The 144,179-nt window shown below is 42.5% G+C and overlaps 3 protein-coding genes across 5 annotated transcripts; 1 reads left to right on the forward strand and 2 right to left on the reverse strand.

Annotated features, from left to right (window-relative positions):
• Positions 1 to 26,211: 26,211 nt before the first annotated feature.
• Positions 26,212 to 89,997, reverse strand: NEDD1 (Transducin/WD40 repeat-like superfamily protein). 3 transcript variants are annotated; one of them, XM_087396472.1, is made up of 12 exons: positions 89,534 to 89,997; positions 89,243 to 89,355; positions 65,414 to 65,674; positions 65,057 to 65,161; positions 58,824 to 58,889; positions 58,456 to 58,677; positions 33,797 to 34,384; positions 33,338 to 33,623; positions 32,865 to 33,166; positions 27,887 to 28,075; positions 27,592 to 27,705; positions 26,212 to 27,450 (listed from the first exon to the last, which is right to left on the reverse strand). In XM_087396472.1, exons 1-11 carry the CDS (start codon positions 89,676 to 89,678, stop codon positions 27,598 to 27,600), a joined length of 2,385 nt encoding a protein of 794 aa, XP_087252598.1. In that variant the 5' UTR covers positions 89,679 to 89,997; the 3' UTR covers positions 26,212 to 27,450; positions 27,592 to 27,597. The 3 variants fall into 3 exon arrangements, with proteins under 3 accessions (XP_087252598.1, XP_087252597.1, XP_087252599.1); XM_087396471.1 differs by having other exon boundaries at positions 32,865 to 33,175; XM_087396473.1 differs by lacking the exon at positions 89,534 to 89,997 and having other exon boundaries at positions 32,865 to 33,175; positions 65,414 to 65,619; positions 89,243 to 89,323.
• Positions 89,998 to 127,846: 37,849 nt separating this feature from the next.
• LOC147885986 (uncharacterized) lies at positions 127,847 to 130,899 on the reverse strand. Its single transcript, XM_087396119.1, has 2 exons — positions 128,403 to 130,899; positions 127,847 to 128,150 (listed from the first exon to the last, which is right to left on the reverse strand). The coding sequence occupies exon 1, from the start codon at positions 130,885 to 130,887 to the stop codon at positions 128,566 to 128,568; it is 2,322 nt and encodes a 773-aa protein (XP_087252245.1). The 5' UTR covers positions 130,888 to 130,899; the 3' UTR covers positions 127,847 to 128,150; positions 128,403 to 128,565.
• Positions 130,900 to 132,738: 1,839 nt separating this feature from the next.
• On the forward strand, positions 132,739 to 133,911 carry LOC147885987 (uncharacterized). The gene is made up of 3 exons (XM_087396262.1): positions 132,739 to 133,397; positions 133,494 to 133,691; positions 133,783 to 133,911. Exons 1-3 carry the CDS (start codon positions 133,047 to 133,049, stop codon positions 133,909 to 133,911), a joined length of 678 nt encoding a protein of 225 aa, XP_087252388.1. The 5' UTR covers positions 132,739 to 133,046.
• The last annotated feature ends 10,268 nt before the right edge of the window (positions 133,912 to 144,179 follow it).

A 144,179-nucleotide genomic window follows, 5' to 3' on the forward strand; every position in this document is an offset into this window, starting at 1 on the left:
AGGTCTAAACCAGTACTCGCAGGGTACATCACTTAGTATGGATTGAAGCCGCTCTTGGGATTGCTGGTGGCCAAGGCCATGAATGTCCTTGCTGCATTTGCTTCGAGTGTTGCGCAAGATGGATCACGTCTCCTCATTTCAAAACAAGTGTAGATCGTTACTACAATGCACTACGTCGCTGGCATTCACAAATTTAAGCATGCAGGACACCATATTCAGTTTTGTTGCAAGGCACTTTGGAGTCCGTCATAAATTAGGGCTCGCTCTTTGGTAAATACACCTACTATCCAAGGAGTTCGACAGCGAGTAATTGGTGATGATTTTGCTGGAGGTTTTATCGGGTGTGCATTGGTTTATTACATCTATGGAGGTTGTTGACACCTCCAAATTGTTGGAGTCTTCTACAATCCTCTAGAAAGCATGGGCCAAGAAGACCAAGTACGTGACCATCACTAAAGGTCTCTAATCCGTGCCACAAAAAGCAACAAGCTCCTATCTCGATCAGATTACCAAAACGAGACTGATCGGCTCCCATACCAGGTGACATACAAAAAGAGCACTCTTTGCATGAGCAGTCTTTGCGCCATTCGTGCATCCAAAATTTCAATCGTTCTCTCTTACGGCCGTTGTTAGAGACACGTTTCTTTTGTGAAGAAGTGCTTGAAAATATCTTGACGGTGGAGCAAACGTTTTCTGACGATGGATCATTAGGCTCGGGAGACTCTATGGACACTAGTAGTGCGAAATTTGAGAAAGGTCTCTCTTCTCACGGTATTTCGTTCCTCTCTTGAAATCTCTCTCAAACCTCTATACGTGCTCGCATAACTGTGGCAATCTTAAACCTCTCAAATATCTGGTCTGCAAGTCTGAGGATTGTCCCTACCAGAACTAGTTATGAGTGTATCACTCTTAATGTCACGCTCCACAATTCGTTCTTTCATCTTTTCACTTTTCAGGTCTTCTTTTCTACCTTCGCTTTCTATTGATGAACAATAATTTGTGATTACGTCTAAAAGCTAGAAGGTTTCGCTTCTCGTATGTCTATTTTGTAGTGTGGGTAGGACACATAGTAATTACAAATATAGATTTAAGACAACAAAGTCAAGACAGACACTTGAATTATCCTCACACATTTCATATTGAAACTTTCCAACAAGTTCAAACGTGGGCATACAAGATGGGAAAAGCTATTGCAACATTGATGGCAATTCTCCAAAACCAATGGGAGAAAACTTCGCTCCATACGATGGATGTGAACCTGGAGGAATGAATGTTGGTGTAAGCAGCAGTGCCGTGAACCTGGCCCCTCTACCAGTCCTATTGATAGCATCACTATCTGAGTTTATTTCACATCAATTTGCTTTTGAAGGGAGAGTGCTTGCTAAATATGGTACCTTTAAAGCAAAAGATGTGCGGTACCATGTGCACATGTATGCGTATAGACCTTACGGATTTTGCATGTTCAGAAACTATTACATTGCATGTCCCCCATGCGCATGTGCTTGACTTCAAAGATGTATTTAAGGTCGATGAATTCTACAAGATTGAAGGCCCTACTATTAGCAAGTGAGGCACAGGCGAGGGCGGCACATCCTCTTTCTCCCTTCGTGTAGATGCAACCACAACAGTTCTGAAGGGAGAGCCATTTGAGGGCAATATTTCTTTTGTTCTAGATACAGTCATACACTACTATGCGCCATGGGCAGAATGTGAGAGCACTATTCACCTCTATCATTAACACACTTGCGTTTGTCATTGTGAAAGTTGATCTGGACGGGTCACCTACTGACCAAATCATTGTGGCCGACGACCCAAACCTTGAAGACCGAGCTACGGTAATCGCAACTTGCAACCATAAATATCAACATAGCAGTACGTTTGGAAATTGCGCTAAACTAAATGCTTTCTTGCAACTACACTAGTTGTCTTTCGTAGCGGATAGGAGGCATACCCTTGTGCAGTTGGTGGATGAGTTTGTTGACAAGGGCATTGTGATCTACGTTGTGAAGAATATTTCTTACATGCGTGCGAGGCATGCATTGGGTGTTTTTTATTTTACCATCTTGGGAGCAGTTCCTGAGGGCAGTCTTCGAACCTCTTTGCATGACGCATTTATATGCCAGGTCTCTCAAATGGGATATGGGAAAAAGGTACAACACAGGAAACCAACACTGCATCCCCTTTTTTTAATAACCCTAAATCTAAACAAACTTATAATGCCCTCTTATAGGTGCATGGTGTTCTACACATTGTGAGTCTGAACGGGGTCTGAACGACCCCTTGATCGAGCACCAGTACGAGGCATGTGGGGGAGTCTGTGTCAGTCGTGATCCTCTTCACCCCTATTGTTATAGTTGTGACAGCATCTAGAGTGTCACACAGATTCCTTCCTTGAAGGGGTACGTGGTATTGCGCGATGCGAGCCAGCTAGCTATACAAGTGCGTGGCCCTCATGTGGACGATGTTTTGGAGCTTCGTTGCCCATTCCTTGAATTCCACAACCACAGCATCATGGCCACATGCTCCATGCTGCTGGAGAAGAGGCCAACAGGAGAATTTACTATCAACAGTTCTGTCTTTGTGACATCTTTCATGAAGGCTGTCTAGTTTGGATACTATCTCATTGTACAGACTTTGAGTTCCTATCGCAATATCTCTTTTGGAGACAGCTTTGTTTTCTGGTGTAGTTTGCAGTTTCCATTGCACCATCATGAGCTCCATGATTATAAATACTCTACTTAATAAAAAACTTTGTACAAACCTTTTTTTATTGAGTGATGACCTTGTTTGCGCTCTTTCAAAGCATGCACCTTCCTCAAGCACATGCTCTTGTGTTTTGACAACTACAAAATCATGCATTTGCTTCTACTCACCCCATGGGCTTCAAAATCGTTCCTCTCTTTATTTTTGGCTATTCACACAACCATGTTAAGCAATCTACCCACCACAATGTTCCTTGTTAACCCATAAAACTCAAAACCTACAACCAGGGGGTGGCTACACTTCTTTTGACGTGGATAAACTTTTGTGCCAACACCCATTTCATGCAACTAGCACGAAGCTGGGCAACACTCTCCTGTGCTCCATTTCCTCCCAACATCTTCCTCTCCTAGCCTTCTTCACTTCGGTGAGCGTTTATGCTCTTCCAAACCCTTTGCCTTCCTCGGGCACATGCTCTTGCGCTTTCACAACTACAAAGTCATGCATCCACTTTGGTTTGCTCCATGTATTTCAAAATCATACTTCCCTTTGTTATCGGCTATTTGTAGGACCATGTTAAGCAATTTTCCATAAGCACAACACCATCTTCCTTGGTATCCCATTGTCCCAAACGCTCTACGCTGGTTTTGTTCCTAATGACTTCCTTGCCAACGTTCGCCCCACGAACCTGGAAAGACGTTGCTTGGCAATCTCTTGTGCTCCTTTTTCTCCCAGCCTCTACCTCTCTTCAATGTCCTTTGCTTATTGTGCATACTGCAATGCTCTCGCATTGACACAGATAGCTTTGTTGGTAACTGCATTCATGATTGCGAACACACAATGACCACCTACAATACATGCCATGCACATGCATCTGCATCATGACTACGAACTACTGAAATCAACCTGGCGAGTACTCTGCTGCTACCCATTTCGCTGCAGCCTCTACTCCAGGTTTACTTAGTATCTCACGCGCAAATGTTGCAACGTTCGATTGCTTTTGCAACGTTCGATTGCTTTTGATTAGTTGCACCCCCTCCACGATTTTAGCAACATTCAGATAAGCATAGAGACGTCCTGCTTCAAGTGACGAATCCTACCTCCACAATGGATTTAGCTGTTCAATTGGCCTCATTTAATGTAACCCACAACAAAGATTTCCAGAACGCGCATCCAAAAAATACGGACCTAATTTTATGCTTGCTGGCACTCTATCCTGGGTATAGTTACAGCATGATGTTCACTATGCTCCAACAAAGTACTGCCAATGTTGGAACCAACCACGAGGGAGCTGACGAGGCGGATCCGACAGAACAACATTCAATTGGCAATTGCACAGCCACCCGGCTATGGTTTACAATTGCCTTCACGGTTTGCATCAAATGTTTCAACATTCTGTTTCGATCCTGCTTTTTGATGGCTACACTCTTACAAAAATCCTAGATTTTGGAGCACCAGATCAAGCGCAAGCACAATTTGTACTGGTAGACGAAACAAGCTTACCAGGCACTATTTCACCACTGTCAAACAAAAGACCAAAAAGAACATACAATCTTTGGAAAAGCGAAGAGGAGACAAGCTTGCACTCTCTACTGTAAGACAACAAGGCCATGACAATGAGAGCCGTAGCTGGTCTATACATAGAGAAACACCCTATGACGTCGCACAACGTCACAACGATATGCAACAAAATCTACAAGGCGAAAGCAACAGCTTTGCGGTCCAACATTGCAACCGAGACAGAGTACATGTTGAAGGGTGAACATGTTCCAGGGCTTCATGCAACCAACACGCCAACAGAGGAAAATCATGGTAGTAAACCTTCTGCAACAAAATCATTGAAACGGAAAAGGTCATTTAAGACTGCACGCAAAAAATGTTTTGCTAAGGTAAACGACACGCCCGGTTTTTCATGCTCCACTGCGGTTGTTTGACTTTCAAAATGAAACTAAGGAAAACAACAACAACAGACATGCTACCACCAGCACGAGGTTCCCAGGGAAGCGTTGAGCCAGCCGGGGGAGTAATGTATGTGTACTCGTTGTGTCACGGCCAAATTCGTTCGGGCAAGCGGCCAAAATTTTCAAGGAAAAACATGCCACCGTCCTTAAAAATACGGGCGCCCTGAACAAAATCAAGGAGCGTTTGATATCTATAAGAATACCGTTTGCACAAATCAGACTCACATATGAAGGGCAGCTAGGCCTCCACGGCAGTATCATAAATGTTTTTGCTGATGTCGACAGAGCGCAAAAGTCCTACCACGCTTGGTTAATGATATTGCAACAGCAACAGTTGCCATCAAGCGGTGCTTGCATTACGACCACAACTACATAAGCCGGCTAGTGCGACCCACTTTAACAATGCGCTCTCTCAAAGAAATGATGGCAACCCCCTTATACATGAAAAACGAAATTAAAATAAACCAGCAATGGGTTGACAACATCGAATTCGCAGAAGAAGAGCCCGAGGAGGCAGTGGAGCATGAGAACGAACATAGGCAGCATAATGAAGTTGCCACGGATACATTGGTCCATGATGGTATTTACGCAAGACAACGGGTAATCGACTTTGAAAGAAAATCTATAGTCATGGCACCTTCTGAGGGTTTTTCACTGCTCAGCCTTTTCAAAGACCAGGATTGCAAAGAGCTGGCTTTCCCAACAATTTTCTTTGGCCAATCACGTCTTTACCCGTACCAGCTATCAGGACATAGTGAAGTGGGAACTTCGAAATGAGGATCAGAAGTTTGCATACTCTATCAACAATCTATTCTTCAAAACCATGAAATTATTAGTGCGACAAGTGCTTTCCTCTACATGGGTGCGTTTGTGGAAAGGGCAACTACAAGGATGCAAAATCAAAGCCAGGGCAGCTGTGCTAGACACAAACATCGAAAAGTTGTTACAATCAAAAATTGGCTTCCGTGACTTCATATGCTTAAGAACGTCGGCCGATTATAAGCACCACTTGAAGCGCAACGTTTTTGCAATGGTCAGACAACTAGGGCCTCCTACCTTCTTCATCACACTCTTCGCAACAGAAAAACGGTGGCAACCACTGGTGCAATGTTTGAAAGAACTCGGGTAGCAAGCAAAACAACTATGCCTGACACTGGACAATGAAAATCCAACCTAGAAAGACCTGTATACAACCAACCAAGAAATTATTGATGTTGAGGTAGCTCACGTTTAGACTATGCCCGCGTACCCAATGGCGTCTACAAGCAGCAACAACAACTCCCTTGCAACTACACATAGTGATGGCCCAAGGGCTTCTACAGAAAAGTTTAACCTAAAAAATGAGAACCTAAAAAATGAGATGGACTTTGGCAAGAGAAAATAAAACCACCACACGCTACAACAAGGAAGAGACAAACCAATTACAAATGAGACCTACTTTGAGGGCCTGAGGAAAATGAATCATGATCAGAGACTTATATTTGATGATATTGTGTTGCAAAAAAGAACAAGCCATCCAGTGCTAGTGTACCTATTCATTTTCGGGAATGCAGGTGCAAGGAAGACATTCGTTGCAGTAATGATAGCAGAGGCTTTGCGTTGGCACTATTCGCACAACAAAACAACTAACATCGAGCTACCAAGTGTGCTTTTGTTAGCGTACACAAGGAAGGCAGCCAAGGCAATTGATGGTAGCACTCTGCATGCATGGGGGATTCGCTAGTAGTAATAAGGAGATGTCACCTACGTGCAATAAATATATGAAAATTCCCCTTAGCTACCCCCTATTTACGAGACCTTACCTTATAAAATTTACCTTCTTTCCCTTATATAACCCCCCTACCTTACACTCACGTGGTACCATACGATAAACCCTAGTGGAAACCCCAGGTTTGCATGCAGCACTCCACCTCCCATTACTAACCAAAAACTACACGAGCCTCTCAACAGAGAAACTACAAACACTATCCATGCAATACCAAGACATCAAGGCTATCCTAGTGGATGAGATATCTTTGGTGGGACTGAACACTTTTTTGGCGGCGGCAAACTTGCGAATGACTGGATCTTCTCCGAACAAACAACAACATCCATGATGAGCTCAATGTGGAGGTCAAACGTTTGGTACTACAAGCTTAACCTACCTATGTGACAGTAAGAAAACTCTTTCCTGGACATACTCAAAAAAATACAAAAAGCAGAACAAACGGATGAGAACATTGCAGAGTTGAACAAAACGCACTACAAAGCATTGCCATACAAAAAGAGTATTCTGCACTTGTTCTACACAAACTCATCAAAGAACAAACACAACGAAAAAGTCTTCAAGAGGCTTCTCGGACAACCGCACACTTTTGCAGCAGTGAGCTACACCAAGCACAGTACATGCAGTAAAACAATAGTAATCCTAGATGACCCAAGGAAAACATGCGGGCTACCTAAAACAATACACTTGAAACTAGGCATGATTGTTGAAATTTGCTATGGAAACCTGAACATCACCAATGGTATTGTCAACAATGGTGCGGATGATATTTTCAGGCTCCAACAGCCAGGGAAAAGCCTTCTTGAGTCTGGATTGACCACAAGAGACAAAACAGGTGCCAGGACATGCTACAAAAAACATAAACTGTACAATGCTAGAATAAAACCAGAATGAACCCCAGTGTTTCGACTCACTCGTGAATTCCAAGTCGGGAACAACCACCTTAATGCTATTCCCCATACAGGCCACCGCAGTTAAAAGAACAATACACCGCTCCCAAGGCTTGACCATGGACGCACTAGCATTTGATCCTGCAGGAGTCAGGATGCATGAACTGGTCTACACAGCAGTGTCGAGAGTCCACGAGCCAAAAAATCTCTACTTTCTATCCAGGTTAGAAAAAAAAACAAATAAAAGTTGATAGTATTGTTCAGCAAGAAATAGCAAGACTCTGAGAACATTGGAACTAGGCATTCACATAGAAGGACTTCGCACAAACAGATCAACAACTGAAAACAATGCAAATCTTGAACACATGCTCGCTGCAACTTCACAAGCATGACATTATGGCATCGCAGAGCATCCTGCAAGCAACCATTCTGTGCTTCAAAGAAACATGCACAAACATATATGAGGCAACAACACTATCAGGATTCCAAAACACAAACACGTCAATGGGTCTAGGTCTAGCCACATACTACAAAGACGAGCTCAAACTCTTGGAAAAAAAGGCCTGGAAGAAGATCGTAGCAAATGCCTACTCACCATATTCGAAACATCATCAAACAATAAGTTGGCCATTATTAACACGTACAAATCACCAAGAACCAAAATTTCTACACTAGCACATACCATCAAAAGTACGTTTCAAGGCAGCCGCTAGGGACAACAATGTTCATTGTGGATGACTTCAATATTGACCACAACTCAGAGAAATCCCAAACAATAACACTAAAAAACCTAATGCAGTCATACCATATGAGACAGCTCATCACAACACCAACAACCATACATGGAAGAACCATAGACCGTGTATGGATGAACTCCGATGAAGACTCGATGAACACAGGAAGTAATTACATCTAGTGGTTAGAGCACTCATTGCTGTACACAACATTATGAACATAGGCATGCCCCACTTCCACCACAACAACAACAACAGCAACAAAAAGGGGCAGGCCCACTAAAGATACTTCAACTTGTTTTTTTGAGTGAAGGTTATTTGTATCTATGTTACAATAGGCAATCTTCACAAAGGAAACATGTCACTACAACATGAAAAGATGATAATATATGAGAAAGAATGCAAGGTAATCCAAATCACAAGTGCATGCATGTGTGCACACATGCACCCCCCCACACATGTGCGCACACGCACACACGCACACAATAATTCTGATTAGCAAATGTATCTCACATTTTCCAACTATGAATTATTCTTTTATGTAGTCCCGTGAAGTCTCCCCTTTACACTCTCTTTTTAACCACCCCACACACCAAGCACACTAATCCTCCCATACCTCCTCTAATCCCTTCTCAACCCATGCACGCATTCGCTCCTTACTCCACATGTGACTTAAACTTCACTTGTGACTTAAACTTTTTTAAATTATCTAAGAATCCATATGGTTGTCTATATTCCTTGGTAAATCCATAACAAGTTAGGGAAAGCATGCATTACCTGTCTACCCAAACGTAACTATGATGTTCTAACACCTAGTTGTTTGGATGCTAGCAAGTAACTGGTTTCTCACCTTGGAACCTAGACTACATAAGGATTCAACATCTTTTTTTAATATTATGTTTGTCAAACTCAATATTATTACAAATTCCTAATTTTGGTGGAAAGTTTTGCAAACTCTAGTTGTTGCATTTTCAACATAGATGTCTCAAATATTTTTTCCCTATGTTTCCATTTTTTTAATTTTTATCGAATTGATGGAATTAACTATATGGCTCAATTATTGATGGGGCTTTTTAATCTAAACACACACTTTGATTTCCCAACTAGCCTTTGGGCTAGTTCCATACAGTTAAGTTACATCCATTGTATAGTTCTTTAGCATGGATAATCCCTACTCTTTTTGTGATCTGTCTTATTTTCAACTAACTTTTCTATCTATTTTGTAGAAGTGGTTTACGCATTTACTATTGGCATCATTTTTTCATTTTGACACTTATCATACAGATCCACTTTTATTCACTTATTATTAGTAGGTGGGGAGTAAGTTCAACATGGTGGGTTTACTCCCCACCATGTGGTCTTACACTCTAGGTTGGGGATGGGCCCCACACACACACACACACACACACAATAATTTTGATTAGTAAATGTATCTCACAAACACATACATTTATTTCTTTACACACACACACAAACACACACATATACTTTCCCAACTATGAATTATTCTTTTATGTACCCTCCGTGAAATCTCCCCTTTACACTCTCTTTTTAACCACCCCACACACCAAGCACACTAATCCTCCCATACCTCCTATAATCCCTTCTCAACCCATGCACTCATTCGCTCCATACTCCACTCATGACTTAAACTTCAATTGTGACAAACGTTTTTTATATGGTTGTCTATATTCCTAGGTAAAGCGATAACAAGCCGGGGCAAATAGGCATTACCTATCTACCCAAACATAACTATGATGTTCTAACACCTAGTTTGTTTGGATGGTGGCAACTAAGTGGACCCTGACCTCCAAACGTGGACTACTTGAGGATTCGATATTTTTTTTCAATATTGTGTTTGTCAAACTCAATATTATTATAAATTCTTAATTTTGGAAATTTTTGCAAACTCTAGTTACTGCATTTTTCAACTTAGATGTCTCGAATATTTTTTCCTTAAGTATGTTTCCCTTTTTTTACTTTTTATCCAATTAATGGAATTAATTGGGCTCAATCATTGATGCATGTGTGTGCGTGCATGCACACACACACACACACATGAAGGCACACATGCATGTTGTACCCACCCCCAAACTTGCACGCACATCTGTGCAATTCTCTCTCTCTCTCTCTCTCTCTCTATATATATATATATATATATATATATATAGAGAGAGAGAGAGAGAGAGAGAGAGAGAGCATTGTTGCATTGCCTTGTTATAGTCTCTATGTGTTTGGTTGCAAGTGTAAGTCACTCTACAACACCATTAAAGTGCTATTATGCTGCTTTTTGTTGACTCAGTGAGTTGGCCCTATGTGTGTGTTATAGCTATGTGTGAGTTCTCTATGTGTGTGTGTTGCTATTGTCTAAGTGTATGTGAATTTGTTGTGTGGTGCTTGCTTTGGTGGTTGTGCATGTTCTTTAGACATTCCTCATGTAGGCTCTACATGGCATTGTGTATGTACAATCAACCGCGACTTTATACTGCCCATCCTTATCCTCAATGGGCATTCTAAAGGATGTAATCCATGTACCTAGCATGGAGATACAAAGATGCACAATTGATATCATAAGAAATGCAGATTTGAAGTGCCATTAGTTGACAAATAAAGTCAAGAACTGTATAACTACCAAGAGACAAGCATGTCGTAGAAGAAAGAGAACTATATCTATTGTTCTTCATTACAATTGTTGATCATAATGTTATTCATGTGTTCCAATTATATTTTGTAAAAATCACTTTTCCATTCGAGCTAGATACATTTATAGAAATGCCATGCCAACATGTCTACTTAGAACTAGAATCTATGAGTGCATGTGTGAAAATGCCAACACTTTTACTAATATGATGGGAAGAGCAATTTTCCAAGAAGAGAGGTATGCTATGAAGAATGATAAGGAGGTCATTTAGTGACCAAGGGTTGGAGGAAAAACTCACAATAAACAAAAGACCTAGGAGGATTGTCTAAGATTATTGTGCACATTTCCAATCCTCTATAGATCCTATCAGTGAAGAACCAAAACAAATTGCACACATGGCTCGATTGAGTGCAATCTAGTGGAATCTCTATGTAATAGGAGCAAGAAATGAGTGCATGGGTTTGAATAAGCATGTGAGGAACTAGAGAATTGGGTGAATAAGCATGTGAGGAACCAATGAGACTTGGGTGAATGGATGAGTAGATAAGAATCACAATTCATATTTTCATATAAGTAGACACACAATGGGGAGTGTGTGGTATGAAATGAGATCCTTCATTGTAGCTAGATCATATGCTCTCCCACGTTTTGTTTTCTTGAGCTTCTACTCATTCTTGAGCTTCCATCACATAGTTGAGCACTCTCCATCATTTTTAACATGGTATCAAAGGTACATGGTATCAGAGCTATAGTGGCTTCTCCCTTTTCTTGATCTTTCCATTTCTAGTGATGCTCCTACATTTTATTAAGGGATTGGAAGTTTTGCCATTCAAAGGTTGTTGAACACAGCCATTTCTTAACATGGAAAGAGGAGGCTTGGTTCTTAAATGTTGTTGAGTTCATGAAGCTACCACGACATTTGCCAAGAGTCTTGTTCCTAAGCTGGTCATCATTTCTCCTTCACAGGTGAAATAGCAAGAATCATGATTGGTCAAGGTGATGAGAATAACATCAGTTGTCGTTATATATTATTGTGTACTACATAAGGGAGTTTCAGAAGAATATCTAATTTACATAGATCTTACATGCCCCTATTATATTTATGTTCTTTCCAATGGCATATGATGGATGGCATTTAAGGATTTGTAACACTAATGTTGCAAATTATATTCATTAATCATCATTGATAAATATCCAATGCATTACTCAAAGAGAATATTATGCATATCAGTTACAAGTACTCTGTGACACAAACGTGTGCTTGGCTACGGGGTGGAAGACTAAATGGTTGATGTGTATTGTAGTGTGGAAGAATCTCAATTACAATGGATTCAGAAAAACAAGAAGAATCTTCTTACTGAGCTATACTCTGGCTTAGTTGACATGGTGGCGATGTAACAAATGATAATATTGTTGGGCAACACCATATTAGAGAATTTGGGGAAATCCTAATACTTTGGGTATTCTCTTTTCAATCTGATTTTTGTTATATCTTGCGTACCAAAACTTCAAAGTTGGCGGATTTGGGAATTTTCTTTTCAATCTGGTTTTTGTTATATCTTGCATACCAAAGTTCAAAGTTGGCAGAGTGTGTTCCTTTAGAATCTACTCTTCAAGAGCTTTCCAATGAGATGTCACATGAGGGGGCTTTGAAAAAATCTTGAAAGGGTTCACCATGATCTTTGCAAAGTGGCACTTGGGATTTTCCCAAATTCCCTAATTTGATCTAATCAGTAGTAGAATAATGTTACCTTCAAGTTTCATTGGATGTCCAAGACAAATGTATCAGCTTTATCAAGATGCTAAGGCATGTGCAATCCAAAATGGAAAGATGTATGTGACAATTTGCTGGGAATGATAGAGCAAATTTAACATGCGGAGCATAGAGATATAATGAAAGAAATCATATAGGGTAATCTTTTTGGTAAAGTGATTGGTTGTGTCTCAATTATTGAGTTTCAAAAGAGAGGTTTACCTCATTCCCACACATTGCTTATATTAGATGGTCCTCATAAGCCACAAACAATCAATCAATATGACAAGTTGGTTTGTGCAAAATTTCCCAATAAGGAAGTGTTTTATTCTTTATATAATGTCATCTCTCAATGCAATATCCAGTGGCCATGTGGACCATTCAACCCAAACATTGTTTGTATGCAAGAAGGGTACTGTATAATAAAGTATCCGCATAAGAAACTAATGTGGATAATAGTGGATACCCTGTTTACGTACAACAAGATGATGGTAAAAATGTAACTATAAAGAACCAAAAATTTGATAATAGATGGTTTGTTCCCTACAATCCATATTTATCACTTAAATGTAATGCTCATATTTATGTGGAAATATATTCTACCATATCAGCAGCAGTCAAATATCTTTACAAGTACATATACCAAGGGCACGATCAGGTTAAATTGAGATTTTCAAATGTGAATAACCATGGTGTTGAAGCAACTAGGTAGTTTATCGATGAAATTGAAATTTACTTGGATTTATGTTAGGCCTCTGCCCCTGAGGCATGTTGGAGAATATATGAGTTTGATTTACATAATGAGAAACTACATGTTCAAATATTATAGGTGCATGTTGGTGGTGGTCAAACAGTTATACTTAAAGATGATGACAATATTGTGGATATCGTGCAAGTAGAGAACTCAAGGAAAATGACTTTAATAGAATTGTTTACCTGCTACAACTCACGTTATCCAGAAGCCAATGATACATTGTACATTCACTTTCCATTGAAATGGGTATGGAACCAAGAAAAAATGTGGACCAAAAGGAAAAAAGGAAACACAATAGGCCAAATATATTTTGTAGCTCCTTCTACTGGTGAGTGGTTTTATCTTCAACTTCTACTCACAATTTACAAAAGGATGCAAGTCATTTTAAGATCTACACACAATAATCACACTATCTATCCTACATTTAAAGCTACATGCATTGCTAGAGGCATATCGGAAGATGATTCACAATGGATTTCTTGCTTGGAGGATGTTGCTGTCATGCAAAATCCCTTTCAGATGAGATGCCTTTTTGTCATATTATTGGTGTTTTGTGACCCTTCCAATCCAAGGTTACTATGGGATAAATTTCATGACCAAATGATAGAAGATCTACAATAACAATTATGGCTGATTCATATACTGGCATTGAAATTATGGCTAAGACTCAAGATCTGTTACACATACAAGGACTACTTCAAGAGAAAGGCAAATGCTTGGGTGACTTTAATGGAATGCATCAGCTTGATGAGAAAGAGATCTTCATGGTTCAGCAAATTATTTTTTGAAGAAAAAGCTTTTGATCCAATCAAACAAGAAGATATTTCACAATCCATGGAATCATCTTTAACAACTACCCAAATATTTGCTTTTAACACTATAACACAAGTAGTTATGCACAATGAAGGTGGGATTTTCTTTATAGATGGAGCTGTGGATTAGGAAAAGCATATTTGTATAACTACTTGGTTGCTCATATGTGAGCTAAATGATATGTTGCACTTGCTACCGGATCATCACGCATAGCTTCCCTATTACTAGCAAATGGGCATACCACTCATAGCAGGTCTAAGATACATCTAAATCTGAATGATACTTCAACATGCAAAATTTCGATACACTGTGATCTTGCTGAGCTCTTAAGACAATGTAAACTTAACATTTCGGATGAAGCTCCAATGTCTCACCATCATGACTTTGAAGCGTTGGACATGCTTTTATAGGATCTTCTCTATAACAATAAAGCATTCAAAGGAAAAGTAATTCTTTTGGGGGGGCAACTTTCGACAAATATTGCCAGTTGTTGAGAAGCGAAGTTGCAAGGATATTGTTGATGCTACACTGTGCAGATATTACATATGGCAAGCTATCGTGGTTCAACAATTGGTTGGCAATATGGGTATGACAACAGATCTCTCAAGTGAATTTACACAGCGGCAGCTAATGGACATTAGAAATGGGATAAATTGTAATCATGATACTCCAACATAGAAATTACCATCCAATGTGTCATCATCATCCTTTTGAAGCTTTACAAGGTTAATAATTTTTTTTCCATATATTTTTTAACTCAATAAAATATATTTGTTTTAATTTATAATTCAAAATTTCTACATACAAAGATATTATTATTTCTTATCTAAAAACTACTTATTTCAAGGGTAGAGAAAGCCACTTCTTTTGCAACAAAAATATTAATCTCTACAAAGGGTTTTTATTCAAACGTAGGAATAATATCAGAAGCAACATTCATTGTGGGAATGAGAGATATCATGAAGATTCCAGTTATATGTCATTCTCATGAATATTTTTAAATGCGTTTATTCTTATTTATATAAAATGACTTGCCTTCATTAATTACAACACCACTTTCATGGTCACTTGATTCGCCTTATTTCTCTATCAACAAGGCAGTTGATGCCTATAAATATGGGTAAAAATTCTATCTAATTTCATAATATTGAATATCAACATACCAAATTAAACATGTATTCATATTTTCCTCAATCATATTGCAAATACATGTTTTGATTTAATCTTGAATTTATTAAATTCGGGCATTTACCACAATCAGATATGTTCACATTACACCTCTATGAGGATTCCACAAAGATGTATGGAATCTCTGTCCCTAATATATCTATGTATTTTGAAAAGATACTACTTCATCTAGCACAAATGCAGACTTTACCACATGGAGAGTATCATATTTGGGACTTTGTGTTCCAAATGGATGGATAATACATACTAAAATAATTTCAAATTCCAATGGGAATTGCATTGATTTTTTCAAGCCAGTGTCAGAAGCAACATTCGCTAAGGGAATGCCATGGATAAAAATAATGAAGATTTGAGTTATAACTTTTTTTCATGAATATTTTTATACATAATATTCTTATTTGTATATGATAACTTACCTGCATTGTGTACAACACCACCTTTATGGTCATCACCTGATCCACCTTATTTCTCTATCAACAAAGCAGTAGATGCCTATAAATATGGGTAAAAATTCCTTGCTTTTAACATTATCTAATCTCATAATCAACTCACTTCTTCTCATTTATAGTTGGTAATATTGCATATCAATATATCAAATTAAACACATATTCATATTTTCCTCAGTCATTTTGTAAATACATGTTTGATTTGATCTTTGATTTATTGAATTCGAGCATTTACCACAATCAGATATATTCAGATTACATCTCTATGAGGATTCCATAGAGATGTATGATATCTCTGTCCCAAGGTGTCTATCTATTTTTGAATGATACCACTTCATTAGCATCAATGCGAATTTAAGTACCCGAAGAGTATCATATTTGGGACTATGCATTTCAGATGGATGTATACTACATAGTAAAAGTGTGTCAAATTGGTATTGCATTGATTTCTTCACACTGCACATTGAGACATCTTAGACTGCAACTTACAAAGTTGTTATCTTGAAAATGATACATTTTTTTGCAACTATTAATGTTCCTTACCACATGAAAAACCCCCAATTGCATTTCAATTAATTTATTTGCATTCATGCTATTCCAGACAAGAACGAAACATTGTATAGGCTTCTTTTCAAACTATCTCACTTTCTAAGGAGGATAATAGGGGACCTTCATCCAATCCACATTCAACCCTTCCAAGCAATACCACATGGGTAGCATAACAATAGCTCTTATGTCTGCCACTTAAGTGAATCTAAGACTCTATGATCCCTAGATCTAGGACGGAAACAAAAAAGGGGGGTAGAACAAGGGTGATGGAAAAAAAGGGGCATCCCACAACAATGCGTGGATTAAGTATTAGTATACACAAATACCTGAACAAGAAACTAACGTCTTTTTTGTAGTCCTAGAAGGAAATCCTCGTGAATGTGAATGTGCTCCTGGTGAAACCTCAATGATACCACGATTGGCCTATGTACCATTTTCTTTGGTTGACTTTTGAACCTTCCTTTTAGTAACTTCTAGGGCTAGGGCACTCAATTTCCTAAAACTAGAAGGGTCGATGGAACTTCTTGGGAATAATATCCCCTTTTCTTACTTGTACTAACTCTATGTAAGATATTAACTTGTCCTTTCGATCCCTTTTTGGCTACATTTTACCCATTTATTGCATGTTGTCCATTTGCAAAGGGTTGTTCGTCTACGAAGGAGATGAGGAATATCTGAATTAATGAATAAGGTTTTCCATTTACTTTTTTTATAGTTAAAAGTGTCCAAGGATGTTACAACAATAGTGTTTATCATTCTCACAATCAAGATATTGATCTAGTTTTAAGAGCCAAATCTCTCATTCGAAAGCAACACATGCTCTTCCACATAACATCGACCAGACATAGTAAACTCTTAACACAGTCACCTACATACATACATAATATATGTATAACACACTCACCTACATATATACATAATATATGTATAACACACTCACCTACATATAATATACATAAACTTTTGGAGAGAAAATTGACACCTTTATGCCCACACTTTGTGTGTGAATGCATATGCGTATACACACTTTTTTTTTTTAGTGAAATCCATTTTTCATTATATTACAAGAAACAATCCCAGAGAAAGGGATAGCCAAGTACAAGCATTAAAAGATGTCATCATATAACAAGAAGGCAAGATAATCTAAATCTCACACATGTGGACAATCATAAAATGAATTGATGTAAAGATGCCCAAAAGAACTAATATTTATCCAAAGATGGTGCACTAAAGATTCGTTGGTTCCATAGTGCCCAATACCAAACTTAATAGAAGAAGATTGTATCATTGTCTTTGTGGATGAAATCCAACATCCAAAATTGCTTGTCAAAGCAAGCACTAGGAAAAGAGCATGAAGCCTTCACTGTAGATGTAACAAGAAATCATTGAGGGCAATGTTAAAACAAGTGAGACATAAACTCCTGCAAGGACAAACATCATTTACAAGTGACAGGAGCTATATGACAACGAGCCAAAACCTATCAAAAATGGAGAACTCCAAGTAAAACTCTCCATAGGAGGTACTTTTGCCTAAGAGGGAGTTTAGAAGCCTAAATGTGTTGCAATCTTTGACCCCACCACTAAAGGAGCAGTTCATAGATCAAAAGCAATCGACATGAGGAGAAATCCAAGGTGGAGGTAGTAAAGCCTTATACACTGATGCAACTATGATATCAACCAAGGATAGTGTACAGCGAACATGATCATGGGTTGGAGATCCCAATGTTCGAGGTAGTCAATAATCTCAAGACATGGTATGGGCCAAAAATCATGCAGCATGCACACGCACGCACACGCACACACAAATAAAATTGAGAGAAGCTAACTTGTCCTTTCTCTTGGTGCATGTTGTTGGATACAATGGAATGCTAAGAGACAACCTAGTGTGAGCTCAAAGGACAACACAAACACTCATGTTATCATAGTCCAAATCACAATAGCTCGTGTTATCATAGTCCAAATCACAAAAATGGCAACTCTCATATTATTGAACTTTTTAATTAAAGAGGAAATTTATGAGTGCATGCAAGCAACCCCTTCATGATTTAGCCATCACCAACTTAGGAATAATGCACTTCTCGTTATATTTGCATTGAAAATCAAATCATGATGCATCGTGTATTAAGTCTGATGTCCATCATCCTATTCAATAATATTTCTCTTCTCAAAAGATACAAAAAGTATTTCACTTCATATCACATCCCATCCGTTCTTTTTAAAAACATACTACATGTTCCTTTGAAAAGAATGAAGGCCCAAACGATCAACCAACAACTCACAATCTAGCAAACTGGTCAAACACATCAATTCTCCTTCGATACTTGCAATCATCTCACGCTAATACCAACTCTTACAATCTGGACCTACGGTACCAACCATGATTATAACTCTATTGAACCAAAGGCGTGATTTTTAAGCCTCCATCTAAAGCTTGCCAACAGATTGTAGAGCACTTGGAGTTCATCCTTGCCAACAGATTGTAGAGCACTTGGAGCTCATCCTTGCCAACAGATTGCAGAGCTCATCCTTGCCAACAGAACACTTGGAGCTCATCCTTCGTCTAGAGCTTGCCAACAGATTGTAGAGCACTTGGAGCTCATCCTTGAGATATGACCCTCGACATATGATTTCATAGCCCATTAAATTGGAGGTTGGGATCTATAATAATAAGGCTCTGCATATAGAAATCACCACACACCCACAATCACATAAAGGTCATGGGTAAAGATCATGGTTTGACATACCCGAATTGGCAAATGTGTCTCAAATCACAAATAATCCTCCACAAGATAGGCATTGAACTAGCTTGAAATCCTTAATCATCCTATAGCTAGGATCCACTATCTAAGTATTGATAATGACATCCACAAGCAAAGTCCCACATGCTAACATATAGCCTCATGCTCAGATTAATATGACGTCCCACTTCTTGAGCTGCATAAAACATGAGATTATCTACACTTAGCCCTTAGGCCTTCCACCCTTGGGGCTTAGAATCTCCCATAATCCTAGGGCTAGCTACTAACTCAAGGTGAACTAGAGATGTAACAAGCACCTCAATCCATAACCTTTTGAACAACCTAAACACTAATAATGTGGGACCTTCTGCAAATATTAATTTAGTAATTTATACAGGCCAGCGTGGAGCCTACCAAGAAGTTGTTTGCTACCTCGACTAGTAAGATCTCTTACTCAATTGTTGCAACTTTTCCCTTGACTCCTAGCACAAAGACATAACACCAAATGAAGACCATCTCAAATCTACAAGAGCGCATCTATTACCTACAGCTTGAAGTTTGAGAGCTCAAGCTTCCGATTACAACTCTAAAAAGGAGGGTTCATGATATGGAGGGTAATGGAAAGCAAGAAGTCATCCATGAGGCAATACAAAAATGTAATGCAGCTCCACGACACCACAATTGGTTTCTAAAGTGCAAGACATGGTCAACTCTCAAGTGAAATCTATGAAGCAAGAGATGATTTGCTGATGTGAATAGCAAAGTGAGCAAAGTTGATCTTTACAAGGAATTGAAAGAGCAAGAGTCTAGGGTGAATAATAGAATGATCTTACCCATTGGGGGTTTGAAAGATGGATGCCATCATGATGATGAAGAGAAAGACTGACTATATAATCATATGCCGTAAGAGGAAATACTGCAAGTTGAATGGGACGAGAACAATACAAGCAAAATCTGACTCAAGCACCAGTCTACTTTAGAGGAAGGGCAGCAAGAGTTAAGATCTTGAGACAAACATGATAAAGGAAATGAGAGAGAGGGAGAGAGAGAGAGGAGTGCACACGATATAGCTACCTGTACACTAAGTGTATTGACAATGAACATGAAGATATACATGTGAACCCCTTAGGGTTAAGATTAGGGTTTGCCCCTATGCCCTATGTGGATAGTGCAATTTACACTATCTTTAACACCCCCTCTTAAATTGCACTAGGTAAGTAGAGGGTGCATGTACAAGACCTTTTTGTGGATTTTGTTTGGTGTGTATGCTAGCATCCAAAACTGAAAAGAAATCAGAGTAGTATGTGCATATGTCAGCACAGTGACTACGAAGCAGAAGCATGTACAATGAGTACAACTTACGATCCTGTACATATCATGGATTTCCCCCTCTTAAGTTGTGGGTCATCCTTCGCCTTTGGGAATAAAACCCAGAAGATAGGCCGAAAGGAAGAGGAAGGAAATATGGAGAAAGTCAAGTCCACCTGGATCAAAGACTAGTCAATCAAAAGATGACTGTGTGAATGTCTGCATGTATGGCTGCGTATTGAACATGTCATGAGTCATCGTGGACTGTGCACCTGCTCTGAAGAAGAGGCATCCGGATGTGAGGCTAGTCGATGTAGCTATGGAGAAACAATCCGGTAGGTTGTGACATATAAGGTTGTCACCAACCTAAAAGAACTGACAGCAATGTGTGAGGTATACTGTAGTAGAAGTATAATCTCTATTGAATGATGCGGGGTCAAAGAAGACTACATAGTCGATGTGGATAGAGTGATCCAGGGGCTGAAAATCTCGGGCTGAGGGTGCAGGTATGATACACCACTCTGCTGATGACTTGGCTTGGTGGAGTTGGATCTCCTCTATGGAGATGCTAGTGTATAGCTAGACTACACGTTGATGCGATAAATGCAGCAAATGAATTTTATCTTGATTCATTTCAAGTGTTGGGTATGCTACAAAGGATCAGGAGGTGGTTTCGATGATGAGGATTGAATGTTGCTGAGCTGTGGAAAACTCAGAATGCAAATTTGAGGTGCTCACTACGTAGAGCACGAGCTGGCAATCATTTTTGCTTTTTGGATCACCTCTGAATTCCCCTTGGATCAAAAGTTATGGCTCCCGGAAGGATGGCCAAATTTTGATCCAAGGAGGGGGTCCAAATTGATGATCTGGCCTATGGTGATGTGGCAGACTGAGAGTCACATGTAGAATACAACTGTGCCTATAAAGAGGCAACTGTGCCTGGCTGGCACTCTGTGCTGAGGTGGCACATGGGTGACTGCTGCTGAGGTGTCCCATGCTGATGTGGCAGGCTGACATGTCACTGCTGATTGGGCAACTGAGGACTGTGCATGATGACATGGCACCTGTGGATAAGACTACCATGTGGCATAAAAGTAACTGCCCCTCCTCACTCATGGTTAATTGAACCAAACCATGGTTAACTCTGACCACTGTTCAAACCCAGGGTCACAAGGACCTAACCCACGTTGAACCTTACATGCCACGTGGCAATCTTACATAATCTACCACATGGCAGGTGGGCCGGAATCACGAAGATGCCAACAAAATCTTTGTAAGATTCTGCCAATGGACCAATGTCCGTCAGCTTCTCCGTTGAGAGGAGCCACCGAGCGTAGGTCGTTTTTGTTGCAGAGCATGGCGTTGAAGTCGTTGGAGCACCAAGCTACAAGCTGTGTCGATTAAATGAGCTAGGGAGCCGAGGAAGCTGGGCTGTAGAGCCGTATGAGAAGTTACTAAAGCATGGTCGCCGTGTCATTTGGGTCTGTTGAGCGCTGTTGTAGTCGCCCTCGCATCACTCTCGTTGTTGGAAGCGGCTCTTAGAATTTGCTAGAGAGTCGACTGGTGGGCTGCTTTGCATGGGTGCTCAGTCTGTTTATTGGAGAAGCTTGGCAGTGCTGCGGCTGTAGAAGCTCGGTTGGTGGGTCATAGGAGCTGTGCTTGGCTACTTCTTGTCGCCTGTGAGGCTTAGTTGACTGTGGAGACTAGCCTTTGGAGTAGACCGGGGCTCGCTAGAGCTTGAAGGCCATAGTGGCGCTTGGAGTAGCCCGTGAGCAGGAGGATGGAGAGTCGTTGGGGCTGGAGGCGAGCTGTTGAAGCTTGAATGGGCAAAGGCGCTTGAGCAATTGAGCATGGAAGTAGTTGCGCTACTTGCTGGTCGTCTTTGGAAGGCTTTGAAGCTCACTGGTTGTGAGAGATCTCTGCTGCGCTCTACTAGTTGTAGCTAAAACACAGGACCAGAGAACCTTGAACCAGAACCTTTCTCTCTCACAAAACCTTACAAATCTCTCAAAGAAATCTACGAAGTTTCAGAACACCATAACTTGACCTCCATAAAGCGGAATGGAGCGATTTTAGATCCGAAACGGAGAGGAGAAGGGGCTCTACAATGAGAGCTAGCTGAGAGATGAAGATGCCTCATGAAAGAGGGCTTGTTGCCTTGACGGAACAAGGGCTTGTGCCTTGACGGAGCAAGGGCTTGACTCTCTCTTGACGGAAATCTCTCTCAATGGAAGATGCCTCACGCAAGGAGGGCTTGACACTCATGAAGGGAGTGGAGCACCATTGGCTCTGATACCATGATAACGGAAATGAGAGAGAGGGAGAGAGAGAGAGAGGAGTGCACACGATATAGCTACCTCTACACTAAAGTGTATTGACAATGAACATGAAGATATACATGTGAACCCCTTAGGGTTAGGGTTAGGGTTTATCCCTATGCCCTATGTGGATAGTGCAATTTACACTATCTTTAACAAAACATGTAAGTTGAAGGGCACAAAGATTTTGATATCTAGGGAGCTCTTGCCGACCTAACTCAAACAAAGAAATAGTGAACTCACCAAAGTAAAGGAAGCACACAAAGCAAGCAAATGGGCAGTTTATCAAGATGAGTAAGCACTAATTAGGGATTTAAAATCTAAACCCAAAGACTGTTAGTCCAAGCTTTGTGCACTCCCCTGATCCTCTCTGGTTTTCTAGATGTAGTCAATCACTTTTTGAAGGTTGTACTTTGTCTCATAGAGCCGTGAGGTCTTCTACAGACGTTAATCTCTCTCTCTCTCTCTCTCTCTCTCTCTCTCTCTCTCTCTCTCATCCTCACGACTCGATCTGCACATGTCCCAAATGGGAAGATGCCCCAAAACCCCTAGTTTGATGATGAGTGTAGAGAGGTGAGAGTCCACCTCACTCGTGAGCGAGCACTGGGACATTTGACTTCACTAAAAGCATAGCGAATTTCACACTGAATGACACCACGTAAGAAGCAGGCTTTCCTCATACATAGTATGGATGAGGTGATCGGATCCTCTCGTGAAGGAGATCCTACTTTGGGATGGGGGGCTCTTGCCGGAGGGGAAGTTGCCCATCCCCATCACAAATCCAACAATCTGGCATACATATCCATGCTCTCTATGATGTCCGAGTCAGCAAGCACCACCCGATATGTCCTCTATGCTTGCAGACCCACTACGACACTTGTTTACTACACAGAATGTACGAGTTGCCCTTCTCCGGCTCCAAACCAGAGATCACCAAAACATGAGGGACTACGCACTGAGCACAAGGAGGTCTTGACCCCGATCATAACACAATTTTTCAACAAAGCCGTATGCCATGGCGGCTTCTCGCCTACTTAGAGCACCACCACCATAGTACCAATACACAAGGCACGTGATCCCATGGACAATAAGAAGTATTGCACTCTTATGATTGGCCACACTCTAGCTAAGATATATGGGTCGGTACTAAAGAGGGAGATCAACAACCACACAGAGGGCCACAGGCAACGGGCTCTTGGCAGGCAAGTTTTCAAATACAGCACTCCACCCTGGACCACATTTTCACCTTGAGGGCTATTATTGAGGAGGCGAAGTCCAAGGCATCAAAAAGTATAAAATTGCCTCGCAGACTTTCGTAAGTCATTTGATATTGTTCCAAGTCCGTCAGAGGGAAGGTATGTGCCACAAGAGGCCTATCAGATTGGGTCGAGAGCACTATCGGAGTGAAACAAGGATGCCCCCTCTCACCGACTCTCTTCGAGTTCTATATCGATGAGATCACTTCCTTTGTAGATCGCCTAGGTGGAGAGGGATCACTTCTGACTGACCTGATGGTGTAGATACGATTGTACGCAGATGACATCGTCCTCATTATCCTCAAAAGAGGGATTGCAAAAACCTCCCGAGATTCTAGAGATGTTCTGCAAAGAGAGAGACTTAACAGTAAACGTTGGGAAAACCAAGGTTATGATCTTCAACACCTCGCAAGCAATGTCCCGTCACCATAGCTTCACATACCGAGACAAGCCAATGGAGATAGTACAATCTTACACATATTTGAGGGTAGTGTTCATCGGACCAAGTTTCACAATGACCCATGTAGGTACAACATGACTCACCCGGGTGCTCTGGCAGGCACACTTCCAAGCCCTCTGACAAAAGGTTGGCTTTTTGAAAAGCTGATGAGACTGATTGTCTAGGAGAGTGATATTTCAGCAACAGAGTGGAAGAGATTTGAGAGGCTACAAGTGATTATGGGATCCAAGATGATTCGAAGCAAGCCCTCAATCCCCCGTCAGATTATACGGGAAGAGTTCGCCATGATCCCTCTCCAGGTTGATGCCATCTTTCAAACAATGACTTTACTCCACAGAGTCTGGGCTTACCCTAGTGGAGATTAATGATGAGGCTAGCATTGCAGCCTTCGAGGTGACCAACTGAGAGCGGTGTTGATACAACATGGCACGCACGAGTATCCAGATAATTTGATAGTACGGTTGAACCTACTCCAACTTTATACTTCTAGGGCTTGGGAGGAGAAGAGTTCCCCTCCAAGATCCAGTTCTATCATGAGCACTTCATGATGGTCTCAGAGCATGGTCTCGTCATCAGACCTCAACACCTCGAGGACAAGAGAGTCTCACATGCATAGAGATTGCCATCAGTCAATTGTGAGTCTCGTCACATCAACTACGAATTGAGGCAGGGAGAGGGAGAGCTGCAAGCATACCCAGAGAGCGGAGGATCTATGCAGTATTCCGAATGGAGGAGATCAAGATCGAGAAGCACTTTCTATGTGTCTACCCAGTCTACTATGAGATTCGAGGGCGATATCATTGCCTCTTCCAAGAGGGACACGGCTTTGGTCCACTTATACGGCTGATCCATTTTCCCGATCAGGTTTGTGTTAGGATCTATATGATTGAGATGCGACAACAGAGAGACATATTGATGTGACAAATCAAAGAGCAACAGATATTTATGCCACAAGTCACCGAGATTGATAGAGCACATACACTTGTTACAGATTTCTATGCATCTGAGCCAACTGCTGTTGAGGCTGAGAGGAGCTTGATGAGATGAGAGCATCATGGATTAGCAAGGGGGTCCCCGCCATGATGCTTCCAAACGAGAGACACGCACTCCACAGGTGAAACGCAAAGGGACCAAAGCACACACGATTGAGGTCCAATCTATTTCAGCCCTCCTCAAAGGTTGCCGTAAGAGACGAGGCGTCACCCTTGACATAGCCCATCGGATACAAAGATCGAGGAGACTACCCCCTCCACCGCATCAAGAGACAGCTTGACAGATTGATATGAGAGCTCCTCACATCTCATCTGAGAGTGACCAGGGTACCTGGATGTATGGAACCTAGGCATGTAGCTTTGAGCACCTGATACTCTTCTGATATTTTGCTTTTGCTACTCTACTATTTTGTTCACTAGCTTCAGCCCTTAGTGGCTTGTATGAGTTACCTTTTGGTTTTGCATTTTGTCTCATAAGCCTGTGAGGACTCCTACAGACGTTAATACATCTTCCTTTCTTTCTCTCTCCACAAAAAGAAAAAAAAAACCACCTTTAAAGTCAAGCTCCATCATGTAAACGACCATCACTCTATTCTTAAGCAGCTGTCCAATTTTCAATACACTGAATATATCTGCACAAACCATTTTCTAAAATCAGCTAAATTTCAGACCCACCCTTTCTCCACTCTTCAAGAAATAATCCCTCTAAGATCTTTCTTCTTCCCTCATTATTTGTATAACTGACGATTTGCATTTCCTTTTTTGCGGAACAAAGGGTTATATTAACCAAAAAAAGAAAACAGCGTTTAAGCCTAGAGCTTTCCTTTTTCCTCCTAAAACACATCCTTAAAGCTATTTCCAATTCTCTATGCCTGTCACCCACCACACCCAACTTCTGATAAATCCTCCAGTTATGATATTTCCAAATGTGCATTTTGTCACTGTAAAAAGGAGTACTATTTGCATTTCCTTGAAATAAAAGGATCCTATATGTTCTGCAATACATATTTGCTCATGATACAACTTTAAAAGGTAAATGACAGTAATATTCCCGTGTCCTGCCTTCATCCAATAAAGGAATCCTATATGTTCTGCACTACATATTTGCTCATGATACAACTTTAAAAGGTAAATGACAATAATATTCCCATGTCTCCCTTCACTCCAATATTGTCCTAATGATTCGTTCAGTAGATACTAGATGCAACTTTATCCTTTTCCCAATCCAAAGATTCACATTCTGATCCCTTTTTTTGCCACTTGTTTCAATCCTCTATAAAGACATACACAGGATTGACACAATTTTTCAAGCTCTGGATATTGAAATTTTCCTGTTCTGATTATATCACTATGGTAATGATGATCACGCTAATAATGCCATAAACTTTTTGGAATCAAATCCCAGGACTTCCAGGGCTATCAGAGGTAAGAACCTCCCAATAAGAGTACTTGTGTTATCAAACAAGCACAAACACCCTCCATTCCAAAGGGAAATAGGGAGGTTGTTGGTCACTAATGAAGTGACTGTAGTCAGTTTGCTGTTAGACCAGATTCTAAAAAAGAGCATACTATACTTTGTGCATCTGAGGCAGCAGCTGGTCTGTCTTGACCCCTGGTACTGCAGTAAAGAAACACTGCAATGTAGCAGAAAAGATGATGCACCCAATCTTCTTGTTAAATAAACGCTAATATATGCGGTCGTACAAATTTGTTTTGCCAGTAGATAGCATTGTCTTTCCATGAGCCTTGCATTTTACAACTTATTTGTCATTTTTGTCTCATGCTTCCCATCCTCTTAGCCACTGATTTCAACTCACTGTAACAAAAGTAGAGCACAAGGGTAATTCCAAACTTTTTGGACTCCGATCTCAACAGTTCCCATATCAAGGAAATCCTAAGGAACTCATAAATCCAACTACTGAATATGGCAGATTGAGAAGGCCAGTAGGGAGCAGTTTGACTTCTCCAGACCTTCTACTTGGTTAGATTGTATATGAAATGTACATCTTCCGCATCTCCCCCAAGAATCAAGCAAGATATTATTCTACAAGTGAACGATTTTGTGAACCTGACGGTTTAAGAAAACTTCACTGCAATAAAACTGTGATCCAATGGTTGAATGTGTGTTCCCGCGTCCCTTGAATAATAACAGGAAATATTTTGTCACGATAATAACCGCTGACCCTGGAAAAGATGCCGGAACAATGAATCTCTACACATTCTTTGTACAGAATGATACATGCAACTGCTCAAATAGACAGCTCGAAAAGACAACTTAATGTCCTACCAAACACAGAATAAGAACAAGAAAGATCAAGTTGCAACCTTTTTCTAAAAAAGATTGCGGAGCTGCTGGTTTTCCCTCCTTAACACCTGTATTTCTTCCATCAGTTCTGCCTGCTTTGCCAAAAACGCATCCATCATGGCTGCCATCTCTGACTGCACATCAGCCACAGAGAATAAATAAAACTCTTCCATGTCAAACGCCTCAATCAAGAAGAACATTCCCTTCTAGTTGAAAAATGGAGTCAGCACATCCCCTTTACCAAACTTCAGGGAGCTCCTCAGAAACAATAAGCTAAATGCTCAGAATGCACTGATCATGCATACGCCACCTCACCTGCTGAATATGAAACTGTCGTAAAAGCTCCAAATGGAGATTCTGCACATCCTCATGTATTGCCTTTTGTACAGCCCCTAGGCTTTCTTCTAAAGTTCGCTGCACTAATTGAAGGGCAAAGGAAGGTGGTCCTTGAGGATGTGGCTCTTGTTGAGGGGAGCTTCTTTGTGTAGCAAGGTGGAAATGACCCTGTCAAAAAGTTATATGTCCAAGCTTGAATATCAATTGTTATAGAAAAGGATGATGTATGAAGTGAAATACAAACTACAACCACCGTGCCACATGACAAACACAATTGGGTACACTTCTCGTGAAGCGTAAAACACATGTCCTTACAGAAATCTCCTCGACGCAACATTTTTCTTTAGTGTCATAGTGCACAGTCATGAAATAATTCATACAATTCATTATCAAAGCATAAACCACAATTCATAATCTGTACACCTCACACACATACATAATGAAAGCATGAAACACATGTTATAAAGATATCCTCAACACAACATTGATAATCTTAGTGCCATAGTGTACAGTCATATATACCAATCATATATGCAGAATCATATATACCAATCAATGCCTGTTTTCCCATAGCAGATGCTGACCTTTCCTGGCCACTAATGCATTTCTCTACTTCATCTGTGTATCTCTTGATTCATCCATGCATAATCCCGACGAAATCAGCCGAGTAAATCCTCCCAATCTACTTTGCCATGTCCTACCTATCAACCCCTCTTCTGTTTCCATTTACAAATCAAGTTCATAATGTCTCTCTGTGCCTTGTGACCTGGTGATATTATGTGACCTCATAAAATGGTTTATGCCTCTCCTCATCTAAATAATGAAAAGGGTCAAGCATCTCTGATTTGATATCTAAACTAGTGAAACATGTCATTAAAACCATCTGAAAAATGACAATGGAAACTCTGTACAAACCGACCATACCAACATCTCTCAATCTTGTCTTGGACGAGTGAAGGAAAGATGACAATGCTAACACTTGGGGTCTATAGTTGTCCATCCACTGGAGCCTCTTTAGCATGGAACATTGCATCCTACTGCAAAAGTGATGCCTTACACACTCCATGCATGATCTGTTGCAGATTCAAGAGCTTACTAAGAACGATATTTAACACTTGATAACAAGTCCAAGAGCTTTCTATAGATGATATGGAAGACTTAAGGTTGCTCTATATTGCCCTAGTCTTAGGCATTATTGAGATCAAGTGCCTAAAAGGCAGCCATGTACATAGCTCTTGGTTTGACGAAGGAGTCAACAAGAAGCAATTTTGCTTGAGGAAGCTCAACATGTGTTCAAAACTAATGGCACTATTTGTTGAATCTATATGCTCTTGTCAAAATTCATCAAGGATTTTGCACGATTTGCAACGTCATCATTGTGGGCCTATCGGATGGTCTATAAGGTAACCACCTCACATACGCTTTTGTTTAGCCTTTGGCTGTGACAAGTGCTAGAGATCAATGCACCCATCTGTGAGTCCCCAATTTGTCTAGACAAAGAGGCATTGGATCATAGGGACATATGACAGAGGGGGAGGATCTAAGGGACCAGTTATGGCCTGCATGACAGCAGTAAACTGAGGCTGGAAGGAGGCCAGAACCTGCAGGGCAGCAAGCCCTTGTGAACCCCTGGCAGCTCCTTTTGTAGGCTGCCCAGGGGGGCTGATTTGGGCTGCTAAAAGGCCGACTGGCAGGTCGGCCTGCCAGTCCATGAACCAACTCAAAAGTTGGCCTATTTCTAGGCCTCCCAGTACCCTATAAAAGGGGCCCCTGCCCCCTCGTTTCTCATCAGCCACAGCATCCACAGAAGCGTACAGAGAGGCACACGGAGCAGGAGCTACTAGGAGAGTTCCAGAGATTGGCCAGCCCCTTGCTGGATACCTTGTGCTAGTTTTGCCCACTATTTGGTGGAGGAATACATCTGAGTTCTCTCTCATATTCTCTCTTGTGTATATGATGTCGAAAAGGCCTTTTCTTTTCTTTTTTGCAAAGAAAGCAAACTCCTATTAATGCTTGAGAAAACCCCCATACAAATCAGCTGACAAAATGGGGCTGATGATGATAAATACAAGTAAAAAGTCTGGCTGTCCTAGACCAGCCTGCCAGGAATCCCAGATCACTGCCTAGGGACTATCCGGAACAGGGGCTAACAGCCAAGACAGAGGCCTATACATCCAGCAGATATCTCCCGTCGGAAAAGTGTAAAATATGCATGCATGCCATGCCTTACAGAAACACTCCTGCCGCTCGGCAGTACCTCGTGAGCCTGGGACATTGCGCTCCCAATAGGCGCATAAAGTGAGGATGATGTCCTGCCAAATGGCTACCAGGATAGCCGCCGGTGGAACCTGTTGCCCTCCCATCACCTGACTGCACAGGCAACCCAGATGTTCTAGGCAGTGATTTTGGCAGCTGGCAAGCCCAAGAAGGCCTTTCCTTGCAGTGATTTCAACTACAGCTCACTTATTCCAGTACAAGTCTAGTATTAGGACCTTATCTGGCTGGAAAACTTGCACTTGCTTCATTCCTAAATAAATTCACACGCTACTATAGACAACATTTTGCAAATCTCAGGGCACATGACATAGTTTGGGCTGATTTTTTGCACCTGGAAGCCTTCTTGTCAGATTGTATTTTGCTAGAAGGCAACTCCACCTGAAGCAGTTTTGGAGAGAGTCCTTGCTGTGATTTGACATTGGGCTGAGAGAGAGTTAGATTGAGTTTGGTTCATAGTTCTTCAGTTCTAGAACTTTGAGTAGTTGCACCATTTCTTTATTCACCTACTTCTCTAAGGCTTATCTCTTTGTTTGATGGATTTAAAAGTTCTTGTGGTTTAAATTTATTATTGATTCTCTGGCTGCCAATTTTCAAGTACTTAATTAGGTGGTTTGCTCAAAATCATGTTGCCCCCTCCCCCCCCCTCCTTTCCCTCATTCCAGCAGCACAATTCCACCTGCAAACAGCCCTCCAATCTCCTAACCCCTTCCTCCTCCTCATTTCCCTTCCTATTCCCCTTCCTTTCTCCCCATCTTTCAGCCCATAAACACTTGACAACCGGGTCTTCTATTTCTCCTTGATCCCCCCACCCTCTTCCCTTTGCTTTTAGCCCCTAGTCTAATCATGCAGCCTTCGACTATCTTTTGGGGAGCATCAAGCCCCTCTTCTGGCTGATCTTCTCCTTTTGAGCCCATGGTAGAAGCTTCTCCTTTTTGAGTACGTGGTTTTTCCACCCCTTCTGGACATTCTTTTTCTCCGAGGTTCATCTTCATTATCGGTGGTCCTTTGACAGCCCACAGGGAGCTTTGCCCCTGCAAGGCTCACTGGCTCTCCTTTCTTCCTTGCCCCTTTTGTTCTCCCACCTTCCCTGCCTGAGATTGAGGCTTTTGTTGACTCTCCAATAAAATGTGACCACTTTACACTGGCCGGAGGAGCTCTTTTGGTAGCATCGCCTACGCTTTACAAGAGATCCAAGATCAGACAAAGGTGGAACTGATCATTGGCCTCACTCCCACATGACGCCAAGGTTGGAATTGGGTCAAAGGGAGTCTGCACTAAAAGGGACCACCACATCTACAAGATCAGCATCTATAGGAGAGGAGCCAGCCAGCTTACCTCTATAGAGGCCACTCAGCCTGTGTGACAGAAGCCAACAAGGAAGCCTTATCTAGGTCACTGCATCATGGATGCCCCGTAACCCCCTTTCCATCCCTCTTTTTGTAGCAGTGGGCCTGGGACATTTTTTGAATTCATAAGGAGCAAGGTTAATTGGGATGAGTCTTAACACAAGAGAGGAGCTAAAACCAACTCCAATTTGAGTTCTTTTTGTGGATAAATTGTTTGTTTTCCTAGAGGCGCCATATTCCTCTTGGACTCTTACTTCTTGGCCTCCCAGATTAACTGCGTGCATAAGTCAGCTGGCGTCTATATGGAGACAAATAGCTCTCCCAAAGACGAGGCCTTAAGTTTTTGTTTGAGCCCTGGGAATCAGAGGGCCAGCTGAAGAGTGTTCAATACAAGCTTGCTTAACGAGCGCTCTCTATCGAGTACACCTTTGATTGTGAACCTGGTCCTCTTAGTTACTGGGAAGTGTTAAACCGACTCAAATTTCACAAAATACATTGAAATTGGGTCAAAGGTAGTAACTCCATAAGTAAGAAAGGCCATCCTTCCAAATGAATTCAGCTACCATGGAACAGAGTGGATAGGAAACTGAAATCAGAAAGAAAACCTGATTGCACAGCAACAGGATGAAGAAAAGGATAGAAGGACTGAGCAAATTCAAGATAAGGAACTTAGTGAAAATAAAGACCAACAATGAAGAATGGGTAAACTAAGGGATAGGAGATGAAGAAACAGGTTAAAGGTGGCCAGAGAAATGGAGTAGAAATTCTATGGGACAGGTAGCAAAAGAGATGAAGGAAGCAAGCACCTTTAAAGGAAAAAGAATGTGTGCACTGTAGAAAGAAGAGCAAGGGGCAGTTTGTGACTTAAGCTGGGAGATGTTCACAATAGAGTTCAGAGTAGAGACGAAGGGCTGGAAGAAGAAGCGACAAAAGAGAGGGAAGAGGTGGACTGGGAGGTGTGGAATGACTAGAAGAAGAGCTAGCAGAAAACCAGCAAAGCAGCAAATAAAGCAGGTGGAGACAAAAAAGCAGATAGAAACAAATGGGCGAGCAAGCAGCAGATGGGAATAAAGCACGCAAACAGGAGAGGTGCAATACAGCAGGCGGACAGGCTGGTGGGCGACAGGTGAGCAGTGGGGAGGATCAAGAGCAGAAGAACAAGCACAAACAGCACATGCCAATGCACCCTTCTCAAACTTCACTGTTCAAGAATCATGATAATGGGTAACCTTCCTCTTAAAATCACAAAATTCAACACAGAAACCATTAGAGGATTTAACACAGAAACTTGACAAACAGACAGATAGATTTAATGAGGCCCGGAAGACACATACATTGGATGCAATTGTTGTTGCCCCCATCAAGGATCCTGTATCATATTTTAGGTCATGCCCGTTTTCTGACTCTTTTCTGCCTTCAACATTCCCCTCTGTCACACGACGGTCATCAAATTTTTCGGCATTTGATTTCCTTTGCCTAGGGGAACCTCCACCTGCTGAAACAGTTGCCTCACCAGATGCAGATGGAATATTCCGAGAGAAAAGATTCCTTTCTGCATATGCCATGAACTTCCGACTCGGGGCTGGCAAAGTAGGATCCAATCCACCACCTTCTGGGCTTACATTTGGGCTACTACCTGCACCACCTTTGTTAGAAATAATGAAAAGTGGATAAGAAGTACAAATATATGAGATTGCTTACAGATAAAAGGCCCTTAATCTTAAAGACGTATAGTCAATGTCAAAAACATTGCCTCAATTTTTGAAGTTCCTTTAAGAAAAGATTCATTCATGTTCAGACATCACACCTCCTAGATTTAGGCTATCAGACCCCAGATTAGGCAGCGTGTCAGCTGTACTGGTTGTGGCTGCCCGAGAAGGCAGTCCATTGGAGCCTGATGTTGAGCTTCGTGAGGCAAATCTTGACATGGAATGCGTAGACGGATGTCGAACAGTCACTTTATCAGCAATTGCATCACCCCCCCATGCCTCAGGAGGTGTTAAAGATGGAGACCTTTCTCCCTTTGGGGATGTGCCAGGTAGGGGAGTGCTTGCAACCGGTGATGAAGGGCAGGACCTTGCTTGTATCTCCTCCTGGAAACAGAGTAGGTGGCATCCATTTAATCAAGCAATGTACATTGAGCTCCAAAATATTGTAAATGTGAGTGTAGGACAGATTTAACAGATTCAATGTGTCTAGCCCAGATTTAACAAACAGATGTGTCTGCAAGAACCACTAGGAAATGATTCAAGTTTATTTTAGAAACCTGAAGTGAAGGAATACGATTTTCTGCAGACAACTGACTTTCATCTTTGAGCTCTTCTATAGATGGAAATCGTCGAATACCAACAGGGGGAGAAGGTCCCCATGCCACTTTCCTATCTCCTCCAAAATCCTTCTTCAATTCATCATTAGGATCCCAGAAACTGGAAATTGAAGGTGTTATAGGCTGCACATCAACCAAGGGGGAAAAAACTTCCATGTCGTCCTTTATTGTGTAAGCATTGCGAGGCGTCTGCAAGCGTGAAACTGATCCCTTGCCCAAAGTTCGACTGGCAGATATATTGGGAGTATCCTCACCAATTATAGATCCTGAAGATGCAGCAGCAATTGTGGTGTTAATTCCTGAGATGGAAGAAGTGTCTGTTGCATTGAGGGAAGAACGCCCAGATGCTTTTGCTGGGAAAGTTGTTACAGTAGTACGTCCATGAGGATTGGCCATTGGAGCAGGCAAAGGATCTGGCATAAGGACAGAATCTTCTCCTGTAACACCCAAAAGAGCTACATCCATGGTACAGTTTGCCTCATTCACGGGTATAGGGCTTGAGCGTTGCCAAGATAAACTCGTAACTGCCTGGTGGCAAATTTCAAAAAAGGTTAGAATATTTCAACAAGAGCAAGCACATTGAGTATTGACAGGATCATACTAGAGTTTTTCCAACCCCATCCACTGTGTGGGGGCAAACCCTCCCTTCAATTTGCAAACAAGCTGAGTCTCAATTCAATGGAACTTGATGTAAATGACCGTCTTTCTGCATGTGATGCTACAATATTCTTCTAAACTGGAACTATCTAAAATGATAATTTTTTAGAACTATGATATATGTATTTATTGTTCACACCCCAGAAGCATTTTAAAATGACACACAAACAGGGAAGACAATTTGGTTTGTGGTGGTGCCGCACCAGGCCCAAGCAAGCGGGCACATATTTTGAAGCACATCCTGCAATACCCAATACAGAAAACGTTTATCTATTCAAGTGCTATCAGTTTTGTATACTTGATTGATTTCCTGTATACAAACCTGTAAAAGTCTCAATTTCCAGCATCCCCTCGACCCTCCAAAGAAAAAAATATGTTTTGAGAGCATCTAATCTGTTGTACAGTGAAACTTTTCAAACCCTAGAATAAAAATGTGTATCGATTTTGTTCTCATGCCAAGAGACCACTATATACCCGTGCGGTGGAGGCCCCTAGAATACAATGTTTTGTTCAATCTTTCGTGATTTCAGTGACCCCTCTTGCAGTCAGTCTACTAAGGGCATGATGAAAGAATGTACACGGCATCGTGTAGTTAGTTACGCCTTCATCCATACAATTGGGCCTCTCTTATATAGAGAGTAAAGAGCCACACATGAAAAGGTGTGTGCTCCCAAAAGGCATGTGCATGAAGAGGTGTGTATCCCTTATGAAGGGTGTGACCCTTGATGAGAGGGTGCATTACAATAGTACTCTTCCCATGTATCAGAGCCGTGATCCTTCGTGTGATCTAGACGACTACTAGCTATGAAGGATGGTATCAGAGCAAATTTTGCTCCTCCCTGTAGGAAATGTGTCTCACCTTCTAGCACTTATCTAATACCACAATCTACGCTAGAAGGTAATCCAGGCACTGTTGCATGGAAGAGATGGAGAAGATGAGTGATCAAAATTTCACCAACACCCCACCTAAGTCATTAGTGACCTCGCTATCCACTTCACATCACCAGATGATGTCAATGGACACGACTCGTTTCGTCCCCTTTTGTGTGCTTGGGCTCCCAATATAAGGGACATATGCTTTTCGCCTATAGACGCACCTTGTTGATGAAGAGTTATGACTCCTCACTCAAGGGGCACATACCCTCATGAAATGTCACACCTTTTCACTCATGAAGGGTTACACCCTTTCACTTGAGATTTTTCTCTAGCCTTGAAGGGACACAACCCCCTTCTATTTACGTTCACGTAAAGACTCACCTTTTCCATGAAAGGACACCCTTCTTTTTTTTTGCAAAGAAAAGAACCTTCTATTAATGCTTGAAAAACTTCATACAAAACAGTAGCCCCGAAGGTGCTAGTATGGAAAAAAACCGAAAAAGGCTGAAAGAAAAAACCGGCCTGTTCCAAAGAAACCCAGCTCACAGCCTAGGGGATCTCTGGTACTCGGGCTTACAGCCAGGTGGGGGGAATATACAATGAATCCTTCACAGAGTGAAGATGTAGAAAACTCTTGCAGGCCAAGCATTGTAGAATCGATCGGGCCTCACGACAGTCGCCCTAGAGCCTTGGGTCCCACGCTCCCAAGTGGAGCGGAGGGTGTAGATGATAGCTGCCAGATGGTGACCAAGGTAGCCGAGAGTGGAACCGGATGCTCCCCCATCACCAGACTGTAGTGAGCAACCCAAATGTTCCATGCAATGATACTAGCTACTACCTCCCATATGCTGTCCTCCGGAGAAGCAGGAGGAATGAGGCTATCCGGAGGGACTGCCTCATGGAGCTCTATTCTATGAATGCTCTAATTTTGTATCCGGTAAGCTGGCGAGATCTCATCAATCTGGAACGTGTGTCCTCCCTCAGTCAACCAAGCCACCATCCACCCATGTGTAGTCCCTCTGAAGGCTCCGCATATGGGTCATAATCCTGAGGGATCCCATCCAAATCCTCTCTGCACTATGACAACTCTAGAGGCAGTGAGGGATCGTCTCCAAAAAACCAACAGAGCAACAATGACACTGCCCCTCCACCCGCATCTGCTCCAACCACGGGCCGATGGGCAAGCCTCCGTGGGCGACCAACCAAAAGAAGTAGGAGATCTTCCTTGGCCGCAAACTGGACCATAACCACGTCCAAAACCTGTAACAAACCTCTTGGGGCACACTCTGGGCCACCCAATGCCTCTCCCTCGAAGGGGTCCATCAAAGAGTCCATCTGAAGCCTCCTACCAATCCGTGTGGTGTAGGAGAAGAAGAGCACCTCGTCCACCTTCTCGGCAAGGCCGCTCCTCGAGGGCCAAAACCACTCTCTCGGATCCCACTCGACCTCCCTCAAGGGCCTACCCTCCCAAAGCCAGAGGCGCCATTTGGTTGCATCCTGCTCTGGGATACTATAGGAGGATCAATGTGCCACTCCTTCCCCAAACATCCCACCACTCCGATCATCTGCCAATAAATCCCATCTAGACTCCAATCCATCTCTGGGTCTCTCTTAGTGAGTGCCTGAAGTAGGCCTCTAGGTCCTACACGGAAAAAACCGGGCTGTGTGCTGCCTCGCTTCACCATCATCCTCAAGGGTACACCAGTCCGAGAAAACTGGCCCAACCATCTGCTGTCCATTCACACGCGAAGTCCCTCCCACCAAAACTCAGGGATGGCTAGGTCAATCTCTCTCATCCGTTGCCAGGCCCCTCGTAAATGTGCTAGAGCACCAAGCCTCACCTCTACCTCCATGGGTAATATGCTCCATCTGCCAAGGGAGCCGGCTGGTCCACTCAAACAAGGGACTAATGCTCGAACTCCTCTCTACATCTAGGCTGAGCACAAATGAGTCCCCCTACTAATCTCTGCCAGACCCTATGGAGGCTCCTCATCAAGGGGGAACCCTTCCCCATAAAGGGGGGCTCTGAGAAGATCCCTCTGTGTGAATGCTGCCACTGCCCCCCGGTGCGCAGGGTGTTCCTGAGAAGCCCTCGTTGTAAGAGGAGTTTCCAGGGCTCTGCACTGGGGGTGAGGCCGCGAACAACCAACTTGCCCAAGAGGGCTTCTGCTCTGCATCAATGATACCCAAGCCTCCTAATGCCTGCGGCATGATCACTGTCTACCAAGCGACCCGAGCTCTAGTATTCCTCGTGCCATCTGATCCTGCCCAAAGGAAGTTCCGAACCAACCGTCAGAGTTGTGTGAAAACATCAGTAGGAGGCGATATGCTAGGCCGTGGCAAAAAGAGCCCGGTTTGCCACTAAGGCATAGCCTGCTAGGGAGAGTTTAGCCGACAGTAGAGAAGCTTGCGCCGAACACTTTCGAGGACCGGGGCAATCTGTTGCTCTGCTGTAATATCAATACCCACCTGGCATCCAAGGTATCTCGTTGTCTAGCCCTGCGGTATCCATCGGAAGCCAAAGTTGCTCCCCCACTCTCGAATCTCTTGTGTCTCCTCAGAGCCTGTGAAGAAACCTATGGATTTTGTCCAGTTGATCTATGCACCCGAGGCCTCACGGTAGATAGCCAAGGCTCCCTTGACTCTCTCCAAACTCGTTGTGCCCTCTACGTACAAGGCCGTGTCATCTGCGAACTCAGAGTCTAGCAGCTCCTCCTCCTGTCTGATTGGGAGCCTCAACCATGTGAGGCCCGCCACCTGTGATCTCAAGTAGTAGCCCAAAGTCTCCGCCACAAACAAGAAGAGGAAGGGAGCGAGGGAGCAGCCCTAGCGGACCAAGCGAGATAGAGAAAAGGCCTCGCCTGTGTGTCCAATGATAAAGCATCTGACTAGAACTCCCCGCATAGAGCACAAAAACTCCTATGATCCATCTGTCTGAGAAACCCAATCTCCGCATAGTACCCTCCAGGAAAGACCACTCCACCCTGTCGTAGGCCGTCTCAAAATCCAAGAGAAGGATGGCCAACGGCTGTGACTCCTCCCTGGACCAATCCACTACCTCCCAGAACGTGAAGATGTCCAAGATGCTACGCACTTGAACGAACTCAGTCTGTGTGTTGTGGATGATGTCAGTAAGATGGAACCGTAACCGCAAACTGAAGACCTTTGTGAGGACCTTGTATGTGGTATCAAGCAAAGTGATCGGTCTCCACTGCCGGATGTCTGACCTATCTCCTCCTTTCGGGATCAAACAAATCCACCCCCTACTCAGGGACTGAGGAAGGGATCCCATATCGAAGATCTCCTGGCAAGCTATGCAGAAAGGGGTGGAGATAATCTCCCAGAAGTTCCGAAAGAAGGCCGGAGTCAAGCCATCCTCGCCAGGACACTTCTGGGTTGGAAGAGCCTTGAGGGCTTCCCAAAGCTCCTCATCCATGAAAGGCCCCTCCAGACTACTACACAAATCCCGTGAGACTACCGTTGGAACGTGATTTCAAACTACACATAGGCCACAAGACAAGCTGGAGTCATCCCAGTGGTCAGGTCTAAAATCCATTACGGGTCAGTGTACATAATGCCCTCTGCGGATCTCGTCGGCGCTGCAACTGCGTGCATCCCGATCGAAGCCCAGTGGTCTAAAAGAGCTGCTTCATCATCTGTCCCCCTATTGTACCCACCGGCCCTAGAAGGAGTGATAGGAGAACTCAGCCTGCCGAATCTTCGTGTCCTGAAGCTCAAGGCGTGTGCTCTCAAACTTGCCACTAAGCCACTGGGATCCTGGGTCCTGCTCCCTGAGCCTCTTTATGGAGGCGAGGTCTCTCCACAATGCCCGCTCACGCTCCTGAAGAGCCCTTCTCCGCCTGAGGGCATGAGCTTGCAACTCCTCACTGCTCCTCTCGATCATGTCGGAGACCCACGAAGCCCATCCCTCGCAAGGTGCCGTCTCTATCTACTACCAGATCTCTGCCATGACTTATTGAATCTCCTAATCTTGCAGGAGGTCCTCTGGAATGCAGACCCCTCTTTTAAGGAAGACCTCAGCATGGCTGCTCTAAGTGGAGTACTGCTGGAGAATGGTCTTACATTGTGGTGCCTGCCAAAATCCCGATAGAGCCCAATCCCCAACGTAGAAGCGGTCTAGCCTCTCGAGCAATCCATCATGTCTCCTCTGTCCGAAAGAGAAGAGGAGGCTGCCAAGTATCCTGATGAACTCTGGCTCTCGCCACGGGTCTCTGCCACTGATCATGAAGATGAATTGCTCCCAGGTACTCCGCTTTGCTGCTGGCATCTCAGAGAAGGAGACACTGCCCTGCTTGTCCTCCCCAAACTCCAGGTTGTTGAAGTCCCCTTCAACAATCAAGGAGTCTATATCCGGAAGACAACATGTTAGCCTCCTCTAAAAGGCCGGATGGTGTTGTCTGCACGCCGAGGCATACACGTTCGAATCTAAATCCTGGACTTTCCCATCCTAACTCCCATCCAAACTACCCATCTTGGGATAAGCTCGCCCTGATCATAAACCTCTGGAGCCACTGTCTGTGAGACTTAGATGCAGATCCTCCACTCCATCCTACTGCAGGGGACCACACCTCTGGGCCTCTCCCCGGGAGGAGGTGGTGTCGCGGCCTAATGTCTGAAGCTGATAACATATGCTCCTGAATCAAAAGGATGTCCAATGCTTGCCCCACCATTGCCCTCCGCAGCTCTTGCTGAAGATCAGGTACTACAGTCGACTACGAGCACGGTCATGGAGCCCGTGCACGTTCCAACTCACTAACGTCCAGCTCATGAGGACGGGGATGCAGATAGGCTCTCCTATGAGTGGGTGCCTATTCCAAAAAGTCTGCCTTATGTGACTTTGCCGGGGGTTTGAAGGGCGAGTAGTCCATGTCTGTACGTCAGCATACTAGAGTGGACACCAGCTCAATGCCAATCTTTCGTGCCCACTTCATCATGAAGGAGACTTCGACCTCGAACAACTCCCCGCACACTTCTGAAGTGGCCAATAGGATGCCTAATCAACCTTTACCTCAAGTGGCAATCTGATAACTCCTACCGCCAAACCACACATTGTCTTCTCTCGCGTGAAGCACAACTGAAAGTTCACCTCTGCACCATGGGTGTGCCAAAGGTACTGCAGTCCCTGTGGCCCCATCCACCCCATCCATCATGGGTGAAATCTAATCTCCTAGCATAGCATCAAACACCACTAGGGACCAATTCTCCAACCCTGTGGAGGTGAACTGGAATCTCCAAATTGGGTGTGTTTGGGAGCCCCCTACGCTCATCGAACCCCCTTTCCATGGCTACAAGATCACAAGCGTAACCTCCAAAGGTAAAGGGTAAGAGTCCGGAATCTCTAGATAATTCCAGAGTCCCATGGTACCAAGGGAAGAGGTACACCAAATGTGAGCCAAGGAGGATGGACCTCTACTCCACAAGTGTCGAGGCAGTATCGGGGAAGCTCAACTGGATGAGGAAGATGCCTCTTCCATAGATGGTGACTTCCTGAATGTGGTCACCCTCTACTGCCAAGCTCGCCTGGATCCACTCTCGCACATGTCGCCTTGTGGGTGTGAGGTCCACAATTCTGTCCACAATTGCCTTGTCCTGGAGGGACTGAACTACTTGCTATACATGTTGCTTGTCGGCTGGAGAAAGGAGGACCTTAATAGCTGTGGGATTCAAGGGTGTTGCCATAGAACCCCTCTGGCCAAACCAAGGGTCACCACCAAGATTCTCCAAACAAGCACAAAAAAACTCCCCCTACTAAGAAGGAAATGGAAAAAAGGGGAAAGCCACCTGGAAAGTGGCCAAGGAAGGAGGCGAAGAGGAGAGGCAGAGAAATGGATATGAGGCGGGGGGAGGGCGGGCTGAAGGAGGCAAGAGGAGGTGACAGAGGGGTAGCGGGAGGAGGTGACAGAGGGGCAACGGGGGAGGTGGGAGGGGCAATGGAAAGGGGAGGAGAGGAGAGGGGAGCAGAGGAGGCGGAGAGGGGAGGCGAGAGGGGTGGAGGCAAGAGGAGACACGGAGAGGGGGCGGAGAAGGCAGAAAGAAAGAAAGTCTATTAACGTCCACTGGAGACCAAAAGGTCTATGGGACAGCAAGAAACCCTCTAGTACATCTGCTTTAGGGAGGGCACATGGCAGCTCCCAAGGAGTGCAAAAAGCAACCCCAATTATTTAGAGTATCTACATGATATTCTGGAGAGTAAACAGCCATACATCAGTTTAAGACTGAGAGTCTTTTGGTTTTAATTTAAAATCTCTGATTAGTGCTACCCCTTCACGGTAAACTGCCCATTTTCCATCCTTTCTAGCAGCCCTGACTTTAGCTAATTCAGTTGCCTTAATCTTGAGTTGATTTTATGTAAGCTCCTCTGCTATCCATACTTTGGTGCCCTTCAGCTCGTAAGATTGTCGAAGAAGCTTGATCCGCATATCTTTTGACTTCAGTGTAAGGATTGCATAACCTCTATAGTGCAAAATAGAAGCTGGCCTGGAGTCGTCATCATCCTGCTCATCATCATTCACCCATTCGATGTTGGGCAAACTTGATTTGATATTTGTCAATATTTCACTATATGTATCCTCCTCTTTGTACCAATCTTTTGGGAGCCCCCCTATTCTAATCTTCAACGCATTATCACATCTAGCTTCGTGTTCTTTAATCTCTGCTTGGATATCAGACTTACTTGCTTTGTTGTCAACTTCCACAAACACTTCCTTTCTAGCAGTTTGTACTTCAGTGTGAACAAGATCTTTGACTATAGAGACTAGCTGCGGGGTAGGGGGGGAATCCTTACAAGATTTTACAGCCTCATCAATTACTACCTGCTTACCAGACCCTTCCAAGATGTGAAGTCGGGCCTTTACTTCTGCCAGCTCCAATCGTAGCTCTCTCACTGCCTGCTGCAGATAAAAAATCTGATCCTGTTGCCCGAGCATGGGCCGTTTTGAGCCTTCTTGTTGGTAATTCTGTGCGTATAGAGAGGGTGTCATGGCTGCAACTGTAGAGTACCGAGTCCTGATGGATGTTGAAGGAGTTGAGGGGGTTGAGGGGGACTTGGAGGAGAGGGTAGGCCAATCCATAGTTGGCAGTATGATGAACCCCCTGGCTTAACCTAACCCCCGGGTTGGGTTGGGGGTTTAGCCCAACTCGGGATTAGAGAGAATGTGAAGAGGAGGAAGGTGGGCTGGGGATTCAGCCCAGCTAGGAGAGGCTACAGGAGAAGGGGCGAAGAGACTACGGGAGGGGGGGGGGGGCGGAGAGGCTGCGAGAGGGGGACGGAGAGGCTTTGTGGGGGGGGGGGGGGGGGGGAGAGAGGCTACGGGAGGGGGAGCGGAGAGAGAGAGGCTACGAAGGAGGGAGCAGAGAGGCTACGAGAGGAGGAGGCAGGGGAAGGAGATGGCGGGGGAGAAGGGGAGGCGATAGCAGAGGAGGAGGAGACAGGGGATGGCTGCCGGAAGGAGGAGATGGTGGGGAAGGGCAGCGGGAGCAGCCAGGCACTTGGAACAGCTTTTGTCCCAAGCTTTTTAGTTGGAACTAGTTGTACATTGCTGGGTGACTCACGGAGAGCTTTTCGTCAAACCGAACCTCTACTATCACATCAATTTTTCCCACACAAATCTGTCCCATCTACCGCAACCTGCAAGCAGCCCTTCGTCTGTGGATTTGGCCACACATAGCAGCCCTAATCAGCGCCTAATTTTGCCCACAAGCAGTATAGTTGCTGCACCAGTTTCAGCGCCCTCGATCAGCATCTTACTTTCCTCAGTACACATAGCCTTTGCCAGTGCTGCTTTTATGCCTGAAATGAGCCGATTACTGCATACCTTCCAATGCACCTCCAATCTGCTGACCTCTGCCTGACTTCATGTGAAGAACTTATCTACTACAAAGAAGAATCACCACCCAGCCGTGACTTCATAGGGTACAATTTGCAGAGAGGCAGGTCAATCACTTGCATCAATAGCTTGAAGACACTAGAATGGATGAAAACCAAACAGAGGAATGTTGAACGGACAACTTGAAGCTCAGAAAGCAGAAAATGAATTTCTTTACCAACGGCTTTACAACATAGAATGCATTGAACAGTGAGAAAGACAATCTTATAGCTCAGCTAAGAAGGGGCAATGCACACACTATGGCAGTGATGCAAGGCTGCAAGAGATCTTTCAAGCCAAGAAGGATACAGCTAGGGGAGGAAGTAGAAAGGATGCAGATCGGGCAAAGGTTAGTCAAATGGATCTCACATTGAGAATGAGAATGTACACTATCGAAAAGAGAAGGCTCAATATTGTGAAAATAAGCAAAATGCCCTACAGTTAAATTACAATACCGCTCTGCAAGAGCATGTCAAGGCTCTTGAAAATTTTTTAAAAGCAAGTCCTTCGTTCTTTTTAATACACAAAGTACTCTGGCAGTCTTGAGAGAGACTTATGATGAAGCTGCTAAATAATTTCCATAGGCTTGACTATAGCTAGTAGAATTAGATAGAGCTATTGCGATTAGTAACAACCAAGTGGAGGAGCTGAAGGAGAACATCTGCACTCTTAGGATTAGACACCAAGGAATCAAGAAACAACTTGCTTATGTAGAAGCTGAGACTGTGATATTGACAGCCACAATAATTAAATCAAAGGAATATCCTCTTCCAATGTGGCAGGGCCATATGCACACAATCTGTCATGGGCACATTATACATGAATGCCAAATCTGATGGCCTAAGTGTGGCCACCTTGTGCATGTGTTTTGCGTTGAGGTGTTTGTGCATGCAACCTCTGTATGCAAAGATTGTTGTATGTCAATGCTTCAAACATGGAGACACCAATTATGCCTACCTACTATCGATATCTATCTAGAGAAAGAAGAGGCGGAACATGCATTGGCCACAAAAAGAAAGGCTCCCTTTAATGAACGAAAGATACATCCTCCTAATGAACGGAAGAAGAAGCCCCGGTTTGACAAAGGGATGATATAGCCCCCTGAAGAAAGGAAGAAAACACCCATTGATGAAGGGGAAAACACATCAGCTCGCGAATTTTACAGCACTTTTTGAGATGTACATGTTTATCTTTAATGAAACCACTTTGCCAAAGTTCTTGTATTTTTAAGATCTTCTTGACCACTTTTTAGCACTTTGGGTATTGTTTGAGCACTTTTGTGCACTTTTTTAGCATTGTTTGACGAGTATTTAGCACTATTCTAGCACTATTTGACAATAAGTCTATGATTTATTGGAGAAGCAAAACTACAACTAGCACGTTGATTTTAGGATTAACTACAACTAGCACAATTGTCGTACAAGTTAAGTGATTCAAGATTATTAACTGTAACGACCACGGTGGTTTTAGAAGATAAGTGGTTTAAACCATTCCCAATCTAAACAGAGGGTTGTACATGATATACACTAAAATTGTTATCTTCTTCTTACACCAACGAGCACTCTTACACACATTTATAACACATTTGAGCACTTTTTGAGAACTTTTGGACACTTTTGGGCACTTTTTAAGCACAATTTGACCACAATAAGTCTATAATCTATTCGATAGGCGACAGCCAACACAGTGGTTTTAGAATTAACTACAACGAGCATAATTGTTGTACAAATTAATTGACTCAGGATTAACTATAGCCTGTAAGGTGGTTTTAAAAGATCATTGGTGGTTTAGGATTCATCTTTTTTTTACCATTCCCAATGCAAGCAGAGGGTTGTACGTGATATGCACTGAAAATTTTATCTGCTTCTTATACCAGTGAGCACTTCTACACCTTCTTGTCTTTGAGTTTATTGACGTACCCGGGCTTCAAGTCCAATGCATGCCATGTGGACCAGGTTGGATGCCAAGTGTCCTTGTATAGACCTTAATCCTTTAACTCTACTTCGCATTTCTCTATAACACTAGGCCTTCTTATTCCTAGACATGATTTCTTGTGTCCATCGTTGCACTGCCAAGGCCTCTTGGTTTTCCGCCTTGCCATTACCAAGCCATATGCTTTCGTGAGTATGGCTGACGTAACATTTTGGTCACGAGAGACGTCGATCCCCTGTACCCGATCTTCCCCACGAGTTTGTTGTCCACCTCTAGCGAGATTTTAACCCCTCAGCTTCAGCATCTCCAGGGTACTCTCCACCATCTTCAGCTGCCAGATATCCCCCTGAGCTAGATTTCCCTTCCCTAGGATAGTATCTCCTATCCTATCTGAATTATCTCCCTCTCCAAGATATCCCCCTCTTCAGACAATAGCTCTGAGACAAACATCAGCTTAATTGTACCTTTATGAGAGTTCTTCTTTGCTGGATTTAAAGCCGTCCAGATCCGTGGACTCTATAGCCAACCCCTATTCTTTCGAGAGCAGTAACACCTACCTTTGCATTATCTGTGTTACCTCCTTCATGACTCCCTCTGCCAGATTTCCACAGGTGGTTCCATCCTCCCTCCCCTGCCCCATCCACCATGAGCAATTTTAGGTAGCAGCTCGCACCTTCCTCAAGATATGGTACAAACTAGAGCATACTATTGTCGTGCTCTCCTCACCGGAACCTCAAGCATGTCGAACCGCTTGCGTGCAGTCTCTCCAATGGTTAGCGAACTGAATCCAAAAAACTCTCCTAAAGCAACTCGACATGGTCAAACACTACTTCAACTCCAAATTCTCAACTAAGGACAGCATTTCCAACTTGGTCTAGAAAGTCCAGCAACTTCAGGATCCTCAGAGTAGCTCACACCCAGAGGATGATACAATGCCATCCGACAACTATGTGGACCCGATTCCACCAAAATAAAACGTTGAACTTCGTGCCCTCTATCGTTTACATCAAGCTTTAAGAACAAAAAAACTTGACATTAAATTACCGAAAGCCTATGCTGGTCATGTATTTGACACTGCCGACCTCACTGAAAGCAAGAAGATTGCACTAGTTGCCTCCCTCCTAAAGGATATTGCATATAGACTTTCAAGCACGATCAAAACTTGGACAGTAGGAGCAAATTGGCTCCCTATCTGCCTAGATCTTCCAGTTCACTACATTTGTGCTAGAGATAGATGGCTTGAATGCTGATGATCGGCTCCATGCCTTCATCTCAGGCCTCAATTCCTCATTATGCATTGATGTCCCTAAAAGAAAACATTACCATCACTACTAATGCTATTACATATGCAAAGCGTATAACAAATTTCCAGAATACAAGGAAGCAAGATTCTAATAAGTCACAGAACTCTGCATCAGCCAAAGGATCTCACCCTCAGAATAACTCGAAGTTCTAGAAACAATCGGGTAATCAAGGTTCTCGACAGCCTCAAGATCCCAACAAATCCCAAAAATCCTATCCTGGTTCCCAACGAAGCACTACTCCAAGGATCGTGGATCTACGTCTTCGTACAGCAACAAGCGCCATTAGCAACATAAAGGTGCAGCCACAGGCAAGAATAATGGCTCTAGTGCAAAAGGACTTTGCACCATCTGCTTTTGCAACCATAGATGTTCGATTGTCCAAAGAGAGCCAAACAAAATTCAAAAATGGAACCTAGCACTTCCCAGTCTAAAGATGCTACTCTAGCACAAGACAAGATAGGCAAAGCTGCCCGAGTGGCGAACACCATTCATAAAAGCCTTGCCAGCAATCTCGAACCTTCCCTAACCACTCAAGTACTTTGCATCCAAGGATCCATTCGTGGAACATCGATCACCATCCTTCTGTTTTCATGACTTCCTCGCTAGTCCCAGGGTCAAAAACCTATCCTTCCACATCCATCAATATACGGACAAGTTAAATTTTGACATAACACCCCTCTTCTAGTACGATGTCATCCTCGGACAACAGTGGCTCTATGACTATGACCCATCGATCATCCATACAATTTAGTTTGTGCAACATGGAAAACTTATTGAGATAACTGGTTCCAAGGATGCTCCTTCAATACCAGTTACCTCGGCTTTACAAGTTAAGAACTACATTTCTGTTGGTTATTGTGGTGGAGGAGACACCCCAAAAAGGATCATCTTGAGTACCTTAGCCAACCATTTTTCCAGCCTTATCTGCACATCTTTCCACATGAATTGCCAAAGCAATTACCACCTCAACGACCAGTGGATCATATAAGCAACCTCCTTCCAGGAGGTCCTCAACCATTGAAACCTCTTTATCAGGTTTCTTTCACACAACACAAGGAAATCCAGAGATAAATGACAAAACTACTTGACAAACAGACTGAAAGATTTAATCAAGTCTTCGAAGAAATGCTCTGACAATATATTCAGTCACGATTGTCATCTTGGGAAGAGTAACTACCAGTCCTCGAGTTTGCCTACAATAACTCTTTCCATAGTGCCATTAGTATGACTACATTCCATGCAGCTTATGGACACACTCCAATTGTATCAACAAATTTCGTACTTCAACACCGAGTGACCCTAGCTGATCAACTTGTTTAAGAAATGCACGGCATTCTACTCCAAGTTAGCAACCATATGCATAAAGCGCAAGAGCGATATCAACAATCCGCCAACAAACGCAGAAGTCATTTTGAATTTCAAATTGGTGACATGGTGTTGTTGTTTGTAGCTCCACATCGCTACAAGACGGTCAAGTCTGTATTCCCGAAGTCGTGGCCAAGATACTATGGATCATTCCAAATCATCAAGAAACATTCACCTTTAAGTTATAAATTGGAATTACCACCATCCTGAGGTAAAATCCTACATTTCTTCTTGGTTAAAGACATATACTCCAGGTGATGAAGCTGTTCCTCTTCCAGGTGACTATAGAAGATGACTATGTTCTCTTTGTCCCTGAGCATATTATGGAGCATCGCCAACGAGAGACTCGGCATCAACTCATCATGGAATTTCTTGTTCTTTGACGACTCCTAGCCTCAAATGAAAAGCAACGTCATCAAGATGGTTACTTCTTTCTTATCTTGTCAAGAAATGAAAGCAAGCAAACGACTTCCAACAAGAATTCTTCAACCACTTCCTGTACAACTGAAAGATGGGAAAGCATTCCCATGGATTTTATTACACACTACTACAATTCTCTAGAGGAAACACTCAAATGATGGTAATTGTTGATCAATTGTCCAAAATGGCACATTTTGTTGCTTGTAAGCGAAGTGCCCAGGCTCCAAACATCACCAAACTATTCATACAACATATCTTCTGGCACCATGGATTGCCCAAGAACATCGTCTCCAACAAAGATTCGAAGTTTACCAGTCATTTTTGGGTTTCTCTTTTCAAATCTTTGGGTACAACTTTATTGTTCAATTCAACCTATCATCCAAGATCAGATGGAAAGACTGAAAGAGTTAATCCAATCTTGAAATAAATGCTCCGACAATATATTCAATCATGATTGTTATCTTGGGAAGAGTATCTGTCGCTCCTCGACTTTGCCTACAATAACGCTTTCCATAGTGCCATCTGTATGACTCCATTCCAAGCAGCTTATGGGCACACTCTAATTGTACCAAGAAATTTCATTTTTCAACATCGAGTAGCCCTAGCTAATCAACTTGTTTAAGAAATTCAAGACATTCTACTCCAAGTCAGGGATCGTATGTGTAAAGTGAAAGAGCAGTATCAATGGTCCGTCAATAAATGCAGACGTCATCTTGAATTTCAAATTGGTGACATGGTGCTATTGTTAGTAGCTCCACATCACTATAAGACGGTCAAGTCTGTGTTCCTGAAGTTGCGGCCAAGATACTATGGACCATCTGGATCATCAAGAAATCTTACCTTAAGTTATAAATTGAAATTACCACCATCCTAGGGTAAAATCCATCCTATATTCCTTCTTGGTTAAAGACATATACTCCAAGTGGTCATGTTCCAGAAATTCAAGATGGTTATGTTGTCCTTATCCCTAAGCACATTCTAGAGCATCGCCAGCATGTTACGGAATTGTAATTCCAATATTTCTTACTATGGAAATTATTTTATTTTAGTCAAGTGTGACTATGGCAAAGTATTTCATAGGAGCGCACTGGATGCGACAGGGGTCTTAGTGGATGCTTTGTGGGGTTTAGTTGGGAACACCTAACTACCTATGTTTTGCTAGGCTAAATGGTTAGTATTGTGGGTGATTCCATGTTAATACTAATGTCGCTAGTGTTACTGGTGTTATTGCAATTGCTCGCAAGGTGTGTATTTTGATGTTTGTATATCAAGCGTACAATTATGTTGGGATTAGCTGGTGTGATGATTCATCAATTGATTGTAACAACTAACACACTTGGCTGCTTGAGTACAGATGATGAGTTGGATAACGAGGAATGGAGATGGTGAAGGTGATTTGGATTGTTCGAAGTTTCTAATGGTTGTCAAAGGCCATGGGCCATATTATAAAGTTATGAATTTTAAGCCGTGGGCTAATTTATTTTATAAATTTTGGATGAGGGCATATTAAGCCTTGTGATATTTTTAGCTCGTGGAGCTATGTTGAGCAATCCCTCTAAATATGGACAAGGGATGCTTTTTGATGTACTATTATTGGCTCTTTGCTTTTTGGAATTACAATTATAAATACTCTAGATGGGAAGCAAGAGCCACCATCTAGGGGGGGCAGATTGAACCCCATGCAGTGTCGCTCTCTCTTTCTCTTCTCTTTCCCACTTGTTTCCTTGTTCTTGGTTTCTATGGTTTTTGTAAATCTTGAATTTGTAAGCATGTTTGATTTGAATTTTCGGAACAGTAGCAAGAGACTGGACATCGACTCATCACAAAATTCCTCGTTCTTTGGCGTGATCTAGACGACTACTGGCCTCATATGAAACGCGATGTCATCAAGATTGTTGCTTCTTGCTGATTTTGTCGCAAGCAAACTTCTAGCAGGACTTCTTCAACCACTTGCTGTACCAACTCAACTGAAAGATGGGAAAGCATTTTATCACGATCCTCTAGGGGTAGCACTCAAATTATGATTCTTGTTTATCAATTGTCCAAAATGGCATATTTTGTTTCTTGCAAGAGAAGTGCCGCTCGTGACATCACTGAACTATTCAAATATACCTTTGTAAGACTAGAATAAGTCCAATCATACAAATTTAGATTTTTTGTTGTTCTAAAGACCAAAAATCTACACAGAAAATAAAAGAGAAAATGAATGAGAAGAAAAAAGAGGTAAATAAAAAATTTTATGAAAAACAGAAGGAAGACATACTTAGCAAGCAAAGCAGCACTTATGTCGTCATCAGTGCCCAAGCATAAGCAGCTATACTGGGTTTCTAAAGACCCATGGAGTCTCTTGGGCAAACCCAGTGCTTACTAAAATACGTCAAATAAACAAAAGAGAAAGAAAACAAGAAATAAAGAAGAAAGGAAGAAGGTGACTAAGCAAAAATAAACAAGCAAGCCAAGAAACAAAATCTTCCAAAATCCGAAAGGAGGGGAAGTGGGCAGTGGTACGAGAGGGACGACTTCTTACAGGCCCCCGTAGAACACCTGCCCCCTCCCCTACATAGGGAAGCGGGGCCTATGAGACTCAGATATCCAAGACCCTGTCCTGCACCATTTCAAACTCTAATGGTACCTTATGGTCAAAATCAAGGAACTTCTCGGAATCCTATACAGGCCATGACATAGTCTTCTATACAAAGACACATCAAAGTCCAGAGCGCCCTCTCCCAATAGTCAGCAGATATACATGGGAGTCTGCCTACAGAGATGAGACGAGGGGTACAGGAGGAGTTCGAGGTTCAGGTGGAGTTGCAATCCTTTTTAGATCCACACTTCGGGGGATCATTTCAGTAGAGCAAAGAGATACACATTCCAGATTTCTTTGGATCCGGATACGACACATGGACAGCCAAGATCTGTTTGTCGCAGTTTGCTACTTCCCCTCAGAGACCTCCCACTTTGCCAGAGATATCCGAGGTGATGATGAGACATCCCCATTTGCTGCCCTTTATCAGTCCATCATTGACTTTTCTAGCTGCGGAGAAGTCCTTCTAGTGGGGGACTTCAACGCGATGACAAGGGCCCGTCAGGTACCACTTCTTGATTTCAGAGATGATTCCACTCTACTGGCAGATGTTGACCTTGAGGAGACAGGTCTGCTACGGGTTTCGGCTGACAGGCAAGGTCCACTCTCATCCTATGGGCATGCCCTATTAGACCTAGGCAAAATACATGATCTCATTATCTACAATGGTCTTGACAGATGGCCCGCTTCAGGTGGTTTCACATGCTTTCTACATGGGGGGGGCTCCAATGTTGATTACATCATGGGATCCCCTATCTTCACATCTCGCATTACTGACTTCACTATAGCACCTCTCCCCCAGGGGCTGATCATACATACCTTTTCTTTCGCATCTCCACCTCCCTTCGCACAGCACCTTCCATCCCACTCAGTGCTTACTTCACCTACCACGATATACGCTTTGATCGGGATCACTCACCTTCTTACTCTGGCCGTCTGTACATACTTCTTGCTTATATTGACTTCATACCCCTTTTAGAGGATCGTGCTACCCTTGTCACCCACTCACTACACGAGGCTGCCATTCACGCTTTTCCCCACACCACCCGCTCCACCCGCCCACCACCCCCTGGAACTGTACCATGTAATAGTTGGTATGATGATGTGTGTAAGGCCTTACGCCGTCAACTTAGATTCGAAACCAAAAACAGTCTTCCGAGCGCATCAAATACGCTACGTGAATACCATAGACTGGTACGGAGGAAGAAACTAGACTTCGTTCGTCGAAACGAGGAGGAGCTACTGAACATTTTGTTTAGTAACAACTCTAAGGACTTCTAGCGGAGATTTCTAGAAGGATTGTCCCCTCCGCCACTCACTGACACCCAGATCTGGTTTGATTATGCACGCACACTTTATGACATCCCAAATCAGCCAGTCCCTAGCCTCTCACACATGCCTCGTCCCACATCCTGCACCCTCTTCACTAGAGGAGGGCTAAAGGATGCTATAATGAAATTTCATAATGGCCGAGCGAAGGATCATGAAGGACTATGCACTGAGTTTATTGCATATGGGATTAACCTCCTAGCCCCGATCTTAGCAAAGCTTTTTAATGAAGTGGTTTGTTTGGGATTTCCACACACTTGGACCATTAACACTATCTCACCCATCCACAAGGCAGGGGATCCCATGAGCCCGGAGAACTACAGGACCAATATGATTGGACATGTCATGTCTAAGATTTATGCATCAGTACTTGACTCCGAGGTTAGCAAACTTGCAGAGTGTCGAGGACTTAAAGCAGTAGGACAGGCCAGATTCCGGTGTGATCATGGAACCATGGACCACGTTCTCACGCTCAGATGTATCATCGAGGAGGCAAGGTCACGGAAGCAGAGGGTTTATTGTTGCTTTGTGGATTTCGCAAGGCATTTGACGCGATCCCGAGAGCCCGCCTCATACGGCGCCTACAGGACTTGAGTTATGACCAAGAGATCATTTGGGCTGTCATGGCACTTTACGAGAGAGTTTCTGGCAGAGTTCGAGTAGGATCCGGGTGGACAGACGAGATCATGAGTACCATCGGGGTCAAACAAGGGTGTCCTTTGTCGCCTACCTTGCTTGGCCTCTACATTGACGAGCTTGAGACATTGATGCAGACACAGGGGGGTGTAGGTTGCTCTCTTGCGGACACGCTGATCTAGATTTTGCTCTATGCAGATGATGTGGCTCTCTTGTCTTCCTCAGCAGAGGGGCTTCAGAGACACCTAGACGCACTACAATCCTTTTGTGAGTCTCATGATTTGAAGGTCAACCTGGGTAAAACCAAGGTCATGATCTTCAATACATCTCGAGCCATCATGTGTCAGAAGCAGTTCACATTTGCGGGGTCTCCTGTTGAGATAGTTTCATCATACACTTATCTTGGGGTTATCTTCTCCGGACCGAGCTTCACTATGAGACCCGCGATGCAGGCACGCTTGAGTAGAGGGTATGCCTCATTGGCCAGCCTAGAGAGGCAGTGCTTCCGCTCACACTTTCAGGATCCGCGCACCAAGGGGTTGCTTTTTGACTCCTTGGCTCGCCCAGCGGGGATGTACAGCAGTCCTTGTTGGGGGCCAGACTTGTCGGATACAAAGTGGGCCCGTGTGGAGCGGCTATAGGTTCTCATGCTATCACGGATGATTCGTGGTAAGTCATCCGTTCCTCACCAGATCATTCAAACTAAGTTTGGGTCACCCCCTTTACAGCTAGATACTGCATTTCAGGTCATCACATATCTGTACCGAGTTAGAAAATATGGGGATTATACCTCAGGGCGTAGCAGGCTACCATGGATAGCTCTATCCTCTTCTATGGCACTTGCAGCAGGAGGAGATCAGAGGTGCTGGTATGCACGTACAAAGAGATGGTTTGAGCGACTGGGGCTCCACATGGTTGTCTACCTCCCTTCCAATATAGCATGGATGCTCCATTCTCTCCCCTCTTATCACACAAGGTCAACCAGGTTATCCGTGAGGATCTACTACAGCTACACACTTTTCGGACCTGGTAGGAATCGAGTGAACTCCCAGTGAAGCTTAGCTTCTACAGAGATCACTTCTTACATATCACAGCGGAGGGTTTTATTGATCCACCAGGATACACACAGATTCACCTACCCCACTACACAGACTTCGCATCGAGAGCGGCAGAGCAGGGCGACTACTGAGGCTGTGAACTATGATTGACAAGCTCACCATTGTATGGGATTCCCGAGATTCCAAAACTTGTGGTGGGTCTCCACCTTGTCCTATAGCTGGTTCTGCACAAAGTGCCTCCTAACTCAATCTGGAATACATGAGGCCAAAAGCTAACAAGTCACGAGAAACCCGTTATGCTCAAGCTGAGATAACATGACCTCGAAAGGGTTGATGGACATTTTCCTTTGGAGGATCAACTGTCGTATTTTATTTAAAGCACTTCAAGTATATTGTTAAAGGAATTAATGTCAATGTCCTTGGTGAGGGCAAATTGGCACTGACTAGGTGGTTCTAAGGTTAGTGTACCGAAATGTGAAATTGCCAAGGGGCAAATGTAATTCAATGATACTCCAAGAGAGGGGTGAATGGTATACCTAAGCATGGCCCTAGGAATGTGACATGTGGCATGTACAACCATGTAGGGAGTTGTGGGCTTTGTGTACAGCTTGCAGGTGCATTAACGTGTGAATTGTATGAAGCTGGCTGTCCCGAAGGCTGGCTGAGAGGATGATCTCATGCAGAGAGTCGTTCAATAGTGTCGCCATGATAGCCGTGTGCACGACATCCAGGGGTCGAGAAGACATATGATCTTGTGAAACAAGATTTCTTTTAGCCAAAAATTAAAAAACATATTCATGAATATGTGACACATTTTTCGTGTCAAGTGAGTAAGGTGAAACCACCCAAACTTTTACAGCCCTTGGAAATACCACTAGGTAGGCAGGAGAGAATTTCCATGGACTTTATAGTTGGTCTGCCTACAACACAAGGTGGATATGATTCTATCATTAAGGTGGTTAATCGTCTTACTAAGATGGCTCACTTCATTCCGACCAGGGAGTCTGTTAGTGCCCCACGAGTCGCAGATTTGTAAATTAAACATACATTTCGTCTGCATGGATTACCCAAATTCATAGTGTCAAACAAGGATGTTAAATTTACCAGTCATTTTTAGACTGCAGTGTTTGAGGCACTAAAGACTGAGTTAGAAATGAGTAGTGGGGATCATCCGGAAACAGATGGTCAGACGGAAATAGTTGACCAGACTTTGGAGGATATGCTTAGAACATATGTTTCATTAAGACAACATAAGTGGGACAAGTGGTTACCACTGTTAGAATTTTCCTACAATGATAGAAAACACTCCTCTACAAGAATGAGTCCGTTCGAGCTGAACTATGGTTATAGACCAGCAAATCCAACTACGGTTGGAATACCTCAAAAAGTGCCTAGTGCCGCGAACTATGCGGTTCAGATGCGAGAGATGCTAGCATTTGCGAGAGCTAACATCCGCCAAGCTATGGATAGAAAGAATGCATACGCGGATGAAATAAAAATAGATTCGTTAGGAAATTTAACTAGAAAAGTTTTTTCACAGATTTCCTTCACTCTAAGTCTTTGACTACAAGAGAGTGTGCTAAGTTATCACCCCGATATTGTGCACCGTGGTTAATTCTTAAAAGAATAGGGAAGGTGGCCTAAGTTGGAATTACCACAAGGTTTCTGTTTCTCGTTTAAAGACTCTTTTGCACTCAGGTGACTCACTAATCAAAGGTGGTGTTTTGTTTCAGGAGATAGAGGATAATGCCAGATGCAAACCACCAAGAATCCTTAACCGAGGAACAATGCAAGTACGCAATAGGAGGATACCCATGGTGTTGGTTGCATGGCATGGTCTACCTCTATCTGAGGCCACCTAGGAATGTGTATACCAGATGTGGAGAGCATTCCCAGATTTTATCATCGAGGACGCTAATGCCTAAAGAGGAAAGGAATGTTATGCTCAAGCTGAGATAGCATAACCTCGGAAGGGTCGCTCGACATTTTCCTTTAGAAGACCAACTATCATATATTTAAAGCCCTTCAAGTATATGGTTAAAGGAATTAATGTCAAGGTCCTTGGAGAGGACGAATTGGCACTAACTAGGTGGTTCTAAGGTTAGGGGCCTAGGTGTACCGAAATGTGAAATTGCCAAGGGGCAAATGTAATTCAATGATACTCCATGAGAGGGGTAAATGGTATACCTAATGATGGCCCTAGGAATTTGACATATGGCATGTAGAACCATCTAGGGAGTTGTGGGCTTTGTGTATAGCTTGCATGTGAATTAACGCGTGAATTGTATGAAGCTGGCTGTCCCGAAGGTTGGCTGGGAGGAATATTTGAGTGCCATCGCCTGTGATTGCAAGGAGCAACTGTATTAGTGCGTTCCATTTTCGGGGCTAGTTACGTTGGTTGTATCAAAACCAAGTGCACATGCCAATGTATCCTATGATGGATGGAGAAAAAAGCAACCAACATGGCAATTTGTGAAGCCATTTGAGGCTTCTTTTGAGAGAAATCGAGATGCCATGAGTACAAGTACAGCTGTGTTTTCGAACAACAAGAGCTGTGTCTTTTGTTGGAAAGGTCACCTCCCCATCTGCTGTAAGCCCCCATATGAGGAGAAAGAAAGAAAGAAAGTTTATTAAAGTCTTCGGAAGACTGATGGGTCTATGAGACTGGAGTTGTGGAAGTGGAGCTACTAAACGAGCATCCACACCAATGCAGAATGCAAAAAATGCAAAATGGCAGTACTAAGTCCTAAGTACAACATAGTCATGTCGATAGTCGACTATATATCAATCTCAGCATCATCATCAACATCATCATAATCATCACCATCATCATCATCAATAGGACATCTAGATGGATGAGGCAATGGAGGCATGAGGTCAGTAATAGAGCGTTGTCGGCCCCTCAAGGGTGCAGTCCTAGTACGTCTCCTGGTCGTAGCTCTGCATCTAACCAAGGCCACTATGACACCCGTCGGTCCAGCTCCGACCCTAAACAAGGAGGGGATGTCCCCAAGTATGATATGTGTGTCAACCCTCTGTCTGAGCTGTCGGGTCACAGGCTCTGGGTCACGGTCATGTCGAGGTCTCATCTCGTGGGAGTCAATGTGATATGGCTGAAAGAAGCCCGTGATAGAGCTCTGAGAGGTATCAATCGAGGAAGAAGTATGCTCCTGTCTCCGTGCTTAGAGTATCCTCTCGCGGTGTCTAAGCACCTCATTAATGAAACCAGCCAAGCACCGCTGGTCTGTGTAGGAGAGGAAACCGGCCAAAACCCCATAACTATCTCTAAAGAGGCACTAGAAACGCCCTCAGATCTCATAGTAAACAGGACACCTAAAGATGAAATGCTCCTCTGTCTTGACCTCCTGCATGTCACACAGTGTGCATATGCGCTCTTTCCTAGGTAAGCGCTCTGCTCTGCCACTCTCGATACGAAGTCTGTGTGAAGAGACCCGAAACTGCCCAAGAGAGATCCTCAGCGAGCGGGGTAGGTGGATCTGCGTGTATCCTGGTGGATCAATGAAACCCTCTACAATGATATGTAAGAAGTGATCTCTGTAGAAGCCCACTGGAAGATCACTTGGGCCCAACCAAGTCCGGAATGTATGTAGCTATAGTAGATCCTCACGGATAACCTGGTTGACCTTGTGTGATAGGAGGGGAGAGAACGGAGCATCCATGTTGTATTGGAATGGAGGTAGTCTGTCCATGTGGAGCCCTAGTCCCTCAAACCATCTCTTTGTGCGTGCATACCAGCACCTCTGGTCTCCCCCTGCTACAAGTGCCATAGAAGAGGACAGTGCTAGTCATAGTATCCTGCTACGCCCAGAGGTATAATCCCCATACTCCTGACTCGGTACAGATACGTGATGACCTGAAATGCAGCATCTAGGTGTAATGGGGGTGACCCAAACTCCACCGCTGGTTGGGCTGGTTGGAGCCAGCCGACCAGGCCAGTCATAGGGTTGACCTAGGGACGGGGCCCCCGCCTTGAAGTGTGGGCCAAAGGCCCTAGACAAGAGAGCCCCAAGGGGCATTTATAGGGTAGGCTGGTCAGCCAGAATGATGCTGACTGGTCAGTCACTTTTGGCAGGCCTGGGGCCTATAAAAGGAGGGCCTCCAGGCCCTCATAATTCATCTTCTGAAGCAGCAAAGCAGGAGCAGCAGGAGCAGCACATACCAGCACACTTGGAGCCTATTTTTGGAGGACCAAGAGAGTTGGAAGGCTGCAGACCTAGCTCAGCAAGGTGCTGCCCACATAGGCTGATTCACAGGGAAGAACATTCTGGACAGAGAGTCTACAACGCTCGAGCAGAAGACATTGGTTCCTCTTACATTTGGGAATTTGGACAAGACAAAAGTATCGACAACCACACTCAGAAATAGCATAAGAACAAATGGTACAATTTATCCAGAGTTATGAGTTCACAGTAAATAATTCCATTTATCATTTAACTCTCAGAAAACAGTAAGATTTGTTGAGTCGTAACAATCAATATTCTCTAAATAAATGAGCATCCATATTATCAACTAATAGGTCCCTTTTGCTTACCTCAGATATACCATAGGCACGGAGTATAGTGAAGGGTTGTGGCTTTCCACGGACATCATAGAAGACTACGCGTCCACTGTTTGTTCCAGCAGCTAATATCAAACCATCATCTTTGAAAGACAACGATGAAAACGGTGCCTCACATGGAATGCAATGCACAGGCTTCTTCATTCCTGGATCAAATGTGTACAATTTCTTATCCAAGCCAACACTGATGATCATCTGCAATTCAGGGAAACATTTTGAGAGTGAAACTCTCTGATACAAACTTCAAAAGAGACCAAAAGACACTCCTCTATAGCAGTTTTCCATTTCACACACATAAGCCAACTGGATGTTATCAAGTCAACCCTGTACAAGGAAATGACCTTATCATTACATGGGGAGAAGGCCACGCCTGTGGTAGGTGCTGAGTGCTGCTTTATCCATGAAACCTGAAGCATAAAGAATGTCATGCTTCCTGATAACAAGGATATAAAGAGCCAAGATATATATAAGACTAAAGTAATAAACAAACAAGGGATCATTCAACCCTATGTGCCATTGCAACATCAAGATTCTATAAATTAGTCAAGTGGTACCGTAAGCACATCATAAATGATAGACCATCACTCAAAAACCAATGTACAGCTAAACATGCAAGCACAGATGCAGACCGGCGCAAAGACGGACGAGAGAATGCACATGCACACATACATACATAACTTGCAACACTTGCCTGCACAAAGCCACAAGGGAAGGATGAAAACAGAGGAACAAAAAGAAAGAAGAAAGAAGCACGCAACAGATAACGCCTTGATTTTGTAGGCCAATCCCACCTTCAAACGCAATCCTGAAAGTAACATGGTACTTATTCATATACAGAGTGGGCAAGGAGTGATCATGTGTGACCAGGACAATCTTCACCATATTTTAAAGAAAACATAAGGATACTTGAAGTCTAGACACTTATGGAAGCATCACGACGGGCATGAGCGAGCATGCAAAGGACATGAGCATCAACAGAGATATTGGAAGCAAGACTGCAGCGTGTGTCACAAATGGTTGAGAATAATCTTAGCAATACCATCATCTACAATAACAAAATGTCTTGTGCATGAAAAGTGAATGCCTGCTGATTCATTGTGTGTGTGTGCGCGCGCGCGCGTGTAGCATGTCAGCTTCTTTTACAACATGTCCATCCAATTCTTTCTCAAGCTCAAGCTTTGGAGATGGAACTTCCCTTCACTGAAAGGGAATTGTCAGATGCAATTAAATCCTGTGGTAGATGAAAATCTCCAGGATGGGATGGCCTCACTATTGAATTCTTTCTTGCTTTCTGGGATAGCCTCAGATACCCTCTGCTGCAAATGGCTAATTCAGCTTGGGAAAATCAGCAAACACCCCTATCATGGAAAAAGGGACTCGTAAAGCTCCTTCCTAAGAAGCAGATTTCTGATTTTATCACAAATTGGAGACCAATCACGCTCATGCCAGTCATTTACAAGATCATAGCTAAAATGCTTGTTGACCGTATCGAAGGCTATCTGCATGATGGGCTGCATCCTTCTCAATATGGCTTTGTTCCTCGTAGGCATATCATGGACAATATTGCCAATGCTTATGTTGGGATTGAATATGTCAAGTACACGCACCAGGATGTTTTGCTCTTACAGATTGACATTGCCAAAGCTTTTGACACAGTTCAATGGGAGTTCATCTTGCAAACAATCGCAAGCCTTAGGCTTTGGAATACAAATGCAGCAAGTTATTTATTGGCTCTACACGGATAGCAATGCTGCTTGTATTCTTTCTGGAGACATCTCTGAAGAATGGACTCTTCGTAGTTCAGTTCGTCAGGGCTGTCCCCTTAGTGCCTTACTGTATGCTATTGCTACTCATCCTATGCTGCAATACATTGATCATCTAGTGGCTACAGATTCTCTCCATGGTTTGGAACTAAATGAAAATCGCAGCATGGTTGCTCAAGCCTATGCTGATGATTCTTTCTTTACTCCAAGGAATACTCCGCCTGATCTTTCTGCTTTGATGCAAGCCCTTTCAGTTTATGGTTTGGCAACTGGCCTTCATGTTAACTTTCAAAAGTCTAAGCTACTCCCTTTGCATCTTAAAGACTGGCACAGTCTCTTATGGCTAGGGAAGATCGTCCCACCCACTCAGTTAGTTCGGCACCTTGGTTATCCTTTGGGCTGGGAACTTACTCGTTGACAGCAAATTGATTAGGTTCTAATAAAGCTCCGAAAAAAGCTTGAATATTGGAAACTGGCAACTTGGCCAAGCAACCTGGCCTTTACATGTTCGCCTCCAAATAGTGCAGTCCATACTTGTGGCATGCATTCAATTTTATTTGCCTTTGATCATGTTCACCAAGGCAAATCTTGATTCCTTTATGTCTGTCATTATGGAGATCTTTTGGCGTTCCAAACATGGCACAAAAAGTCTCAGACTGCTTCCGATGCATGGAGGTTTGAATATCACTAATATCTAGGTGCACATCCTTGCTCACAAGGGAAAAATGTTGCTGCAATTGTTGAAAAGTGATCAGCCCTGGGCTCTCATGATTCAATCTCTCGTCACACATATCAGGGGATCTCCCTTTCCTAACATGCCAACTAAAGCCAGCTACACTAGAGCTGTCCAAGGGAGCAATCATCCCTTCTTCAAGGGAAAACAAACCCGAAATGAATGCAAGTAAAGGCCTCAACACAAGAAAAGGGTGGTTCTCCGGTCTTCCTATAGAGAGCAGTAAAACTTCAGGAGGGAGTGAACTCAATCGAGCAAGTCCAACTAATGTTGAAGAAGATGGAAGGGATATATCAGGTAGATTTCCCATTCATAGAGGTCTTCTAAATGAAAATGGTGAAGTGGCTATGCACGCATGTGGTAGCACGGTACATATACAAACCCCATCCCCCTGCTTCCTTTCTTGAAGGGGTGGGTTCAAACAACTTAGGTAAAGAAAGGGCTCAATGTAGTAAACCTCCACTTTTGGCAATTGGACTATGAGAAATCAACCAATATCACTACAGATGTGGGACCCGAGCCTTAGTCTTGATATGCCATCTCCCTCCAAAGCCCCTATATGGGGGGAGTTTCATGACTTTCCTTTGGCTTTGTTTCCATGGCTTGAAGGCAATGTTTGGCATTAGAACAAGAAGAATTTATAAACCCTAGAAGAAATCCACAAGCATGTGTCGTCATAGATCCACTAGTGGATCCACAAAGTGCACTTGTATTCAAAGATGAAAAAGGAAGGAGGATGCTACAAAAAACATTCCCTAAAAATATTCTAAATTCATACTTTTTGGGTGATATTGGTGGTCACTTCCTAAGGGCTTGCCCACAATGAACGAGCAGGGAGTGCTCGAGAAAGGGAATGGAGCTTAGAATCAAGCTAGAGAAGCCTAGCAGAGAGAATAACTGAGACAAGCAAGAAAGGTAGTGGGTAGTCAAAAGTGCCATCACGATCGGAAAGAGAGAATACGGAGGAGGAGAAACATGAACACATGGTAAAGGAAAGGAGGTCATGCCAATGGGAGAAGTTGGTAAAGTGTCACTAGCCCATCTTCAAAAACATGAAACAGAGTCGGGATCAGAAAATGACAATCCTGAAATTGTCCCAAATTCACAAACCTTCGAAAAGCAACTCAAGGAAGCGGATAAGTTGGGGGAGACACAAAAGGAGGCACCTTTTGTTGAAGTGGGAAGAAAGATAGACCCTGAAGAGAGGAAGGTTTTGCAGGAGCTTAATGGGCACGAGGAAGGGGTAGGAAGAAGCTATCTCGTGGCTTTAAAATCTCCCTAGAATAGGGCCCTGGTCATTTCAAGAAGGAAACAAATAAATATGGTTAAATTATGGGATGCATTCTAATACTTTTGTCCTTCTTCAGTGTGAATGTACAAGGTGTGACAAATGATTTTAAACTCGCAATTTTGAAGGGGTGGTTCAAGTGTAAACAAAAACTCAGTCAGTTGTATTGTTCGGGTTTTACATTGTTGGGATAGAATTTAGACACAAATAGTTGAGCTGTGATATTTTCTGACTTAAAGGTCAAATTCAATGAGAGAGATGAGTTTACTGTGGGATTCCTGCTCCCAGTCAGTGGAATCTATAAGAATTTCGAGCTAATAGGTGGAATAACAAGGGAAAAGTTATCAGCAAGAGTGAACTCAATGCCCAGATGAGATTTAAAACACACACACGACTTGTGGATGTTTCAGAGGCCTCCTCATTTACATGGTATAATAACCAAGTGGGTGTCAATCATAGGAAAGCCAGGATAGTCTCGTTTTATGTGTCTACAATTATGTGTAATGAAACGCTTAAATGTGAAAGTAAGTCTTTTTTTTCACTACCTTGCTCAGATCATCTATCCGTAGGATTAACCCTAGACAAAGGCTCAGCCCAGGTCAGAAAGTCCCAGTTTAAGGCTGATCCTTTTTTTTTCCAAGCTGCCTTACATACAAGAGAAAATCACCAAAATATGGAATAAAGCCTTTGAGGATTCAACCTCGCCAACTGACAAGTGGATGAGAGCGATTAATAGAACATAAACCTTCCTAAAGGCTATTAGGAAGAGAGTTGCAGTGATGGTAAAGAGAAGGCATGATTTGAAAGAGAGATTACAAAAATTGGTGGATGATGACTCAGTAGAAGGGCAAGCGAAATGAAAGTCACTAAAAGATGAAATTAGGAAGCAGGGCACTATTAAGACACAGCACCTATGTATATACAAAGGGAGTAAAGCATAGGATAGAATGAAATGGGGCTTTATCCTCCAATCCTTGCAAGGCATGGGTGTTGATATCAGATTTCAATATTTTGCGGAAACACAATTGGTCCACATAATCACTTACTCAATAAAGAAGCAGAATCGAATTAAAACCCCACAAATGAAGAGACTTGTGTTTCTGCATACAAATCTCTATCTCGCATGAAACATCAGACAATGAGGTTTCCTCAAGATGGCAAGTTTCAATCTCCCATCCCTCTTTGTTATTTTGGATCTTCATAAACTTAGAAGATTAAAGACCTCTTTCTTTCACATCACTCTTGCCATACTTGAGAAGGAACGTGATGTTGATCACTTACGTTGGAGAAGTTGCGGACTGAGCCATAGGCTGAGAACCCAATTACCACAATCAATGTCAATGTGGGATAAGGGAGAGGACGACGACGAGGAAGAAGAAGAGGCCCAAGGAGAGAACCAATGGAAGCAATAGCCTAGATTTGATTCTTTAAAGTTTAGATGTTAGTCTAATAGGCTAGTGGATGTTTTGGTTTTTCTCAGCTGTCTAGTAAGTAGTGACTAGTCTAAACTTGGAAGTTGACAGTCAATGCTCAATGTTGGGCAATCATCATTGATCAATGTGAACTTGGGACTTTGACGTCACACTTATTTAGCAGCTTGCAAGTTGTAAGCTATTTTTGTAGAAAAAAGGCTTAATATTCGACTTTCTAATTTGTTCAATTTATGAGCCCAAGCTCCAAGCTTTGTAATTCAGCTCTTCGAGAGTGAATGCTCAAATGATCCGGTTTTTGATTTAAAAGTCTGAATTTGTATGATTGGACTTATTCTAGTCTTACAAAGGTATATATATATAAAAGTCTGAACTCTAATGAAATTCATAGCTTGCAAGTTGTGTGCTATTGTCTATAATGTCAGTATGTCACATATGCAGCTGAGCATATTTTTTCTTGCAATTATGATATAAAACGTTTCAAAACTTCACTTGGGTTTGGCAAACTTATCAAACGTTTGGAAACTCCAAACATTTGGAGCCTTCAGATGTCTGCTTGTAACTATGCTTGAGTTTAAGATTCATCCACTGTTGTGCACCCGCGCATGATGATTTCTCCGACAATGCAGCTTACAGTTCTGAGCCCTTCATAAAGGCTCTATACTTGTAATTTAGTTCATCATCACACAAAGGCTATTCTCCTACCCCACAATTAAAGCTAAAGACGACTTACAACATGACATCAGCTGCACTCACTAACGGATTGTCACATGTGTAATGCATCATTTTGATATCATGGGATACACACCAATTTTAATGTTCACACTGGCAAAAACAATATTGCACATGCTGTTGCTAGCCTTGCTCATGACCACCCTGGATGGAGCTACCCCATTGAGAACAAACTTGGCATATTTTACATGCGCTGCTTGTTGCAGAAAAATACCCGAATGGGTTGCAATTTATATCTCACACTTTCTGCCCTTAGCCTCAATGATCTTATCGTACAGCTTGTTTCCTCTTTTAAATTACTTCCTTATTTTTTATGTGCAGCCCAATGCTGGTAAATAGGCATGCATAAATACTCGTTGTAATCCTTCTTATAATTCCATCAGGAACCTGATTTAGCAACAGAAACGACCAATGCTTGACAGCGAATGCAAACAATCAATGCTGAGTCCCCCAAGGCAACACATGGTTCCAACATTTCAAGCAGCAGATGAGGAAAACCAAAGATAGCATCTCATAGTGCTGAAATATCTCAACTCCGTAATTGTAAATATAAACAGACTCAGTGTTTATATTTTATCAAACAACAAATTCCAGCAAATAATCAGTCATATGTGCAAACAGCTTGTACCTTGGGATTACGACCAGTGGTGTCCCAAAGATGTATGGAGCCATCATCTCCTGCAGTCACCAAAATATGCCTGCTCAATCGAGAATACTCCAATACTCTCAGAACCTGCTCAAAAGAGAAATAATTTGTAAAAAGCATAGAAAGTCTTGAGACTCTTATTGCTCAAAACTAACACAAGCCATAAGCATACAAGTTCCTGAAAGATATCAGAAATCATGCACATTGACTAAACAACAAAAAAACAAAGGAAACCTCAGAATCTATCAATACCTCTGAATCTACCACTGCTTTCACCAAGGGAGTTAAAAACCCATGAAGGAAAATTGATGTATTAATTCAGTGCACATCACTGTTTACCTGCCCATAAGGATCTTTCAGCTCAGCAGCCCGTGTACCTGATGCCAGATTATGTAGAATCAAGTCTCCTTTGACACTGATAGAAGCTAAATGCTCATCTTTGCTATTGTACATAACACCTGTGATTGTGTCTGTGTGCCCTTTCAACCATTTGATGCATCGTTTTCGCTGCATGTCCCATATCCTAACAACTTTCCCAGTACCACCTGAACATAGATATCGCGAGCCTTTGGAACTAAAACTGATAGCCAAAATAGACTCCTGAAGAACAATCAGGATCCTTACCATTAGAACACCACTAATCAGACACACAAAGAAAACATTTGTATACTTGCAAAATTAAAAATGCTTTCTTGAGCTTAACCTTGCACAAGGCTCTTCTGCAAGTATCCAATTACAAAATAAAAACGTCATATTGCAATTCCTCTTCACATAGTCAGCATCCATAACTAGGTCCAGTCAAATATAACAATGGTCCACTTTAGGACTCATTAATTACTAAACAAACCTACATTTGTACGACTTCTCCAAATGCAAAGACACACCTAGCGATGACAAATGCTAGCACTGGAAAGTAAATTGAAGGAAAGCTAATCGCAAGTCATCCTTGCAATGTCATTCAAAGATCCCCTTGTAAATTATTAAGTATACTTACTTTTAACAAACACACTGAAACATGAATGTTACTTGCTAGACAAATGCACCACATAGAACCAAGCACAAATACAAGGAAGTTTTGCATGTCTAGTCCTATTCAAGAAAGAGATCTTAGTAGACAGCACATGCTGGTTATCACATACAGCACTACCAGCTTGAAAAAATGCATGCAATCTTACTTGTCGACCCTTTGAACAAACATCCTCAGCCCAAACTAGGGGTGCTGTGTGAGGTAACCTCAAAAACCAACCTACTATACCTAAGGGCTGGACACAGTGGATTGAGCGGCTGACACCTAACTGAAGGTCTCCACATGTTCAGCATATACCACCACATCCCATCTCTAGCTAAGTTAGCATCATCTACTTCTGCAACTTCCAATAGAGTTGGTGCTGACCCATCGATAGATAGGCTATTATCTTTCTTTGAGTCAGCTAGAGCACCATCAGAAACTCCAGGACTATCTATCTACATCCTGCATTGTGATGGTGTGGTCTTGCCAACTGACAATTGCTCTATGGTCAACAAGCAATTGGGCACGTAAGATGGTTTGCTTCTCTACCATTCCATTGATGCGGAACTTGATGTCCTGCAGTACTGCTCGAATGCTAGCTTGCTACTAAGCATGCAAAAATGCACCATGAAGCTAAACGCCTTGGCTGACTGCTGCATGGGGAGATCGAGCTTAGCAACCACATGGTCATCAAGCAAATCCTCCAAGCTGCCTATCCATAACATGTGAGAACCTCTCTTACTAACTTTCTCTCCTGTGAGAGCGTAGAGATTGCTTCTACGGTCTGTGACAGATCCTCACGGAAGAGAGCTTATGACGGCCGCACTAGTTGGGGGATGCAAATAGGGACGATGCCGCTTATCAGGCCTCGCTCATGGCATTGAGAACAAAGACGTTCCTTGTGGTGCATCTTGACACGTCCCCAACACTCCTGAAACCTCTGACCTGCAAGCAAACACAAGAACACACCAAACATGAGGAATCTGAGAAGGCTACTCACCACCCAACCATGACATCTACAGGATGCGATCCCAAATCAAGAGATGTCCCCCCCGAGCCACGAGCTGAGCTACTGGCACGAACTCCCAACCAGATCCTAACCAGCCTGGTGTCCCATACCACCAGGTGGTGCCAGAGGCCTGGGATCTGCTGTTGGGCCTTGGGCTACGCTAAGATACAGCACGCGTCCACAACTCAATCCAGGATCAAACCTATCACTAGGGAACTAGACTTGCTCCCATTGGCTCCTTGAGAACTGAACCTTTGGGCCCCTTATCTAGACTCGGTCCTAATGCGCCACAAATAGCGAAGACCTCTAACTGGTTCGTACCCTTGCCACTCAACCCGAGAATCAAGCCTACCGAGCCCTAAGCCTCCCCAAGCTACCTGAGCTAGTCTTGTGTACCCCAGTACACATCAGATACCAATCCGTGCACATGACATACTTCCCCTCTAAAAAACCCGAGAATGTCCTCTGGAGGTTCTGTAATGTCTCCCATGTTGCATCCTCCTCAACACAATCCATCCACTTGATCTTGTATTCCGTGATAGTTCTATTACGAATCTACCTTTGACGAAATTCAAGAATACTCTTAGGTTAGTGTGGAATAACAGTTAAATCTGTAACTTCTATTATTTCTTGAGGAGAAACAAGTTGATCATCCACACCCAATAACTCTTTCAGTCTGTTGACATGAAACACTGGATGTACTTTAACATCAGGAGGCAATTCTAGTTTATATGCAACTAGTCCAATTCTTTTAACGACCTTTAACGGACCACAGTATCTGGGAGATAATTTCGGAACCTAACGAGTACTTTCACTATTGGATTCCTTGGGAATACGTAAATATATCATCGTTCCTTCATAGAATTCTCTGGGTGAACAATGTCTATTAGCATAAAATCTGTCCCGATCTTGGGCACTTCTAATAGACTCCTTAGCAAACTGCAACATTTCTTGCATGTCTTGCAAGAATGTCTTTGCAGCATCATTTTGAATTCCCTTGAACCCAACCATAACTGGTGACTTAGGTTAAACCCCGTATATAAGCATAAAAGGACTGTAACCAATACTCGAATGCTTTGCACTGTTATAAGCTTCTATCATGGGGAGATAATCTTCCAACGAAGAGTGTCTCTTAGAAACATATGCCCAAAGCATATCTTCAACCAATTGGTTGACCTTCTCTGTACTGCCATCAGATTGAGCATGATCTAAGGAACTCATACTTAGAGTAGTTTCCAACTTCTCAAAAACAAGTATACAGAAGTTACTTGTAAACTTCGAGTCCCTGTCTGACTATGTGAGACAGCAAACCATACAAGTTAAACAAGTGGTCCACAAACTCGTGAGCCAGCTGAACAGCTGAGATGGTTGTTCTAGTAGATAAGAATCTAGCCATTTTTGTCAGACGGTCCACTATGACCCAAATGGAGTCATGACCCTTGTGCGTTCTAGGCAACCCAATAATAAAATCCATGGAAATACTTTCTCATTTATTACCTGGGATTTGCAACGGCTGTAATAAACCCGCACTTCTAAGACGTTCTACCTTAGTAACCTGACAAACCCGGCAACCTACCACATAGTTTTCAATAAATGCATGCATCTTAGCCAATAAAAGGTATGTTTCACAAGAGACAGAGTCCGATGTATACCTCGATGTCCAGCACTAGGAGCATCATGCCACTCCCAAAGAATCTTGGATTGAAGATCCGAAACATCTAACACACATGTCTTTCCATTCCAGAACAACAAGCCGTTCCTAATCATCCACTGACCTCCCACCGCCTGTACCGTAGGTGGCACAATCCTTGAGTCCTGGTCAACCATGGAGCTCCCATCCTGGACTTTCTACCAATAAGAACTGAAATGACTATTAGTTGTGCACAAGGATTGAAATAGGTCTGAGGATATTTTCATAAATGACATAGCATTTACAAACTTGACTCGACTTAAGGCATCCGCCACACTATTCATGGAACCCTTTCGATAACGTATTTGATTGATTGATGATATGTCAATACAAGAAACTTCGAACCATAAAAGTAGTGTCTCCAAACCTTTAGAGCATACACAACTACATAGAGTTCCTTTTCTAGTGTGGGCCAACGATATTGGGTGTCGTCTAGCTTTTTACTCTCAAAAGCTACAGGTCTACCCTCTTGGAATAAAGCTTCCCCAATCACAAAATCACTCGCATCGACCTCTAAAACATAAGGCTAGGTAGGATCAGGTAATGCAAGAATGGGTGCTTCCTTGATAGTTAACTTCAAGGTTTCAAAAGCCTTATTCAATGCATCATTCTAAGAAATCAGCTAAGTAGACCTGTGTCCACGACCTTTCAATATGTTGGTCAGGGGCACTATGATGTTCGAATAATCACGCACAGACTTCCGTAGAAAAACCATGAATCCTAGGAAAGAACGAAGTTGTTTCACTGTCTGAGGAATGAGCCATTCCAAAATCTTTTGGATACGATCTAATACCTTCAGAAGAAATCTTGTGTCCTAAGTAAATGATCTCCTTCATAAGAAGTCACATTTACTCATCTTGGCATAGAGCTTATGCTATCTTAGTATAACTAAGACAATCCGGAGGTATCCAATGTGATCCTCAAGCCTTTGGCTATATACCAAGATGTCATCTAAGAACACAACAACGAATTTGCCCATAAAATCTCGAAACAAATTGTTCATCATTTGCTGGAAGGTAGCAAGAGCATTGGTCAAACCAAAAGATAATACAAGAAACTCGTAGTAGCTATACCTAGTTCGAAATGCAGTTCTATCTATGTGTTTTGCATGGATACGGATTTGGTGATAACCCATACGCAAATCAATCTTAGTGAAGTACTTCGCTCCGGCCAAACGGTCTATCAAATCATCGGAATGAGGAAGAGGGTATCGATTCTTAATTGTTACTTTATTCAATCGTTTATAAGCTACACACATTCTCCACAAACAATCTTTCTTCTTTCTTAAGAGGACAGGTGCTCTCCAAGGTGATTTACTTGGGCGAATATAGCCCATATTCAAATAATCTTGTAGCTGTGAAGCTAACTCATCTTCCTCAAGCTGGCTCACCCTATAAGGTGGAATACTAATAGGTTGAGCCCTAGGTCCTAAATCTATGCGATGGTCTACTACCCGTTCTGGAGGTAAACCTTCCGACAGTTGAGCAAGGAATACATCCATGAAATCATTCAACAGCGTTCTCAAGTCACGGTATTCAAATACGCTTAAATCATTTTTAGTATTAACAGAGACAACAAATGAAGAAAGCGGAATCAAAACACACTGATACACATCATAATGAGAAGTGTTTATTATATTCCAAAGCTGCATCGCGGCTACAATAGGTCCCAAAGAAGAGGGGATATTATCACATTGAATACAAATTGGGTGTCCTTATCCAAAAAAGAGAGTGTATGCTCTTTCCATCCAATCCGAATATCATGGGTTTTAAACCACTCTATTATGATTAACAAGTCCACATGTTCCAAGTGCATGACATAGCACATAAGAGCAACTGTATGGTCTTGAATCCGGATAGAAAGTGCATCAATCTTGCAATCCCAAAACTGCTTCCCAGCATCTCGTAAGCGAGATCGCTAGGTATTGTGAACAGCCCCATCCTCTGCTTAAGTTTGTAATTAACAAAATTGTGAAAGCCGCGCAAATGAGCTAGGGAGGGCTATTTATAGGTTGGTTGTAGGCCAACCAGTCTGTAAAACAGACCGACCCAATCGGCTGTTTACAGATTGGGTTGGCTCAGTTCCAGCCCTATAAAAGTTCCCTTTTGCTGCCCTATTGAAGCATTTAGTTGCTCCTGGCTACAACTCTCCTACAGCTCCACTTCAGCCTCCTTGTGCAGCCCCTGAACACCTCAGATCTGGCCCTGCTCTAGCCTCAGTCCCTTGGCCATCAGTTCAACCTGATCTGAAGGGGTCCACGCAGCACAACAATCGGAGGTTTGGACCAGCAAACGGAGAGAGGTTTGGACACTGTTTTATCAGCTTTCTCAGCATCTTTTACAGGCTACACAGCCTACTTCTTAGCTCTATTTTCTCAGTCATATCTCAGCTCTCTCTCAGTATCTATTACTCTCAGCTTTCATTCTCTCACTCATGCAGTAACCCTACATTCCGGTGGACAACACAAGCCTCTTCCTTGCCTTGCAAAAGCGTCCTACATCGTCAGTGTGGACAGCATCAAGGTCTCGGTATTGGTCGGCGTTGCCTCTCAGGTCTTTGGGTCTGCTATACGTGTGCACAGTGAGCTCTTCAAAAGTGCGTTCCATGCTCTCTCAAAGAGTGTTCTCTGTATTTCTCAGTTCTCCAAGTATAAAGCAAATTCTCCCCTGATTGGGGGAGGGGGCCCTCAGTGGGTACAGGGACCCAATCGGTTGTTGACTCTACTCTCTCTCCACCCTCATCTCCTTTCTCTCTCTATGGTAAACAACGCTAATTACTCACTAAAGGTTTAAAGAAGGTCTTTCTGCGACTTACACGATCAGATTTACGTTGCATATTACATTGGTATCAGAGCTTCGGTCTGTATCCAGCTTGACTACCGCGAGTGTATGGTTGTGTTAAGATCCGGAAAGGACACACAATCAAGCTGCCATGGAAGGGTCAAGAAAAGATTTCAACCTCGAAGACTTTGAAGAAGAGAAAGACTACCAACAAGATACGCTTCCACCAAGTGCTCAAGAAGTGATGGCAAACCTTCTAGAGCAAAATCGGGTCCTCCTATAGCAACTCCAAGAACATTCATCCAGCTGGAAGAAAGCAGAAGACAGCTCGACAAGACAAAATAATGTCTGGAGGAAAAAAAAAGCAAAAAAGCCGCTGGAAGAAAGAGGAACCACAGATTTTGAAAAACTGCTCTTGTTGATGCGTGAGGAACGCAAAAAAGAGAAGGCAATGCAATGCGCAAAGCTTGCCTAAGCAGAGAGGCAACAAAAGCTAGACCGAGAGGCGATGCTTCTCCAACATAAACAGATGTTAGCCGCTATGCAGGCAAGTTTGAGCGCAGCAACCGTCACCACCACAGCTTCGCCATCAACAAAAGTAACACCACTCACTCGATCCACTCCAAATTTTGTTAGGTCTGATGGTAAGTGTGACCATTCAACTATTTTACAATTTATTCATCAGTCTGTAGCTCATTTTCCATTAGCGCGGATTCAAGATGAGCAAGATAAAGTCCACCTCGCAGCCCCTCATCTTACAGCTCCACTTCAGCCTCCTTGTGCAGCCCCTCAACACCTCAGATCTAGCCCTGCTTCGTTAGAAATGACCCAACAGAGGGTACACGCAGGGGAAGACTTATAGTAATGCCTAGGAGCTCACACAGTGTGCGTGTGGGATGTGGAATCACAAGCTTCTTTACTTAATGTGCATAAAATAGGTGTGCAAACTCATCAATAGACAATGAACCAGCCAGATAGAGAAACCACCAAAATATATATTTCCGTCCAAAACTATGGACGCAATACAAAAGAGATAGATCCAGAGTCCCACCAATGGTGTGGTCCTCTGATCTTACCACAAGGTCCTTCTCCTATCTGCTGGATATCTCTAGACTTGAGCCCGCGTGCTCCACCGCGAGCATAAGTAGACTTTCCGTCCAAAGATCTCAGCACCTTGCTGCCCTAGTAGACAGCCTAGGCTCAGCCCCAAGTGAGCTCAGTCTGCAGCAACTCTGGCCCTGCTTTGCCTCCTGGATGTAGGCCCAAAGATCAGGCTCCTGCTGCTCCTCTGTTTGCTGACTTGCTGGATAAGAAATGAGGCCACAAGCCTCTCCTTTTATAGGCCCCAAGGGCCCCTTAAACTAACCGACCAGCCAGCCCTAAATGGGCCGACTGGCTGGTCTGTTTGGGCCGACCAGTCTGCCCCAAAACAGCCCTTTAAGGGCTCACAAAACTAGGGCCCTTTGGCCCACACTTCTAGGGCTTTTGGCCTTCCAATCGAGGCAGGGGCCCAGCCTATATAAGGCATGCCACTGCCCACTGGCAGCCCCATGCACCTGCGCTCCTAACCTGCCATGTCAGCGCCTGTTTACCCTGTTCTCCTGATCTGCCACGTGTGCACCTCAGCTTTGTACTATTCCGTACTGTTGCTGACGTCATCTGTGGTCTCTTCTCTTGGGTCCCTACTGCTGTCCTCTCTGCTCTGCCTTATGCTCCTGCAGATCAGCCAGGTACCCGCCTCTCCTCTTTTGGGGCACATCCTGCCCTAGGTCTCCCTCCCCCACGCTCTCCTCATTTGGGGGCTTACAGATGGGGAGGTGACCTTTCCAACACTCCCTCTCACCGACACATCTCGGCCCAATGCCAACACGTTGATGACGATGGTCCAGTAACTCCCTGGTCATAATCCTCTGGAACTCTTCGATGTCGAAATCTTTTCCTGGCTTTTCATCCAGTGGCTCCTACTCCACCAAGTCTGGTTCCGCTTCCGCACACCATCCTGGTACACAGGTCCATCTCTAGTAGCACCTCCTGGCACCACCTCCTTCAGTCATGTTCCCGCCTTCGAACTCGAGCAATCCAGCCATCACGATCTTCCAGTTGTCCCCCTCATAATGAGTGAACAACCTGGAGTCTTCCAGGCACCATGCTCTGAGGGTCTGTTTCAACCTGTCCTTCCTTTGGCAAGGTCTGCAACCAATGAATATTTCCAGATAACCTGGACCATTAACTCTCGCTGAGTTCTCAAGCAGGTACTCTTCTGGCTTCAGTACTCTTTGTCCATCACCTTCTAGCAATCTGCGTCCGAGATTTGAAGAAGCAACAATACTTCCCCTTCTGCCTTTGAAGAAGGCCAATTCCTTCCAATCTCGTATCACCTGAGACAAATGAAGAGCAGAGTCAACCCACAGCATGCTATAAAGGCTCAAATGCAAAATATCAAATACATACCAGACTGTTGTACTGCCTGAATGTTCGCTCTGAAAGAAAACCCTATATCTCACTGAGGCACCCGCCAAGAGCCTGTGTAATCCTGTACTATCCCCTTCTATACTCGAGCATCCATCTGACCATGAGACCCCAGGGCCCTCCATGGAATCCACCCTCGTGTCAGTGTCGACAGCCACACACCTGGAAGGTACCAAGCGCTCCATGCTGTCCTTCACCTTCACAAAGGCATCTGACTCCTCGTCGACCCACATCTCTATGTCAGACATCCTCACTGTGATTTCTCGATCAACATATCTGACCTCGATAACACTCGGTGATGTCACCAGGAACAACTCTTTGATTACCACATTTGCTTTGGCCTCTCCCTCTGAATCTGAGTCAGCAGACTCCTTTTTGTTTTTCTGATCCGCCTTTTTCTTTCTGCAATCCTTTGCAAAATGTCCTGGCGTATCACAGTAGAAGCACTTCTTCTGCTTCCTCTTAGAAGTCCCCTCGTCGTCAGAGTCGTCTTTGTTGGACTTGCCACCGTTAGGCTTGCCCTTTCCTTTGCCAGCGGAATCCTTCGCCAACATCGCCTTGTTGTCTTTGTCCTCGTTGTAGCAGTAACGGACCTAACTCCTCAAACGTCAGAGGTTTGGTCCTCTGTCCTGCTGTCACAGCCGTAACAAAGCTCTTGAAACTTCGAGGTAGCCTCCTCAGGACCATCAAGGCCAAATGGCATGAGTCTGTTTTCTAACCAATTGCTGCCAGTTGATCCCTCACCACCTTGACCTTCGTCAAATGGCTATGTACCGTATCTCCTTCTTCCATATCAAGATTGTAGAGTTGATGCTGAAGAAGCACAATCCGGGAGGTGTTGCCCGTCTCATACAGATCCTTCAGGGTGGCCCACACCTCTACTAACGTCTCGGCCAGCTAGATATGTGGAAGAACGGAGTCCATTGTAGTCCCCATGATTATTGCCAAGGCATAAGCATCTCTGTCTTCCCAAGCTTCGAGCTCCTCTCTATCTACTACCATGACTATCTCCCCTTTCCTGTCCACCATGTCCTCCGGCTTCGACTCCACTCCCATGGTCAGCTTCCACAACTTCCAAGCCACTAAATGACTCCGGATCTTCACTTTCCGATTAGTCCCGTCTAGTTTCCCAGACTCTCCAAAGTTAGGGATAGTGCGAGAGAAAACTGGGGAAGGAGGAAGGGAAAGCAAGGGCCGAAGAGGCTGTGGCGGTCGACATCTCTACTGTTTATACCACACAGCATAGTCAACCAAACTTAATTTCAGAAGACCAGAATTCTGAACGCACCTGACTGAACCTGAGTCACCCTCCTTCTCGCAAGGGCACAATCCTCCAGTCATGGAAGTCGATTCCCAAGAGCTTCTGAATCAAGGTCGTCATTCAGCAAGGTCCCTACCTTTAGGCTCCCACACCAGTGAGCCTCCTACTTGGGCTCTGATACCATGTTAGAAATGACCCAACAGAGGGTGCACGCAGCGGAAGACTTATAGTAATGCCCAGGAGCTCACACAGTGTGTGTGTGGGATGTGGAATCACAAACTTCTTTACTTAATGTGCATAAAATAGGTGTGCAGACTCATCAATAGACAATGAACCAGCCAGATAGAGAAACCACCAAAATATATATTTCCATCCAAAACTATGGACACAATACATAAGAGATAGATCCACAGTCCCACCAATGGTGTGGTCCTCTGATCTTACCACAAGGTCCTTCTCCTATCTGCTGGATATCTCTAGACTCGAGCCCGCGTGCTCCACCTCGAGCATAAGTAGACTTTCCGTCCAAAGATATCAGCACCTTGCTGCCTTAGTAGACAGCCTAGGCTCAGCCCCAAGCGAGCTCAGTCTGCAGCAACTTTGGCCCTGCTTTGCCTCCTGGATGTAGGCCCAAAGATCAGGCTTCTGCTGCTCCTGCTGCTCCTCTGTTTGCTGACTTGCTGGATAAGAAATGAGGCCACAAGCCTCTCCTTTTATAGGCCCCAAGGGCCCCTTGAACTAACCGACCAGCCAGCCCTAAATGGGCCGACTAACTGGTCTGTTTGGGCCGACTAGTCTGCCCCAAAACAGCCCTTTAAGGGCTCACAAAACTAGGGCCCTTTGGCCCACACTTCTAGGGCTTTTGGCCCTCCAATCAAGGCAGGGGCCCATCCTATATAAGGCATGCCACTGCCCACTGGCAGCCCCATGCACCTGCGCTCCTGACCTGCCATTTCAGCGCATGTTTACCCTGTTCTCCTGATCTGCCACGTGTGCGCCTCAGCTCTATACTATTCCGTACTATTGCTGACGTCATCCGTGGTCTCTTCTCTTGGGTCCCTACTGCTGTCCTCTGCTCCGCCTTATGCTCCTGCAGATCAGCCAGGTACCCGCCTCTCTTCTTTTGGGGCACATCCTGCCCTAGGTCTCCCTCCCCCACGCTCTCCTCATTTGGGGGCTTACAGATGGGGAGGTGACCTTTCCAACATGCTCCAACCTCAGTCCCTTGGCCATCAGTTCAGCCTGATCTAAAGGGGTCCACGTAGCACAACAGTCGGAGGTTTGGACCAGCAAACGGAGAGAGGTTTGGACACTGTTTCATTAGCTTTCTCAACTTTCTTTTGCAGGCTACACAGCCTACTTCTTAGCTCTATTTTCTCAGTCATATCTCAGCTCTCTCAGTACCTATTACTCTCAGCTTTCATTCTCTCGCTCACGAAATAACCTTGCATTCCGGTGGACAGCACAAGCCTCTTCCTTGCCTTGCAGAAGCATCCTACATCGTCAATGTGGACAGCATCAAGGTCTTGGTATTGGTAGACATTGCATCTCAGGTCTTTGGGTCTGCTATACGTGTGCATAGTGAGCTCTTCAAAAGTGTGTTCCGTGCTCTCTCGAAGAGTGTTCTCTGTATTTCTCAGTTCTCCAAGTATAAAGCAAATTCTCCCCTGATTGGGGGAGGGGGCGCCGACTCAATCGGTTGTCGACTCTACTCTCTCTCTACCCTCATCTCCTTTCTTTCTCAATGGTAAACAACGCTAATTCCTCGCTAGATGTTTAAAGGTCTCGCTGTGAATTACACGATCAGATTACCGTTGCATGTTACACATATCGAGGGCCTGAGCTTGCGTACGATATCGTAATCTTCCTCCTTCTTCAGAAACTCTTTCCTGAAGACCTATTCGAATTCTATCCATGTTGCAGGCTTGGGTCGGAGTTCCTTCCACCACATTAAAGCCTTCCCTGACATATACCCTGCTGCAAGCAGCATCTTCTTGTCATCTGGGTAAGGGTGAAACTGGAAGCATACTTACCACTTGTGCAACTAAGTGTCAACCACCTCCTTGGTACGGGACTTCTGATCTCCGGGATAAGGATCTGGAGTGATATTTGGACCTAACACTGAAGCCAAAGCATCCACATGTGTGGGCGCATGAACAGTGCTAGTCAAAAGTGTGAGTGAAGTCTAAATCCCTTAATCAGATCATCATAGAGGCCCTAGTCAATCATCTGCATGGTAATTCATATATTGGTCTCCCATCGCAACCCCGGGGTCTACGGAATCAGCCATGACTGAAATCTGATCTGAAGAAGAATATAGCTAGAGAAGAGAAACAATCAAGTGGCCTCCTCGGAGCTAGGAGGTAGGGACGAAGTGAAAGCTGGCCAGTGAGGAGATGACGGAAGAAGGGAAAGGATGGCCGATGAAGAAGGTAGGCTGGTCTGAGCCGATCAGCTCAGAATTTGGGACCCGAAACTCCCGCTCTTGGCTGTCCGTACGGATTTTTGCAGCAAGCCGTACAGTGTGTCTGGCTCCCGAACTTGATGGCATAGAGGGGCTTGGAGCATGCGTAGTCCACAAGCTAGGGTAGAAGGCAAAGTGGCCAGGTTTATAGACAAGTAAGCACACTTTTGGAAAAGGCCTGCTTTTCAAAAGACCACCCTCCAAACTTGGAGGGATGGTGCTTATTTAAGCCTCCAGGCACCCCTGAAAGCACCCGGCCCAGATCGCGATCTGGCCCTAGCCTGCTGCGCACCTTCTTGCGCTCCTCTTCTACGTGCCAACACGTCCCCTGAGCAGCCAGCCTGTAGCATGCAACAGTTATCTAATCGTGTAATTCACGGCAAGACCTTCTTTAACCTTTAGTGAATAATGAGCATTGTTTACCATAGAGAGAGAAAGGAGATGAGGGTAGAGAGAGAGTAGAGTCGACAACCGATTGGGTCCCTGTACCCACTGAGGGCCCCCTACTTGGAGAACTGAGAAATACAAAGAACACTCTTCAAAAGAGCACGAAACACACTTCTGAAGAGCTCACTGTGCACACGTATAGCAAACCCAAAGACCTGAGAGGCAACGCCGACCAATACCGAGACCTTGATGCTGTCCACACTGATGATGTAGGACGCTTCTGCAAGGCAAGGAAGAGGCTTGTGCTGTATACCGGAATGCAAGGTTACTGCGTGAGTGAGAGAGTGAAAACTAGAAGTGATAGATCCTATGAGAAAACTGAAAGATGACTGAAATATAGAGCTGAGAGTGAGCTGTGTAAACTGCAAAAGAGAGCTGAGAAAGCTGAGGAAACAGTGTCCAAGCCTCTCTCCGTTTGCTGGTCCAAACCTCCGACTGTTGTGCTGCGTGGTCACCTTCATATCAGGCTGAACTGATGGCCAAGGGACTGAGGCTAGAGCAGGGCCACATTTGAGGACCTCAGGGGCTGCATAGGAGCTGAAGTGGAGCTGTAGGAGAACTGAAGGCAGGAGCATACTGAATGAGAAAACAGGGCAGCCAAGGGGCCCTTTTATAGGGCTGGACTGAGCCAACCCAGTCGGTAAACAGACCGACTCAGTCTGTTTTACAGACTGGCTGGCCTACAACCAGCTATAAAAAGCCCTCCCTGGCTCATTTGCCAGAGGAGATTTTGGGCATCCTTTGCAGCTGCCTTCCCTGCTTACCTGTCCAACCTTTGGGGACCCTAAAGGGACTCCTAACCTAGGCTAAGACCTAAACTATAAGATGGAAACACTTAACCTACTGTTCTCCAGTGGGTACTAGTGAACAAGAACTGACTACTGACTTAACCTAAGGCTGAGAGACTGACCTACGTAGCTTGTGCCTGACTGTCCCTGGACAAGGGCTCACAAAGGGGTCACAGCATATGACAAAATCTCCTATTTGGGAACTATAATGCACTTGTCGATGTAGCCAATGTGTCACCTTGCACCCAAGTGCAAGGGTGCATGTGGCATTCCCTCCTCCTTAACTTGGCGGTAGGTTCATTGCTTCCAAGTAGTCCGCCAATATCTAGGGAAACTCCTAGAAAAAATCTTCGTCCAACCACACTGCTTCATGGGTACCTTGATCACGGAACTTGGTATAAAACCCTCGGATCCTATGTCCTGACCCATGCTTGAATTTATGAAGAAGGTATGTTCTGGCTGCAAAACTTCGGCTTCATCAAGAACTTCAGGTTGTTGCTCGTCAGAAATCTCTAAAAGAGGAGGTCCAAAATATGGCTTCAAACAAAGCTACATGGAACACGTTGTGCATAGTCCAACTGTCTGGTAGGCGTAACTTCATTGAGACATCGTTGATCTTTTGAATAATAGGGAATGGTCCGAAGCTCCTAAAGGACAGCTTAGGGCATCACTTGCCCACCTGCTTCAATCGTTGCTTGATAATGCGTAAATACACCCATTGACCCTCTTTATACTGGACATCTCGTCTAGATTTATTAGCTTGGCGTGTATACGATGCTTGAGCTTTGGTGATGCGGCTTTTCACGGACTCCATAATCTCTGCCACGGATTCGGTGGTTTTGTTGGCTTCAAGAGATGGAGACACCATCCAGGTGAGGACTGAGGTAAATCGCCGTCCAAACGCCGCTTCATAAGGTGTGCAACCAATACTCGAAGAATAGGTATCGTTCAGAATGGCTTGCACAAGCGGAAGAAACTCCTCCCACTTTCCTTGAGCATCATGACAATATGATTTCAAAATATCAAATGCCATACCATTATACTTTTCCGTCTCGCCATTCGATAGAGGATGGAAAGCGCTGGACATCTACAGCTTAGTACCAAAATTATCAAACAAGGCTCGCCAAAAGTTAGACGTAAACTTGGAGTCCCTGTCAAATGTTATGGTCTTTAGCAACCCTCCAATGGGATACCAATACTTGATAAAGAAGACTCTAGTTCTTCCAACGTGTCACAGATAGAGGGTGCATCACATCCTTCTTCAGACCAGCCTTTCCCCCAACGGCCAACTTTGACACGAGTCAAGACCCGTTTGAAGGCTCTTGAGAGGAGAGACCATCTACCTTGAGGATATTGCCACACACTTACATCCCCCTCCCCCCGCCCATGCTGGATTGATTCCAGTTTCATAGTTATGTCACAAACTATGCCATATTAATTTCTGGTGTACTAGGTGGAGGAAACACCTGGGTTCTACCTTTGCTTTCATAATTTGTGAATGTCACTCTAGCACAACAGAGATCTGATAAAATTGGAACATTCCCCCTCATGGCCTTCACAACTCTCTTTCTTTCTTTCTCTCTCTACCAATGCTTTTTACCTTCCTTTCTCTGCTCCTCTCCCCCTCTGTCCTTCCTTCTATTACTCCTGTGGTAGTTTCATTCTCCAAATCAGCCGCTTCCCCTACATTACAAACTTATGCTCATTTCAGTTCACTTGTGTCATGTTATCAATGCATGTGTTTGGTTCCCTCTTTTCTCATCCAACAACAAATAAGGGTGGGACAAATCAAAGCTTATTTGAATTTTGATCAGTTCCTCCACTTGCCTACACACTTGGCCATAGAAAATGTGTAAAAAACATATCCACAATAGGTTTGCACATTTTAAACCCTGAAAAAAACAAATTTGGCCCTACCTTCCTCCAGCAAATGTACTTATTCCATCACACAGAGTGCTTGGAAGCCCAAGGGGAGCATCTTGTAAAACCCCGGGCTGAGTGGCCTAATATTGTGGTAGTTTATCTCACAGTTATAGTTATTCAAGCATGTTCATGCAGTATAGTCTAGCCCTTCTGATCTGTGTTATGCTCTAGCCGAGATAGCATGACCTCGGATAGATCGGTGGGCATTTTCTCTTAGATGACCAACTTTTGTAATTAAATTAAATTGGTCAAGAGAAGTAACTGCCAAGGTCCTAGGTGAGGGCGGAATGGCAGTGACTAGATAGTTCTGAGTGCTAAGGCCTAGGTGCACCTAAATGTGCAATAATGCCAAGGGGCAAGTGGGTTTTAATGTGCCCAAGAGAGGGGTAAAATGGTGCACCAAGTGGAGAGGCCAAAAATGCTGACATTTGGCAAGGAGAACTATCTAGGGAATTGAGGGTCTCAGGGATAAGGATGATGGAAAATAATGAAAAGACGTACGTAATATGACGCATCAATGTCCCTGAGAATTGGCTGGGAGGAATAATCGTCTGCCATCGTCCGTGACTTGTATCCACGCTTGAAGTAGAGCTTCGCAATTTAGAGAAAGATTATTTTACATTTTGGTATCAGAGCTGAGGTTAAGGAAGAGTTCGACGGACAGTAGACGACCGGTGTGGGTGAGGTGCTGATCACCGTGAGGCGTTGCGCGGTGGCTTGGGAGAAGAATCGATTTCACGATCGATGAAGCAAGTGATCTGCGCCACGAGAGGGTCAGATGTGACGCAGTGTTGGCGACTGGTTTTTTTGGACTTGAAATCGGGATAGTGAGCAGAATTGTGACGTGCCTGATTCAAATTGATGCCCGCAACCCGTTGAATCGGTCTGTTCCGCTCCTCAAGTGTGGGCTGGTTGCAAGGCTTCAGCCTTGGTGACTAGACCGCCTATAGTTGGCGTTGTGGCCACAAGGCCTAGCCTTTGTAAGGCGGTTGGCTAGTTGTGGGCAAGCAGAGATGGGTCGTGGAAACACGAGCATGGAGTAGAGACGGGCGACGCGTATGCTTGTGAGATCATAACCGCGAAAGTCAGGAGCGCACGAACTCGGATCGCGTGGAGATTCCAGGGAGCATTTTTTTCCTCTTTCGAAAAAAAAAAATTCTGAGTTGCAGTTAATTCGTTCTATACAGCAGGGATTGTCGTGTATCTTTTCTGTATATAAAAACCAAAAGGGGGAAATCCACCATTATATTTAAAAAAAAAACACAACAAAGAAAGAAGGAAAAAAAAAAAAAAAACCCCATCTTCCACTGTGAACCTATGGAAGCAGAAGGACAGAATTCAAGAGTGAATCCTAGCGAGTCTAGAGTACAGTCTACACAACAGATGTCACATCAGGCAGCACCTACTTTGATTGGTAGGATTTCGATATTAGAGGATGCTTTACAGCAGATTATGAACCAGCAGCTTCAAGTGAATGCTGGCCAAAATGAGATCAGGGAGATGGTGCAAGCCTTGTCGGCTAGACCGTATAGGATTGATAAGGGCAAAGCTCCAGCAGAGCCAGAGCCCAGTATACATTCCTTAGAGCGCGCAAGGGTCAAAGTGCCTAATATCGCTAATTATAGACCGGAGAAGTACGCTGGTCGGATGACCGAGCGCAGCTCTGATGTGATCGAGGTTTGGTTGCACAAGTGGGAAGAAGCCTTCGCCATTTGTGAGATTAAATCCGATCTAAAGATAATCCGCGAGGCCACACACCTGTTTATTGAGGCAGCGGACAGATGGTGGATAAAGCAACAGAAGGATCAAGTTGCTCCAACCACCTGAGAAGGGTTTAAAGCGGAGTTCAAGAAACACTTTCTCCCACCTGATGAAGAATCCCGAGCTTGGGATGCTTATAGAAATCTTCGTCAGAGGAGCTTGTCAGTGGCAGAGTACACTGACAAATTCAGGGAATGTGTCATGAAGATAACAGACCCTCTCCCTATGTCGGTTCAGTTAAAAGACTATATCTATGGACTGAACGACAAGATCAAAATGGAAGTTCAGGCTAAATATGTGACTACACTAGATGAATCTATAGCAGTAGCCCTGAACTATGAGGATGCCAGAGGCAGATCTGGTGGATTTGTGCAAGCAGGGACTCAGTATGAGCACCCGAGAAAAGGGGGATTTCAGAGGAAATGGGTTTCAAAGACAAGTGTCTCGTAGCCAAGTGGCCAAACCAAGCAGGTGAAGCCGGTTGAGGGACCAGTAAAAACAAGTACCACCGTTGGGGTGAAAAGGAAAATAACTCCAATGGCAGCCCGGGCTTGGTCAAATTCCTCGTTGACCCCTGAACAAAAAGAAAAAGCTAGAAAAGAAGGATTGTGCTTCGGCTGCCTTCAGCGACATCAGTGGAAGGATTGTCCACTGAATAAAGACCGTCGCACGGCTAATATGATAATATCTGAATGCGACGTAGAAATGCAGGAGAGTCCTAGTGCGGAACATATGCAGATGCAACTGGCGGGACCTTCTCAGAGGTTAGTACCTTGTTTGTTATGTGTATCTGTTGCTAAGTTAGTGACGAGTGCACCTGATAACATCATATCTAAGCCCGCAGCAACGGGGTATACGGCCTTTAATGATACAGAGTTAATTAAAATGAAAGGGCAAGTGGCCAGTTATGATGTCATTGTGTTGTTTGACTTGGCGTCAACTCACAATGTAATCAACTCCAAGCTCGTGAAGAGGCTGAAACTAAAGACAAGTCCATCTGACTATGCATATATAGTCAGGATGGCTGATGGAAGTTCAACTGAAGTATGGGACCAAAGGGTTACCCAGTTGGAGCTTCGGATTCAGGACTATGCTGAGAAGCTTGATTTTGAAATGACCAAGCTTGCTCATGCAGATATAGCCCTAGGGATGGCGTGGCATTCTAGGAAGAATCCAGCCATTGATTGGAAAAAGCACGTATATCAATTCAAGATGAATGATGTGCTTTATGTCTTGCGAGGTGAAAAAGATATACCTCAGGGACCGTTGGTTTCCGTGATGGAAATCAGAAAGGCTCAAGTAGAGTTTTTGTACCTTTGCACAGCATCGGTAGAGTCGGTGGATGATTCTTCGACTAGCACTGATATTACGCAAAGTGGTGAGATGGCCAAGCTGGCTAATCTTATAACAGAGGAGTTCTCTGAATGTTTTAGGGATGAACTACCTTATGGGTTACCTCCAGAGCGGAAGGTTCAGCATAAGATTGAACTGATCCCGGGGGCAGAACCTGTAAATAGACCTCCCTATAGAATGAGTTTTATTGAAGAAGCGAAGGTGCGTAGGCAACTGGAAGAATACCTCAAGTTGGGGCAGATTCAACCAAGTTTCTCACCTTTTGCTTCGCCAGTGATATTAAAGAGGAAAAAGGATGATACGTTTCGCCTCTGTATAGATTACAGAGCATTGAATAATATCACTGTTAAGCACATGTATCCGATGGCTCGGATTGATGATTTGCTAGATGCATTACATGGAGCCGTGATTTTCAGCAAGATAGATCTTAAGTGCGGCTACCATCAGATCCGGATTAGAGCCGAGGATGTGCATAAAACCGCTTTTAGAAGCAGGTTTGATCATTATGAGTTTTTGGTAATGCCCTTCGGACTTACCAATGCTCCAGCAACCTTCGTCATGCTTATGAACGATTTACTACGTCCGTATATCGGAAAGTTCGTAGTACATTTTATTGAGGATATCTTGATATTCAGTAAAAGTGTTACTGAGCATCGTGAACACTTAAGGATAGTGTTCAGTACTTTGAGGAAAGCCAGTCTTTATGTGAATAAAAAGAAAACTATACTGTGTATGGTTAGGCTTGAATATTTAGGGTTCATAATTACTCCACAGGGGGTAGAAATGGATCCGAAGAAAGTGGCTGCGATACTAACTTGACCAATCCCTCAGAGTCTGACCGCGTTGCGATCATTCTTGGGATTTGTCCAGTTTTATAGAAGGCATATCAAAGGATATTCCGGAATAGTATCGCCATTGACTGATCTGACCTCAGATAAAGTACCTTTTATTTGGGGACAGAATCAACAAGAAAGTTTTAACACCATAAAACAAGCTGTGGTCTCAGGACCGGTGTTAAAAATAGTTGATCCCCAGAAACCGTTGTTCTTAGAAACCGATGCAAGTGGCATTGCGGTAGGAGCAGTTCTCCTTCAAGAGGGAAGGCCAGTAGCCTTTGAAAGCAAGAAGCTTTCTCCCTCTCAAAGGAATTGGCCAACTCATGAATTAGAGTTGTATGCTGTTATCCATGCTTTGAAACCATGGAGGCATTATTTGTATGGTTCAGAGTTTTATGTGGATGTAGATCATGATACTCTGAAACATTTTTGTAAACAGCCTGACTTGAGGGGCCGCCAAGCTAGGTGGGCAGAGCTCATGCAGGAGTTTAATCTAACGATTCGGTACCGAAGAGGAAAAGACAATAAGGTAGCTGATGTGTTGTCTCGCATTATGCACAACCTGAGTTTCACGGTATTAGAGAGTGCTCTAATGACCGAGATAAGAGAAACTCAAAAAGTCGACGAGTTTGTCCAGAGCTTATGGCCTAAGGCTCATGTGTTAAAACCCGGGGAAAGTGAAAAGGATGACCTGACATCCAGAAAAGGCCAAACTTATGCAAGATATACCATAAGGGATGGTATGCTAGTTAGAAATGGCAAGGTTGTAGTACTTGGTCAGAATGATCTCAGGCAGAGAGTCATTCGACAGTGCCATGATAGCCCGTGTGCGGGACATCCAGGAGTCGAGAAGACATATGATCTCGTGAAGCGAGATTTCTTTTGGCCAAAGATGAAAAAGCATACTCATGAATATGTGACACGGTGTTTCTCGTGTCAAGTAAGTAAGGCCGAGCGGGTGAAGCCACCCGGACTTTTACAGCCCTTGGAAATACCACTAAGTAAGTGGGAAAGCATTTCCATGGATTTTATTGTAGGGGTACCTGCAACACAAGGAGGGTATAATTCTATCCTTGTGGTGGTTGATCGTCTAACCAAGATGGCTCACTTCATTCCGACTAGAGAGTCTGTTAGTGCCCCGCAAGTGGCGGATTTGTTTATTAGACATATATTTCGTCTGCATGGATTGCCTAGATCCATAGTGTCAGACAGAGATGTCAGATTTACCGGTCATTTTTGGACAGCGGTATTTGAGACACTGAGGACTGAGTTAGGAATGAGTAGTGGGGATCATCCTGAGACGGATGGTCAGACGGAGAGAGTCAACCAGACTTTAGAGGATATGCTGAGGGCATATGTGTCATTGAGGCAACATACATGGGACAGGTCGTTACCATTGTTGGAGTTTGCCTACAATGATAGGAAACATTCATCTACCGGGTTCAGTCCGTTTGAGCTGAACTATGGTTATAGACCAGCCAATCCGACTATAGTTGGAGTACCTCAGAAAGTGCCTAGTGCCGCGAACTTTGTAGTTCAGATGCAGGAGATGCTAGCACTTGCGAGAGCTAATATCCGCCAGGCTATGGATAGAGCCAAGGTGTATGCGGATGAAAATCGGTCTATAAGAGTATTTGAAGAAGGAGAAAAAGTTTTTCTCAGAATTCCTTCGCACTCGAAGTCGTTGACTTCAGGAGAGTGTGCTAAGTTATCACCTCGATACTGTGGGCCGTGGTTAATTCTAAAGAGAATAGGCAGTGTAGCCTATAAATTAGAATTGCCACAGGGGTGTAAGGTGCACCCGGTTTTTCATGTTTCGCGCTTAAAGAAATTTTTGCATACAGGTGACTCACTAATCGAAGGTGTGGTTTTGTTTCAGGAGATAGAGGATATTGCAAGGCGCAAACCAACCAGAATCCTGGACCGAGGAACAATGCAGATACGAAATCGGAAGATACCCACGGTGTTGGTTGCATGGCATAGTCAGCCTCTATCGGAAGCTACCTGGGAATCCGTATACCAGTTACGGAGAGCTTTCCCAGATTTCATCATCGAGGACGCTGATGCTTGAAGAGGGAAGGAATGTTATGCTCTAGCCGAGATAGCATGACCTCGGATAGATCGGTGGGCATTTTCTCTTAGATGACCAACTTTTGTAATAGTTAATGTGCGTAATTAAATTGGTCAAGAGAAGTAACTGCCAAGGTCCTAGGTGAGGGCGGAATGGCAGTGACTAGATAGTTCTGAGTGCTAAGGCCTAGGTGCACCTAAATGTGCAATAATGCCAAGGGGCAAGTGGGTTTTAATGTGCCCAAGAGAGGGGTAAAATGGTGCACCAAGTGGAGAGGCCAAAAATGCTGACATTTGGCAAGGAGAACTATCTAGGGAATTGAGGGTCTCAGGGATAAGGATGATGGAAAATAATGAAAAGACGTACGTAATATGACGCATCAATGTACCAAGCCACTCTAAGGTACCAACCAATTTCTTTAGGTCTGAACAGCTGATAAGCAGACCTGCCTCTGTGTAGGGCTTATATAATGTGCATATACCTGGACACGGTCCCAATGCCCTTCCCCTAAAAAGAAGTATTTACATGCATAGCCAGAATACACATAATAAGTACATACGCATTGTAGTAAGCTTATAAGAAAAATCTGATGTTTCTATCAGGTTGGCGTAACGCTTCAGCATTTGCATACACACCATTGACTCATTGAGCTAAAATTAATGCTGGGTATCACAAGAGTTTCCTCCAAAATGAGGTTGCAGTGCAGGCAATACCTCCCTGAAGTTCACTGATTACCATGACAGCAGTAAACATTGTTGGTAGTAGCTCTTGAAAAAAATTGGGCATACAAGCTCTATGACATGAGAATAGGGGCACTGCTACATGGACAGACGTTTGCTGAAACCCCCTACATACATAGGCCTACTGTTGAGGTGCCTACTGCATGGCTGTGCAGGCTCCCTACGTCTACTGGCAGCAGAAATAATACCATTTGATAGTGGTAAGCATTGTTGGTAGATGCCAACATGGACTAAAAGTTTTGAGCGTACAAGCTCCTTGACATGAGAGAAGGCACTGCCTTAGTCCTGCTAGCTGGACAGACGTTGATGAAACCAGACCTATTGAGGTGCCTACTGCATGGCTGTGCTGGCTCCCAGCAGCAGAAGCATTTTTTAATGCTACTAACGACACTGAAAGAGAGAGCATAAAACATTAAAGACTCCATGCATGAAGGGATCGCAGCCCCTCACCGCAGATTTCTAGCTCTACCTTGGATATAAACCTGGTGCACTGAAAAATTACAACTGGATGCACACAAGAGCCGAACCCAAGTGCTTGCTGTGAGAGGCTGCGCTAACTGATGGGTGCCTGGATGATGAGGCTCGAATGCTGAAGGCTGCTTGGTGCTCCAAGGCTGGGCATGCCAGAATGTGACGGACTGTTGCCGTTTCTGCCCAGAAAAATATGAGGTCCCTCCCTCAACATTGGCATGCAAGGTCATCCTTGAGGACACACTTGAAACTTCCCCTCTTCAGAGTAATTCTTATACCTGACATGCTGATTTTTGTGGTTTCTGCTTTTTCTTCTCTATGCACCTTAAGGAGAGGATTGGCTTTCACATCATTTCATGAAACAACATATTATTCACTATTGTCCCTAGCGTGGACCTTCAAGAACGTTGCTAGTACAGCAGAATTGTTTAGCTAGACTCGTTTGGCAGTGTATGATACCGGCCTTTCCCTTCATTGAAAACCCTCTTTTGTCTTCACCACGAGTATTTATCACATCCTAGCCTTCATGTCTTATCCTCCAAGACTCATCAATCCAATACATCTCTCTTCAAGGATAACCAGTGCTTTGGGTAACCTTGCACCAGTGAGGTTGAAAATTTAATGCTTTGGGATGTCTGCGTAGATATGCTACAAACAGCACAACTGTCACATGCTTTTCCAAAGCACTCTAGAGCGGGACTCTGCAGCTGTGCTGCATACATCTAATGACGGGAACTGAGTACACTTCTAAATCTCGAAGGCACAAAGACTCTGCAGCTCTTGTTCAAGAGCAAGTATCTCTGTTTCGAATTTCAATTTGTGAAAAGCAAGCAAAAAAACCCTTTTCAATTCGCCTCTCGGTTCCTAGAAGCGACTTTTGTTGGAATTTCGAGCACGAGGCTTGAAAGTCGAGCTTCTTACGGTCAATCGAAGCAACCAATGTGTATTGCTGCACAAGACTCAAGTTGAAGCAAAAATGTCGCTCACCTCGGGAAACGAAGGAAACTGAAAAAGACGTTATTGATTTTCTACATAAGATTTGCATTTACGCCGATTGTTTTACGGTAGATATTGCTCCATCTGATAAGGCACTCACGTTGACATTGTCTCCGGTGTCAGTGCCCGACTGCGGAATGACACCCACATTCTGCCCACTTTTCATCCATAAGGAGATCTTCCGGTCCTCTCCAGCACTTGCCACAACAAGATCTGCAAAGAACGGAGAAGGCGCGTAAATAACTTCTGTCTTACACGAACACGTGACACGCATTCAATTGTGAAGATCGCTTCGTGAGCTTGGCAATTTGCCGCCATTTTTTTCAAAGCACGAGGTGCCTGTATGTAAGAGCATCGTTCCCTTTATAAACTGCGGATGATGAGCACCTACTCGTATGGTTCCACTTCACGCAATTCACTTGGAAGCCCTGAGCGGGCGTGTACTGGCACGCGCAGGGGTCTCCTGTTTCTACAGAAACATCGAACAGTTTCACTGTATCTCCTCCGCTAGCAGCAAGAAGGCATTGCGTGCCCATTTTGTCGAATCACAAAATTGGAGCGGCAATCTTTCGTGATTATTCAAAGCAGGGGTCGACTACAGGAACGATTAAGAGACCTCCAGGAATCCTCAGATGATCGTGGAAACTGCACCAGTAGCGCATGATTTTACTTTTTGAAAAGTGTGTGATGCATTCCCCGCCATCACCAAGGTCACCAAGAAACGCACCCCGTCAAACAAGCAAATTTGTCGTCACGGCTCCCAAGCGAAGGGTGGGAGCTTCTTTATCCGGAAGCGATCAAAGAAAGCAGACACCACCAACTACACAACATCAGAGAGGCGGCAGGCGAAATTGCAATCCTTGTAACTTGTTCCGGTGAGCAATGGCCGGATGTTCCGGTGGGAAAGCGATCTTTCAAATGCGGCGGGGAAGAAGCGGACGTGCCAACGACCTGCCGTGCCACCGGTTCCGGAAGCTGGATCGCCTCCAAACTCTCTTCAGGGAGACGTTTTCCGAGTGCCGTGGGCAGTGTAATGAAGGAGCTGGAATCTTGCAGGAGCAAAATGCGAGAGGAAGGGGATGGATAGGAAGGAGGAAGAAGAGCAGGAAGATGGGAAGGCGAGCAAAATGCAAAAGCAAGGGATGAAGAAGAAGACGGCTATGGCGGAAGAAGAAGAAGAAGAAGAAGAAAGAGCTTCATGGCAAAGGCCCCTTCTTGTTGTTCAAGATTGCCATTCTTCGTCCCCCCTTTCAAGATTTCCACTACACCATCTACACACATATAAATCTCATAGCTATTTTCATTCCATCACCTCATCAACTATTCTAGCAGTGCCTTTCACATATCATAGCCTTTCACACATGTATGGACCTTCACACCCCCCCCCCCCCCCCCACCTTAGCATCGGTGCGCTTCCGCTCCACACCGTCTGCCACAATGTATCGGCTCTACAAACATTACAGGTTTTCGAATTTACCCCCCTAGTTGCTAGCCCATGTTCCCAAGATTCCCTGGGCAGTATGCTGGATTCTCTCGAACACAGTAGGATGGTTGTTTTCTGATATCCGGCTCCTTTTTGGTAACTGAGTTGTACGGTGTTTTCAAGCATTAATAGAAGCTTCCTTTTTCTGGGAAAGGAAAATTTTACAAAGCTATTGTGCAACCACAACCCCCACACAAGCGCCCCCGCAAACTTTCGAAAAGTGGCTGTCATGGGGCTGTTAGCCAGCATGTCTGCAACGGCTTAGATCAATAGGGGGCTACTGACCAATAGGGATGCAACGGCTTAGACCACTGTAGTAAATGCCTACAACTCCAAATGCCTGCCAATTTCTATGTGTAAAGGGGATACACATACCAAACAATTAGGCTGGCGGGCATCAATTCAATGTGCAATGAAGCAACTCAAGCCTCCATGCTTAGTCATATCCTCACATAGCAAAGGAAAACTTACGTGCCATATCATCTTCACAAGAACTCTATGATGGTGTTCATAAGCCACTGGTGATAATTCTTTTCTTGCAGATGCATATTAGGATCTCTAATGCTTGCTGGGTGTGAATCTTAGTCCACACAATTTCTTTGTGTAGAATCACCTCTGGGCTATAAGTAGATTTTGCAGGTCTTTTTGACAAGCTAATACTTTGTTAGATCTCCCCTCTCTTATTGAGACTTATAGAGGTGGCTCAAGGGCTCAAATACCTAGGCTTAACTATGTGTGCTCTTCGTGAAAGATGACTACCCACTTGGGGTAATCATAGGTCTTCCAAGGAAAGTGCTAATATGGTGAAAGTAAACAAGGGAGGCTCAGGAGGCTATGGCCCCCATATATACATAGGTAGGATCCACACTCTTGCAAATGGAATGTCAATTGCGGGCTACAATGGATGCAGCAAATTGAAAATGTCGCAACAGACTACAAGCACATAATGAACCTCACATATAGCAAACCCTAGCTGATGAGGTGAGGAGGTGAGAGGGAGGAGCTTCCTGTGTGATAGACCAATTGATTGCTGTTGTGTGGCACCCATCCCCTTCTCTATGATAAATGTAGATGGTGGCTTACCACATCATGTGGTCCCTATTATAACACATCTACACATTTTATACATGGACATTATTACTATATTTTCTAATGTTAAGCTAATGTTTATTTATTTCTTGTGAACACACTTATTGAGCACACATGTGATTGTTTTCTATGAGTTCTTTCTTATGGGACTTATACTTTTGGCTGTACAAAAATAATGCAATGGTCTTCATTTGTTTGATGATATTACTTTATCCATGGTTTTTACACCATGAGATCTAACAATCTTAACATGGTAGTGGCACGTTTTTCCAAACGTATTAGCCATAATTGATGATTCCTATGTGTATAGCCACATTATGATGACAAGAGGATAGAAGCTAGTGCATGGGGTGGGCTCCACTACATGGAGCGCTACACTCACACACACACACATATATATATCTACACACACACATGTGTGTGTGTATGTATATAGGCAGTAATGATTCTTATATGTGGATCCTAATCTTTTTTCAGAGGTTGTTTTTTGTCGTGCTTTGGACCCAAGTGTGTTTATACCCAATCTATGAAGGGGGGCAAGGGCCCCCCTACAACTGTCATGGGGGGGGCTCCAAGGGGTTTGGGGGCAGCACCTCCGAAGCCAAAAATGCATGAAAATTGGTGCATGAGTTGCGTGGTCAAATTTGTAAGATAGGGGTGTGGCTCACATAGCAGGAGAGGAGTGGATATATTGCTTGTATCGTGTATTTTCTTGCTTGTTGGATAAGAAAAATGTAGGACTGGTTGTTTCTCCGTGGACATAGCCCACACTGGGTGAACCACGTATATCGGTGTCTCTCTTTCTCTTCCATTCTGTGCGCTTTTTGTATAGTGTATTGTATGCATTCCACTTCTCACATTGTTGCTCCACTATTGCATTGTTCCTAATAATGCTACTTCTTAGGAAGATAGAATGAGATTACATAGGTTTAATGTATGAGAAGGATGTAATCTTTGGAACCAATAATTGTTGAATGTAATTATTAATGCTCTAGTCACTTACATGCACATTAGATATTACACTATGAACCATAACCATGGTTTTACTTTAGATAGACTTTGATATTTATAGCTTAATTTATGGCCTTAGCAACAATCAATTTATGGCTACTTCCACGTTTTCCAAGCTGCTGATGCTCAAAACATCAATTACAATTTCAATTCTTGTCTCTAGCTCAAACGACCACTAAGCACATGTTTCATCTACTAGACACCTTTAGGAAAATTTGAGATTGGTTTTTTAGGCCGGTGCTACTATTTAGGCTAGTACTAGATTTCACCACAAACTAGAAGCAAACTTGTTAGACATTGCTTGCAAGCTTGAAACTTTCTCGAGAGCAATTGCAATTTGACTTGTGAGCCAGCCTATTGCAAATTTTGCAAATTCTACACCTTTTAGGTTTCTCATTTCTTGTATTGATCTTTTGCATCTCCTAGAATACATTCCATTTTTGTTTCTTGGCACATAGAAGAGGAAAGTGCAAATTAGGCATCTGGCACCTGTCTAGAGCCAAGAAACTCACAAATTAGAACCAAGCAAATCGTGATTGCAAGCTATAGGCCCACATCACTTGTGATGTGATCGAGTGTTGTTCCTATATTTATTTCCAATTAGGCATCATCTAATATTGTGATTCGATCGACTGTTGTTCCTATATTTTAGTCCCATTTAGGCATCATCTGATATTGTGATTTGAGAGACTCCTCTTTCTAGCTAATGTTTTTCACTTTTGGGACACAAATTTTGACCCTTGAGTTGATAATTTTACATCACAAAACCTTCTAATCACTATTGGGTTGATGAATCTTGGGTTTTGCTTCTTTATGAGTGATGATTCCATTACCAAACTAAAACTGGCACTATGGATTAATGTTTTTAAGAAATTTGGAGGACCTTCCAGTGTTTTCACTTGTATTTATTATCACTGTGTCTTCGTGGAAGGAGTATGAAGACCATATGAGGAATTTTATTTAAGCCTATTTCATAGGCTGAGATTTTGGCACTTGACCAAGATTCATGGTTCTTTCTTCATTCAAGCTATAGGGACCTTATTTACCATTATTGAGCTATTTGTTGAAGCATCATAATCCCCTCCTATAAGTAAAGGAGTAGTTTTAGTTATTGTTCTTCTAGTACAGACTTCTGCCCTTCATTTTGGAATACCATTATATTAATATTTAGCATTACTAGAATACAAAAATATGCCAAGTACTTGACCTCCGCCAAGGGGTGATCATGGCTCACACCCCACATGGCCTTGCTTTTTCTATGTTCCATTCTTTCATATATTTTTAGCTTTAAGACTATATGTGCTGAATGATGTGTATGCGGTATATATTTTCAATTCATGGCTATAAATTTCTTGTTTGAATTAAATAAACCCTAAAAAACAAGTCTTATAAAAGCTTTAGCATGCAATTAGAGTGACAACTCTTCCAACACCTTGGGAGATGCATGCCTAGGTTGTTTCTCTATAACAAACGAGAAATGGCTTGGGCACACAATATAGAAGATGTTGTCAAAATTATCGGAGCCTCAATTCTTCCATTAATTTATTTGGCTAAACTTGAAATTGTAACCCAAGCCATCTTACTATTCCCTGTGTTGTGTGAAGAAGGAAGTGTTGAGTCAGTGTTTCCTTGTAGCCATGGTGAATACTTGGAATCATATTGCCAAGGGGTCAGAGGGCCATCCCTTACCCTTAAGAAGGGCATGTACACGAAGAAGAAGAGACCAATGTGGTTCTTGGATAGGATGAAAGCCATTGGAACTAGATATCGAGGAGAAATTAACCATGTCAAGGAGTAGAGATGATGAGGTACCATCCCGAGAACAAGAAACCCAAGATATATATGAGTTTTAAGGCTAATTTTAAAGGTGATTTAGAGGTAAAATTTTCCACGATGAGTACAGTGCTCACAGAAGCACTAAGAAAGTCAAATAAAAGATGAAATTCAAGGCAGCCAACCAATACACAAAACTCATTGCAAGGAAAGGACCAAGAGGAGAAGGTAAAGGGAAATCCCTCATAAAATAAAAAGACCCAACAGCCTGAAAGTTTCAAGGGTGTTGAGCGTATGTTACAAGAAGGAAGAGAGGATGATGATGTGGATTTTAATGAAGGTGAGGAACTCATGGATTGTGATCAAGAGGAATGGGGAAGGTGAGGTACCATTGCAAGGAAGGAAGTAATGTTTCATGGGAGAAATTATAGTTTGATGCCATTTGAGGTTTTGAATACTTCAAGGGAATTTGATGATCAAACCAAGAAGTGAAGACAAGTGGAGCAAATAAATTAGGAGAGAAGCATGTTTGGATGAAAATATATAATGGGGATAGCAAGCTAGAGTTTGGACATGTACTTCGCATGAGAGGAGTAAATTGGAAGCCAAAACTTAATTTTGCCACTCTCAAACCTTTTAGCAACCTATGGCCTCAGGCACTTGCATCGTAAGGTATGGTCTCAAAAACTTGGGATGGCTTTAAAACTCACATTAAGGAAAAGTTTTTATCTCTTGGTTTTGAAAGAGATATGCTAGTGGAATACACCAATTCTTTGATAAACTTGGTGGGATGTTATCTTTCATTTTCATGTTATGCATTTGTTGTGTATTTGTTTTTATCTGGGCACCACTAGATGAGAAATTGAAAGATCCCATGTATTATGCAAACGGGTTGATGACATCACCCAAGTGTAACTATAGTACCACCAAGCGTGAGGCACTTGGTATGGATTATAGTGCCCAAAATTTTTGGCTCTATTTGCTTGGTAACTCATTTGACTTCTATGTAGATCACAAAGCACTCCTTTATCTTTTTAAGAAAATGGTCATTCAAGGGTTCTTGGTAAGATGGATGCTTTTACTACAAGAAGTTAACTTCAAGATAATCCCCATAAACAGGGAAAATGTCATGCCGGTGTGGATTGCTTGTCCCAATTTCCTGTTTTAGGTAAAAGATAAGGCATGACATATCTTTTTGCAGTAAATTTCGATGAAATCGAGTATGATGAATTGTGGTGGGTCAATTATATCACCAAGGTGCTAATGGCATCTTATGGAGTTGGGTATTGCAAGCTACTATATTGATCGAGACACATGCTGGACAGGTAGGAGGCCATTTTAGTGGTGAGCTTATAGCTCAAAAGGTTCTACAAGCAGGAATGTGGTGAAGTACTTTGTTCTAAGATGCCCATGCTCATTGTGTTCATTGTGATATTTTAAGCAAATGGGTTGATTACTTTCTCAACCTCATATGCCACTTTGACCAAGCCAACCATGGGAAGCATTTCAATGATGGGGCTTGGATTTTATGGGTCCTTTTAAGATTGTCATAGAATACACTTGGAACAAATATATTATTGCTACTATAGATTATGCCAAAAAATGGGCCAAAGCAAAGGAACTCAGAGATAACTCGGCTCGCAATACGATCAAGTTTTTGTTTGAAAATATATCCGTGCCCAAGTGAAATTGTGAGTGATCAAGGCACATTTTGTGAAGAATGTTTTTGAATTCTCAAAAAGGAGTTCATGATTTTACACTAGTGAGTAGCCATGACATACTATTGTTTATGGGTTCATCCGAACACCCATAACTAATACATATGTAGCAATGAAAGATAGAATCCTCACCACTCTCATGAATATTACAGACTTAGCATGAAAAACAATAGATATGTGTAGCAAGGAAAAGAACACTATGCGTAATCATTACACTAAACAGAGGAAATAGAGAAGTGGAAAAATCAACTATATTCATGATAGATCCCATATACAAACATCTTTCATGATAGATAATCAACCTATATTCATGATAGATCTCATATACAAACATATTTCATTTGATAGATCTCTTGACAAAATGACAAGATGCATAGAACTTGTTCTCGTCTGAACCGTAATACATAACTCTAGCTGATATGAGGTATGAAGAGATACACCCAATAGTTAGTGTCTCTTTGTATCTAAACAATAATAAATTATATCCTAATTATCTACTAAATATACGTGTGGATTTTAGCTATGCATCACTAGCACACCCAGCGGATAGAAATGTTGAAAAAATTCTTGACTTCAACCCACCAATAAGTATAACCAGTTAACTTCTAATGAATTACAAAGCAAACCCCTTTCATGAGGCAATATCTTCTCAATCTAGGACCATGCGGTTAACAAAGTGAAGAGATTATGCAATACCAAGCTTCAAACTATTCCCATACACAATTGTTTACCATTTCCCAAAAGAGTATTTATTTAACTAGCTCTAAAAAATAGATTGAAATGAAGCTAGTAGGAATTTGTGTTTAAAAATGCAATATTGGTGAGACTTTGAAGTTAACTAGTCCTCATGACCAAAAATTTAGGAAGAATTATATCATCAGTTTTCTATTTTGCAAATCAAGATTTGTAGAATAAGTGTCACATTTAGTAACGGTAGAGTATCTGTAGGAACTGTGCTTAAGCAGCGTGGCATACTTTGTCAATCAAGTCATTCAGCAATATTTCAGCAAACTTTTGCATAGGCACATCCCTTCTACCTTTACCCAGGGAGATGGTTGATTTGAATCATGTAGTAAAACCTTTGCAATAACTTGTTGTTGTGTTAAGACATCCTGCTCTTGGTTAGCTATCAAAAGGAAAAAACAAGAGACTGTATTCTTTGAATCATTAACAATAATTAAAACGATATTTAAAATGATAGGAGGGGATGAGGGGCATGGAGCATTGAGAACCTTTTTCTCCCTTGAAGCTTTTGGCTCACTTAAACACCTTCTGTGAGGTCCCAAGCTTTTCCTACACCATTGTTATTCTAAATGACGCTTCAACCCTACAAATTGGTGGACCAAGATCTCCACCAATTTCCCCTTGGTTTTCTTCAACATCTCTTTTATGTACCTGTTCAATTGACGCTATATATCTTGAAGTTCTTGGGCACTAGTGAACTTTCCATCCACTTCTATGGTGTTGTCATGCACCATGGCCTTTATCTATGTCTCCACTGCTTCCAATGTGGTTACTCTATCTTGTAGCAACACATTCTTAGTCCTCAGCTCTATATTTTGGTATGTTATTTGATCCGATTGTTGAGATAGAGCTACCCTTCATATTTTTGTACATATTCTACCATGGTGCTATAAAATAGAGCTTGCTATGGATAGGATGAAGGTGGTCCTCAAGCCAAACCAGCTCTAAAAATTTGCCAAGTTGCCATGGATGGAGACATGGGATGTTACAATCATTGCTAAAATCTTGAAGAGATATTGCACCACTAATCACAGCTTCTTCTTTGATGGATGATATATGCTCTCGACATGAGAGCGTATTGAAGCTATCTTTCATCTACCACTAGGCCTAAAGAGTCCCCCACTCCCCAATAATAAAGTGTATCACAATATTTTTGAGTTAGGTAGCTATTCATCATTACAAGGCTATCTAATTATCAAAGTGAAGGACGTGCAACATTTTCCATTTTTTAGAATTTTGTCTGAATACTCAAATTTTAAGGAAAGTTTAGGAAATGTTCCACAAAATTATGTGGCTTTACATTTAGTAGCAGTAGAAGGAAAACAACTAATAGATTAGCTAGGTGCTTTTGTGTGAAGTTTTGCAATCTAGATATAGAAGATTACTAAGATAGGTACATTGCAAATTAGGTGCCCATCTCTGTATGTTGTGATATCATCTTGCATCAAGCCAAGTCTTGTGGCCTCATCTTCCCATGCAACTGCTTGCGTACCCCTTGCTAGCCCAACCCTAACCTCATGTGATTGTCTTACCGATAGCCATAGTTGCCACAAAGCCCCTTGCATCAGCTCCTCTTCCTTCACCAGTCACCAAGGCCTCCCTATCTCTGATCCATTACCTCCACTACCTCCATCCCCAAATATCTTCAATGTGGAAACCCTTGTATATAGAGAGCTTGGGGCCCCACTACCTAGTCCCCCACATTAGCCTACTTGACCCACTGGTGGGCTTATGTGCCTACTAAGCCTCTACCACGGCCTCAAAAAGAAGGAGGAGAGCTAGAAGTGATATCTGGATAGCCAGATGGAAACTGCTACCACCACTGGGCAGCCAAGGCAAAAGGTGGCACTAGCACCTAGCAAACACTAGGAAAGCACAAACGTAAGGATGTCATTTAGAAGCTAGGTGACTAAGCAACATCCAACTGACAACTCATAGTTGTTGAGTCTTCAAAGGCCGAGCTTCAGCCCTGACATTCACCTTTTGACTAGGTTTTGTGTGCTCTAGAGTATGTGGGAGCCTAGGAGGCACTCTTTTTTTGAAGAGGTTGGTTTGTCTATGGTGGGGATGTAGGAAATCCAGAGTGTCTTACACACTAAAGGAGATAATTCTTTGAGGGCACTTCATCCTACTATAAAATATTGGGTCCCTCCTCAGATGCTCAAAAGTGCACACAAGTAGTATTAGAGTTGGTAGTTGTGAACTCAGGCGCCCTTCACTTAGCTCTAGGTGGAGCGTGATGCTCTAAAGGTGGCCTTTACATCTCTCATAAGACAAATGAGAAGCTCCAAGTAGACAACATAGCCATGACTCTCCAATTTCAGGAGCATTAGACATCTCCATAGACCATGGAGACAGAGCTCATAGAAGAATAAAAGCGGAGACAACTTTAGAAATAAGCACTGACATCATAACGAACTTCGGATGTTACTCCCTAAAAAGAAGTGACTTGGCTTTAGGCTGGGAATTCCAGGTTAATGAAGTGCTCTAGGATCAACTGCATATGTTTGAATAAATCAAATGACTCATGCAAATGCAGTCGGCACCACTAGACGAGCACCCCACCAAGAAGCCACACCAATGGGACCAAATGATGAAATAGATCATTCCAACCAAGGGGGTCAACCCAAACCCCATCAACTATGTGCACCCTAGTTATTTCAACAAAGGTTCCAAGACAATTGCTAGCTAGGGATCCAAGCAAGAAAGCACACTAGCTTGACATGAAGTTTTGATGATGTGTCCACAGCCTTGCTAATGCTAGAAACCAAGCACCTACCAATCGGGGCTGTGCCTGGCCCCACTAATACTTCTCCAACTGCTTCATCCTTCAAGGTTCATAGTGGCCTTGCCTTCCGTTTACGAAGCCAATGCCTACCACTGCTAAAGTCTTGCCCATGGCCATGTTCATGCCAACAATTTAACAGCCATGGGAGGAGTTCAGAGTTACTTTAGTGCACTATGGAGAAGCAAGTGATCCGAATGTTGCATCTACTTCCTAGCCTGCAAGGTACCATCCCCCATCATAGATCATTTCTCTCAATTATCTTCGTATAAAGGGTTCCTTTTAGGATTGTGCTACACATGGATTTGACCTCAAAGGTCGAGGCCAAAGCAAAGAAGAAGAGAGCTAATTATAGAGCAGAGCAGTGGGGGTTAATGGTCCAACTCCATAGATTATCCCGATCGACTACTCAAACATTGCCATGATACTTTGTAGAACTGCTCTAACTTGTAGAATGACTATTTGGAGTAGTAGCCATTGAAGTCACCCAAATGTGGCTAAATCTTTTGGAGGTGTGCAAGAGCCCCATTACCAAATGAACTGAACCACAAGTGCACCACAAGATATATAAGTACATGTTTGCACAATTGGGCATTGTGAATCCTGATGTAGTCTAGGTGATTGAGAGATGGAAGGAAGAGTGGTGCATCCTCCCCTATAAAGAATCAATAGGCATCAATGTGTTATATCCTTGTCCCCATGAGTACCTAGTCGAGCCACTGAGGATCCCTCTAACCCCATACCATTTGGGCTCAGAGCTCAATCCCTCTACAAATTCTTTGCCTCATCTACCACTTGCTTCTCGATGACAACATTTTGCCACTCAGTTGCTTGAGCCTGTTTGTCTCAGTAATGTTTAAGGAGAATCTAGCCATAAATTTTTAAACATTGCCTTGTTCAAGCCAGCCCATGATCATACATGTGGACACAGATGAAAATAAGTCGAGGCAAGACGTTGAACTGGGGTTAACAAGTAGCCAACACCAAGCACCAAGGTTAGATCACAAGGGACCAAGTAGTGAATGCCCATGCGGCGAGGCGATGCGTTAAGAATATATTAGACGGTCCAATCTAGGTCTGCGATGATAAAAGATCTAGGCTCAGGGAATGTAGAAGGTTGGTTCATCAACTCCATGAGCCTAGTGGGTCTTAGATTATTTAGATGATGGGTCCATTAGGATGGACACTCTTTTTGTAGCTTTTTGCCTACTTAGTTGTGAGAGTTGAATCTTGTCGCTTTGAGAGGGATCTGAATCTTAAATCAATATGTGCACCTAAACTGACTATGGCACGAGCACCATCTTGTAGTTGTAGACTATTTGTAGAGTGGTGTTTGACTTATATATAATTCGTGTTTCTTTGCTCGTTATTGTGGTTTACTCTTTCACCTATCTCCATATGGTTTCGACCATGCAACACCAAAGCCCCCATTAGTTTTCTTGATGACTTCAACCTAAGATTGAGTAGGCACATGCACCAAGCATCATTCTAGGGAGAGTAAGAGAGGGCATCTTTACCAAGCATTGGTGTGACTTTTGAGCATTTGGTATACAGGTCAATGAGGGGTGAGGGAAAAAGACCATCAACAATCACCCTACATCTCCTTAAATGTTGAAGCATCTCCTTGTCAATAGGTAGGCCATGTCAAGAAGGTTTTCTAAGTGAATGCATGCAATTGCATGAATGGCCACTTATATCCAAAAAGACTATTATATCCCCTTTAAACCTTAGGGCTCACAAAACATTCCCAAAAAATAGACCACTACAAGGATCACCCCCAATAATCTCCCCTTGATCTAAGGAGGGCATAGTACCTACAATCACTAAAAGAGTCATGATGCTTGGAGGTTGCACAATCTGCATTTAATTCAGCACAATGTGATTATAAAGATCTTGTATTTAGGGTTTGTATGATAATATGTGTGTGAGACCATTTTTGGAGGCATAACACATCAAACTTCCAAGCTGTAGTTGTAAGGAACCTATCCATTTTAGTAGCTATAGTTGGATCCACGTGAAAAAAGTTACTGGATGGATTGAGGAGGTAAAATTTCTCTATGGCATGCAGTCTTGAAATGTGATAACATGTTGTGGCTACCCTGTGGGATGAAAACATAATGCTTCTAGTGTTAGACCTTGTGCACAATGAGTTGTCCTTGCTAATGCTAGCTAGATTGGGTGCTGCATTTGTGTGATAACAAAGTTGTTATTGTTTCCTATTTGTATTTCTTCAGTAATTATAAATATTGTAGTCCAACGTTACTTGATATGGCTTTCAGATGTCTAGATTGTTGTCATGTGAATACCCCAATGTTGGAGCTCGATATCTCAACAATATTGAGAAAATTTTCAAGTGAAGTTTTGTTTTTTAAGAGGCTACAAATCCCTACAACTCAACCTTAGTTGCAAAGAGGAGTTCAAGGACTCCTATGACATACACAGTCGGCCTTCTCCAATAGAGCTTCAAGCTCCCTAAAGCAACTACCTCTCCTCGCAAGCCATTCGCCTCTCCAAACGATCTACGGGTAGACTCTACAATGAAGGGCAGCCACGAACAGCCGCCATAAGTGCAAGCTTCAATGACCCTGTAGCTCCTAGGCTCCTCTCCAACAAGCATCCAAGCCTCAAGAGGACGGCTGCCTCCTACTCATAGCCCATGAATCCAACAAGAGACTACATAATGGATTGCAGGCGGCTCCCTTCAGCAAAAGATTGCAGCAGGTTTTGACCAAGCTGCTCTCACTAACTCCTAGCTCACAACACCCATGTAAGAACGACAGCCATCAACAGCATCACCATCCTTCCAAAGCGGACAAGAGACTAGAAGCAATGACCTGCAATATGTCTCCAATACGCCCTGTAGCAGCTCTATGCCATGCTAGCAGTTCTCCACAAACTCATATGCCATCCAAAGTGCCTCCCAAGCACTGCTCTTCCAACGGACCAGACTGCATCAAACAACCAAAGCCTTGCTCTCGCCAAGCTTCATAGCACAAACACCCTGCATAGAGACCTGCTGTCCATCGAGCTATTCGCGACACTCCACAACCTCCAGCTCCTCAACCTCACCCGTCGCAGGCAACCTTTTCAAAACGACCGATAGCTTTGCGCATTCATGACTTCAAGTACACAGTGACGCTTCTAGCATTCCTCAAAGCTCCATCTGCATACTGCCAACCACTGAAGTCTCCAAGAGCTTCTAGCTCATCGAAGTGGCGCCCCTACAGAAGGAAGAAGACCAAACAAGGAAGACGACGGAATCTGAAAGATGTCGTCAAAATCTTCACAAGATTCCGGCCTCCTTATCTCCGCCACATGGCACGGATAAGGGGTCTCACTATAACCCGAGCTCTCTCAACCATAGGTCAAAATAGGATTGGGTTAGTTGAGGTTTAGAGTTTGACTCGTGGCACAACCAGCTCAAGCCACATGGCACCCCTATCTACAAGACCACATCAACAGCCTCGTGAGGTTGCCACATCATCTAGCCACATCACTGCCATGTCATCTACCATGTCATCTGGCGACAGCATCTGCCACATCACTAGTGCCACATTATCTACCACGATATCACTGCCACATCATCATCGCCATGTCATCTACTGACATCATCATTTGTGCCACCTCAGCTATCCAGTCAGCATTGACCCCTGCAGGCACAGTTACCTCTTCACAGTCATTGCATGTGACCACTCCTACCACCTCAGCACATGGCTCCATTGGCACACCTCTTGCTAAGCACACTGCCACATCATCACTGCATGTGACCCACAGTGACACATCATCATTGAGCACCATTTGCACTCCTTTTGCCCCTCCACCTAGATCAACAAGTCGTATCTCTTGATCCAGGAAGAATTCGAGGGTGCTCCGAAAAAGAAAGTCACAAGTTTTTTCGTGCTCTACGTGCTTGTTACATCATGTGCACATTTTGGCACAAGTTACACTCACATTTTAGCCTCACAAAACCACTTCCTTCATGCACATTTGCCTCTACATCGATGCATCTGACCCAACACTTAAAAAGAACAAAAGAAAAGGAATTATTTACTGTTCTTTCATCGATCCACGATTAGTATAGATCTAGATCAAAGTAGACTAGATCGCCATAGAGGGGATGCTTTGAATTTTCCCAAGTTGCCAATCTAAGCCATGCCCAAAATTCCCAACTAATACCTACTTGGAGTCAGCCCATAGGCTCACATACGGTTTCACATCATTACATTATCTAAAACCTTACGGTCATCAGTTCAGTGAGCAGACTTCAGAGTTCAGAGGATTGCAGATTGTTCAGTGGGCAAATAGCATTTGATTTCACACACACATGCCACCATTGTAAAGCCTATTTGGCTATCTCACGGCATTGTCCACATCATTTCAGCCTTGTAAAGCCTCTTGGCTATTCCTGGCATCATTTCCACAAGCCTTGTAATACAAATCAGATTTCATATATTGCAGTTCTATCTTCACTGCCGACAGTTCAGAGATTTCACTTGGCATAGTCAGTGTATTTGCAATTGATTCATATAGATATTTTCATGACACTTATGAGTAGATTTCTTGCACCATGTCTACGACTAGCAACCTCAATCTAGAGGCATCTACTAAGTTAGACAACTCCAATTACGGTACATGGAAATACTGAATGGAGACCATTCTTGTACTTCAAGACAAATGGGAGTATGTTGATGGGTCTACACCTAGACCATTGGACGATCTAGCCACTAGTAGCTCTACTCCACCTGTTGTCATAGCACCAGCAACGGGATCTACGACTACACAAACAGTTTCCGCACCAGTAGCAGATCTTGCCATTGCCCGAGCTTAGGCAGAATGGGATAAGAAAGACAAGTACGCCTATCATATGATCAAGCAGAATGTGTAAGATGTCATGCTAGGATAGCTCAACACAGTCAAGACATCGAAAGAAGCATGGGATATGTTCGCAGCTCTCTACAAGTCAAAGAACACATCTAGGATTCTCACCCTGAGAAACCAAATCAACCAAAGTTTTTGCATCAGCAGTGAAACTGGTCATGCTTATGTACTCCGCATAAAAGACTACAACAATCAACTCACACAACAGGAGAGACTATGTGCCCCACAGAAATGGTTCAAGTAATCCTAAATGGACTAGGAGAGGGATATGAGAATCTAGTCAAGAGTATTGCCATTCAATGGCAAATGACGACACTGGAAGAACTTCAGTCAGTTCTACTTGGTGAAGAACTCAGGACTCAAGCTATTCAAGCACAAAAAGGTCATTGTAATGATTAGGCATTCACAACTTCAAACAAAAGTAGAGGCAGAGGTGGATCATATCAAAAAAGTGGTCATCATTAGCAACAAGACCAGAATCAACATCAGCATCAGCATCATCCTCACAGCAACATCAGAATCAACAAAGAGGAAATCATTCCAACCGAGGAAGATTGCAAGGACGAGGGAATGCATCCACCAACGTGTCAAACATTCAGTGCAACTATTGTCACAAGTTTGGACACTATGAAAGAGATTGTCACAAGAAGTAGTACAACCAAGGCGATCAATCCAGCAAGGGAATTTCGAAGGCAGAGGAAATCATCATGGTGGACATTCTAGTCACATTCATTTTGCAAATGAACATGGAAATATGTTTCTTGTAAGTGAGGAAATGCATCAAACTGATACAGTGTACCTAGATACTGATTTCAATCCCAAAGAGTGTGAAGATAGTGGGAGAGAGAGGGAAGGAGTCTCACTTGTGGCTTTCTCACATACACAATGGGGGAATACACACAAAGGTGGAGGCTGAAAACAGTTTTCCTCTTCTTAGTTGTGAAAGCCAAAAGAACTCTGGTACAAGGAAATAGAAGAACCCTATATGTGGGTCTCAAACCAAACTTAGCTAACTAAGGTGGCATACTAACTGAGCCACGAACTAGAGTACATAAGGATAGCTGTCATCTAGCTATTATTCATGAGCGGTGTACCAACTGCATCTATAGCTAACAAGTCGGTGACATAAATGCACAACGGTCACCCTGGCATATCACGAGTGGAGCTCGATATCTCGACACTCCCCCTCGAACTCAATCCCAATTCCTGCACACCAAGAAGGTCTCTGAACTTGCGTAGCTTCTCTGTGCCCAATGCCTTCGTGAATATGTGAGCTACTTGATCCTCTGTGCTGACATAAACTAGATCAATAAGACCTAGTAAAACTTTCTCCCGCACATAGTGATAATGCACCTCATGCTTTGTTCTAGCATGATAGACTGGGTTATTTGCCAAGTGTATGCTGCTCATGTTGTCACAATAAATGACAACTGGCCCATCTGTAGACTGATGCATATCATAAAGTAGCTTATGCAACCAAGCTACCTCACATGCAGCCATTGCTGCACCCTTGTACTCAGCCTCTGTGCTTGACAAGGCAACTGTAGGCTGTTTCTTGCTACTCCAAGTGACTGCAACACTCCCAAAAGAGAACACATATGCACTGGTAGATCATCTATCAGAAATACTACCAGCCCAATCAGCATCAGTGTATACATGCAACTGTATCTGAACCCCAACCTCATAAAATACCCATACTGCAATGTGGACTTCACATACCTGAGTATGCCTCTAGTCACATCCAAATGCAATTTCCTTGGAGCCTGCATAAACTGACTTACCAATCCAACAGCACAGCTCAAATTTGGCCTAGTAATAGTCATATGAATCAAACTTCCTACTATGCGTCTGTACATAGTAGGGTCTTTCAAAAGCTCACCTACATCTGCACTCAGCTTCACATTCTGCTCCAAAGAAAGTGAAATAGGCTTATAGCCTATCATCCCATATTTGGATAGCATGTCCAATCCATACTGCCTCTGCTAGAGCCATATCCCGCTTGGTGATCTAATCACCTCAATGCCCAAGAAATAATGCAGCTCTCCCAAATCCTTCATCTCAAACTTCTGCTTCAATAGCATTTTCACATGAAGGATATCTTCATCACTATCACTTGTGATGATCAAATCATCAACATAAATGACAAGCAGCATAATACCTTTCTCTGTTTTTCTCACATAAAGTGAGAAATCTGCCTTCGAAATTTGAAAGCTAATAGTGACAAGATACTATCCTATCTTGTCAGACTGTGCTCTAGGTGCTTGTTTCAAGCCATACAAGACTTTCTTCAAGCTGCAAACAAACTCAGGTTGAATAGCATGAACATAACCTGGTGGCTGCTCCATAAAGACCTGTTCTTGCAAATCACCATGCAAGAAGGCATTCTTTACATCCATCTGATGTAAAGACCATCCCTTTGATGCAGCCATAGCAATGACTCCTCTTATGGTTGCCATCCTTGCAACTGGACTGAATGTTTCTTCATAATCAATGCCATATGTTTGTGCATACCCCTTGACAACTAATCTTGCCTTGTATCTGTTCATAGAACCATCTGCATTGTGCTTCACCTTATAAACCCACTTATAGCCAATTGCATTCTTGTCTTTAGGCAAAGGCACCAATTCCCATGTAGCATTTGCTTCCAAGGCATCCATTTCTTCATCCATGGCTTTCTCCCATTTTTCTTTTCCCATGCCTTCCTCAAAAGAAGTGGGTTCTGGTTCCTGTATCACTTTGACCATATAGGCATAGTGAATGGCTGTAAATCCATCATATCTTAGCCTATCCACAGGATACCTAGCTCTGATAGACCTGTGCAAAATAGGCTCACTTCTAGGAGCTCTCAAAACATCCCTTATCTTCCTTACTCTAGGTGTAACAACAGAAGGAATACCCAACTCATCATCAATGCTCTGTTTTGAGCCATTGGATTCACCATCCACATAAGAGACCTGCATTCACATCAAACGTGGGCTGATCTACCTTCTCTTTTCCTTTTCGTGATACCTGCATACTACTATCTGCATTGCTTTGAGGAGATTCTCCTGATCTCAATCTGCCTATCCATGGCGAAGTATGTGAACCACTAGTAGAGGACACTGCAGGTCCACTAATATTTTGTGATTGCTGCTGTGAATTCTATGCAACATTACCATTTTGTGAATCTACATCATCAATCACATTTACTGGTTTATACCAACTGCTCATCTCATAAAAAACAACATCTCTACTCACTCTAAACTTACAAGTAGAAGGGTTATAGCATCTATACCCTTTCTGCTACAGAGAATCACCAATAAAGATGCACTTCTTAGCTTTTGGATCCAACTTGGACCTCAACTCATCTGGCACATGAACATAGGCAATGCAACCAAAAATTTTCAAATGAGAAATATCTGGTTTCCTACCAGTATACATCTCCTCTGGCATCATGCCATGTATTGCTACAGTGGGATTCCTGTTCATTATGTAAACTACTGTAGCAACTCCTTCAGCCCAATAATAATCTGGTAGGTCTTTTTCATTTAGCATGGCTCGAGATACCTCTCCAATATGCTTGTTTTTCCTTTCTACAAGTCCATTTTGCTGTGGGGTATGACTGCATGAATATTGCTGCTTTATGCCATGCTCTTGCAGGAACCTTGCAAACTCATTTGAGAGGTACTCTCCCCCTCCATCTGACCTTAGGCATTTTATTTGCAAGCCTGTTTCTTTTTCAACCATAGATTTAAAAGCTTTGAAATGCCCAAACACTTCACTTTTCTTTCTCATAAAATGCACCCAAACATTTCTGCTGTAGTCATCAATAAAAGTGACAAAATAATGACTGCCTCCAATAGATGCAGCTTTAGTAGTCCACACATCAGAGTAGATTAATTCCAATGGCTTCTTACTCTCTTGAACATGTCTAGGAAATAGTTTCCTTGCCTATTTTCCAAATTGACAGGCTTCATATACCTTATGCATTTCTGCGACCTTGAATTTAGGCAATCCTGCAAAATATTTTGGGCCTGCATTGATTTAAGTCACTGTACCCTCCTGAAGAAGAAGCACCACCATTTCTTTGCTCTTCATAAATTAGAAGAGCAAACAACTCCTCAAAATCAGGAAATTTTTCACGGACGGCAATGGATGTCCATAAGTGTGCATAATCCTTTCCTAAACCATTCAAGGTCACAGAAACTAAATCATAATCTTCCACTGGTGACCCAATGGAAGCAAGTGCATCTGGAATTTTCTTCACCTTCATGTGGTAGTCATTGATGCTCATATTTTCTCTCTGCACATTGTCCAACTCTTGCATGAGCTGCATTTTCTTGGCTTGCATATTTGTGCTGTATAGTTTTGCCAAAGTATTCCATGCCTCCTTTGGCGTACTTGCATCTTGAATATGCACAATCATAGAATCTAAAATACTGATAGACAGCTAGTACATAAGTTTTCTAGCTCTCTCATGCCATCCTTGAAATGCTTGCATTTCCTGTTGATTGGGAACATTAGGAAGAACTAGTTCTTCTTCATTTCTTGTGATGAACTCCCAATAGCCTTTTCCCATAAGGAGATTTGTCATTCTAAACTTCCATGCTTGGAAGTTGTTCTTGTCAAGCTTTTCAATGACAATCTATGAAAGAGAATCAGACGCCATTACAGAACACTGCAAAATATTATGTCACTACAAAAAACATAGCTTCTGCCTCACAAGGGCAAATTCGCAAAATTGACAAAAGTGGTATTTGACCACAAGTCACTTCCTAGTGATGATTTTGCATCAATAGGCAATAAGGATGATTCTATAACTCCCAATATCTCTGCGTACAGGCATATGATTCAATTTCTATGACAACTTACCGACCTGCAGAGCAGTGGTCGCACAGCAAAAATAGGGCCTTTTTCTTAGTGCTTGCGGAGAACTTCTGCCTCCAAAATGGGCCCCGAAATGACCTCGAATCATCCAGCTCTTATTCATGGGCGGTGTACCAAATGCATCTGTAGCTAACAAGTTGGTGACATAAATGCACAACGATCACCCTAGCATATCACAAGTGGAGCTCGATATCTCAACAAAGAGGACTTTAGTTACTATCAAGTTGACCAAGTGGAACAGGATCCTTTGTATATCAATAGCGGTGCATCATCTCAGATGACAAATCATTAGGAATGGTTCACAGAAATGAAGCCATTAGAAGGTCAGCAAAATGTCATCTACACACCAGACAATACACTGAATCCGGTTCAAGGGATAGGTGTTATCCCTATGAACAATTTCACTGGTACAAAAGGATTGGTGAAAGATGTGCTCTATGTTCCGAAACTCAGCAAGAACCTCTTGTCAGTAGGTTAAATGACGGAACACAATTATATTGAGTCATCTTTGACGGTGATGAGAGATAAATCCAAAAGATGTCAGCTAGTAGCAAAAGGTGTCAAGGAAGGATGCTTATACAAAATGCTAGCTATAGTACCAGATAAGCATGCCATGTTAGCTCAACTGCAACAGATGCCACTATTTGCAAAATGGCACAAGAGATATGGTCATGTCAACTTCAAGTACTTGTTAGATCTCAGGAATCAGAATATGGAAATTGGGATTTCGAAGCTACAGTTTCTTGGAAAAGTTTGCAAAGCATGCTGCTTCGGCAAACAAAAGCAAACCAACTTTGGTAGAAGTACCTCTCGTGCATGAGGTATTCTTGATTTGATTCATACAGATATATGGGGTTATGCAGCATACCGCAAGGTCATTATCTCTAGAGATGTAATCTTTGATGAGGTATCAGAATGGAAAACCTCACCGACACAGGAAATAGAAGCATCGACTTCACAATCATTTATAGAATAGGTTGATGAAGAAGAGCAAGAATTGCCAGAAACACCCCAAGCAGAGCCATAGCAGCTCAGACGGTCTACTAGGGAAAGTAGACCTCCAGCTAGATTGACATATGCTCAGAAAGGCAAAGCAATTCAGGTGGAAACCACCAACTATGCTCTTATGACTACCATCATGGCTATAGAAGAGCTAGTGTACTTCAAAGATGCAGTAGACAAGCTAGAATGGCAAACTGCTATGAATGAAGAAATGGATGCTTTGTATAAGAATAATACTTGGGAATTATGTGACCTTCCACTAGGAAAGAAGGCCATAGAAAACAAATGGGTATATAAAGTGAAGTACAATCCAGATGGTAGTATTCAAAGATACAAAGCCAAATTAGTTGCAAAAGGATTTGCACAACAATATGGTCAAGACTATGATGAGACTTATGCTCCAGAGCAAAGATGGATTCCATACGGTACTTGATATCACTAGTGACACTTAGCAGATGGAATGTGTATCAGCTCGATGTCAAGAATGCATTTCTCAATGGTTACCTAGACCAAGAAGTCTACATGCAACAACGAGTAGGTTATGTTGAACCAAGAAAGGAGAATAAAGTTTGCCATCTCAAGAAAAGTCTTTATGGCTTAAAGCAAGCACCCAGAAGTTGGTATAGCAGAATTGATAAGTATTTTGCTAATCTGGGATACATGAAATCCAATGCAGATCATACTCTCTACTACAAAGTTCAAGGGGAAGACATTACTATTGCACTTTTTTACATAGATGATCTGATTGTGACAGGAAGCAAGGATAGCTTCATCAGAAAACTAAAACAAGACTTATCTGCAGAGTTCGACATAAAAGATCTTGGACGTATGCACTATTGTCTTGGAATTGAGTTCTAGAGAGATTCAAATAGCACATTCATGAGTCAGCTCAAGTATGTTGACAGTCTCCTAAAGAAGTTTCATATGGTAGATTGCAAGATTGCAGCCACTCCCATGGAATAGAGTTTGAAACTTACTAAAGATTCAGAAAAGCCTACAATCAATGACAGATACTATAGGCAACTCATTAGATCTCTTATATATCTGATAATCACACGGCCAGATATTTGTTATGCAGTAAGCTCACTAGCACAGTTTATGGCAGTCTCATTGAAATGCAGCCAAAAGAGTCTTTATTGCTATAAAGGAAAGGGTTAGATCGCCTAACCCTAACCCTAAATGGGTTTGTATATATTATATTTTTTCAACTAAATCTAGTGTACAGTTAGTCATTTGTGGTGTGCTCTCTAGCTCGCCCTCTCTCCTCATCTCCACTCTTCTCCTCTCCCCTCTTCATATTTTGCCACAATTAGTGTTCCTCTTGAGATCACTTGCTTTCCTGGTTGGTTGAAGAAGTTGGAAAGCTTCACCCATGCTCCTTTCTTGGTTATTGGTTGTTTGGGGTAAGGGAATACTTATTTCTTGGTTCTCTGTAAATTTGTGATAGGTCAAACTATTATATTAGATGATTCCATCAAAATAGCACTATTTAATGCTTCAACCCACACATTGTTATTTGCATTTGTGGCCATATCATCTACCCGTCACTCAAAATTTGCCAAGCTTCATCATTTCCATCTTCTAAATTTAAGCTAAAGTTGCATTTTTAATGTACTCTAGTATTTTGGTCCCTGTTCTTGAAATAGGCCATTTTCCATGTCTCATTTATTTGCTTCAAATTTTTATCTAATTCACGATAGGGGACATAAAGCATTAGCTGTTCTCTAAAGTAGTTGTCTAGGTCTCGATGAGATGATCAAAGTGTAAGAATCTAAATACTTGTTATAGTTTTCTCTTCCTCTTGAAAGTCTTTTTATAGTATTAAGATACAATTTCCTTCAATTTCCTTGACTGTTGTTGGTTTGCATCTAAATCTAGATTACAATTTCAAGATATTTTTTGTATTTAAAAAAACCTATGTGTAATGTCTCTCCATTGAGGTATGGCGTAAACACCAAATGTGGAGGACTTAGTGACATAGCAAGTACCTGTATCAATACATTGTGATTTACTCACATAGATGCCTCTTTCATAAAGCTTGCTAATTGTGCTTCATTGAAAGATTTTTTCGAAAACACCTTGTATCTTATTAAAGAATGTTTTCCCTTCCGTGCCTTCACAAAATTTTTTATGAAAAAGAACTATTTATCTTGATATAGCCAAGGGACATAGATACTTGCTAAACTCCCAACATTAGTAGAACTTGCACCTAGATTGGGCTTGGCAGTGGCTCACGCACCTATAGCCATGCTCATGCAATACTCAAACTCTCTTATGTCTAGCTTTCTTTTGGATAATGTAGTTAACTTTGAATGTGTCAGTTCCTACATCTCTTCTCAAAGAAATTGCTTTTCACTTGGAAGGATAATATCAGCAGCACAACTAGCATGGCACTTAATGTTTACCATAATAGTTGCGATTCACTCAACCAATCTTTAGTCGACATAGCCTTGAGCTGGGAATGCATCAATTATATGTCTTCTCTTCTACTCATCCTCTACACAATGTCTTGTTTGAAAGCATCTAATAGGTTGTCATGTAGATGAAGTGCTTGGATTTTTAAAATTATCCATATCCAAAATAACTAGAATCACCTCTCTTTGCACACAAGCAAACAACCTTTTTCATTCTGCTAGATCATTTTTAGCTTCTACACCTAAACATGCATTGCAACACACACACACACACCAAAGATCTAGTAAAATCCTAAATATACACACACCAAAGATTAGGAAAATCCTAAATAATGCCTAGAAACAACACATTCAAATTAGAACCATTTGCAAAAATATTTTTTTTGTGGATATTTTTCTTTCTCTTGGAAAAGAAAAGGATGCATATACAGCATAGCACAAATTTGGATGCCACGAATTTATGCTTGGACAACTTAAGATCATGTCTCATTATCAAACCAACCAGAGCAGCTTTCATACAACCTCATAATACAATACACAATCGTGTACATAAAAATCTCATGAAAATCCATTCCATAACTTCAAAATAATTCTCACGATTTTGAAGGTGCCTTTGCTTAACATCCCCTCTCTAAGAGAATATAGAGACTTCACACTCTAATTCTAGAAACCTATAATTGGGGCATTTCTATTGCCGCTAAAGAACCTAAGATTTTGCTTCAGTACATATGGCACAATCTCATTTTGCACATTGACATACGATGGTGCTCTCCCCATCACTATTATCTACTATCTTTATGATCCCAACATGGCACATAGCTGCCATCACATTTATGTATTTCATGCAAATAAAAGTCCCCCACGGAAACCTCCCACATTTCAAAGAATAATTTCTCTTTTTTAGAATTATATTTCAAGCGAGGGTAGCCTTCGATCATATTCTTGGCTATTAAAAGAACCACTCCTTTAAAGCATCCAACTAGGGCCTAGAAAATACCCTTAGGACTTGACAAGTGCTCTAACAAATCACACACAGCACCTTGCAATAGCTCCCATGTTACTAGAGGAAAAGTAGGTTGTGGTATAGAAGAATTGTCCTTGTTTGTTATATCCATGGCACACTTTGAAGCTACAAGAAAAGCTTCTCTTGCTTGCATGGTCTTGTCTTTGCCACAACATTTGTGAAGTAAAACTTATGAATAAAATAATCCATACAAAACAAATAAGCTCATTCAACTTTTCTTTCTAAAGCATAGCATCAACATATAAAATATTAAACCTCGTATCTTCTCAAAATCTAATAGGTACAAAATATAGCTTCCTCATGCTACTTTTCCCCCTAGCTAAAACCCCTCTTCATGAACTCAAATGAGGACTATAACTTTGACATACAAAACATCAATTTTCATACTTTGCAAAATCTAAATAAGCAAAAAATGTAACTTCTTAGACTACTTCCCCCCTATGAAGAGAAGTTTCTATGCTAAAGTCTACTTTTGCAAATCTAGAATTGGTAGATGCTCAAAATAATTGAAAAACCTAAGCTTCTGTTTGGAAATAAGTAGCAAATATATTTTGATAGTGCACCAAATAAGACCCGCTCTAACCTGAGTATGAGCAATGGATGTCTATCCAGTTGACAATACTCAAGGCACAAATGACCACTATTGCATCGAGATATGGCTTTGTTTCAATTCCCCACTTGACATAATCCCCTTGGAATTGGAGCACCTCCTTGCTATACAGCTATCGTAAGTAATGGAGGTCTTCTAGCAAAGCCAATGTTGTATTGCGGCTTCGCTTACATAGGGTCTTTTGAGCTTGGACCAATTTAAAAATTAATATGTAAAAGCACATAAAAAAATCAAAGCACAAAAAATATGCATGGCATGCCATTTAGGAGAATGCCACCCTACCTTAGGAAGCTTTCTCACCAACTCATAGCCGCCCTATTCTAGGAGAGAGAGGCTCTAATGCCCCTTTTTTTCCCATAAATAAAATCAAGGAAAAAGGACAAAAAATGCATGATACCATTCATAGCATGCCTTGGAGCACAGAGAACATACATTAAGCCCATGCACACACCCAGGACCACATGGCATTTGCTATTCTTCATAGAAGCTCATTAAGTAGCCAACATACATAGAGCAAACCCTTGCAAGAGCACTCCAAAGCACATGGAATGCACACACCCAAGACCACGTGGCATTTGTTATTCTTAACAGAAGCTCATTAAGCATCCAACACGCACGAAACAAACCCTAGCACTCCAAAGTACATGGAATGCACTTGTAGTTTTACAGATTGAGTGCACCAAGCAAGCACTTTATTTAATTCTTGCACATGTCAGCTTGCATATATACTCTTCTCAATATCTCAAGTACAAACTGTTGCACAAGGAAAAAGATGCCGTGGGCTTCTTGGAACAGATCCAATCTTCCACAGGTGCAGTCATTAGACAAGCTTGGAAGACATGCACATGCACATATGTTTATTGATGAACTTGCAACTGTGTTGTGGATAGCACACCACAGGGTGAGACCAGTAAGCCTAGAGCCTGTGCTCCAACCTATAGAAGAGAAAATAAATAACATGGAAGATGAAGTAGAGATGGTTGAGGCGGAGGTAGTGGTTAGCGACCCATCTTTTCAAGCTGTCATAGATGGACTCACTCTTATAGAAGATGTTGTAACCACTGAGGAGAATAGTCCAGAGGGGTAGACTATTGGACAGTGGTTAAAGGGATGGTCAAAGAGCCATCATACAAAGAATGTCAAAGAGTTGGATAATCCATCAAGTGCACAACTGCCTAACATTAGGGGGAAAAGTCTTAGAACCCCGAGTGACATTGAAAAGGTTGCGACCCCTGCAGCAAAGCAAAAAGCAAGTACGGCATCTGCCCATAGGCCACAAGCCTACAAGAGACTGTTACCTATACATTAGAAGTGTGGGTTATACCCTTATGTATTGAGTGGCATATTACTAGAGTTTGGGTTATACCCTCATGTCAGAAGTTGTGACATCCGATAGAATTTCTAATTGAAGTCAAAGGTTTTCTTCCATGTATGTTCTCCATGTTTTGTCTGAATTTCGTGAGAGAGTGCCTTGTGCCGGCATACACATTAAAAATATTTGATCATCATAGGCTTGTATCTTTGAAAATTTTATGTTGTATCTTTTAAAAAGATAGGCTTGCATCTTTTAAAAATATTTGATCTTCATAGGCTTGTGTCTTTCTAAAATATTGTATCATCAAAGGATCTTTTGGGTGAAACACAAGCTTGTATCTTTGAATGTTTTATGGGAGAGCAAGAGACAAAGAGGTGGCTTTATGAACAAGAACATAATCATGTCGTGGTTTGTTTAGGTGATAACGAATTTGCGCTAATCACATATGTAAAAGGTCCTTTCAAACTCTGACACAAGATGAGTGTTGTACAAGCCTGTGGTTCTTTTCTAGATCAATGAAGGAGAGTGCATAGGGTTTATGAAGCCAAGCTCTAGCATATTCATCATAGTGGCGATTTGCCATACCACTGTCGAATTGTGAGAGTAGTTACATGTTGCCTCCCCCTCCACTTGACTACTACTATATCCTCGAGAGCAAGAACATGGAACTCTGTGCTCTTATTCTTGACATGAATGGTGTGTTGGTTCATCCACACAATCATAAAAAAGAGTTGTTCTGGCCACAATGACGATGTCATGTTTACGTGCGACATGTATGAGATTTTAGCACATGACCTCATCTCAATGCTCTCACTGTTACATTTCTTATTCCAGAGGATGCAGAGCATTTTTTACATTAGGCAAATTGATGGTTTGATATGTGTATATGGAGCTCAGAGCATATGCACAACCTAAGAAGGCATTTTGAACCATGCTTTTTGAGCTATCTCATCAGACATATTGTGACTTGGTGCATTTCACCATTTTGGATGGGAAGTCTGTGTTTTTCAAGAACCTAAGGTATTTCTAGGAGCAATACCCTTTCACGATGAGTCGTGTACTGTACTTATTAATGATAGCTTTTACAAGTGTACAAGAAATTTGATTAGGAAATTCAACATACTTCTAAAGATGACAATAGTCCCTACACACATGCACTGCAATTTTCTAATTAGACACTTGGCACCATGGTTATGGCAATGGTTACTATTGCAGGATCAACTGCAATTTGCTTTTGGAGACTATTTTGGGGCTTGGTCACACCGGGAAAGCTTGCAAGCCACCAAAAGTTTTGCTGTACATCTACGATGGGTGCCAACCGAGATGGCTAATCTTGAGAAGCCTCGGACATATGCCAGACCCCGAAACCCTAGTAGGGTGTAGTATCTTGGCCCTAAATGTATTGTCATGTATGAATTGTAACTAAATGATGCTATCTATGTACTTTGTGAATTGAGCCAGGTTCATTTCAATTTTTGGAAGGCCTGCAAAATGTATTGTACTCCTGAGTCCTAACCCTACATGTGGCACTGATATTATCATCGACCTTGGACCTTCATGCAATAATGATTGTCCTTTGACCAAATATTTGAATGTCATTTTCTTGTTTGCACGAATTCATCATAGCATAATGTTTGTAAGACAATAGCATGAATATAGCCTAAAATGTGAATGCCAAAAGAAGAAGAATGATTGAATTTTATAGTGGGGTTGTTCAACCTTCATAGATTCCAAATGTGTTTACATAGATTGAGCATAGATTCCACCCCTTGATTCCAAATTTATTCATTATGAAATATAGTAGTGTGCATGGGATGTTCTTGAAAAGAGTGCTATGAGGATCTCATAATCAAGCACTACTCAGATCTCATAATCAAAGTGTTATAAGCCTTAACAAAGATCATGTTCAACACAATAGAATAGGACATCTTGCTGTCCATTATGACTATGACATGAAGTCCAAGTAGTCACAAAGCACTTCCAAGAAGTCTCCTAATCATTAGAAAGCACAATCAAGCATGGTAATAATAGTCACAAAGTACTAATCAAGCACTCAGAGTAGTCACAAAGCTCTCACATAGCTTTCATTGTTATTTGACAGCTTAGTATTCATAAAGCACTACCAAGTAGTCACAAAGTACTCACAAGTGTCACAAAGCTCTACCAAGAAGTCATATAACAGTCACAAAGCACTCACATAATTGTCACAAAGCACTTCCAAGTAGTCACAAAGCACTTCCAAGAAGTTTCATAAAAGTCACAAAGCATTACCAAGTAGTTTCATAATAGTCACAAAGCACTAATCAAGCACTCATAGAGCAGTCACAAGGCATGCACATAGCTTTCAATATTATGAGATTGGTTGGTTTTCATAAAGCACTACTGAGAAGCCACAAAGCACTCACATAATTGTCACAAAGCTCTACCAACAAGAAGTCATATAACAGTCAAAAAGCACTTACATGACTGTCACAAAGCAAATCACAAAGCACTTCCAAGAAGTCTCATAACACTCACAGTGCACTACCGAGTAGTTTCATAACAGTCACAAAGCACTGATCAGACACTTCCAAGAAGTCATCACAAATCACTCACATAGTTTTTTTTAAATTTATAAAAGCAATTTCCCATTCACTATTATGATACTACATATCCACAGATAATATATATACTAGCATACATACCAACCAACACCCTTGTCCAAGATATGGCAACAAAGAAGCATAGGGAAATAAATGAAAGCAAGGCAGGGAAATAGATATATTAAAGATACTAAGGCATACTATTGTAGATTGTCTCGTACACTTCAAGTGGAAGCAAGCACAAGTTATCTCCCTCAATGGCTTCTAGTGGAAACTTGATTGACCTTAGAAGATGGTAGGTTCAGAAGACTTCAGGTTGATCATCAAGAAGCTTATAGCGGTGGTGACCTTGATGGCCATAGAATAAACCCTTCACAATATAGGAGTTTTCTACTATTATGTTTTCCCAACCATCTTGCATAGCCTTTTCGCTCACTCTTTAGCTTTGGTATACTTAAAAATGTAGAAGTCGGAACCTTCTTCATTGTCTACCTCTACATTCACTGCAAAATTGTCCCCCATGCAAAGAGCATCACTAATCGCATCATGATGCCCTACATACATAGGTTCATCAAGGAGCTCATCATCGCTACCCAAATCACTAGCATAATTAGGAACAATGATGTGATATTTCGATTTGGACACAGTATTTTTATTGGTGCACTTTCTCCAAGACTCTTGCATACAAGTGTTGTAGTAGCATGACAACCTTTTCATTGCTCTTTCCTTGCTAGCCCCTTGTGGAGCTCCCTTGAAGCAGTGCATGGATTATGTCTTGGGCACAGGTTGATAGTCCCACTGTATAGATCTACCAGCATCTCCTTCCTTAACCTCCCAAAACACTCGTGTCTACAATCCTTTCCTTACATGCATAGTTGGCTTGAGCCCCATGAAACAAGTTGGTCCTCAAGAAACCCATGATATCAGATGCACAATTTAAGGTGGCTCCATTTTGCTTAAGTTGTTCATGTTTCAATTCTCTCTTCACAACAGCCCCAGCTCCATCATGCTCTCCCTTGATGTGCCCAGATCCAAAGAAATTCCATGTCAATTGCAAACCTCCGAGCTGTTCAAATCTAGATATGAGATAGAAAGGCCTTCTAGCCTTGAATTGGGAGGCTGCATTGTCAACTAGCTATGATGTCGCATAAAACAATGCTGGCCAAAGAGGGTGTCGTGCACCTTGTCATCTGAACTAAATAAGTGAAATGTCTTCTCCACCTCACTCTCGATATGAACATATGTTATGTGCACAACAATTTTAACCTAGCTAAAGTGCCAATGCATGGACTGAATCTCGTTTTGCTCCTTGAAAGAGCAGTTTCCTACAAAGTCAACCACTGAAACTACCACATCTTCAGAAAATCTTAGCACGCACTCTTTGAATGGTTCAGCCTGCCACTTATAAGTGTAATTGTGCTTGATGAATATTTTGAGGTGCTTCTTCATTAATTGTATAAGATCGTTGCAATCCATCTCCTTCCTCACAAGGTTTTTCCTTTGCTTCTTTTTTCTATTCACAGTGGTGCCTGTGTCCACATTCTAGAAGACCTTCACCATCACCTTTTTGGAAACTTGATTCATCTCACAAGGTCAACATGACATGTTCTTTGGACCACATTTTTTGCACTCACCCAATATACATTGACAATGGTGGAATGTGGCTCTGACAAGTTTGGGGCACACCACAAGCTCCCAGAGGGGAGTGACACCCTTGTAAGCCTGTCCAAAAAGCTCGACAACCTTCACTATTTCCACATATCTGATAGTCACACTTGCAAGACGCTCCATGAAAACCAAAACTCTGGGTCCTTACTTGATTGACTGCATCCTTGATAAAAATCAACCTGCACGTGATAAATGCAGCAGCATGTGTACCTGTCCTTCAGCTTTCGCACGAAATAGAGCATGTTGACCTAGAGAGGTGTACTTGAATTGCTAGAATAGATCCACCTATGGTAGCGTACAAATCAAGGGATCTCTCAGAAGCAATAACATAGACTATCAATAATCTACTTTCAAAAAAAAAATCATTGGCACTGTGCTCTCATTACATAATAATAATAGTGCTCTCATCAGAGACTCACCCGCTTTACAACAACTAAGGTTGACTCCAGCAGACAAGTCCAACAATCATTTCATCCCATAGGTTTCTTTGTGGCCAAAATTGACATATCACTTTGTTCCCCCTTCGTGCATTATAGTAAGCAATCTCAAAGCGGTTTACTCAAGCAGTCTCAAAGCAAGTGTCTTAGAACACTCTCATAGCAGTTCATGATGTCCAACCAGTAAAGAAGAAATCTAAAACAACTATCAAAGTAGTTCATCATGCCATCCCATAGGTTTCTTTATGGCCCAAGCTATCATATCACTTTGTGCCCCCTTTGTGCATTGTGACCATTCTCAAACTAATTACTGGAAGTAGTCTCAAACTAGTTGTTGGAAGCAGTCTCAAAGCAATCTCAAAGCAGTCTCAAAACAATTGTCTGAAAACACTCTCAAAGCAGTTCATCATGGCTCCAAACAATCAGAAAGTAGTCTAAAAACAGTGTCAAAGTAGTTCATCATGGCTCCACAACCAATCAAAAAGCATTCAGAAAAGAAGTCTCAAAGCATGCTCAAAGCAATTCATCATGGCTCCACCACTAGTCAGAAAGCATTTAGAAAGCAGTCTCAAAGCATGCTCAAAGCAGTTCATCATGGCTCCAAACAATCAAAAAGCAATATGAAAACACTCTCAGTGTAGTTCCTCATGGATCCAATCAATCACAAAGCAGTTTATCATCGTTCCAGCCACAAAGCATTCTCAAAGCAATCTCAAATAGCCTCAAAGCACTTTATCATGTCTCTAGCCACAAAACATTTTGAAAGCACTCTTAAATAGTCCCAAAAGCATGTTTAGTTCGTGCTTGGGGGAGTCTATGTGGCTCCCAGCTTCTTGGGAGAGTCGACATGACCCTAAGCAGTCAAAAAACACCAAGAATTGGTAGCTTTATTGCATGTGATCCTCATTATCGTCCCTAGTAGCCACACAACAAGGGGCACCATGTTTTGGGGCCAATACCGTGGTAGGTGTGACCCTGGGGCAATCTAGCTCTGGGATTGTTATTCAAAGTTTCTTTCTTGCAAATTTGAATTTTCTAAATGGTTGTAATTTTTGTAAATTGCTCATTAAATGTATCTACCACCCTTTGGGGATTCCGAAGGCCGGTGGTAGTGGTTAAAATAGAAAATATGGGCCAGATCTGCAAACCTGCAAAGCACCTTCCCCTTGTCTAAACACAACACCATCTTTCTCAAGAGGTGAGGCCGTGGTTGTGCTGGGCAGGCACAAATTACTGAGCAATAATTTCAGCTGAGAAAAATCAGTCACTATGTCTCAGAGAGAGAGATCTCAGACTTCTCTCTAGAGTCTGATCAGGAAAGCCTTCATGATATTGAGGAGCATGAGACCTCTGGTGATGAGGATTCTCCATAGGAGGAGAAGGCTCCTGAACAACAATTCTATGGGTAGTAGCCTTTTGGACAATAGAAGTCTAGGCAGCAAGGTTTGGGCCCTAGATGTTTGCATTGTAAGTATATGGGTAGCAAGATCCTAGACAGTAGGAACGTCAAGCAACTCCTGTTCAGTCAGAAAAAGATGAGGCTGACACTATGATAAGAGGGCAGTCGTTTGACTCGATGAATATCTTGACCCAGTTGATACAGAATCCTCGACTTCAGAAGATTCTCAACCCTCCCAGGGGGAAGAAGAGGAAGAGGTACACACGTGGTAGCCATGCAGGTAGTCATCGAAGCCTCAGCCAGGTAATCCTTCACCTAATCCCATGTCTCAAGTTCCTATTCAGCAGTTAGATTTTGGTCCAAGTGTTGGGCCGAATGAGCAGGCCAGCAATTTCTCATTTTGGAATTATGGACAACAACCTCTTCTTGAACCCGTTTCACATCCAGGCTACTTTGGGGCCGGTTCAGTATTTCAGGCCATGTTAGGCTGACCAACAACGGTATGGGCATGGTTGGAAATTCCCCGATGGACTCTCAGCCTAGTATGCAAGATTTCCAGGGCTAGATACTTGGAGGTACATAGCCCGAAATGTCGAATGTGATGTATGAGAATGTTGGAATTCAACTAGGGATGCAGGGAGGCATGGGGTTCCCATGGGTATGTTTTGGATGCCTCCTACAGGGCCCGGAGTGGTCAATCCATCACCAAGGTCTGGAACAGGTGCACAGAATACATGAAATATGATGCAACCACAGCAGCCACCATATTTACAGCCCCCAGTCTACGACAATCTGGCACCTAAGGGCAAAATGGAGGAGTTCAAGGAGGGAGGTTCTGGTGTCAAGTTCAAGACATTCAAATGGGATGCAGGATCGGTTGAAGACGCTGACTTTTCTGTAGCAGTTTGATGCAGCCTATACTCTGGCAGAAACTTCACCGAAGCTTCCAAAATTTGTAAGGCGGTCACTTTTCTGAAAGGTAATGCTCTTCAATGGTGCAAGGTTTAGCTCCCATCACACGGGTTAGTTTCAAGCAAGTATTTTCTGCTTCATGGCTGACCACACGTTTTGAGGTGGATATGATGACGGCCTGGCATGACCTCAATGCTAGGAGCTGTGCTAACCTTGAGACTTATAACAAAAAATTCTAGTCAGCTCTCTTACCTGTCAGTTCATATAGGTTTGTGCCCTTATTAGAGCAGGTGGAGAAGTATTGTTGTGGGCTACTGAAAGAGCTAAGAGACTATTGTACAAAGACAAGGGTCAACAATATGTTTCAGTTATTGAGAACGCAAATACAACATATGCCCTTATGCAAGGGAAGTGATCCAGTTTCGGGGAGGGTAAGTTGAAGAAAGGTGGAGAGCCTACAAGGGTTCCAAGGTTGCAGGTCAGCGACACAAGTTCAGGAAGACTAAGTACAAGAGATTAACTTTTGAGGAGAAGGGAGAACTAATGAAATAAAACGAGTGTTTTTATTGTAGAGAGGAAGGCCACACTGTATAGCTGACTGTCCAAAGAAGAAACGCATGGAGCCCAATGATGATGAGAAACAATAGAAGAGTGAGCGAAAGGGGAAGAAGCCTAAACCTAGTGCAAGATTGATGCCTGATGTTATCGGCGGTGAGGAATAGAATGATGAGAAGTCGAAGCTGTGTCGAGCTTGGGGGAAGGTTCGAGACCAGACTTGTTTGATGTTATTTGACCCAGGAGCTCGTGCCAACTTCATCTCACTCGAGTCAACAAGTAAACTAGGTATTCGTCCCAAGGAGATGGGGCCAATCTGTGAAGCAAATATGATTAGCCCTGAGTTCACTTCTACTGTTACTCCGGTCATTGGGAAGCTTCACTTGCAAATTCAGAACTACATGGACTTCAAGGAATTTCATATGATGCCCTTGTTTGGGTGTGACATTTTTTTGGGTATACCCTGGTGCTACAGGGTAAACGCAGAGATGGATACTTTTATAAGCTGACCCTAACCCATCGAGGAAGAAAACACATTTTGGATGTTAAACTCAAAGGGGAATCCGTTCCTGTTGAATTGGCTTTGGCCATTTCTTCGGTAATGAAAAATAATCTTTCTCCTTGATTTTTGCAAAAGAAATTCCACCAGATCAAGCTAAGTCTCAGCATTCTTGGCTGGAAAAAGCTAGGATAGATTTTCTTTATGAGTTTAAAGATTGTTTTTTCTGAATCTTTGCTTGGAAAGTTACCACCAGAAAGACTCGAGGATCATTCGATAGATATAACTTCACGGAGTACCCTGCCTAACAAGCTGTTGTACAAAGTAAGTGCAGCCCAGCAAGAAAAGATTATGAGCCAGGTCAATGATTTACTTCAGAAAGGACTCATAAGGCCAAGTTTCTCTCCTTTTTGTTCCCCAATTTTGTTAGTTGAAAAGAAGGATGGATCTTGGAGAATGTGCATTGACTACCGTGCACTTAACAAGATCACTATCAGGAACATGTTTCCCATTCCTCGCATTGATGATGTTCTGGAAAGGTTGGAAGGGCTTGCCATGTTTAGCCGAATTGACTTGAAGAGCGGATATCATTAGATTCGCATCCGGCTAGAAGATGTGCACAAGATAGCTTTTCGAAGCAGTTTTGGATTGTATGAGTATCTCGTTATGCCATTTGGTTTGACTAATGCTTTGGCCACATTCAATCGGATGATGGATAGGATTTTTCGAAATCATAGGGCCTTTGTTGGTACGTTCTTTGACGACATCATTGTGTTTTCAAAGAACGAGGAGGAGCATAAGAAACATTTGGGTATTGTGTTCTGAGAGTTGCAGAAGCATCAATTAGTTATCAATGCCAAGAAGATTGAGTTCTTCATGTTAGAGATCCACTTTCTTGGGCACATCATCTCAAAGGATGGAGTCAAGATGGACCTTGCCAAGCTAGAAGCAATCCGTTCTTGGCCACGGCTCAAGCATGTTCATGAGGTACGGAGTTTTCTTGGTTTATGCTCCTACTACAGACGAATTATCAAGTATTTTGGTGAGATTGCTTTGCCGTTGCATGCTTTGCAAAATAAAGGGATGTCTTTTCGATGGACTAAGAAGGAAAACTCAACTTTTGAGAAGCTGAAAGAAAAGTTGTGTGCTAATTCTTCCAGATCTTCAGAAACCCTTCGTTGTTTAGTGTGATGCTTGTGGCAACATCGTAGGAGGCGTTTTAATGTAAGAGGGTCGAGAGTCCCCTACGAAAGTAGGGTTTTGCAACCAGTTGAGATGAGTTTGGGCATCTATGAGAAAGAGATGCTTGCTGTAACTCATGCCTTGTCCATGTGGAAGCACTATTTGCTTTGTGCTGATTTTTATGTACAAGCAGATCATTCTTCCTTGTGCTACTTCCTTACTCAGAGGAAGTTATCAGAGAAGCATATGAGACTCCTTGTCTATTTTCCATATTCAGATTATTCATGTACCAAGCAAGAAGAATGTGGTAGAGCTGATGCCTTATCCAAGAGACTAGCGCCTGATGCGATTTCCAGGAAGCCTCAAGTCTCAACAGTAACTATTCCTTATCATAGTGAGTTAGATGCTATGAAGGAACAATATGCACACGATGATGATTTCACAAGGATATTTGACCAGCTCATTGATGAACAGAAGCATGATCATTATATATACTCTCAAGGAAGGTTTTCTTTTGATGCATGGTCGCCTTTGTGTCAGGAAGCAATTGAGGCCGAAGATTCTTACAGAAAGTCATGGTCCACCGTATGCAAGCCATAGAGGCCACGGTGAAGGCTATTGAGCATTCTTTTACTAGCCAGCTTTGAGACGAGATGTGGAGGCATTTGTTTGAACATGCATCACTTGCCAAAAGGTTAAGTATGACCGGCAGAAGACACCAGGATTGTTACAACCGTTGCCTATTCTTGATAGACCTTGGCAAAGTATTGCTATGGACTTTGTCTTTGATCTTCCTCGTACACCATCAGGCCATGATGGGATTTGGACCATTATTTGCAGGTTTAGCAAGCAAGCCCACTTTATTCTGGTGAGGAAAAAAATTTCAGCTAATCAGATGACAAAATTGTTCCTAGGCAATATCTTTCGGCTACATGGTATGTCAGAGTCTATTGTTAGTGACAGGGATCACGGATGACGAGTCTTTTTTGAAGAGGGCTTTTCCAGAATGTTGGTACAACTCTTAACTTCTCATCCTCCTTTCATCCACAGACTAACGGTGAGTCAAAGAAAGGTAATGATATAGTTCTAGATCTTTTGAAGTGCTATGTTTCAGAGCATAAGGCAAAATGGGAGCAGTATCTGCCACTTGTGGAGTTCGCTTATAACAATACTGTTCATAGTGCAACTAGTAAAGCACCTTTCGAGAATGTGGAAGGTGGTAGAAAAGTTCCACCCATTTTGCATATCAATGACAAGATCTTTGAGGCAGATAGGTATGTGGAAAGTTTGGATGAGGCTTACATGAAAGTCAAGATAGCTCTTCAGAAGACTCAGGAGATGCAAAAGAGAGCAGCTGATCGCCATAGGCGTGAGTTGGTCTTCAAGGAAGGCAATTGGGTTCTGTTGCGCTTCCATAGAGCGAGACTTCGGAACAAGAAGGGTAAGGAAAGGTTGTACACCAAGTTGAATATGCGTTACTATGGGCCTTTCCATGTTTCGGAGAAGATAAGTGATGTAGCTTACAGGCTGAAGCTACCGGATCATTGGAAGATCCATAATGCCTTCCATGTTAGTCTATTAAAGCCGTTCCACGGTGCTGTGCCAGAGCACTTGCCTCATGAGAAACAACCTGAAGTTGAAGAAGAGGATGAAATTCTGGTACCAGAGCAAATTGTGGCACATTCGGAACGCAAGATTAGAGGTAGAGTTTCCCGTCGCTACCTGGTTAAGTTTCACAACTATTCAACATTGCATGCGATGTGGATGGAAGATATGGCTCTGTTGTAAAATCCGTGTCAGGTGTGACCTCAGGGCAATCTAGCTCTGGGATTGTTGTTCAAAGTTTCTTTCTTGCAAATCTGAATCTTCTAAGTGGTTGTAATTGCTGTTAATTGCTCATTAATTGTATCTAGCACCCTTTGGGAATTCCGAGACATGCTCCTATAATTGTGCACATATTCTACACGTCCCCACATGCATGAAGCAACTGTATATGTAAAGGTCTTTTGAACTAGGTTTCTGTCACAAATCTAAGTGAATACGCGTGGACTAGCTATTTGGAAAGGCTAGTGCTTACAAAGAAAGCTGACAAAAAAGTATTTACAAGCTTCTGAGTTCCCAGCTGTATCTTGATATATTGTTTAGAAGCCTTGTTTTCACCCAATGTCTAGATATCTTATGCTCCACAAGTCAGACCATTGCGCAAGAACAGGCATAAGATGAGATCCAATTACCTTAAATGACGGACCAGTGATTAAAAGCTAGTTCCTTGCTGCTGGTCAAGATCAATCTGTGCACGTGCACCGCCCACCCACAGACGTACTCATGTTGCATGATGCAAGCATACTTATGATATAATATCCATTTATGTTAATAGAAGGGCAACCCGACAAGGAAACAAGTTGCCACATAGATAAAACAACTTCTAGAAAAGGTAGAACTCCCTTAAGGTCAGGACAGATTTCAGTCAGACATAAGCACACAGGCATCGTGAACCCTGCATTTATGCCTCATTACATACTTCAATAAAAGTATTACTCTGATGGCATACTATGACTATGCCATACTGGCTTAACACTGGCATTGAAACCTTCAGACCCTCACTGGTGCAAAATTAACAAAAGCATAGTAGAAACAAGGAGAGCAAGGAGGCCATGACCTATACATAAATCAATGGATATTGCAATAAGGCTACTAAAATACAGCCTGTAGGCTTTGACTCAGACCAACCCGGCAGGAGACCTGGTTGCCAAGAATGCCCAGGGATCCAAATGAGTAAAATCCCTGATAAGAATTTAATATGGAGATCGATGAATGTAGCATACATACAAAAACAATCTAAATGTGGCCAGACATCCTCCTACGCCTTACTCCCTAATAGATTTCACCAACCTGTTCCCGGCATTCAATGACGTCAGTAGACAGATACGTGAACCTTCAATTGGTCCCCTCAATGCACAAGCTAGCTGTGGGACAATGTACTTGCTTTTGCATAAACAAGCACGGAAGCCCCTTAACACTGGAGCTCCCATGGATCAAACAGCTCCTGTGTCCCAAAAAATCTACAGCAATGGGAACCATGAAGGTCAGATAGATTGACAATAACTTGGAAGCCAAGAAGCAACCATAGAAAATTGAGTCAATTAGGCTGAGGAGAAATAGAACAGAGGCTCAGTAGCTGGCAAGGGATTGATCGTACAAGGCATTGTAACAGGAAAAGCCCAACAATAAAGGCTTGAAACAGGTAAGCGTTCAGACTCACAACCATACGATTGAAAATAGTCCTCAGAAGTCATGAGTGCATTGGGCTTTACAAGGTCGACTGCAGATCCATCCCATCCCAGGAAAGTATAGCATGACCACTTCACCATTCTTGAACTCATGACATCTCCACATCACTTGACGCAGGGCTCCTCTGTTCTCCATTCCTCAGAAGTATAAAGATGACTTGTTTGATACTGCCTGTGATAATGAGCCTCATCCAACTGGGTAGCAGTTTGGTCCTCCTTCTATCATGCCACTCAATATCTTCAAAATCTTTGGATCACACCCACTAGCTATGATATCATCCAAGAGTTTCAAAGCTTCACTTGTTTTGCCTTCCTTACACAGCCCTCCAATCACAGTAGTGTAAGTCACAAGACTTGGTTTGAAGCCCTTCTCTCTCATTAGTGAGAAAGTAGAAAGGGCCAAATCTGTCCTTCCTACAGTGAAATAACCATCCATTAGTATTGTATAACTTACCAAATCAGGAAAGCACCCCTCACTCCTCATCTCATCCATGAGTGCCAAAGCTTTGTCTATAAAGCCACCCTTGCATAGTCCCTTGATAACTGAATTGTAGGTCACTATGTTGGGATGGCATCCCGTATTCTTCATTCCCGTAAAAGTGGCAATAGCTTGCTCCATCCTGCCTGCTGTGAAAAGTCCATCAATCAATGTGCTGTACGTATGATTGTTTGGACTGCAACCCCTTTCTATCATTTCACCCAAAAGCTCTGAAGCTTCATCTATTCTCCCCTTTTTGCATAGCCAATTCATCACAGTGGAGTAAGTCACCACACTGGGATTGCTTCCCTTTCCCAACATCTTTCTCATGGTAGAGAGAGCAACTTCTACGCGGCCTGCCTTGAAAAGGCCATCAATCAGAGTGGTGTATGTTATCGTGTTAGGATTGCAGCCTCTTTTGATCATCTCATCCAATAACTCCAACGCCTCATCAGTTTTTCCAATTTTGCAAAGCCCATTAATAAGTGTGTTGTATGTCACCACATTGGGATTGTATCCATTCCCTTTCATTCTCTGAAAAATCGAGAGGGCCATGTCTGCTCTGCCCAATTTGAACAGACTATCGATTAACTTGTTGTGCATAGTGGTACGAGGGTCAAAACCACTGCGTATCATTTCCTCAAAAATCTCTACCGCTTCATCTGTTCTAGCATCCTTCACCAACCCGTTGATTAGTGTACAGTATGTAAGCTCATCAGGCTCACACCCCCGTTTTCGCATTTCCGGGACAACAGCAGCAGCTCTGTCTCCCCTGCCTGCCTTGAAAATGCCATCTACTAACACATTGTATGTCCTAATATCAGGAACAGATCCCTCAGCGCAGAGCTCATCTAGTAACTGAAATGCTTCATCTATTTTGCCTTCCCTACACAACCAGTTAATCAGAATATTGTACGTCACCACATCAGGATCACATCCCCTTTCCTTCATCACTCTGTACATCAAGATAGCTGATGTAGCTTTGCCCTTTTTCAACAGTGCATGGATCAGAGCATTATAGATTTTTGTACCGGGATCACAGCCCGCATCGATCATTAACTCCATGAAAGCCACCGCTTCATCTGCTTTTCCGTGTTTGCAAAACCCATAGATCAGCATTCTGTAAGTTACCACATTGGGGGCACTTCCCATTTCCAACATTTCCTGTAAGGTCGACAGGGCTTCTTCTTCATATCCTGCTTTAATAAAACTGTCGATGAGTGCATGGAATATATACCTGGTCGGTATGTGACCTTTCGCAACCATTGCGTCCACAAGTTCCCTGGCCTTGGCTAAATCCCCATTCTTACAGAGTGCGGTAACTAAGATGGCATAAGTTACACCATCAGGGGTGCAACCACTCTCTACCATGTCCGCAAACGTATAGAGGGCGTCGTTCAATCTGCGAGCCTCAACTAGCGTGCCGATATATTCGTTATACGTCTGCGGGGTAGGCCGACAACGATACTTCTTCATCGCTCGGAAAGTTTTGACTGCCTCGCCCACCATGCCAGCAGCTCGGTAAGTTCTGATAAGCACGTTGAAGGGGGCATCCGTCACCACCAAACCTCTCTTGCGCATGGACTCAACGATGCGCCAGATGGCCCGGAATTCCTCGGCGTGGCCGAGGATGTCAATCAAGGCATAGTAAGAGTTGAGGTCGTGGGCGAAATTGGGTTGTTGATCGGCCCAGTCGAAGAGCTGAAGGGCGAAACCGGCATCACGGACGGATTTAAGCAATTCACAAAAGACGCGAGGCTGAAGGTGAGGGGAGAGGTCGGAGAGGGCGGAGTCGAGGCGGGGGCTCCAGTAGGCATCTTCTTGGAGGATGGAGAGGACGGAGTGGGCTTTTTTGGGCAAGGGGAGGGGGGGGCGGATGGTCTGCTGCTGTTGTTGGGAGCGGGGGGCTTGCTGCTGCAGGGAGGAGACATAGGCCAGCTTTTGTTGAGGCAAAGCATGAGCTTGAGGAGTTTGTGGGTTGCTCACCATTGCCTTGGAAAAGCACTGGATTTGGATTTGGAGGACGGACATGGCTCTCTTTGCTCCTCCCTCCCTTCACTTCCTTTTTGGCAATGCAGAAATTGAGGAATTTTTTTTATACACCACGGGGATTTTTCTCATTGGAGTTTGCATCTTCACCCTTTTAGCATCGTCTTGCTCTCCATTTCTTGGTAACCTCTCATGCCTCTGCCGAATGATTGATACCTTTGTGGGAATTATTGTGGAATATTTTCAGTGATATGATCTCAGTACACTCACTGCTGCGGGTAGACTTTGTCATTCATTTGGGTATCTTCGTTGGCGGTTAATTCTCTTTTGCTGGCTCTGTTCGTTACGACTGATTTCTGTCGTCAAGCCCTGCACCCAATTACTGTCGAGTAGTTGTGATTGAATAAGGTTTTCGTTTTCGACGACTTGCACCATTAGCTTTCTGCGTCGAATATCTCTACGATATGTTGTTATGATCATTATTTGTCGTCGTCTATGGTCTTGGACCTTACCTCTGCTATATAAATTGGAGAGGCTATGTCTCGGAGTCTCCCAACGTGCGCACGATCTCAGATAACGCAAATGGCAGGAGTAGAAGCGTCCATCGACTTTATGGACACGGACAGCGGGGCGTTTGCAAAGGGTGCCTGTCAATTTCGTGTTCCTTTCTTTTGATCGTCCTTCCTTCCTTTCTTCATTCTCTTCTTTATTTCTCACAAAGTTTTACATATTGTGCAGACTTGCTAAGGCATGCCCTCAGGTTTTGGAGTCACCTATTACTCCCACTTCTCATAAGCTTTCTCATCGAAGCGACGGCGATACTGGAAAAGGCAAATCTGTTATAGACGGTATTACTGGTGATTGTAGTCACTGTTTTGCTTCTGTACGCTTTTGTTGTATTGCAAATAATTTACTTCAATGCCCCATCAAATTTGCAAATAATAACTATTTAGTTAATCTTTTAGTTCAAATTTATGAAGAAGAATACTATTGTGATTATTAAGAAACTCATTTTAGTACATCAAAATTTTCCAATAATTTTGTTATTGCTCCTGGTGGGTTAACGATTAAAGTTGCAAGCAGCAAGGGTTAGGGGCAACTTGGAATCGGGTCAACTTCTCATAACTTACTGTAGAGGCACTCTAGAGTTAGTGACAAAAAGGCAGGCCAACATTTTTATGCGCCTCAGTTTTTTGATACGTAAGTGCACAAGCAGCGCAATGGGAGAAGGCAATAAAACAACTATGAACTATGGGAGGGCAATAGCACAAAAGAAGTGAAAGCCCACAGAAAATGCCACGCGCAGAGAAAGTTTTTTGCAGGTCCCAGGAACAGGAAGACGTAGAGAAGGCAAGGAAATGGAATTACAGGAGGAGGGGTAAAAGAAGTGGAAGCCCACACAAAATGGCACGCGCAGAGAAAGTTCTTTCGCAAGTCCCAGGAACAGGAAGACGTACAGAAGGCAAAGAAATGGAGAAGGCAGAGAGGAGGAAGTAAAGGGCAGTGCACTTCTTAATCAACGTATGACCTGCACAAAGCAACTGAGGGAAACTTCATTAAAACAGAAGTTCAAGCAAAACAATACAGCTTTCGTTTTTTGGATTGGGCTTAATGCACAAGCAGGAAAGCAACGAAGATGGACGGTGGAGGCGAGTAATTCTTTCGTAACTACAACCAAGAGAATGCGTTGCGTTGCTGACAATCAGCACTGAAACGTAACAGAATGCGTTCCTACTGGCCCAGAACAGAGCACGAAACAATAGCTATCCCTTTACTTTCATTCGCTTGAATTCGGCCCAGGAAATCTTATTCTACAAATTTAGTTTGTTTTTCAAAAACTCATTTTATGCATACTTGTATTTTCAGCTAGCAAACAACTCATATATGCAAAGAAGAGCTTGTTGAAGTAAATTCTTACAAAGCATGCAATGGGGCTACTACCTTTGTCCCCTCTCCTCTCAATCCATTGCTTACAAAAGCGATCATCCCTTCAAAGGAAAATTTTGTGGGTGGAGGCAATGCCTTGATTTCTTTAAGCATCACTCAATTATTTGATTGTTCTCCCCTAGATTTGTTTTTTGAAGGAAAGCTTTTATGCAAATATGGGACCTACAAAGTCCATAATCCAAAGTACCCCACTTAGTTAAAAGGAGATCTTACAGACAAATATTGTAGCCATACAATGACATTACTTGTCCCAAATGCCTACATCCATCAATTTGTTGCAAGTTAGTGAATTTTATAGAATAGAAGGGGCAACTGTGGTACTAAGGGGAATAAGTGAAGGTGGTACATCAAAGTTCTCCTTACTACTTGATGCTACTACATGCATCATTAGGGGTGAACCCTTTGATGGCAATCTTCGCTTGTTGCCCAATCATCCATTATGCACTTATGTCTTATGGGCCTCTGACATGATCAACTTCAACAACTATTCTGTCTCAAATGTTATGGGCACAATTGCTATTGTTATAATTAAAGTTGCAAGCGAGGAGGGAATGGGTGATCAAATTATTGAAGTAGATGGACCTCGAGATGAGGATAGAGCTGCAGTGAGTTAGACAACATCTCGTTTCACTTTCTTATTTGTTTATGGTGTGAACATTCTCTTACTTTACTTCCTTTTACCTTGTTCATGTATATTGCAGTGGTCCTTTGTCAATGAAAGGAAACCAACTCTTACTCAACTCATCCAGGAATTCAATGAAGAAAGTGTAGTTATGTATGTTCTAAAGAATGTATCCTTCTTGAAGGCAAAGGGAACCATTTGTGTTTTCGACTTTACTATTTTGGCAGAAGTCGCTGATGATTCAACAAGAGATGATCTTTCACCAGCCAAGTTTCACGTTTAGGATATGGAACAAAGGTGAATAGCTTGCTCTTACAAACACAATCAACATATTCTAAATTAAAGCTCACAAGTTCTTGCTTTTGCAGGTGTTTGGCATTTTGCATTTTACAAATGTCAATGTTGATTTGATCGAGCACGTTTGTGAGGCTTGTGGAGGATTGCGTGTTAGCAGAGATCCACTTAGACCATTTTGCTATTCTTGCAAAAGTCCCTAAAACATTGAACAAGTGCCTTCCCTCATTGGAGATATCATACAGCGTGGAGGAAAACAAGTTTCTGTTCACATAAGAAGGCAATATGTGGACATTGTCCTAGCCTTGTCTTTGCCATTCATCTAATTGTATGAGGAGAACTTGATGATGGCAAGAAGCAAACTCAAGACCACCAAGCCTAGTGGGAGCTTTACCATCAATAGTTCTGGATTTGTAATTGCATTTGAACCAAATGCTTAATGTAATTTGCTTTCTATTGAAATATTACTTCCACTTTCCTATCTTTCATATATTTTTCTCTTGATTTTGTGTATACTTACACTTGTACTAAATTTTAGAGTGTTATATATTCAATTCATTTTAGAATTCACAAAATGGATTTAACAAAATTGCTAGAAGAAAAACACTTAGCAAATGAATCCAACATTCATTCTTTCTAATCCATTTAATACAAACATTCTCATATGTGTATTACATTTCTTTCCTAATTTTACATATGAGCAACTTCTTCAAACAATGTTAGACAGCATAATGTTGAAGGTGGAAGCATCAAAATCACCATGGATGATGTTTGCTTCAATTCAAAAAGATATAAAATTCACAAATGAAAGTATAGAAAAGGTATTACTCAATTCTGCATCATCATGTGCATTGGTAGTGGACATTCTTCAACGTTTTTACACAATGTTTGAAAGTCCTTTTTCAATATTCATCTACAATGGATTAAAGCTTTCTAGAAAAATGAACTTTGGTAAAAACAATAGAAAAAATGCAAACACAATGCTTCTAAACGAGTCAACATATCCTTGCACAATTACTCCATTGATTCATTTGAATGAAAAGCGTGCATATAATGTTTGGTCTTGTAATGATGACTTGCTTTTAAAAGAACTTGTACTACAAAATCCCAAAACTTTTGCTAGAGAGATTTACACTCTATTCATAATAAACATTCTTTGAACATAGTACACACTCCACAAGCAATATTAAACAAAGTGTACAAATTACGTGCAATTATTTTGCAACCTATTGCATCTGCTACAATGTCAATAACACAACTCCATATTGCAAACCCACATAAACAAAAGAAAGGAGAGAAGAGAAAAAGAAATCAAGCTTTGTATGAACAAAAATACTTTAAAAAATTATTAGACACTCCAAGCTTTCCATGCAAATGTTGTGGTTCTTTGAAATTCCGAGGCAAGATGAAGAAAATAAAACTTGAAATGGGTATATTTCTCCAAACCAATGAAATTGACATAACAATGACACAATCAAAGGAAAACTATCATGTACACTTTGCTACAAGGATGTGAAAAACAACAAAATTCCTCTATTATCTTTAAAGAACATGAGAATGAATCAAAAAACAACATTTACAATGGACCTTACTGATATCGAAGCAAGATTGGTATCAATTAGAATACCTTTTCTCAAATACAAGAATTATCATATGAAGGGCAATATGGTCTTCATGGAAGCATGGTCAACGGTTTTGCCGATGTTGATAGAGCAGCACAAGTGTTGCTAAGGTTCTTGGATGACCATGCTACTGTTGCAGTGGCCATAAAAAGGAAGCTATCTTTTAAACATTATTATGTAAGTGGAATCGTACGCCCAACTTATACAATGCTTGCACTAAAAGAACTCTTGTTGACTCCGTTGTACAAAGAAAACAACGTTCGTATCAATAATCTTTGGGAGAAACATGTTGAAATCGTACAAGCAAAACACATATTAGATGAAAAGAATGAAGAAGAAGTCCAATAACTAGAGGAAGAAGACTTTCTAACTGATACACTTGTGCATCATGGAATATATATACAAGCCAACAAGTGGTCGATTTCAAAGGTCAAACTATTGAAGTTGCACCCTCAAAAGGTTTCTCTCCACTAAATATGTTCAAGGACAAATTCTGTGAAGAACTATCATTTCCTAAACTTTTTTTTGGAAATCCTTGACAATACAACATTCCAAAATACATCTCCTACCAAGATATTGCAAAATGGGAGTTAACTAATGTAGATCGTCGATTTGCACTCTCCATAGAGAACTTATTCTTCAAGACGATGAAAATATTAGTTAAGCAAGTTCTTTCTTCTTCTTGGGTTCGTATGCGAAAAGTGCAAACCAAAGGAATAGCCCTCCAAGCTAAGGATGCTCTGCTAGACACTAACATTGAAAAATTACTTCATTCCAACATAGGCTATCGTAATTTTAGTCAACTTAGAACTTCAGCTGATTACAAGCACTACCTCAAGAAAAATATTTTCGCAATGTTTAGACAACTAGGTCCACCAACTTTTTTCATAACCTTGTCAGTTGTAGAAAAACTATGGGAACCATTGGTAGAAGCAATGTACAAACTCAACCCAAGAACTCCAAAACAAAAACATGCCAACCAACAAATGGAGACAAGACATCTTCTACGTGCTGATCCAATCACATCCGCGTAATATTATGTTCACAAATTCCAATGTCTAAAAAGTATTATGAAGAAAGATGAGAAAGTACTAGGAAAAATCACATATTTCTTTTTCGTAAACTGAATTCCAAAATAGAGGAAGCCAACACGATCACGGTCTTTTATGGATTCACAATGCTCCTATCTTTGGAATATCTCCAAATAGTGAAATTGAAGATTTCGCAGACAAATACATTTCAACTGACATCTTGCAACTCAATACACAACATAGACAAATGCAAACACATAAACATCGAAAGACATGCTACAAACGTAAAAAGAAATGTAGATTTGGTTACCCACGCGCCCCCATATCTTCCATGAAAATATTAGAACCTTTTGACATTCCTCCCAATAACAATGTTATAAAACAACACATCAACTTGATTAACCAAACTTTATCTATGGAAAACACACAATTATTGGACCATTCTAAATTCTTGAATATTATGAAACTAACTGAAGAACAATACATATTAGCTCTTCGAGGATCTATTGCACAAACAACACTCTTCTTAAGAAGACAACCTAAAGACTTCAATGCTCAACTATTGAACTTATGGGGAGCAAACACTGATGTACAATTCACACTAAATCCCCATGGGGCCGCAGCTTACTGTACATCATACATGATAAAAATTGACAAAGAGACAATTGTAGCAGTAAAACAAGCACTCTCACAAACCATAAATACTGGGGCTCCAGCCAATGAAAGGATTAGAAAAGTGGGAAATGCAATCTTAAATACTCAACACGTAAGTTCACAATAAGCAGTATATTTAGCTCTATCGTTACCTCTATTTAGTTCAACAAGGCAATTTCAGTACATTAACACAAATCCTCTAAAAAAATGAACATTGCTACTAAAGCGACATGAACAATTGCAAAAAATGAACCCTCAAAGTACTGACATTTACTTTGATGACATCATTACAAAATACTTGAAACGAAACATAGGACTTCAAAACATTTGCTTGGCAACTTCTGTTAGTAAATACACAAATAATGGAAAAACAATAAAAGAAAGAAAGAAAGCAAAAATTATCCGCTTCAACAACTACAATGAAATAAAAGATCCTGAGAACTACAATAGAGAGCAATGTCTCCTATTTCTTCCATTTCACAAACAAGAGATAAGTCTTGATAACTACACTTTAACATGGCATGATAAATACAACAACAACAAAGACATTATTGACCAAAACCAAAAAAACTTCAACAAACTAATTCCCAAAATATTCAAAAATTCAACAAGTAATTATACAAATACAAGCACGTTAAATATTGGAGCAAACAATAACAGTGAGAAATATGACATTGCAATAGACATGCCCAATCAACCAAAAAGCAAGCAACATCCTAATTTCACTTTCAAGAAACATACAATGACACCAAATAATGATTACTACAATAACTTTAGAACCTTAAATACAAACCAACGTTTAATTGTAGAGGACATAATGCTTTAAAAAAGGATTTTCCCATCACAATCATTTCATCTATTTTTGATAGGAAATGTTGGAACAGGGAAAACATTCACACTTCTAACAATAGTACAGGCACTGTTACAAAATTACTCTCACAAACAAACACATAACATAGACTCACCAAAGGTTCTACTCCTAGCATATACTAGAAAAGCTGCTTTCAACATTGGTGGAATCACAATACACATAGCATTACATCTCCCTCTAATGGCATCACACTCCCTCTAATGGCATCGCACTCCCTCTAATGGCATCGCACTATACAAGTCTTCCTAGTGAAAAACTACAAGAACTTTCGATACTCTACAAAGACCTTCAACTAGTTGTGTTTGATGAAGTATCTTTGCTGTTGATAGGCCATTCCACACTAGTAGCAGCTGATATGCGGCTTCGTGAAATCAAGCACAACCACAACGAACCCTTTGGAGGTGTTGATATTCTACTTTGTGGCGACTTGTGCCAAGCGTCCCACTAAGGATTTGTGGCTATTTATCAACCAATCAACACAATCAACTATGCAAACTTCTTTTTGGAAAGAAAATGTCTTGCAATATGAATTAACAAAACCAATGCGTCAAGACAATTCCAAATACATTGAAATACTGAATAGAATACGAATAGGGGAACATACAGAAAATGACATAGCATACATTAACGAAAAATATCATAGACAACCACCTCGAAAAGAAACTATACCACACTTATTCTACACTAATGGATCCAAAGATGCTCATAATGAAGAGGTATTCCACTTACTCAAAGAAAATGCACATATTCTTAAAGCAATAGACAAACGAGACATGTAGCAAGACAATAACAATACCTTCAAATCCAACAAACATAGGAGGGTTACACCAAAAACTCCAACTGAAGCTAGGCATGATCATCGAAATATGTTCAAGAAATCTTGACATCCTTGATGGTCTAGTAAACGGCACAGACGGTATTTTCAAAACTTCAAACATAACAAATGAACAACAAGTTGTTTGGATCTTATTCAATAATCAATCCATAGGAAGACACACACGAATCAACAACTCGAATCTTTACAATGCTCAAATTCCAAAACAATGGACACCAATACTCCAAATCACAAGAGAATTCCGAATTGGCAAGAACAACCTCAATTCAATTACACGTACACAATTTCCAATACAACTCGCAGTAGCTAGAACGATCCACTATTCTCAAGGACTAACAATGGATCAACTTGCATTTGATCCATCTAACATAAAGTCACACGGATTAACATACACGGCACTATCACGTATAAGAAACCCTGACAACCTTTACATCATCAAGCCATTGCAACACAAGCACATAAAAGTAGACAACAACATTTTAAAAGAAATGGAAAGATTAAAAATAGAAAAACAATGGAATGCTCTTCAAAAAAACTTCTCTATTAAAGACCAACAACTCATAACGTTGCAATCATTAAATACAAGAGCCTTAACCTCACATCACATAAACATAGTGAATGACAAAAGCCTACTAAGTGCTACAATCCTCTGCCTCCAAGAATTACATAACAAAACAACACCACCAATAACTTTGTCAGGCTTCACATGCTTGGAAAAGTACCACGGAGTAGGGATTGCAACATGTTATAAAAACAACCTCCAACTTATTCAAGAAAATTATATTGAAAACCAAGGATCTCAATGCTATCTTACAATCTTCCAAAAAAAAACATCAAAACATATTGCCGTCATAAATGTATACAATTCACCACTAACTAATAAAAAAACTCTACTTAAGTCTCTACAAAATATCCATTGGCCATGTGGACCATTCAACCCAAACGTTGTTTGTATGCAAGAAGGGTACTGTATAAGAAAGTATCCGCATAAGAAACTAATGTGGATAATAGTTCATGTTGTTGCCTGAGAGAGATTTCAGATCGTGGACATGGATCCCAAAACAATAAGCGCAATGTTGTGGGAGAACTCCCACGACATTGTTGAAATGAAGCACGTGATGGGTAGAAAGAAATCGAGGACTAGAAAAAATAAACGATGGCACAACAATAATAATCATAGGAGATTTCAACATCAACATCGCTAATTCCAGCAGCAACAACAAAAAACTATTCCATTTCATGAAACAAAATCATTTCACTCAATTAATTAATCAACCAACTACTATTCATGGATCCACTATAGACCACATATGGACAAACAATTACAATAAAAATAATACATTTGGGACAAACTTCATTTACTGGTCTGACCACCCACTGATATATACTACCTTTGATTGATAAAATAAGTTCTCTTAACGGCAGGCCTAATGAATCTAATTCACTTGTTTCTTTCATACCACCATATTGGAGCGTTTGTGTGCCTCCCTTTTGGTTTCATATGGCCCATTTGGAGAGAGTGTGTCTCCTATGCACCTCTAGATCGAGCACCCATCGGTTTATGCAGTTTTAGTGTGGTGAGCTGGAGGTACATGCGCCAAAGGCAAGTCCTGCATCCTGCTCAGGGTCCTGGTATCTTCTCCTCTCTCTGAGTTTCGTTTGGTTCAAAGGGTCCTCACTTGAGATGGCATAGAATAAATAAGGTGGCGGGAAAGAGTTCTCCATGAGATGTCTGGTGGGTGTAAGTGCCTCACACAGCAAAGCTAGCTCTCAAAACAAAACATTATGTCATACAGACATGCACAATTGCTTTGCCCGGCTTTGTTAGTTCTAGCTCGCTAAAGACAAGGCTTTAGCTTTTGACGTGTGGGCAAATAAGTCACAGGTTGTCTGCTTTTCCATGTAATTTTTCTTCCCCTAAAATTTTTGGACTAAAGTGTGTGATAGCTCGACTGAGGCTAAGTGAACTTTGCATGAGTGGTTGCATGGCGTTTGCGCCTTGCGCAAGCATGCTCTTTTACGCTCTACCTCTCACAACTTACCTCCTCTTGTGTTTAGTATTCCTTTGCAAGGCTAGAGCTCATGATGAGCACGTCTAGGAGCGAGGAGGGAGCAAGCAGGTGGACAATTTAAAGTTGAGGAGCTATGTATGGGTCAAGGTTTTTTGGGCAGAAAAAGAGTGGTTATATTAATTTAAAACAGTTTTGTACATCTTCAAAGATAAAAAAATAGGAGTGCTATTCACATATGCACTTCCTCTCTTACTACAAGAGTGACAAAAAACAAAAAGAGTAGTTTCCTCAATAAATATTGAGAGGAGCATCTCAGGTATGGAAGGAGAAGCTAGAGGATTCCTCCTTAGAGTCACTGGTGTATACTAAATCAGCAACAGTAGTAGTAGTAACATCAGAAAGGTATCCAGGAGTAGCAGCAACACCTTGAGAAGGGTCAATAGACATCTCATCCAAATCCTGTAGTTGAGCAGGTAACACCACAGCAAGTCTCTGAGTCTGGCAGGAAGGGACAGAAACAATAGAAGCTAACTGAGTGGAGAAGCTAGCATAGGGAACCTGAGTGCAAGAGCCATGAGAAGAAGGAGGTAATTGAGCTGAGGGGTCAACCTCAATAGAGGGAGACTGATTGAAGAGGCCAACCTCATGAGGATGTAGAGAGGGGCCAACAACAGTAGAGGGGAACTGTGTATAGGTACCAACAATAGAGGTTGATGAGGGAGCAAAGGTGTGTACACGTACCAGCAGCAGTAGTAGAAGGAACCTGGGATGAGGGACCAGACAAATCAGATGGAACTTGAATGAAGAGGCCATCAGAAGAGTGAGTGGAAGGGCCAGGAGTAGAAGAGGGAGTCTGAGTGGAAGGACTAGCTGTGGAGGTTCTCCTCTACATGAAGTTAGGGAAGCTTGGCATGTTCATTAGAGATAAAGCAGTGGTGTTTATGTCTTGATATATCTGCATTAAATCTTGAGTGTTCAAGATTATAGGCACTAATGAAGAAGTCACGATGTCTTTTCTCCTGTCCCACCATAAAGCAAACAAAGCATTAGTACAAAAATCTTTATGATTAAATTGAAAATTATTTCTAGAAATCCATATGAACCAAAGAGCATGAGCTCTTATTTGGAACCAAGGCTCATGCCTTACTTTGCATGCATCACCTAGTAGAATAGCTTTCCAATTCACAGGTTCTCTACACTCAAACTCTACACTCAAACTGAATAAATTTCCAAACTCTTATGGCATGAGGGTAAGCAACAAATAAGTGAAAAACATCCTCCATAGAGCCTAGGCATCTCAGACACTTGCCATCTCCCTTTCCTATTGTGAGCCCTCTAGCATTAGTCCAAATTGCTTTATGAAGAATAAGCCAAGTAAGGCATGACATTTTCTCAGGAACACTTTTAACCCATATTCTGTGGAACCTGGCATACCACAGCTCTATCATCTTTCAAATTCCATATGACATTGAAGGTTCTAAATAGATCATCCATGTCAGTAGTAGAGTTGGTATTGGCAATAAGGAGGAGCATTACTAGTTTCTCCCTTCCATAGGTCCAACCTCCCCATGACCAATCCTTGATTTTGGTTGGTGAGGGAAAATTCCCTTTTGATTTCCTACCATGTCTTCCATCTGAAGAGTTCTTTGTTCCACAATTGTCCCCAAGATTGAATCCCCTTCTTAAAGAGATTAACAACCATAGTAAACTGTTCATCTGTCAATGTGCAGCTTTTGAATATTGCTGACACCCAAATTGAGTCAATGGCCATGAAGGCCCCTGTTGGCTCTTTCCCATGGCTTCTGTAGGAAGAGTAGGGTATTCTCAATATGCACGATTCCGAGGCTTTTTGTCACCTACCGATGTATCTGTGTGGTCGTTTGTAGTATAAGTGTAGCTTAGGACCTCGGGTCATATACCGGTGAGAGATGTAGGCTTAAGTGTGATAAGCAAACATAGTGCATGCATGTGTGAAAGGGATGTGCATCATCATGATTGGGGTAATGAAGGCTTTCGCCTTCATTGGGGGTTAAAGGGTTTAGGAGGAGTTTGAGGGTTAGAGGGAGGTTCAGGGTTTAGAAGGAGGTTCCAAGGTTTAAAAGGAGGCTCAAGGGGTTTAGAAGAGGTTCAGGGTTCAGAAGGAGGATCCAAGGTTCAGGGTAGAGTACGTGGTGGAGAACTCGTCTCCCTCATAGATCATGGAGGTCAAGAGTTGAGGGACTAAGGGTTTAGGGGGAGCATAGGAGTGGGAGAGGAAGAAGGTGTAAGAGCATAATGGAGGAGGAGGAGGGAGGAGAAGGGAGGAGGAGAGGGAGGAGAAGGGAGGAGGAGAGGGAGGAGAAGGGAGAAGGAGGAGGGAGGAGGTGAAGGGAGGAGGTGAGGGTGGAGAAGGGAGAAGGAGGAGGGAGGAGAAGGGAGGAGAAGGGAGGAGGAGGAGGGAGGAGGAGGAGGAGGAGGAGGAGAGGGAGAGGATGGGTTGCAAGGTTGGAGGAGAGGGAAGGAGGAGTTGCAAGCTTGGAGGAGGAGTTGCAAGGTTAGGACATGCTTTTGGACATGGAGTGTAAGGAAGCATGAACACTTGGAGACAATTGCTTGGAATACCAAAGTAGAACTCAACACAATGCCTCAAAGAGTGTGGGCTTCATTCCATTATGGGGTATTTATACAAGTTGGAGAGATTCTCTCTCTGCATGTAGGAATTGTAAGACATTCTCTCTCTACATGTAGAACTTGCATCTAGAAGTTGCATGTAGGAGTTGCATATAGAACTCGCATGTAGAACATGCATGTAGGAGTTGCATGTAGGAGTTGCATATAGAACTTGCATGTAGAACTTGCATGTAGAACATGCATGTAGTTTTTGCATGTAGAACATGCAAGTTGGATTCCTAAGAGGGAATATAATCTAGCCTTATGCAAGTACAAGTAGAGCTTTTTTGCTACTCTACACACACATTCTGTGCTACCTAAGTCCAGGTTGGCACAAAGACAATAGCCCCTTTACCAGAGAATTGTAGAAAGGCTTTTATGTCTTCAAGGGCACCCGAAATAGACTTCCAAAGAGGGTTTCCCTTGGTCTTGCAGGGTTCAAGGTTGAAAATAGCTGAAGTAATAGGATAATTGCTCCATTTGGGAGCCTTGCAGGGTTTGATGTGTCTCATGTTTCTCATTCATAACTGAGCCCAATCATCATCTGGATGTAATAGAGCTTTGATAATCCAAGTAGTAGACAGTTTTTGCAAGTAGTTGATATATCTATTACACCTAGTCCCCCTTCTTCCTTGGGCTTGATACAATAGCTCCACCTTACTTTAGATATCTTGTTGTTTCCTCCCCACAAGAATGATCTGCACGATCTAATAGATCTGTCAAGACCTGCTTTGGAAGGAGACCAGCAAGAAAGATAAAAAATAGCTATGGGGTAAAGACAATGGTTAAGAACCAAT

Source organism: Dipteris shenzhenensis, chromosome 25 (genome assembly GCF_047967505.1).
Source record: "Dipteris shenzhenensis isolate YYH24624 ecotype China chromosome 25, Dip_SZ_1.0, whole genome shotgun sequence".
Classification (NCBI taxonomy): Eukaryota; Viridiplantae; Streptophyta; class Polypodiopsida; order Gleicheniales; family Dipteridaceae; genus Dipteris; species Dipteris shenzhenensis.

Bases quoted from the DNA above. Each gene is read 5' to 3' on its own strand.
- NEDD1 (XM_087396471.1), bottom strand. From the start codon at position 89,678: ATGGGCACGCAATGCCTTCTTGCTGCTAGCGGAGGAGATACAGTGAAA. The intron at 65,675-89,242 runs GTGAGTGCCTTA...ATTGTTCTTCAG, and splicing joins ACACCGGAGACAATGTCAAC to GAGTCTATTTTGGCTATCAG. The intron at 34,385-58,455 runs GTAAGCAAAAGG...ATTTGCCACCAG, and splicing joins GTGCCTATGGTATATCTGAG to GCAGTTACGAGTTTATCTTG.
- LOC147885986 (XM_087396119.1), bottom strand. From the start codon at position 130,887: ATGTCCGTCCTCCAAATCCAAATCCAGTGCTTTTCCAAGGCAATGGTG.
- LOC147885987 (XM_087396262.1), top strand. From the start codon at position 133,047: ATGCCTACATCCATCAATTTGTTGCAAGTTAGTGAATTTTATAGAATA. The intron at 133,398-133,493 runs GTGAGTTAGACA...TGTATATTGCAG, and splicing joins GAGATGAGGATAGAGCTGCA to TGGTCCTTTGTCAATGAAAG. The intron at 133,692-133,782 runs GTTTAGGATATG...TTGCTTTTGCAG, and splicing joins TTTCACCAGCCAAGTTTCAC to GTGTTTGGCATTTTGCATTT.